This window comes from Amblyomma americanum, chromosome 1 (genome assembly GCF_052857255.1).
Source record: "Amblyomma americanum isolate KBUSLIRL-KWMA chromosome 1, ASM5285725v1, whole genome shotgun sequence".
In the NCBI taxonomy this organism is placed as follows: Eukaryota; Metazoa; Arthropoda; class Arachnida; order Ixodida; family Ixodidae; genus Amblyomma; species Amblyomma americanum.
The window spans coordinates 21558399-21702577 of NC_135497.1; the positions used below are offsets into that span (position 1 = coordinate 21558399).

The 144179-nt window shown below is 46.5% G+C and overlaps 3 protein-coding genes, 2 long non-coding RNA genes and 1 other non-coding gene across 8 annotated transcripts; 3 read left to right on the top strand and 3 right to left on the bottom strand.

Annotated features, from left to right (window-relative positions):
* Positions 1-3208: 3208 nt before the first annotated feature.
* Positions 3209-24693, bottom strand: LOC144110909 (uncharacterized). Its single transcript, XM_077643978.1, has 8 exons — positions 24367-24693; positions 19998-21414; positions 15646-15792; positions 14965-15057; positions 14402-14487; positions 13198-13304; positions 10619-10768; positions 3209-3347 (listed from the first exon to the last, which is right to left on the bottom strand). The coding sequence occupies exons 2-4, from the start codon at positions 20288-20290 to the stop codon at positions 15012-15014; spliced, it is 486 nt and encodes a 161-aa protein (XP_077500104.1). The 5' UTR covers positions 20291-21414; positions 24367-24693; the 3' UTR covers positions 3209-3347; positions 10619-10768; positions 13198-13304; positions 14402-14487; positions 14965-15011.
* Positions 24694-25044: 351 nt separating this feature from the next.
* On the top strand, positions 25045-25208 carry LOC144116885 (U1 spliceosomal RNA). The gene has a single exon (XR_013312000.1). It is a non-coding gene; the product is annotated as a U1 spliceosomal RNA (small nuclear RNA).
* Positions 25209-27377: 2169 nt separating this feature from the next.
* LOC144110872 (uncharacterized) lies at positions 27378-36661 on the top strand. The gene is made up of 3 exons (XR_013309939.1): positions 27378-27624; positions 34542-34778; positions 35172-36661. It is a non-coding gene; the product is annotated as an uncharacterized LOC144110872 (long non-coding RNA).
* On the bottom strand, positions 34553-47175 carry LOC144110851 (HEAT repeat-containing protein 1-like). Of its 3 annotated transcripts, none has more exons than XM_077643931.1 (4): positions 46024-46865; positions 45290-45418; positions 44453-44690; positions 34553-34791 (listed from the first exon to the last, which is right to left on the bottom strand). In XM_077643931.1, the coding sequence occupies exons 1-4, from the start codon at positions 46072-46074 to the stop codon at positions 34553-34555; spliced, it is 657 nt and encodes a 218-aa protein (XP_077500057.1). In that variant the 5' UTR covers positions 46075-46865. The 3 variants fall into 3 exon arrangements, with proteins under 3 accessions (XP_077500057.1, XP_077500059.1, XP_077500064.1); XM_077643933.1 differs by having other exon boundaries at positions 45675-46856; XM_077643938.1 differs by having other exon boundaries at positions 34654-34791; positions 44469-44690; positions 46024-47175.
* Positions 47176-55588: 8413 nt separating this feature from the next.
* LOC144110878 (uncharacterized) lies at positions 55589-72854 on the bottom strand. The gene is made up of 4 exons (XR_013309941.1): positions 72727-72854; positions 70747-70885; positions 65346-65611; positions 55589-55718 (listed from the first exon to the last, which is right to left on the bottom strand). It is a non-coding gene; the product is annotated as an uncharacterized LOC144110878 (long non-coding RNA).
* LOC144114072 (uncharacterized) lies at positions 62121-64139 on the top strand. Its single transcript, XM_077647530.1, has 2 exons — positions 62121-62133; positions 62863-64139. Exons 1-2 carry the CDS (start codon positions 62121-62123, stop codon positions 64137-64139), a joined length of 1290 nt encoding a protein of 429 aa, XP_077503656.1.
* Positions 72855-144179: the final 71325 nt, after the last annotated feature.

Below are 144179 nucleotides of genomic sequence, written 5' to 3' on the forward strand. Positions count from 1 at the left end.
CCACGTGACGATCAGCTCCAGCAGCTCCCTGCATGCAGGCACGACACAGAGCAAGGCTTTTCGGACACTTCATCAACAGCTACTGTTCATAAATGATGGCCAATTTTTCAAGCAGCTCCAGTCGGGGACTGCGGAACACTGTGCTGTCCTGGCACTAATCAACGCCTTGTTCGTTTGACATATATACTTGTGTAAGGGCTGTGTTAGTGCAAGGGCCGCAACCACGGCTTGGCAGCCAATAATTTAGAAAGAAATAAAGTCAGCCAAAAGAATTTCACTTCATGCATGTGTCATTTAAACACATGGTGCATTCCACCCGGAGCCAACAGATTGTGAAACCTGCCTACGACACTCTGTACAGCCAGTGCGATCATGCTGATGACGTGTTGTTTCGTCAGACTGCCCCACTTTCTACTTGTGAGCAGGGTGTTACACCAAAAAAGGCAGAACGTTATTATTATTATCTCTAGCTGTACAAAAGTCGGAACAGGGTGCACCCATGCTAGTGCTGTACTTCCCTGCAATGACATGCTGCCCGCCTGGCTCAGACGCTAGCGGTTGGGCATGCTTCGCATAGAAGTCACAGCAAAGATGCTTTGAAACTAGTCGCGTTTATCATAAAAGGCATAACCATGCTACCAGTTAAGCACAACACAATAATCTGACATTAAAATGAAGGTACCACTGACGTTTTTCATGCCTTTGCCAGTAAAGCGATCAGAAAAGCAACCCAGGTAAGGCCAGCTCGCACCAATGGCTCCAGATCGCACAAGCTAAGCATTGTATCGAACCTTTGGCCAAACCATCATTACTCTCAGTAAGGTACTATGCCCCAACAGTTGTAGGCACATACCTCTGCCAAGGAAGGGAAGGGAACTTTGGCCAAAAAAGTGGCGTACCAGCTTCTTATTTTAGGTGGCTCGTGCTGGCTATCAAGCAATATAGCATGCTACTGTGCACTGTACCATCCATACCTTTAATTATTGCATTATGTACTTAAAAGATTCACCACGGAAGTGCTAATACGTCATAAAGAAACGTGCCACCCCATAAACAGACCACGGGTTCCATGTAACAGCCGCACACCATCAAAATCGCAAAGATAAAGAGCAGTCCTTACACGAACGCCCACGGTACTTTTTACCTTTTAAGTTTCATTTCATTCTGGCACCTTCTTTGCATTTCAGCTTGATCATACTTCAGCATAATGCACCTGCAGGGACTCTAAAGACAAGCATTGTAACAAGCTACTGTGTAAACTCGAGTAAGGGCCGCACTTTTAATTTAAATTTGAGAGTGAATTTTGTAGATGCGGCTCATACACGAATGAAAAAAAAAGTATAGCCACATTTTTTTCTCAATTATATAGTTCAACACTGAAGGTGTGGTCCATACATGGGTGCAGCCCTTACATGAGATTATAAGGTATATATTTGTGGATCATTCTAAGAAATTTATCACTCTGCATAGGAACAATCGTCCACAGGCCAGAAAAAAAATTCACATCAAAGGCAAGTGCCAAATTAGGAAAAAACAACAAATGCTACTTCACAAAAATGTGCTGGTTAAACCGTCCCTTCCAATAAAAACATTTCCCCAACTTCATCAATTTAACTCAACTTGGGATAGGCATGATGCTTACGTAGCATTGCTCCTCATAAAAATAAAATGAACAGAACACATTGTGAAGGCAATGTCCCTTTACTAGCTGCAATTTAATGTAACCAAATTCTACCAAATTCTTGTCGGGTAATGGAGCAAGCAACCAATTACTTGTTTGGGGTGGCGAGCACCACCCCTGACCTCCCCTTGCTGTCATCATTGAAACTGAAACACCAGCATTCGGGTTAGCAAGCACGTACTTCGTGTCAGCGGCCACTTCTGCAGCATGCTGGTCAATCTCCTTGAAAAGAAGATGGGGCCTGCTGCACCCCTTGTGAGACGAGTTCAATGCCGCCTGTGCCAGGCTGACAGCTAGCTCTCGGATCCCTTGTACTGGCGACAGTAGTGACAGCACGATGGCACTGCACATGCGGACAAAAAAACAGAGTTGTAACTCTCGCTAATGGTGCTCGTAGTCCACTATGCTCGGCTGCCATTCTGTGCTAGATAACGTCACATGATGTGGGAATGCAGGATGGCATCAAACATTTTTAGCTTCAAAAATCGAAAAAAGAGTAAATAAATGAAGAAGCAATAGTGACCAACACACACAGAATAATATTAATAATAATAATAACTTGTTTATTTCCATCAGTGATGGGGGAGACTGCGGATAAAAGCCGCTTGACAACAAGCGACTTGACTGAAGCCCGCAGCCTCCCTACAAAGCAGGCAGCGATAGGACAACAACAACAACAACAACAAAAAAAAAACTCGCAGAAAGCACAATATTCAAAATTAATGCACGTACACTTGATAGTCACAACAGGTAAACATAACAAAAGGCAAGATAACACTTTTAGTTGTTATTGTAAGCAAGGATTGTTAATGAAATGTTGGCGTAGGGTTCGTACAGAAATCGTATGCAAATCTATACCTGATTTGTGAAATGAATTTAAAAGGGTTGGCAGTGTGTATGACACTTTTTGCCTGGAATAATTTACCCGCGCAGTGACCACTTTCCACGGTTCTGTGTAACAGGTGGTGTAGGAATGTGTGTTTTTATCGAGATCTGATAATTCATGAAAAAAATAAGCCTCTGCATTATGTGTTCTCCATATCTATCCACAATTCTTGATTATATTTTATTTCAGCACAGTTGACTACCAATGTCTTCCTTTTTTGCAGAATATTTCTGCCAGACTTCTTGTGCACCATACAATGCACTGCTTCTGACACCCTCACTATGTAACTTCTTGCAAAAATACCGATCAATGACTTTCGCTGTTTGGCCCTGCGCATCACGGGAGTTAAAAGGTGTGCACTGCAACCAGCCACATCTTTTTCATTTCTCTGTAAACATTTTACTGTGCACAACATTCTTTTTTTCAGTCACAAACCACCTAGATTACAAGAAGCTCCTCCAACCACCGAGTGTATCCCTTAAGCACTCCCATGATTTCCGTCCCTTTTCACAATTCAAACATGCTTCCTTTATTTTCTTTGCTGTACAGGCCACCATACGCACCAAGATTCTGTTCAACCAAGATCCGCTTGATGTCCTCGGCTGTCTGCAGCAGCTGGGCCGAAACAGCGAAAGCCAGAGACTGAAGCTTTTCCTTTGGAAGGGAGGGTGACGCCCCCTGGCGACTGCTGCTGGCGACGGCACGACAGCTGGCATCCAGGTGCAACAGCCACAGGCCACCCAGGAAGTGCACCTGGTGTTTCAGGCTCGGAGAGTGCACCTGGGGAAAGCAGGAAATTGAAACAGAACAACGGGCTTAGCCAGAAATGGCAGAGGAGTGCAAATATGTTCCCAGTTCAATCAAACGGAAGTCAAATATTAATGACAAACTAAATGACTCAGTTCTGCTTTTAGAGATATAGTATATCTGTTTTCAACTCAGAACAATCACGAATGCCAGCATGGCCTTTAAGCAACATACCTGTTTCTTTGTTCAATTATTCATTTAAAGTAAGCATTTACAAAAGGATTTTTTATCTGTTTATTTATTTACCCTCAGGGACGTAGGGCATTACAGAGGAAAATGGAATACATCATAAGTACTCCACTTCCTACTTCCCTTATCAGAAGTCTGTTGGTGTAAACCTGTCAGTGCAAACCTGTGTCGAAGGATGGTGCTTTTCCTTTTTCTTTTCTTGGAGAAAACTTTCTATGTGCAAAAAATAGGGGCATTGCAATTGTATGCAGAACCTACACACCATGAGTGGTGAACCCAGTTGTGCTTACGGCACAAAATGCCCTACCCCCCATTTGCAAAAAAAAAAGAGATAGAGGGAGAAAGGCAAAGGCATCAGAATGACCTAATTGCATCATATTACAAGGAGCATTGCCAACACTGAAACAGCAAAATTCTCGGTTCAATGAACTACAGTTAATTCCTCTTGAAACAAACTAAGTTGAGATGAATTCTCAGATGAGGTGAACAATGTGTGATCATTTGGTTGGTTTCCCATAGGATCCAATGCAAAAGAAATCCGCATAAGATGAACTGTTGTGCATGTCCTTCAGATAAATAAAAAGTAGTTTCACAGCCACTGTGAACCACAGCGATTCTGCACAACAGTACTTACAGAATGTCCGCACAAAACCTCCTAGAAGCGAAAAAAAAAATGTTTCCACGCCAAAAAGCGCAACTCTACAACGTAGCTTCTGTGCAGTACCTTCACTCCTGCCTGAGCACGGCGCAGGGATCTGATACGGCCAGAGCTTGGCATCGCACAAGCCACAAGCCGCAAGCTGCCTCCCTGCTGTCTAAAAGGAGTGGAGGTACGAAGTGGAGCTGCTCATTGATTCAGGGCTGAAACAGTTGAGCGGTGAATTTTTCAACTGATGCGGAGCCGCAACAAACATTATCAAGGTGCTGAGGTGGCCAGATACTATCGGCATCACCTGGGCATTGCCTGAGCCGGATGGAAAGGCATGTGGTGCAGCTGCTCATAAAATTAGCTGTACAACTAGGGAAGGATTGAGATGTCAGACACATGTGCATGCCTAATCATGCAGTTGTGCTTTTGATTGCTTAGAGCTAGGGGGAAAGCAAAAACAAAAAAGGACAAAATATCAGTCACTGCGGAAGAGAGAGGAAGAGATGCCGCAAAAATAAAATTAGACTGGTGCCGTTTTCAAGTACAATTATCACAGCTTATTTCATGCCCTCACTCATCTGCTCACTTGATCCCACAATAAATGTTGCATGTGTAACGGGGGCTTAGGTTAATGCTGAGGTGGCGGCAACCGAGTCTCTCATCTGTTCAGGTCAGCAGGCGCTCGGTCTGAGCGATGGCAGTGCGGCTACCTCCTCTTCTTGTTGTTGTTGTTGTTAGCCTATCAAAAGATGGCACATACCCACACTGGGGGATCGGCCAAGAATCTTCTTCTTTTCCTCAGTAAATATAGGATGATGCCCTTCTTCTTCACAATGGCCCCGGGGAGAAAAGGTACCATCCTGGCGACTCAGGGTGGCGACAACACAACCGGGTCATAGTATGGCTTCAGTCGTTGGACATGCACAGTCTCGCGACCACGTCGGCGAAGATCGGAAGATGGTGTGAGGGGCTCAATAAGGTAGTTCACGGAGGATGTGCGCTCCAGGACGCGGTAGGGGCCATGGTATTGCGAAAGAAGTTTCTTTGATAGGCCGGGATCAGTGGAAGGAATCCACAGCCAGACAAGTGAACCAGGTGGGAAATCCGGATCAAGCTGACCGTCGTCATGGCGGTGTTTCTGGCACCCCCGAGTGTCTGCCGTGAGCGACCGTGCAATCTGGCGGCAGTCTTCGGCGTGCTGGGCAGCTTCAGAAATAGTTGTACACTCAGATGAGGCAGGGCGGTATGGAAGAACTGTGTCGACGCGAGCGGATGGATGTCGGCCGTAGAGCAGAAAAAATAGGGAGGAACCGGTGATGGACTGAGTAGCAGTGTTGTAGGCGTACGTAATATAGGGTAGAACGAGGTCCCAGTTCGTGTGGTTGGCAGCAACGTACATCACCAGCATGTCGCTCAGAGTGCGATTAAATCGTTCAGTTAGACATTTGTTTGCGGATGGTAGGCTGTACAAGTCCGATGACAGATATTGCACTCGGTGAGTAGAGCTTTAACGACATCAGACAAGAATACGCGTCCTCTGTCACTGAGGAGTTCACGAGGAGCACCGTGGCGAAGTATAAAGCGCTGCAAAATGAAGGACGCCACTTCACAAGCTGTAGCAGCTGGGAGCGCGGCGGTTACTGCATACGGGTCACGTGGTCAATGGCAACAATGGCCCAGCGGTTGCCAGCAGCGGTGCATGGCAGAGGGCCGTATATATCGATGCCAACACGGTCGAAGGGGCGAGGAGGACACTGCAGTGGCTGCAACTGTCCAGCAGAGTGATGAGGCAGTTGTTTACAGCGTAAGGCTATAGAGATAAGGTTGAAACTTTCCAAGGGCCCAGACAATGGCCAAGCTCTCTTTTTCCGACACGGGGTAGTTGGATTCAGATTTCGTGAGGGTGCGGCTGGTGTAAGCAACCACATATTCCTCGAATCCAGACTTGCGTTGGGCGAGCACAGCCCCGAGGCCAATGCCACTGACATCCTTGTGTACTTCAGTTGGGGCTTGCAAGTCGAAGTGATGCAAGATGGGTGGTGCCGTGAGGAGACTGCGCAAGGTGGTGTAGGTGTCGTCGCAGGCAGGCGACCAACTCGAAAAATCCATATTGCTGCCGAGAAGCTGAGTTAAAGGGGCAGCAATGGCCGCAAAGTTGCGAATAAAACGTCGAAAATAGGAACAGAGGCCTAGGAAGCTGCGCAGTTAATAATGCAAGTAGGTTTTGGAAACGCAGTCACAGCATGAAGTTTGGCGGTGTCGGGGCGGGCGCCCTCTTTTGACACAACGTGGGCTAAAATTGTCAGCTCACGAGCAGCAAATCAACACTTTCTTAAGTTCAGTTGAAGGCCAGCGTCCGTAAGGCATGTTAAGACGTGCTTCAGCCGGGATAGATGAGTGGCAAAGTCGGGCGAAAATATTGTGATGTCATCGAGATAACACAGGCACGACTTCTATTTCAGGCCACACAGAATGCTGTCCATCATGCGCTCAAAAGTAGCTGGAGCATTACAGAGGACAAAAGGCATGACGATAAATTCATACAGGCCATCAGGGGTCACAAATGCGGTTTTAGGGCGGTCGTCAGCTGCCATGGGGACCTGCCAGTACCCAGAGCATAAGTCGAGAGAAGAGTTCCACTCCTTGAAGGCAGTCCAGAACATCATCAATGCGCAAAAGAGGGTAAACATCCTTTCATGTGACTTTATTCAGGCGGCGGTAATCAACGCAAAAACGAATAGAGCCATCTTTCTTTTTCACGAGGACCACAGGCGAAGCCCAGGGACTGTGTGAGGCCTGGATCACGCCGCTCTGAAGCATGGTGTCAACTTGATCTTTAACAACTTGGCGCTCACTGGCTGAGGCACGATATGGGCGCTGACGCAGAGGGGCGTGGTCACCGGTGTCGATATGGTGGGCGACAGTCGACATGCGGGTCAAAGCGAGCTGGTGTGAATCGAAGGAGGAACGAAATTGATGAAGCAGAGCGAGAAGTTGAGTTCGTTGAGGTGCAGGAAGAGAGGCGTCGATTGGGAGGGAAGGAAAATGTCTGGAGATGGAGTGTCGTATGCAGGAACCGGCGGGCTGAGGGCATCGACGTCAAGGGACGGGGAATCGTCATTTTCATCGCGGTAGAGAATGAAGTCAATGATTTGCACGGTACCCAGGCACTCACCGCGACGCACAGCGGAAGCATATGTAAACGGACAGGTCACGAACAACGCGCTAAGGCCAGCTGACAGAGTGAGGACGGCGTAAGGTATGGACCGGTAATTGCGGCACAGAAAGAGGGGCGATGGTGTAAAAAGTATGTTGCCGTCGCGAACAAGGTCAGAAGTGAGGGGCGCAAGAACAGAAGAACAGGCAGGCAGTTCAGTGTCTTCGGCAACGACGGCTTTGGCAGGAGCAGCAGAAGGGGCATCGAGCGGCGAGGAACCGCTGAGTGCAAAGAACTCAAGTTCAGCACGAGCACAATCAATGACTGCGTTATGGCGCGACAGAATTCCCAACCCAAGATGATCTCAAGAGAGCAGGTTGGTAAAATGACGAATTCAATCACGTAGAGGATTTCCTGAATAACGACGCGAGCCGTACAAGCCGCTAACGGCACAATAGCCTGCGCGCTTGCGGTGCGCAGCGAGAATCCAGAAAGTGGGGTCGTCACTTTTCGCAAAGAGCGGCAAGAGGAGGCGGCCATGGCAGCCGGTGTCGACAAGCGCCAAAACAGAAACACCCTCTACGGGAGCGGCCATCAGATTGGTGGGACATAACTGAGGCCTTGGACATTTCACTGGTGGCGCAGTTCTCGCCTCAGGAACTGCGGCATGTAGTTTTCCTCTTGCGAAATATTCGGGTGCCGACGCATGGGAGAAAGGGAGCGGCGACGAGAAGGTAAGCGTCGGGTGGAGAAGGTGGTGCGATCAGGGGAACGCGGGCGACTCTGTGGCGGCTTGGCTGGCGGTGAGTAGTCACTGGGAGGAGGCCAGTAACGACGACGGCAAAGCCGGGCCACATGACCAGGCAGTCCGCAAGTGTAACAAATAGGCCGATTGTCACCAGTACGCCAGGGATCGCCAAATTGTCAAAGCGGTCGCAAAAAAGGCGCCGGAGCGTGAGGAACTTGAGGCACAGACGCTTGAGGTGGAGCGTAGGTTGGGCAGTAGTTAGGCGGCCGCGGCCGTGCGACAGCGGCAGCGTAGGTCAGGGGTGCAGCGACAGGTGCGGGCGACTGTGCTGGTGCGGGCGGAGGGGCCGGTGGAAGGGCCTCAGCCACTTGTTCGCTGATGGCAGTGCGAAGGTCGGGCGCCAGGAATGGAAATTGCATGGAGGAGGATGGCAGAAGCGACAGCTGATGCGCAACTTCCTCAAGCACAAAATCTTTGATGTGCGCCAACAGTTGCGAGTGGTCGGGTGCAGCCGACAGGCCGGCAAGTGACTCGACAGGCGCTGCTGCGTGCTGGCGAGTGATGAGCCCCGGCTTGCGCAGCTCGTCGTAGCTCTGGCAGAGACTGACGACTTCAGCAACAGTGCGGAGATCTCGCGACAGCAGCATCTGAAAGTCATCATCCTCGATGATTTTCAGAATATGCTTGATCTTGTCCGCCTCGGACATCTGGGGGTTGACACGCGAGCATAGGTTGACCACGTCTTCAATGTAGCTGGTGAACGTCTCATCTGACTGCTGAGAGCACTCGTGCAAGTGGTGTTTGGCGCGTAGCTTGCGCACAGCAGGACGTCCGAACACTTCGGTGAGGTTCGCCTTAAAAGCAGTCCACGTGGAGAAGTCTGCTTCGTGGTTTCGAAACCACAGGTTGGCAACGCTGGTCAAATAAAAGATGGCATTGTTCAACTTGGTGGTATTGTCCCACTTGTTATATGTGCTCACCCGCTCGTATGATGTGAGCCAGTCTTCAGCGTCATGATCGTCAGTACCGTTGAAGAGTGCCGGGTCCCGCTGCCGGAGGGAGCCGGAACAGAGGCCTGGTGAGCCAACCTGCACGGCTTGGTGGTGGGCGGCTTCAGGCATAGCGGGGCATAGCGGGGGTCGGTAGCGTGCGGTTGCACAGGTCCAGGGTGGTACAAGGATGCTAAACCGAACCTCCACCGAATGTAACGGGGGCTTAGGTTAATGCTGAGGCGGCGGCGAAACCACGGCGGTGACCGAGTCTCTGGTCTATTCAGGTCAGCAGGCGGTCGGTCTGAGCGATGGCAGTGCGGCTACCTCTTCTTCTTTTCCTCAGTAAATATAGGATGATGCCCTTCTTCTTCACACATGAATGAATTTTTATGGCGCAAGGGCAGCTGTGGCCAACGAGCGCCACGGAACAAGGTTTTATTTTTCTTTTACTCATGGTGGGGTCAAAGACCCATTACCCAAGCATTTCACCCTATAGAAGCTGAGCACCAGACCAGCAGAAAACTTGAACCCATTTTATCTCCGGTGGGTACCCGGCAGCCCTGGGGAACCACAATAAATGTTCCATTTGCAGTTGTCCTCTCATTGCATGGCCACTTTATTCAATCTTTCATATAGCATATATTTGGATACACTTAGCATTCTCACATATGCCTTTTATAGTGGCACATCTGCTAAAACAAACTTCTTATAAGACCCCAGACTATAGTCAGATGATGAAACAGTAAAATTCTGCTTTCAGGAAAAGGCCGAAATCTGCCAAAATTGTGGAAAAAATGTGGCCCTTACCCACATATATACAGTACTTCCAACTCCCTCTCAGGTAATTGTACAATATAATGCAACAACTTTTCCCACAAATGAACGATTTCTGAAATGCGGGTTCTGCTTCAAAGAAGCATTCGCAAAACGAAACTAACTTGAAAGCTTATTCTGCAATACAACTGTTAACCAATTCTTCAGACTTTAAGATTGGAATGCATTTGATTTTTCTGACTTCTCTGTACCTCTGTGAGACATTGCAGTAAATTGTGACTGAAATTTCACATGCGCCACAACTTGCTCCTCGACTTTTCGGAATGTCTTCATGCTCACCTGCACGTCGCCCCAGCAATCATGAAGGCGAATTCTGAATCCTATTTGAACTACAAAACTTAAAGAATTTGTTTAAATCAAACTCGTTAACATCGGTTTAGATGACCAGACTAACACGTTTCCTATGGGATGACACACAGCTCACTAACTGCACATTGTGTGCTTTTTTTTATTCTGCAACGCCTCCATTCTTTCATTTGTGCGAAGTGCCACACATGACCCTGTATTAGGCTTTATGTACCCACAGTTCCCAAAACTGGCTAAAGCAGCCTCTGAAACCCTAAGTAATTGAACACTTGGATTTCATCTCATGAGTGTGTTTCTATGTAAAATGAGGACACATACACACAAGCATGCACGCACGCACACGTGCAAGGAAGAAGGCTAGGAATGCACCTTGAACAACTTCTGCATCAGCTGCCGAAGCTGATCGGCTGCTGCCCTTGCTGACTGAGTGCTCCACAACTGTACCAAATATGTTGGCAAGAAGGTCAAAAGTAGCGCAGATGGCATCGTCTTGTTGCCTTAGAATCAACATGGGGCTTTCTGCAAGGTTTCAAATAAAACGGTGCAGCACACGTCATACACAAAAGTTAACAGTAACTAACAAAGACTTGAGCATCAAAGCAGAGGCAGCAGCTGTGAAGCAGTACGCTTGTTTTCGATCACTTCCCAAAGTGACTCAGACAATAAAGGACACCGTAATAGAGAGCTTCGGATAATTTTGACCATCTGGGGTTCTTTAATGTGCACTGACATCCCATGGTACACGGCCCTCAAGCATTCTGTCTCCATCAAAATTCAACAGCGGCAGCTGGGATCGAATCCACACCTTTTGGGTCAGCAGCTGAGCACCACAACCACTGAGCCACCGTGGCAACTTTAATGACAACAAAGTATGGCTTATGTCATTAGTGAATTAATGACTGTTCTGTCTAGAAAGCAGGAGACAAGTAGCTGTTAGTGGCATCAGAACTGTAAACCTAAGCGGTCAAGTCAAGTCCCACGGGCAGCATTTCACCGCATCTTGTAAATCATCTGAGCTATGCAGTCGAGACCGCTTATAACGAACATGAGCGTCACACGGCGTCCGCTTGTTATATCCTGAAGTTCGTAGTAAGTGGACCAGAGCTTTAAAGACAGCTGCTTGTCAAACGAAAAAAAATTTTCTTTACGAAAAAGTCCGCGATGGTCGTCTGTTTTTGCAGCCCAGATTCGATGATTGAGTTTTCCAGATTATTTTAAGCAGAAGCGTGGTATCGCCGAGGCCCTTGGCATAGACGAGTTGTCTGAGGCTCTCTATGTAGCTCATTGCTACAGGCGCGCTTATGGGTGCTGGCTCCGAAGCTTCATCCTCATCTGATTCCTCTGCGTCACTCTTGTCCCGCACTTCAGAAACGATGCCCTCGTTTGTGCACGGTTCCGTGGTGTTGGCGTCATCAACAGAAATAAAGTCATTCCAACCAATGTCATGACCCCCCATGTCGGAGTTGGTGACACGCCGCCACAAATCGCCGCTGGGCTGGTCATCTTCCGAAGAATCAGGCTCGGCATCAGACACTGTGTCGACGAAGCCGCCCTTGCGGAAGCAGTTTTGCTAGCCAGTGGCCGTCACCACCGCACAGGCCGCTTTCATAATCTCTACCGCTGAACACAATGGAAGTGGGCTCGGTGTTCCCATCCGCCATCCCGAATTACAACCTGGGCCCAAGATTTGAACTAAGCCAACAAAACGTCCGCACCGCAACAAGAGTGACAAAAGCGCGCGATGGGGTGGGCGTGCAGAATGCACAGGCGGCAATCAAGCTAAGGATACACACGCACAGCGCCATCTGAGAGACCAATGAGGGGTCGTCCGTGAGTGTCAGTGCAGCCACCTCTTGGCTCCCATGGAAAGCCTGCTTCACAGTGCGTGGCCTCCGCGATCGATACTGGCGGCGGCGTGGTTGATCGCAGACGCCACGCGTGGATTTGGAAGAGGGTGAGGATAAAGGAGTGGAGTTGCGAGGAGGGGCGGGAGGGCGATCTTGGAAGTCGCGTCAGCTACGAAAGGGTAGCTCGCTCGAGTGCGGCACGAAACGGGGCGGGCAGTTCGCTCGTGATGAGGCTTATGAAAACATACCGCACACCGGGCGCACAAAGGGGTTGGCGGCAGGTTATCCCACATCGCAGCGCCGGGTTTACACCGTCCGTTCGCTGTAGCCAATCAGCAGGGCTTAATGACGTTTGTTATACGTGTGATTTTGTGCCATTGAAATAATGTATATTTTGAAGGTTGCGCAGGTCTCGTTCGTTATAACCGAAAGTTTCTCTTAAGTGGGGCCGTGATATGTGTGCTCGACTGTACATGCAACTTTTTTAAAACGAAGATTTCCTGGGCCTGGTTACATGCAACACTGCACTGTGTTTTGCCGCTTGAAAATTCGTCATGTGGTATGAGATTACGGTGACCGTTGATGTTGCCAGCATGCAGCTGGCTGTAATTTGAAGGCAACACCGAGGCTACCAGACAACCAGGCCTGCACTCTATCACTCGTTCTGGAAGCAGCCAGTGGCAAGCTACACTTGGAGCTGATGCTGCATGCTGGCGGCAACATTGCAGAACTCCATGAAACTAGTGCAGCCAAATCAAAGAGACCTTATGCTGTCAAAGTGTTCTCGGATATGAGGCCACCCGTTCGTCGTCCTGCCTGCCATTGCACGCCGTCAGAGGTAAGCAAGTGACTATGCAGCATGAAATTCAGGTTTGAGTAAAGCTATTTCGACGATCTCCTGCCGCACCATTCATACCTGGACACAGCCTCCATTCGGAAGTCCATTTGAATTAACCGGTGTGAGATCCATTGCGTCTGTATTAGCGAGCATCCGACACTCGCTGGGACCGAGCCATCAGTTTGAATCATCCAGATTTACGAATTAACGGAGGCCAAATCAACGAGCTTTTACTGTACTTGAGAAAAAAATTGTTAGCTCACCACAGTAAGAGGTTGGTCAATCTTTCCAGCAGCCTCCCCAAGATCAGCAAGAAGCAACTCCGCGATGGTGTCCACATCCTCAGTCTCCAAAGCGCCCGTTATCTTTTCTGCAAGAAGAGTCAGAAATGAAATGGCAGGTGCAGCTTCCTTGGAACAGATCCTTCTCTGAATGAAGGAACAATGTTCATGAGCAGGCACTGCAAAACAGAGGACATTTCGTTCCTTCTGTTGCTTTTTGTGTTGCCTCCTATTAAGTACTATGTTCAAAGTCGTACAGTTTGGCACATTAGTAGACTGTGCTAGGTGCCAAACATGAGCCAAACATGTTGCACTCAACAAAATGCACACAAGTAGAAGCATAACAGCTTGGCAAATGCAGCAAGGCATAACACAGTGTCCGCGTCATGGGAAGATGGAAGCACTGCCAAGAACCAAGAAACCTCAAAAGTTTTACCCCAGTTCTTGGAGCCCTTCGTTACACACATCAACAACTACTGCAGGTGATAATCAAGACCTCGCAGGTTCGCAACCGTGGCAATGTAAAGCACTTGCACTCATTGTCAGCAGTGACGTTGCTGAGCTCTGGCAACCGCTGCAAAGCCGTGCTTGCGTACGCCAGTCGAGCAAGAGACACCTCCGAGGCCTCCGTCGGCATCAAGAATGGAAGCACCGTTGTGAGAAGTTGCCCCTCATCCAGTGAATAGCACAGGTCATCACACACAAACACCAGTGCGCAGGTCATACCTACAAGCCCTATGGCAGTTGTTGAAAAAAAGAATGCCTACTTCAAAAAATGGGCTCTGACTGGTCAGTTATGTGAGCCACTTTGATTGACTTTCTCCTCGCTTTCTTTCAATCTCCTTCTCCCCTATTCATGAAGAAGTGGGGTGAATGCATCATATTTGAAACTCCACCTACGTGCAGACCTCAGGCATCAAACACACCACAAGACAAAGCCTGTGAAAAAACTTTTTAAGCTGGCATAAGTTATGCCTTACGCTAAGGCTCAATCACAATCAACCCCAATCGAATGAACGTGTATGATGCCATTCTGACAACCCCTCATGAAAAAGAAAAAAAATGTGAAAGGAACCAGAGAAAAAGAAAAATATGCGAACCAGCAAAGGCCATGCGTCGATTAAATGCAGGACAATTATAAGAATACACGCATGCTAGGAGCAGACAGGGGACATTCTGCACACACCATTTCTTGCTCTGCTCTGTGGGCTCAAACAGGATGCGCCTCAAGGTGCCAAGGACAACTCCTTGCTCCAGAAACTTGCACAGATCCTGAAACAAGGAACCACTGCAGATTGAAAGAAACTCCAAAAGGATCCCAGAGGTCAACTGGCGTGCAGTCATGACTGACACATTACCCAAAGGATGAAAATTACAGATAGGTTGTAATTCTCTTTCCTGGCTAGTTCTACCACCATGCAGCCAAAATCAAAGGGCCTGAACCGAGGGGCTACAACACAGTATGAAGTAGGGGAAAAGGCACAAACAAATAAAAAGAAAGTCAGACTTGAATTACAGAAACATTTCTTTTTTTACTGTTTTGCCAACATGCTGTCACACTTATCCCTCACACTACTCCCAGTGCGTATGTCATTCATAATAAACTGCTGTTAGCATGTTTTCTGTAATGCTTTTATGCAGCAACAGCAAAGCAAAGGTGAGTAGGCAAACAGTGGCAACAATTCAAAGTGAAATCAGTGACAACTATTTAATGCAATCCATGTAACATAGCTGACACAGTGCACTCACCTTGCCAAGTGCAAGCACTGCTTGCACCAGCTCTGGTTCGGTGCCAGCTAGCCAAATTTGGAGAGAATCCCGAGCAAATTTTTCATCCATGTCCTGCACAGTAAAGGCACAATTCTGGCATTGCAACAGTAATTGAAACCTTGGCAACCCGCCATCCTCCCTATCCAAATCCGTAGCTGAGCTGCATGTTAATCTGACCATTCTTTTGATAGAGGCATCCCCACCCAATGCGGAATATGAAACCAAAGAGCGCCTGATGACTGGGAGCTAGGAGCCAAGCTCCAAAAGCAGCTGGAAGCTGCGCCTCCATCTGTTATAGATTAACGTGATGCGAAGGAATGCGGAACTGCAACATGCTACCAACTAAAATCCACGTGCATCAGTTCGCTATTTAAGCTCTCAGGATGCATCAGAGAGAAGCGAGGCCAATAGGCAAACTTTTTAGACCAGAAATCAGCAGGTTTGATGGAACTATGCTCATGACTATAGCTCCTGGGATCAGTATGAAGCTTCAATACATAGCAATGAAGCTCTATAAAAAGTCATAAAAAGCTACTGCAACTGGAAAAGCAGGAGATATGAGGAGTCTTTCCTTTACTGATGAAAATGACCACAGTGCACCTGACCTAGTTAATGAGCAGTCTAGGAGAAACGAACTTGCTCTAAATGATCACAACTCACCTGCTATGGCTAGCAACCATTGTGTTCGTTGGCGACACAGAAGCATTACAGCATTTTATGATGAAGTCATTAAGAATGTAAGATGCCTTGGGTGTGGAGCAAGTGGAGCGCAGTGCCTCACTCAAGAAGCCTGTTGAGAACTTTGCCCTGAGAAATGATAAATCAACAATGCAAAGACAAAACCGAACCAACCAAGACCGGTTTGAAGGGTATTCCGCATGGTTAGACTCTGAACAAAGAAGTTCACAGCAAAGAATAAATGCAAGAAATTGTCGGACTCATACAGAACCAAATAAACTCGGGTCAAGTCATTACAGGCATTAGAGCAGAGACCATTGCACTGCACACACTGCGTCTCGGGTATATGAGCATCCTAACAATTCCTGACAGAATGAACAAGACTCCAGGCACGCTTCGTCATATATATACCGAAACACATTATGATAGATGCTGAAGGCTACATATATACCCTGCTACCCACAATGAAATGTCTTCATTGTGGGTAGCAGGTTGACGATAGCGCACGTGCCTTGGAAATTTGTTTAATGTTTTTTTTGGTGTCTTCGTTGTGGGTAGCGGGGTTCATGATAGCGCATCTGCCTTGGAAATTTTTTTTAATGTTTTTTTTTTGGGGGGGGTTATCGCATGTGGGTGATTACAGTACAACTGCGTTTGACGGGACAACCTTACACATGTGTGTGTATTGTATAAATTGACTTCTTACTATCGAATAAAATTCAGTTGTAAGTTCAGCGCCTTCCGTGTGTCTCATCTCATCCTCTTGTGTTTTTTAACGCTGGCTTTTTAAATATGATGGATCACCACCAACTCGCCCAATCCTCAGTTCTTCTGCAAAGGTGTGCATGCAAGCTTCCAAACCCAAACAGATTTTTGTTTTTGCAGCCATACTCATTTTTGTTATGAAATTAAACTTCAGGGCCTATGTTTAGGAACCGGTGTGGACAGTGGTAGTCCCCGGTCCGGCGCACCCATATCCCACATGCGGACGCTGCAAAAACGGGCACTTCAGACCTCTTTCATAATTTCAGAACCATTTTCTTGACGCTGCAACATGATGGCTTTATAACTTGGTAGGGTGGCTTCACCATAGAGCAGTAGTGTCACGTGAAGAAGGCACACGCAAAGCCGAAGTTGAGTTTTTATTTTCAAAACAAACTAGTTGTCAAGGAAGTTGACGAAAAGACAATAACATGCCTGACTAAGCGTAAACTTCCTATAACGTCGCACATCACAGAATGATTTCCAGTGAAACAGCGCAACGGCACAAGGCCAGAGGACAAGAAAGGACGATACACAGCGCTGACTAACAACAGAATGTTTTATTCAGTGAGCCATGCTTATAAAGGCGCTAGGGACACTGAAAAAACAGAAAAACAGAAAAAAACAGACACAGAACCGTGACAGATATCCCTCCAACCAGGCACGTATATGATAACACAAGGCTAACACGTGTGCAAAAATTCATGTTCTTTCTGCAAGATAGCGACAGAAGGGGTGCTTACGCACCTCTGACCCATCTTCAAGATCTCAGACGCTTCGATAAGTTCTCTAGTCAGCTGATCTTTGTGTCTATCAACAATTCTGCTTTTGTCATACAGAGGCTGGCACGAACAATCACGACAGTGAACACCAATGTGGCGGGCAGCGTTTTTGACATCATTTTTGTGCTCCCTCAGCCTATCGTTCAAACAACGACCAGTTTGTCCAACATATGCACGACCACAACTCAAAGGGATCGAATAAACCAGATTCTCTACGCACTTCACAAATTTTACCTCATGCTTTTTTGTGCAGATGGGTTCACCTTCATTTGACTTTTTGGGGCCATTTACACGCGCGCACAGACTTCTCAATTTCACAGGAGCTGAAAAGACAACATCTACTCCGGCTCTCTTACCAATTCTTTTCAAATTATGCGATACAACATGAATGTAGGGTATCACAGACACATTTTTTTCTTCTGGTACTATGGTCGACAGCGGCAGAAAGTTTTAACTTTTTCAGCATCCCCTCCGCTACAGCTGCTAAGACGTTGAGGGGGTATCCTGCAGTAACGAGCCTCTGAACCTGATAATAAAAACAATTGGCAGTCCTGTGGGTGCAAGATTTTTTCATGGCGTTACTGAAGCAAGACGCTATAATGCCCCTTTTTACGAGCTTCGAATGAGAGGAACTGTACGGAAGCAACGGCTTTTTGCTCCTAGGTTCAAAAGACCAGCACATATGTGCAACAGTGAAGTACAGGGTCAAGTCAAGAAATTTTATGCAGTCATCAACAGGTACTTCCTGTGTCACTTCAAGAGGCGCGAGGACTTCAGAAAAAACTGAAAGAATGGCATTAACTTCTTGATCAAAATTCACCGCATCGGATTTTATCAGAATCAGGTAGTCATCTACAAAACGGAAAACTTTTTCAGCATTTGAGCTAATGAGACGATTTTCAAGGGTCCTGTCTAGCATGGCTAAGTAAAAATCGCTGAGCAATGAAGCAATGCACGCTCCTATGCATATTCCTCTCTTTTGAATAAAAACACGCCCATCGAATTCAGCGTAAGTGGAATCAAGGTATGTTTGTAAGAGGGCCAAGAAGTTTTGTACGGAGATGTCGGAGGCATTCTGAAAAGCAACAGCTCCGTACCTGTCAATTACTTCATTCATGCACTCTAGCAGTTCTTCATGTGGGATAGAATAATACAAGTCTTTGACATCAATTGAGAAGGCACGCAACCGTTTGTCCTGGTGATTCTTAAAAAAGTCAATTACATCGTCCGATTTTTTCACCTGATAAGGGTCGTCAATAGTTAAGAGAGCTAAGTTCTTTTGTAAAAACTTCCCCAAACACTTTTGCCACGCGCCATTCTCCGAAATAATTACACGTAAACGCATACCTAATTTATGAGCTTTTGCTGTAAAAAACACACGCTCAGGCCAAGGCCTCGACCAAAAAACCTCCCGATTACCAAGACTGTCAGTTACCTTCGGAATCATTCTTTGGTTTTGTTAACCGCGGATAAGGAAGGGGGTTTTGCGGTATTCCCCAAGGATTGTTTTAATCAAAAAGCGGGGGATGCGGTTCACTCGGTTTTTAATGAGCGCGGTACTGCCTGCCTTGTAAAAGCCAAAACGAAGGCAAAAAAATTGTGCAAGAAGCTCAATTTAGAAGCCCTGTGCTCCTCGATAGATAAGTGCAAAAAAATAAGCCTGAGCATGTTTTTTACAGCAAAAACTCATAAATTAGGTATGCCTTTACGTGTAATTATTTCGGAGAATGGCGGATGTAGCGGCTCAGCGTCAGGTCCGGACTGGTGCCTATGCTGACACTGTTGCCGATCCGCATGGGCATCTGAAACGTGTTGTTAATAGTGAGTTGGAGGTTCTGCAGGAGCAGCCACAGCCTGTGACCTCGATGTGTCGTGGTTTTGTATCCCCAGTCAGTATGCTGACTGTTGAAGTCCCCACTGATTAGTAGAGGATGTTTCCCTGCTAGGTAGTGTAGCTCTCGCAGAAGTGATTCCAACGAGGCCATCGGCTGGGATGGGGGGTGGTATATATTTGCTATAAAGATTGAAGCAAGTGTATGTGTGTTATGTATAAGTTCAGTGATCACGCAGGGCGTCTCAGACGTGATGTGATGAGTTTCATAGGTGAGGCTGCAGTGGATGAGTGTGGACGCCCTGGGTGTGCTAGTGGTGTCTGAGTCTGTAGATGTGCAGCTGGGGAGGGTTGCCCGGTGTAGTCTCCTGGAGAAGTATATGGGGAGTGGGTGTGAGGGTGGGAAGGAGAAGTTCCAGCGGTGCGCGCTTGGCCCGGAAACTGCGGAAGTTCCAAGTTAAAATAGGGAGAGAATTCTGCCCCGCCATATTGGAGAGTAGGGGGTTGAGGAGGGGAGTGAGATGGGTGTCAATTGGTATTTGTTGTTCAGCAAAGGGGGTTTGTGCTTGCGGAGGTAGGGTGGGAGGAGTGGAGGTGGTCTGAAATTGGGTGAAGTGATGGCTAAGGTTATGTTCCACGAGCTCCATCATCCTGGTAAGCATAGCATCCATGCGCTGCTCAAGTTTTTCGGTGAGGGTGGCGGCAAGGTGATTGAATCTGGCTTCAAGGTGGGCTTCTAGCTCTTTTAGTTTGTGGTCAAATTTGGCATCCAGTGCAGCGAATTTAGCGTCTATTTCTAGGGGTATGGGAGGCAGTGTGGCGTCTGAGGTGCACTGCTTCTTTGCAGGAGGGGTGCTCGAAGTGTCTGTGGATGGGTAGGTTGGGTTAACGAGAGGGGGTGCGGGTTGAGTAGGCAGAGAAGGGGTGGGGGTGCTTAAAAGGGAGGAGAGACGGCTTACCTCGTGGCGCAAGGCCCGGAGTTCCTGGTCTCTCGAATCTTCTGGGAGGACTGGGGTGGCGGGGGATGACGGGTGGCGTTGCCAGACACGCGGTCTGCCCAAGTGAGACGCGAGGAGTTTTTGCTGCTGTTCTGTCGGTTTCTGGAAGTTGACCGGGAAGCCATCGAGCTGCGTCCGTTGGCTGTGCTTTGTTGATCGCGGTGAGACAGCCGCGATTTAGACGGAGGAGAGAGAGCGTTCCTCGGGGACGCAAGTTTATGGCCCTGTGCTTTGCAATTCCCAGTTCCGGTCATATGTGGGCCTCCACAGAGAATGCAGTTGGGGGTACATGAGGGCACATCTTCTTTGGGATGGCATTTCCCGCAGCGGGGACATTTACGAGATCTTGGGTGGACACATGCATCTGCCCAGTGGCCTGGGACGTGGCAGTTCGTGCAGACGTCTATATGCCCTCGGTACAGTGTGCACCTGTGGAGGGCTCCTCCATAATGAATGACACGTGGCACAGGTCCAGCATGGAGGGTGACTATAGAATGGAACGCGTGGCCCCCATTTGGTGGGCGTCCACGATGGGGGCTTCTGGGTTGCCGGTGATGAGGTCCTGGAGGAGAGCTGTCGGGGTCTCATTCCAGTACGTATTGGAGATGACTCCGCATACCGCTCCGTCCGGTGGCACTATATAAGCTGCGACTGCGAAGTCCTTGGCTTGGTGTTGTATCTGAGTTACGCGAACCAGCGCGAGTGCGTCAGTTTGTAGGGGCGTGCTTACTGTGCATGTGTTGTTGAGTGGGTGAACCATGATTTGGGTACGCGTTGGTTCCTGAAGCTGGGACGCCGCTTGGAGGATGGTTTCCCATAGTAGTAGGGGCGGAAGCAGGTCCAGCTGTAGCCCACCTTGAGACCTGAGGGTAATCCAGTAGTCAGCAGCCAGGAGCGGCGGCTGCTGCCGCGAACGCTGAGTGGCTGCGCGCATTGCTTGCAGGTGCGACTTGTCAAGGCATGCAACAGGTGACATGGGGGCACCGCTTGCAGATGCTGCGGTTTCCTGGCTTCGGGTTTACGTACGGAGGTCCTTGGAGCGGACAGGCACACTAAGGACGTGAGTCCAGTTCCTTGGGTCATAGTCGCGGTGCACCTCCATGGTGGAGTGTTCACGGGGGCACGGCCGCGAGCGAGCGCGGACACAGGAGGAGGCGTCCTTGGCACAGCGCGCTTGCAATCCAGGAAACGGCACGCGCGCGCGAACGCTCAGGCCAAATGCTGGGAGGCGATTGCCGCCAAGATTGGGAGATGGTTCAGCGGGAGCACGAAGAAACGCGACCGCTCTCCTCGGAGGTTCCAGGCGGTCTCCCCGCGAATAGGTAGCGGTTCGAGTCCCGGGTCGCCGAGTTTCTTTTGGTGGGATGACGTCATGACCCTGTAATGAGAAAGTGTGCAGTGACGTCAGCCCAGCACTATGTACTGGTTTTGAATTACCCGCGCGAGGTCACACGGTATGCCGTAATATAGTCATACCCTCTCGGTAAATGATGAATGGAAGCTATGCGGTTTTTGGTAGTGGGGGGCTGCGTTCGCACTATCCCCCTCATTATAAAATAAAAAATATTAGCGCATATTATACAGATTTAGAGCTCTTGGGCGATTTGGTCACTTATCTTAGGCATAGTAGCAGTGCAAAAAAAGACACACAAAAGAAGAACGAGACACTGAAACACAGATGAATTATTCATTTACTCTACTCCTTACCCATGTGTGCGTTTGTATCAGCATTGCACCGTGGCCAATCCTCCAATGTGGGCATGTGCCATTCAGCCAGAGGACATCATAATCATCATCATAGACGCTGCTGTTTCTGTGTTTTGGTGTCTCGTTCTTTTGTGTCCTTTTTTGCACTGCTACTATGCCTAAAATTATACAGATTCTTTCCTTTAATCCCACGTTAATAAGTGATAGCATATTCAGATCGTTCCGTTGGCGCTATCCCCCTCATTACACGATATAATAATCAGTGACTGGAAGGTAGATGCTCCACTTCATAGGCTGCTCCATCTGTGATTAAATGTAATCCATATTTGCCCGTGGGTGAAGGTGCCTTGCCCATGCTAAGTACAATCGGTAATTTCCGGTATCGAGAAACCGTTGTATCTGAACACAGCTCTTTGGGGCGTGTAGCGCTGGAATATGGGTTCGATGTTCTTTTATTCTATAATCACAAATTTGTTTTGCACTATGGAACAAAGAAAAACCCCTGCGGTCGAATATCGCGTACTAGTAGGATTTAAGGCGCTTCAAAGCTATGCTTGTAGCAAAACGTTTTCTTGATTTAGCGATAAAAGATAAAGAAATATAGCGTAACGCTATCTGGTCACAGTTGCATCAAACGTCCATAGATGGCGCCGCAGCTTGGGTAATAAAGAAGCTAGGACCAAAATCTAAGCAAACATTAATACAGGTAGTGAATAAAATGATAGTGGATGGGAAAGTCCCCGATGAATGGCGATTAAGTAGAATGAACATGATATATAAGGCAAAGGGGGACAAAGCTGACGTAAGTAACTACTGTCCCATAACAGTGACATCTGTGGTTTACAGGGTGGTGATGCAGATTATAAAGGACAGATTACAGGCTTGGATGGAGAACGAGGGGGTGCTAGGACAGCTACAAAATGGGTACCGGAAACAAAGATGGTTGGAGGGCAATCTGTTTTCATTGACGCAGTGTACAGAGATTGCTGAAGAGGAACAAAGCCCCTATAGCTAGCATTTCTGGATATTAAGGGAACCTACAACAACGTTATTCAGAAAAAGTATCTGTTGGACATACTGGGCACATTGGATGTGGAAGATGGAGTAATTAATCTTATAAAAGATATATATAAAGGTAACAGAGTGCTTATAAAATGGTAAAAAGAAGATCAGAGCCTGTAGAGATACAGTGGGGGCTTAGGCAAGGATGTCCTCTGTCTCTTTTGTTGTTCATGTTGTACCTGCAAGGGTTGGAGACCAAGCTAGAGAGGAGCGGACTAGGCTTCAACCTTTCTTTTTTCAAGCAAGGAGAATGGATTAAACAGTCATTACCGGGACTAATATACGCCGATGATATAGTGCTAATGGCTGACAACATGGAAGATTTACAGAAGTTCAAAGACATATGTGGTGCAGAGGGAGATAGATTAGGTTTCAAGTTTAGTAAGGAAAAATCTGCAGTCATGATATTTAATGATGAGGTCGGCGAGCATAGAATACAGGAGTTCACGTTAGAAGTGCTACTAGTGGATGAGTACAAGTATCTTGGGGTGTGGATAAATAACGGTCCTCAGTATCTGACAGAGCATGAAAAATATGTAATGAATAAAGCTAGTAGGAATGCAGTTGTCATGAAAAATAGGGCAATGTGGAATTACAATAGGTATGAAGTGGTAAGAGGGATCTGGAAAGGGGTGATGGTTCCTAGCCTGACTTTCGGTAATGCGGTCCTGTGCATGAGACCAGATGTTCAAGCAAGGTTAGAAACTAAACAACGTGGTGTAGGGAGGCTAGCTTTAGGAGCACATAGCAATACACCAAATCGGGGGGTACAGGGTGATATGGGATGGGCGTCATTCGAGAGCAGAGAAGCTAGCAATAAGATAGCATTTGAGGAGCGATTGAGAAAAATGGGGGAAAAGCAGTGGGGTGGGAAAGTTTTCAGATACCTGTATATAAGGAAAGGTGATACGAAATCGAGAAAGCGGACTAGAAAATTGACAAGCAAATATCTGGACAGCAGTAGGGGGGCAAATAGGCAATTATCGGTTAAGAAAAAGGTTAAAGAAGCAGAGAGAGCTCTGTGGAAAACAGGGATGCTGACGAAATCAGCACTGGGAACATACAGGATTTTTAAGCAGGAAATTGCCAAAGAAAATATCTATGATAATTGTAGGGGAAGCTTTGTTGTTTGAGGCCAGGGCGGGAGTTTTGCGGACTAAGACATATAGAGTGAGGTACCACGAGATAGACACGTTGTGCGTTGCGTGCGGAGAGGAGGAGGAAACGGCTGAACACTTGATACTTTTCTGTAAATGGCTTCACCCTACAGTGGAAAGCAGCAGGGCTGATTTATCCGAGGCATTGGGGTTTAAGGGCAGTGAAGGGAAAATAGGTTTTAAGCGGGTAGAACTAATCAAGCGAAGGTTATCTGATTGGTGGCTAAAATCAAGACAAGAGTAAAATTTCATGTCATGGCTAGGTGGCTTGAGCCACCGCCCGATTTAAAGGGTTCAGCCGTATCCATCCATCCATCCATCCGGCGGTAACTTTTGTATCGCAGCATGAGAACGGTACGCGCCTAAGACCTCTTCTTTAATAAAGTTTACCTCCTCCTCCTCACCTGGTTCAGCCGCGCGTGATGCAAACTCGTAATCATCTGCGCCGAGATACAGGACCTGAAAGCAGCCAGCGCCGGGTTGCCGCTGATGGGCGGTGGTGAGGTTATCAAAACACTGGCACACCTCGACGCTCGCCTCTACAACTGTCGTGAGATCCATGGAGCTGGTTGTCTTGGCGGAAACACTGACGGTTCGTTACGAGTTTCTCTGACTTCGTTACCTGCGGCACCATGGAAAAATTTCCAGCTACTCTACACGTGTACTACACATGTATGTATGTATACATACATATGTACACATGCGTGTAGAGTACAGGCCGTAACAGGCGGTTTAGTGCACTGCAATGGAGGCATGGGAGGAGTGGCATTCTTTGCGAGGAGGCGCTTCAAGTGGCGCCGCCATCAGTTAAGCGTAACGTCTATCAGTCAGTAACAGTGAGGTTCGAGTCGGCGTCAAAGCTTTATTTAGAGCACATTTTAAGCGAGTAATAAACAGAAATCTGTTTAAGGAATTCATAAAATTAATAGCTCAAAGGTTGCTAATAATGGCTATGTTGTGCCGTCAATACAAACTTGAATGCAAGACAATAAAAGCGGTTTTTTGACTTTCCTGGCGATGCTCATCGGAGCAGGAGGCGAGGTCCCTGCCGGTGTGGTGAGCTGGCAATGCCGTGTTCAAGCATACTTACCTGGTGCCGAGGCTACCGTGATCAATGAGGCGGTGCCTCCAGGGAGAGGCGTGAGCATTGCACTGCGCTCGTGCTGACCCCTGCCACTACCCCAAACTGGGGCAGATGGGGCATGCAATTTTTGGTAGTGGGGGACTGCGTTCGCGCTTTCCCCCGTTTATGTAAATCGAAAATCAGACCATCTTTACACATACACATTTACATTATACGAGTTTAGCAGTTTTTACGCTGTGTTCGCTGCGCGCGGGCCTAGGCCTACGCCGCATTGGATTGTACAAAGATTCCGTTTATCACGCCAAAAGAACAGCACTGATGAACTGCTGCTGCATTATGATGTGGCCATGAGTGGTATTCGTTGAGCAGGAGGCGGCACCAGTCGATACCTGAAGACGATTACTGTTTGCCCTGGCGCCTCGCATCCAACATGCATGGGCGTTATTTATGTCTAAATTTCACACGTAGTTGAACTGTCGCAAATATTAAACCGCATCGTTCTAACGTGCCGTCTGAAGAACATCCTTTTTCATTTTTTTTTTAGGGTGGGGGGAATGAGCGGCTGCTCAAATGTCATTCTTTATTATTTTGATCTTGAGGGCTGACCATAGTCGCCTGTTGATTGCACTGTAAGCTATGCATTCAATGGACAGAAATGACAATTAACCCTGTGTTGGCACAGGGTTAATGATTCTCGTACTGTGGTGCCATGTTCAAATAAAACACATCATTCTACACTCACCTTGCAGGATGTCTAATGAGCATGCAGCGAGTATGTACTGTGATAAATGCGAGGAACGTTACTGAATTACTTCAAACTTCGCATGTTCTGTTGTCGTAGTAGTTTCGTATGCTTTGGCGCCTGCTGTTTTCCAGTGTAGAGGTGTTGGGCATGTTAATGTTCAACTTAGCAGCTTTTTTCTCTCCACTCTCTACTGGTCAAATGGTAAAATAAACTGAACATAATGCGTGCTTGCTCAGGCTTAGCTTAGACTACATTTCATTTCATTTTTACTCTCAGGGCCAATCGGCATTACAGAGAGGAGTGGGCGACTAACAAAAATACATGTGTATAAGATCATTATACAGAGCAGACTTGAAGCCTCAGTCGCTTTGGGACGTTAAACCCCCCATAAGCCAAACCAAACCAGACTTGAAGGCGTCGGGTGCAGAGGTGAACATGAGGGAGGCGGAGACGGTTGGAAGTGTAGAAAAAATAGAGATCTGCGTGAGTTGGTACACGACTTAGCTGAACAGTAGCAAAAAACTAAGAAGGTGCAGAGGACTGAGGCCAGAGTTAAAACTGTAACACAGAAAAGCACCTCCAATTAAGCAAGCAAAGATGAGTACACGCAAGCAAATATGGGGACACAGAATTAACATGGAAAATCAAACTCCTTCAAGGATAGAAGAAAGACTGGATGCAGCACAATAAATTCAGGGTTTCCGGGTGAGTCAAACCGATTATTCAGGCTAACCGAAATGCGCGCTGTCACTAATGCTTTCCATTATTCAAACGAGCTCTTGCTCTCTATTAGTTCGCTTCTTAAAAACTAAGCACTCAAGGGTTGAAGCGCTTTTCGTTTTGCTGCGTTTTCTAGAACATATATAGCTACTGACGCCGCACGCGGTTATCGAAACGCTTTGACCGGCTAGAATGGCTCAGTGGTTAAGGCGCTCGTCTACTGAGCCGGAGTACCCGGGTTCGAACCCGGCAGCGGTGGCCGCGTTTCCATGGAGGCGAAACGCAGAAGGCGCCCGTGTGCTGTGCGATGTCAGTGCACGTTAAAGATCCCAGTTCAGGTGGACGAAATTATCCGGAGACCTCCACTACGGCACCTATTTCTGCCTTTCTTCTTTCTCTCCATCCTTTATGCCTTCCCTTACGACGCTGTTCGGATGTCCACTGAGATCACAGAGTCAGTCAATCAACTTTATTTGGCCAAAGGGTGATAGCTTGCTCCCCCATGGGCCTCAGCCGAAACCCTGGGGGTTGGGCTACCGGGCCGGTGACGGTGCCGTTGGTCGGTCACAGCCTCGCGAGACAGTTACTGCGTCATTTCCTTTCCTCAAAAACCAATTTCCGACGCTTTGTAGACGCCTTCTTTTACTTCGTCACTTATATTTATGTTCACAAACTGCGCTGTAGATGTTGTGGCCAAAGGTAAATTACATATGCTTACGATGGGTATTGGGGCAAATTTGATATCCCCTAAAACAAGGGGAAATAACGCAAGAATGACGCACGGCTGCACGCTACTGCAACACAGCAACTACGGCAACTACCGCCACCTCTGCTCCTGCTGGGTGGCGCTGCCATCGTTTTCGGTGCTGCAGTTTAACTGCGGGAAAAGCGAAGTGCTGACAGCCGACGGCTTCTCGTCTGGTTTGGCAACATCACGGGGAATTTTATCGGAAGTTGCGGTGTTGCGGTATCCATGCTATCCATGCGGTAGCTGGCTCTTTCGAGCGTTGTCCATGGGTTTGTAAATTGTTTGTTGTAGAGTTGGCCATAATGATTTGTCGCTTACCGACAAATGTCAAGACTCGGGACGTGAACTACCAAGGCTGTTCCCAAGTGAGTTTTGTGTTCCTGTCCTCCTCCGATGTCGAAGTGCCGTGATATGCAGACGTGAAGATTGAGCTCGGCGTGTAACCTGATCTTTTGGCATTTCGGAACACTTTCAGACTTCTTCGAGAAGCGTTATCAGCGAGAATTTTTTTGCTGAGTGTTTTCAGCTGCGTAATGCAGATGTTTTTTTTTTGATCATCCTTTGAAAAAACATTGATGCAAGCCGAGTAGCTTGTGGTTTCAGCGCATTCATGTATTCCGTTCTTAGCTTGTGTTGGTGTACCCCGCGTCAGCATAGAAATGTCTCATCTTTTGCCACCGGTGGTAAGTGCAGCCCTAATAGTAATCGTCATGAAAGAATAGTTGCTTCGCAAAGTGACACTGTTTCCTAGTGCTTTGGTACGATTCTTCGTTTCCCTTCGGTACGCGTAAAACGAGTGATATTGGTCGCGAGGTTTCCAAGGTTTGATGTTATAGCAGTGTTTACCGCGGGCGAGACGTGTAATGGCAGTACTTGATTTTGTAAACCCCTGGCGTCTTAGTATATCTCGCAAGCGCCTTGAAACGTTGCGCTGCTGCAGAATTAATGTTCTGCGTCCGCGTAAGTTTGCTCTGGCCGAGAAAGGAAGACGTAATGCTGCTAGCTCGACGTGAAGTTACATTACTCGAGTATAGCGCAGTAGCTCGCAGTTATCTGTGGCTGACAGTATGCGCAAACCAAATTTCTTGTGAATGTCCAGAGGTGCGCCATATTGAGGCCGTAAAATTCTCCCAATTTCAGGGCTACTCTGGCCATTGTTATGATTACAAAAAAAAATAAAATGTACGTGTGTGTACTGTTGTCACCCATTCTCGTTTCTTGTTTGTTTTTTTCCCTAATGCAAAGCTGGCTTGAAGGATGTAGCCACTATTGCAATGGCTGCCCCCTCAGAGGAGCGAGGTATCAGGTGTTCATTCTTCTGTTGCATGACAGACCGGCGTTCATTGCACGCTCATCACAGATGTGAAGGTCACAGTATTGATGCATGCATTCTAGAGAGCATGCTGTTTGATTCACACGGAGAGTGCATGCTACACAGCCGTAGTGTTGACCCCATAATGTAAACGCCAGTGGAACTTGTGCTTTCCTTATTTACTTTCATAGTGAAATACTGGTGCAGACTTGCTTCAGCTGATGTGGCCATCATGTTGTTTTTGCCTTTGCTTCATCGAAAAACAGTAGCAGACGTTTGTGACATAGCCCATGCCCTGTGCTTTAAAACAACATATAGTTTGTTTTGGGCTGTTTTGTTCTATTGAGCACATTTAAATACTGTTAATGGTTGAATTTTTCATAAGTGCTCTCGTGTGCGACATAAAATTTGTATATATTCAAGCTCTTTGCTTTAGCAGTATAATTTGTACTGCCAAATGGCACATTTCAGTCCTTGTGCAATGGTGGCGGTGTTTTGGCCAAGAGTGCATTAAGTAATAGTGAAACCTAGAATTGATGGTCATTTTGGCGCATTCGGATATTGTTTAGTTGTTTTCACAAAGTTCCGGATGCATGTGAACATCTATGAGCTGTGTGTGCTCTGTGCACAGGATCCATTGCAGTAACTCAAAATAACTATTGCATTGACTGTGCTCAACCCTTCTCTGTGCCCTCTTGCACACATTGAGGGTTTGTCATGGCTGTTTTGAACACTGGTTAAGTTGACACAGATTAAGAACTGTGGCATCCTCTACTCCAACAGAGACTAGCGAAGTTTCAAAGATGTTGATATTTAAAGTTTCAAACAAACCACAAAAACTAAGTATTTCACACTTTCTAAGTTCGAATCTTTCCATTTGTAACCATGCAAAAAAAACTTATAAAGAACTGACGATATGTTGATTTCCTGATGTTATAGAATTATCCTCCCCCTACATATGCTAGTTTCTGGATATCGATTTTTTTCTACTGAACAATTTTAATTTGGGCCGGAAAGGGTTAAAGACGTACACTAGCTCCCAGACACGCCGACACAGACCTTGCCACAGACACCAGTCCTAAGCAGAAGTCCCCTAAACACATAACACCCATCAGGAGGTCCGCTCAGAACAGGCACAGATGTCTCAAAACTGGCAGCACTAACGGTGCTGAACCCAAAGGACGAACTTTCCTGGTTGCCACAGAACTAGCCACGAAACAGACCAACTACAGATTCCATCGACACACTTCCGAATCCTACTCGCTGCACGGAACAATACCCAAAGGACTTGAAGCAATGTCAGGTGCTCCCTTGGTGCACTTTGGTCTGAACTGCTTACCCGATTGAAAAAGGTTTCAGATGACTCATTCCTGTCATTCATAGCTATTTTAATAGAACATTGCGAAGAACAGCTAAATTCTCGTAGAGACCAACTTAGTAATATATACAAAATTCAGACGAAAGGCAGCCACTAGCATATTTTGTAGTGAGGAAGGAACATAAGCTTCACAATAAATAACAGCGTAAACATATCTGAGATAAACTTCCGCTAGAAAATAGACATCTAGATAGCTCAACAACTGCTCTTCGATTTCGATAGAGCCAGAAGATACTCTCTTGACACTGCAGGACGATGACAGCAATGAAGTTGATATTTCAAAACCCCTAAATGATGTTGATATTTCAAAACCCCTAAATGATAGTGACACAGACTCTGAAGCGTGGTGTCATGTTTTTCCCAACTGACAATAATTTCGAAAAGTATGAGCTTCACCGAGATCTCGCAGAATTTTCGCGAGGAATGTGTATTAAGGAGTATTTCACCGCAGAAGCGAAAAACCAGATTCCTGATTTACAATACATCCTCTAACTCGTGGTCAACACGTGTTCTGCAAACTCAAGCGGCCTGCCTTAGTTTCATTGCTCTCAGAGCCCACAGCACATGGACACCGGACGTGGAACAGAGTCCCGGCTAGACCTTTATATTAAATCTGTGTCCAAAGAAATTATAGAAAAAAACAGCAAGCTCGAAAGTGAAGAAATCTTTCCTCGGCAGAACAGGCTGCTCTCGAGCAGTTAGCCTCTAGAACCGACATAGATATTAAGCGAGCAGACAAAGCTGGTAGCATAGTCATCATCCTGCTCGCCAAAAAATACAAAAAAAGAGACCATCAGGCAACTCAGCAACGCTTGCCATTATAAGAAATTAGGTTGCGATCCCACTTTAGGGCTCTGCAATGTAATTTTGAGCAAACTGGCAGACTTATTATCCAGGGAACGAAAAGCGCAGCCAGAATAGAACTTCTTAAATCCGTCAAACAAACAAGCTGGACGCTTCTAGCTACTTCTTAAAACCCATAAGGTTTCCGCAGAAGACTTTTACAGCAGATATTCCAGGCAGGCCTACCGTTTCGAACAGTAATACACCTACAGAGAACTTCGCTACCTTACAGACATTCCAACCATCCTTCCTTCCTTCCTTTGTCCGGGACAAACCACACCTTTTACGAATAATAGAGTTTTTTAATGGCGCAGCCATTATCCTAGCGGATAGTATACTGGTTACACTTGACGTTGCCGCTTTGTACACACACATTCCCATAAATGAAGGGGTCGACATTCTCACGAACACTTAACTCAAAATTTAAACCCACATGAAACTGAAGTGTATCTCTCGCTACTTCAATTGGTACTCACACTCAACTATTTCAAGTTCGATTCTTCTTATTACCTTCGAGTATTTGGAACAAGTAAGGGCACTCCCTTCACACCGACTTATGCAAACATTTTTATGGGGCTACTGGAATCTAAACTTCTAAATTCATTTTTAGCAATGCTATGGCACCCGTGTGCTGTGTGATGTCAGTGTCTGTTAAAGATCCCCAGGTGGTCGAAATTATTCCGGAGCCCTCCACTACGGCACCTCTTTCTTTCTTTCTTTCTTTCTTTCTTTCTTTCTTAGTCCCTCCTTTATCCCTTCTGCCTATATGTGAGATAGATAGTGCCCCATTTCCTTTCCCCCAAAACCAATTTAAATTAAAATTTTAAAAGTGCTCATATACCTGCTTACACGGATGACATTTTTATGATTTGGGAGGTCTGAGACCCTAAAAGCATTAGTCTCGCACTTTAATTCATTCCACTCTAGCATTAAATTTACTTTCCATTACTCTAAAACGAAAGTCAGTTTTCTCAACACTACCGTCCGTTTAGAAAAAAGCCAGCCAGCTTAAAACCACACTCTACAGGAAGCTTAGAGACCGACAGCAATACTTAGATTTCATTAACCATCATCCAAGACACTGTAAGCAAGGCATATTTGTAGGACAGGCAACATGCCGGAGAAGAATATGTACCGACGACAACAATTTGAAACACCTTCACTCACTAAAATACGCCCTAATTGATGGGAACTATTCCTAGAACTCCCTCAATAATGCTCTCCAATGAGCAACCACTCTAAAATAACGCTAGTTATTTAAAAAAACGAACAAAAGCTAACAGTGAGTGGCTTCCTGCACTTATAATGAAATACTCGAAGGCCTTCCGAACATAAACAGTATTCTGCAGAAGTACCACACTATTTTAACTGGCAGCGATCGTCGCAAGAAAATATTCCCCGACGCAACGAGGGTAACATACAGAGGGAACACAAACCTGAAGGATATCCTAGTACATCCTAGGCTCGTTAAGAAACTCCTACCGACAGTAAGCTCATGCTCTCCGCCTAGATGCAAGACATGCAAGCCTTTAAAAGTGACACTACTGTTGGAAGCACGGCAAGTGACTTCAGCTTCGATATAAAGACTAGCTTGAACTGCGTGTTGTCTATTGCTATCTGCATGCTTCAATGCTCCTCTTGTCAGAAACAATGTATCAGAGAAACCGGGCAATCAATGGGTGCCAGAGTAAATGGTCATCGAGCTGACACAGCAAGGAACGTACAGATGACAGTGTCAGAAAATTTTAATCAATGCAGTCACAACTTCGATGAATTTAAACTGTTCATTCTTCAGCCAGGCATCAAATCTGCAAGTTACAGAAAATACAGAGAGGAATTCCCAATCCACAAATTTAAAACCTTACAACCAGCAGGGATCAACACATCCAGAGGAAAGTTAGAATCTCTCAGTTACATTTCGGCACTGGTGTAATTCTTTTGAAAAGGTCTTGCAGATGGTCAGAGCATTTCCGAGTATTTCATAATGCTGCTTTATCGTTTCTTTCACCCTACCCCTCGGCCTTGACCCATCCTTCCTCCGTCAATTGTTTTTTTTCCCTCTTTTTTTCTCTCTTTGTTATGTCCTGCAGCTCTTGCTATCATTTCTCTGGAACCCTTGACTTCCACATTCCTTCCTACCCTTCGCTGCCATGGTGGCTTAGTGATTATGGTGCTCGGCTGCTGGCCCGAAAGATGCAGGTTCGATCCTGGCTACGGCAATCGCATTTCGATGGAGGCGAACTGCTAGAGGCCCGTGCACTGTGCAATGTCAGTGCTTGTTAAAGAGCCCTAGGTTAAACCCCCTAAACCAAACCAACCTTCCCCCGCTTCCTTTCGCACTTTCTCTGAACTCGCCCCCATTTTCTCGTTTAAAGCGAAGGCTTTACTGGCCGCAAACTTGTGGCAGTGCTTTGAGGAGGCACATGACATGGGATATATATCTCTCTCTCGCCCCCTAGTCACTACTGTGCATGCGCGTTTCCTCAAAATCCAACTTTAAATTTTTAGTTTTCTCCTTCTTTTCCTTTCTCCTTTATTCCTTCCTTTACAGCGCCGCAACCGGTGTCCCCTGAGATATGTGAGACAGTTACTGTGCCATTTTCTTTCCTCAAAAACCAAACAAAACAAGTGAGCGAAGGCGTTCATAGAGTTCATTGGCGTTGACAACTTTGCAAAGGCCTTTCATTTTGACGAAAGGAAAGGCGCACAACCGGCTCCGCGGGTCAGTGGAGACCTCAATCTCGCTTTCATATACGTGGCATTGTTGTCCAACTGCAAAGGCGTGCTTTGATTGCGTTCCGCACACTGGATAGGCAGCGCGCCCTCCCTGCCACCCTGGGATGTTGCATGCAGTTAGCGGTTGATCGCAAGATAGATCACCAAATGAACGCTGCGGCCTAGCTATTGCTGCAGTGCCGCATGTCAGCCACAATGCTGCTGGCGCTAATGCATTCAGGCCACATCTCTCTCTCACCACCGCCACATGTATCAAAGCACGAATGAGGCGTCCGCATATCCAGGGAGCCAGTTATGCGCCCTTCCTTTGCTCAAAGGCATCGCCGTCAACGCCAACGCCAATGAACACAGTGAAAGCCGACATCTTTCGCTTTGTATATCCTGGATTAGCTGAGCTAATCCACATTAATTTTTTTCCTTCATTTGTTGCCACTGTTGCTGACTGCAACAGTTAGTGGCAGGTTTAAGAAATATAATTCAGTCATCATCTGAAAATGCTCACAAAGCCTTTGGCGTTGCCCTTTTATAGTTGTTTTATTTGATTGCATGCAGTGAAAGGAAAGGAAAAGTTTGATTGTTGAAAAGTGTATAAAACGGAATTCAGTGCCACTTGGTTACATTTAAAGGATATTGAATGTTCTTGGCGACTTTAATTACAACTTTATCACATAAATTTGTGCTAGTAGTCCTTGGGTGTTGTGAAATTAGCTAAGTGAGATGTTTACTGTTATGGGTGGTGTTTCCAAAATTTAGTTACTCTTTTCAGACAAACATTTTCTTGGTGATGACTTTTGCTGGAGGAAGCTTCAATATCATTAAGTCACTAGTCAAGTGCAAAAGATGCTTTACCCTTTTTTATTAGCTTGGGAGAATTTAGAGTAGTTTGAAAGTGTCATCTTAGATTTGTACTATCATTTGTACTACTGTGGTTCCTTGGCTTTAGAAAGGATGAAGCCTGTAAATTCTCGGTGTGGCGTCTGGCTTTTTTATAAGCTCTGTGTGTTCTGTTGCAGGCAGTAGCAGCTCATCGCAGGGCTGCGGAGTTGGCCGGTCGGCGCAGGCGTGGCTCTCCCGGGCCATTCAAAGCCTGAGCCCCAAGCTTGCCCGCAAGTTTCAGCAAAGCCCCAGCTCTGCTTCTGCTCGTCGAGCCTCGTGCAGTCGTGCCCCTTCCTCCGAGTCTCTGCTGAAAGCACCAGCTGTTCATAAGAAGAGGTCTGGGAGTGCAGCAAGACCGAGCTCCTTGCCTTGTGGTGAGCTGCAAAGCTTAAGTTAAAAACAAAATTTAAACCATTACTTACCTTGTAAAATAGCATCAGGTGGACTCTGCAATGGGTGTATTTGTCTAGCAGGTGCAGATTTAGTTGTGATGTAGTATTGAAATCAAGAAATGATAATGTTTTGTTTGACAGCTTTGCTTGGTACTGAAAATAACAAAGCTGCAGCGCATTGTTGTGCAGGGAAGTACCCTATTTAATTACGCAGCACAGCCCATTGAAAACCTTTTATGGCTTGTGTGCTGTTTTCTGGCCTCCCTTTCTCCCCCTTCTTCAGGACAGCTGTAAGCATTGCACTTCAAAGATAAAAGCTGTATCAGTGTATAGTGCCAGTGGTGCCTTAAGTTTTCCTTCTTTGTACTTTTTCAGATGAGTTGAAGCGAACAGGTGGAGTTTCTAAACAGCGGAAATGTAACGCATCTGCTGCACCCGTAGCAGATGGTGAGCCCCCTTCCTGCTCATTGGTTGACACCACTTCTGCGGCTGGTCACAAACTAATTGCCAAGCAGTTGATGTAGCATACCATCAAAATTGTCGTGTAATTAAACTGCAAAGGCAAAAGAACACGGGAGAAATAAATTTCCTGGTTGATAATCTTGTGAAGAAGGATAATGCGTTCACAAATGCGTTGTGAATTTCAGCAAGGAAGCTTATACTAATGCAGAGAGACAGACACAGCAGCTTTTGTGGTCCTTGCTATGTGCCATTTATGCACATACGAGAGTTCTTACCACCGTTTCAGTAACCAATGTCGTTTTGGCCGCAGCTCATATCCCGAAAGTTGCCACCACCACCGTAGCACCCAGAGAGCAATCATTACAACAGTTTTCCTTTCCACCAACACAAGCTATTGCAACATTATGTAAACCTATTCAGTAAGATATCCATCAATATAAAACCAACTGCAGATTTTGTACAGGTATCACAGCGCTCTTAAAGGCACAAACTCCTGACTGAGCACACTACAAGCTCAGAAATAAGCTTTCTCAACCAAGAACACCACTCACATGTGCCAGGAAAGTGTGTGGGCATTTGTGGATTTAAAAAGTGACAGCATGCAGAACAGTTTTATGCAAAGGGGTGCCTGTGGAGAGAGCAAAGCAACAGAAGAAATAAACGAGAAAAAAGGAGTAAGGAAGATTACTGTGAAATTTAAGGAGCATATACGGAAATATTCAACAGTGCTGTAGACATCACCGGCCCCCATTCCTTCTTTTTGGATGGTTATTTCTGAAAAACCGTGAAAAGATTCGGTGCAAAGGTGAACTTGGTTGCTGACACCACGCTGTGATAATATTTGAAGCAGTAGTGCATTTAGATTGCATTATTTTATTGACTGTGTTGATTGTTTTATTGTATCGGCCTGCGTTTAGCTCAATTTGATGCTTGAAGCCACTACTATGTTGGTTTGGATTGAACCGACAATACGTAGAAATACAGTCGAGCCCACTTATAACAGAGCTGACGGTCATGCGCATTCCGTTCTTTAGATCCCATGTTCGCAGTAAGTGGACTTTCCGTATAACAGCCAAGAATAATTAGTGTGCCAAAAGCAGCAGTTCTTTTTTAAAAACTGCGTTATGCGCGCCTACTTGTTCAAAGCAGTTCCTTCAGCAACTCTTTCCAGGCTCTCCAGGGTGGTCATCTTCTCCTCGCCTAGACCACTGCTGCCAGAAATCAGCTCTAGGGACAGCATATTGTAGCATGCAGCGTTGTGCCCGGCTCCAGAAGACGACATACCCCAGCATGTCCGGCAGGCGCGCACAGATCGGATCTCGGCACTGCACCTTCTCCGCTTGCCGGTGGCTGCGCTCCCACTTGGCTGAACGAGTCCTCTTAATAAATATGTGGACTCCAGACACCTTCGGCTTGTGTGCCATATTATATTCGTGGTTGAAGCACCCATGGCAGCTGGTGGCAGATGAGCCAGATTTACCAGAATCCTAGTGGTAGAGGAGTGCTCGTCCTATAGACGTTCAGAGGCTTCGTCAGAGTACGCAGCTTTGCGATGATGTTGCCTGCAGGAATGCAGTCATCCATAGAAACATGAGGCCAGCTATATATCAACAGCGCATTGCCACAAATCTACATGTGTCTGATCATAAGTGTTTTTGAGCGCTTCATCCATCCTTCCTAGGTCCATACAGTGACGGAAGTAGTGCAGCGTTCGTGGCAAACAATGTATCAGCTACATTGTCCACTGTCTGACGCTGCCTGCACGTAGCAACAGCATAAGAAATGGAGCCGAATGGGCAGGAGACGCATATCATGTGACCAGCATGGCCAGCAAGGCATTCAAACTTCTGAAATCGGTGCGGTTAGTTGATCCGCGGCCATGGGCAGTAGCTTCACTTGCTACAATTCCTTTGTCTCGCGTTCACCGTGCTCTCGCTTCTACTTGAGATGCTTTGCCCATCCAGCAAACATGCAAGCAAGAAGGGTTTTCTGGCGGGCTAGTTGGTGCTTCTTGGTCATGATTAAACTGCATGAAATAACGGGGACAGTCACAAGAAACACGTACACACACAAAGCTGGAAGTCTGCACTCTGTGTGTGTACGTGTTTTTTGTCTGTCCCCATTCTTCCGTGCAGTATAATCATGAACGCAAGCAATGGTTGCCCTTGTAGGCTGTTGGTGCAAGCTTGGATGATGGTTACTTGCTGTACCAATGGCTCCTTTTTATTGCTTTTTTTGGGCCGACATGCTATTTCTGAGGCACTGTCGAGAGATGAGAGATCTTCGATCTCTGCTTGCTGGAAGTGCGACCTCAACTTCGGGGAGGAGAGTTCACAATAACCGAGCGATAAGGCCAAAGTTGTTCATTGTACAGTTGAACATCGTTATAACAAACACTGATATAGCGAATTATCGGTTATAGCGAACTAAATTCGAACTTTGGTTGGCCATGCTTCATTTTTACGACATTTACTGTTTTATAATGAAACTGCAAAAGCGAGATGCGCCGTGATATTGGCTGTGACAAAGAAATATTTGGGTTACGCGAGGCTCAAAACGATAAAGGTAGCATAAAAAAGCAAAATAATTATTGGAAGCCAATTCACAAGCACACTTTTTTTTATCGTTTCAAAAGGTTGCAGAAAGTTTGGCGGCCTGGCACATAAATTGCACGTTTTACTCGTCGTGCCATCTATGAACAGAGTGCAAAAACTGACAGCTCACATGACGACAAAGGGCCGAAGGGCGGCGCCACTTGTCCAGCGGTGAAGGCAAGCACAGCAACACTGGCAACGAAGAGGAAGGTGGTCTCGCTCGAGAAAAAACTGCAGATATTGAGAGCTGTGGACAGTGTCCGCAAGAAAAAGGGTGTTGCAGTGGAGTTCAGCCTTCCCCCAAGTACCTTATCCACGATTTTGTCCGTAAGAAAGAAGATTGAAGGCAACACCAAGGACGCTACAAATGCTGACCGTAAGCGAGTTAGGCCTTGCCATCACCCGGACGTGGATGTGGCTTTGCTTTCATGGCTTAAAGACATAAGGGCACGAAACTTGCCACTGTTGCTAGCACTTCCTCAAACTGAGGCCAACAGCGTGGCCTGAGCACTAGGGCATGACGATTTCCATGCAAGCAGCGGTTGGCTGCAATGTTTTAAAGATGATGATGATGATGATGGATTTTTATGGCGCAAGGGCATCTATGGCCAAAGAGCGCCATGGCACAAGGTATTTTTTCAAATTCTCAAGGTGGGGTCGAAGACCCATTTCCCAAGCATTTCACCCTAAATAAGCCGAGCACCAGACCAGGGGAAAGCTTGTACCCATTGTATCACCGGTGGGTACCCGGCGGCACTGGGGATCGAACCCCGCACCTCCCGCATGCGAGGCGGATGCTCAAGCACTTGGCGACCGCTGCGGTGACGTTTTAAAGACAGACACGAGATCGCATGCCAGATATTGTCTGGCGAAGAGTCTGCTCTCGATGTGGAGACATGTGAAAAGTGGCTAGAGAACTTACGGCCTCTGCTCCAGGAATACGACGAGTGCAACGTGTACAACGTCAACGAAACCGGCCTGTTTTTCACGTTGTTGCCAGAGCGGTCACTGGCAGTAAAAAACGAAACCTGCCATGGAGGCAAACGGTTGCCGTTGCCGTGAACATGGACGGCTCAGACAAAAGACGACTCACCGTTATCTGCAAGTCTGCACGTCCGAGGTGCCTGAAGGGCGCCCGTAATTTGCAGGTTGCTTACTTGTCTAACAAAAAAGCCTGGATGATGGCCAAGCTTTTCGAAGACTGGTTCACAAATTTCGACCAGGACATTTAGAGGCAGCACAGGATAGGCCCTGTTGCTCTTTGACAACTGTTCGGCACACAAAGTCTTGATCGTGCTGAAGGCAGTTCATTTGGTGTTCCTGCCACCAAACGCAACTTCTGCTTTGCAACCAATGGACAAGGGCATTATCCGTTCGCTCAAGTGCAATTACCAGAAGCGTTTGGTGATGCAAATGGTTTTTGATATCGATCGACGCTGATTAACAACCATCAACATCAAGACGACACTTGAAATGTTGTACGGATCACGGAATGAGGTGAGGCAGTCAACAATAAGGAACTGTTTCGCGGATGCCAGTTTTGTTTTGCCTGCCATAGAAGACAAAGTTCAGCCTAAAAACCTGGTAGAGCTGGACAGAACTTGGAATCGACTGGCACTTCCAGGCATCGCATTTGACGATTTCGTTTCGGCCGATGAGAACTTGGCCGTGGCACCTGAGCTGACAAATCAAGAAATTGTGGATCGCGTTGTGGTCCACGCGGATAACAGCAGCAGCGATAGCGGACGTGACAGTGAACGTGATGGACCATCGATAAGCAGTGCTGATGCCATGGACATGGCCAGGAGGCTGAAAGGCTATTTAGAAAAACTGCGGACAACCAAAACTGCTGAAGTAGAAAAGGCCCTCTTGTGCTTGGACACTGTAGAAAACTTTATTCTGCTCAGTGCTGTGAAGTGAAAAGCCACCAGACGAAGACCAGATCCTTCTTCAAATAAACGAACGCATACCTGTTTTGTCGAACAAACTTTGTTTTTTTGTAATTCGACTTTCCCATACTCCGGTCTGTTTTATTTGAAATGCCACAATCCACAAGGAGAGAGGTAAGGATTACTTCGTTTATAGAGGGTTCGAAGCCCAGAATGGATTTTAGTATTTAGAACATTTTGCGCGAGTCAAATTGTAGATTTGTCAGAGGCGATATTTATGTATAGTTACAACGAATATCGGACATAACGAACTAATTTACGGTCCTGATGCTACTTCGTTATAACGAGGTTCGACTGTCTCTGAGACGAACTGCCACTGTCCTAATGCATATTTTGACAGTAGCAATGCACTCGTTTTTAATAAGCGAGCACTCATTATATCTGAGTCGTTATAACTGAGCATGACTGTAAGTAAATATCAAATGTTTACAATAGCTGTGCCCAATGCACATGCCAAGTCGGATTAGCTACACTGTACCATACACAAAAAAAATTCTGGCTACATGCCTGCCGTGTAGTGCTGGGATGCGCTGTTCTGGACAATGACGACGAGGCCGTGATTTCAATGAGCGTGCTGGAGATAGATGTGGATTACAGCTATGCGTCCTTTTCCTGGTGAGCAACCTCTTATTCACTTCTTGCCTTGTGTTTGTATACAGTTGTGAAGGAAGGCTTAAATACCCTTACAGCTGTTGAGCACATCACACAGCAAGGATTCATTTGCTTTTCTTATGTCAACGAAAAGCATTGTTCTCCACTAAAACGAGAAACTGACAATAAAGGGGCATTAGGCAATAATAAATCAGTTGGTCTGCTGTGGTATGAGGCACTTAGCATCCTGCATCACGCTTTAAGGGGGGAGACAGCTCTTGGAGGCAAAAAAATCACGAAAAAAGACGATTTTTCAAAAATGGAATTTTCGAAATCTGCAGCTGTTTCTTTACCAGCCTGTGAATTTTAAAATCTCCAGAGCCAATATTTGAGCTGTAAAATGAGTAGAAAACTTGCATCCGAGCTCTCGGCAGATTTGCGCTCAACAACAGGGCTTCTTCCGCGATATGCTTTATCGTTTCACTGCAGCGATCGGTGCCATCTTGGTCTCATTTGGAAGAGCTGCTTTTCGCTTTGAATTTCGCGCAGTTGCTCTCTTTTATGCTTATTGGATGAGAGAGAAAATGCCGCCAAAAAGCAGTTGCAACGCGCAATGCTATTCGCTAGTCGGTGCACGTGACTGAAGGCTGCTATCTAATTGGCTGAAGGGCTTCGTGTCGTATGCTGGAAGCATTCGTTGAGCGCAAGCGGTAGCCATCTTGTCAAGGTGTGTTCGCTAGTGCGTCTCGCAAAGATGTCAACGCCGGCGCCAAAGTTTGGCACGACTCACAGAAACGGGAAAAAGAGGAAAAAATCGCTCGTTAGCAACCTGAAGAAGAGCGCCACGGTCACCTCGAGCAACCGCAAGCCCTGTGGATACGCCTCCGCCAGCGGATCGGGAGGTGCCGACCGAGCTAGGCCTAACTGCGGCGCCGGTCGCGGAAGCCTCATCGGGCAGCGGTCGTGTTCGTCATGATACCCCAATGCTGCAACCTTGTGAGATTGAAGAAAAGGGCAAGAAAGCTCAGGAGAAACTTCAGCAGACGGCATCAGCAGCAGCAACAGAGCGCAAGGCAGCGTTCTTCAGTGGAATGGGAGACTCCGCAACTGCCTCACTCGGCGACAGCTTCTCCATCGTCAGGTTGCGTTTAGTGAACGAGATGCTGGCATCAGTGAAGTGCAAAGTATGCAATGGCGACGTGACGACTAAAAAATCCGACAGAGAGTACGGCCTCGCCACCAAACCGACCCTGACATGTGGGAACTGTGGCGACATCTCATCGCAATGAAGTTTGCCGCGTGTGGAGACCGACCGGACAGTGAGCCCGTTCGTGGTGAACATCCTCGCCGCGCCTGCAATGCAGTCAACGGGAAACCAGCGTGCCGCATTGAATGACATATTTTCGGTGATGAATATATCCCACTGCGGTCTGCATTCAAAAACTTGGCAGAAATACGTCAAAAAAGTTGACGCCCGTGGTGGACCATGCGGCTCAAATTGACTTCCGAATGTGCGCGATCAGTTCGAGAAGTTCACACGGAGTTGAATGTGCAGAAAATCTGCAGTGCACACTGAAAAAGCGCCATTTTAATCACTCTGGTCAGACACCCTACATCCCAGGAGGCTATTACGTGTCTGCTAGTGCCAGTTTGTGAATAAAATTGAAGTACTTTGCCATAAACAACACTTCGTTTGATTTTGCTGTTTTTCTCAAAATGGAAATTGTGGACTCATAGCAAATCCTAAACTTCCTAAACTAACATATCTCGGCATCTATGGCAGATAGAACCACAATTCATTTTTTAGCACGTAGCCATATGTGTAGACTAGGCAATGCTGGGAGCAGAATTTGTAATTATTGTTCAGAAATTTTTTAATTTGCTCAAGTTTTTGACTGCAAGTTAGGCATTTTTCGTAGTTTGAGTTTCAATGTCTTTAAAAACTACCTATGGTGGTAAAATTAAAAAACTGTTTCCAACATTTCATCCCTTTCTGTTTCAAGAACCTAACCAAGTGCTATTTATGAACGTTTATAATGTGCTTTTTCTCTTAATTATTCTTATTAATGAGAGCATGTTAATTCAGTGTACCTCAGGAACTAATCAGCCTATCCTGATACCAATGACATTTTTGGAATCAGCACGAAAAACTAGTCAAGGGTGTTTCAGTTCATAAAATTTAGTGCAGAAACAAGAAATTTTTCTTCAAGAGCAGTCTCCCCATTGAATAATCAGCAAACCTCCCTCATCGGATCTGCTCTGCAGAAACAGACGTCCATCACGGACTTTTTCGCAAAGAAAAAATTTACTGTTTTGACAAGCAACTGTCTAAAGTTGTGGTCCACTTAATACGAACTTCGGGATATAACGAACTGACGCCGCGTGGCGCTCATGTTCGTTATAAGCGGGCTCGACTGTATTGAAGCACGAATTACCCATCGGCTACTGTACATCAAAGACGCTTGCAAGTGCTCAAGTAAACGTTTTCAGAAACATCGCTTATGACTAAACTCTGCACCCCCTCATGTTTTTGCTGACAGTTCTAATGTTAGGCAGCTTCCGAATATTTTCTTTAAGCAGACATGATGCCCGTGGTGGACCATGCGGCTCAAATTGACTTCCGAATGTGCGCGATCAGTTCGAGAAGTTCACACGGAGTTGAATCAGCAGAAAATCTGCAGTGCACACTGAAAAAGCGCCATTTTAATCACTCTGGTCAGACACCCTACATCCCAGGAGGCTATTACGTGTCTGCTAGTGCCAGTTTGTGAATAAAATTGAAGTACTTTGCCATAAACAACACTTCGTTTGATTTCGCTGTTTTTCTCAAAATGGAAATTTTGGACTCATAGCAAATCCTAAACTTCCTAAACTAACATATCTCGGCATCTATGGCAGATAGAACCACAATTCATTTTTTAGCACGTAGCCATATGTGTAGACTAGGCAATGCTGGGAGCAGAATTTGTAATTATTGTTCAGAAATTTTTTAATTTGCTCACGTTTTTGACTGCAAGTTAGGCATTTTTCGTATTTTGAGTTTCAATGTCTTTAAAAACTACCTATGATGGTAAAATTAAAAAACTGTTTCCAACATTTCATCTCTTTCTGTTTCAAGAACCTAACCAAGTGCTATTTATGAACGTTTATAATGTGCTTTTTCTCTTAAATATTCTTATTAATGAGAGTATGTTAATTCAGTGTACCTCAGGAACTAATCAGCCTATCCTGATACCAATGACATTTTTGGAATCAGCACGAAAAACTAGTCAAGGGTGTTTCAGTTCATAAAATTTAGTGCAGAAACAAAAATGTTTCTTCAAGAGCAGTCTCCCCATTGAATAATCAGGAAACCTTCCTCATCGGATCTGCTCTGCAGAAACAGACGTCCATCACGGACTTTTTCGCAAAGAAAAAATTTACTGTTTTGACAAGCAACTGTCTTTAAAGCTGTGGTCCACTTACTACGAACTTTGGGATATAACGAATTTACGCCGCGTGGCGCTCATGTTCGTTATTAGCGGGCTCGACTGTATTGAAGCCCGAATTACCCATCGGCTACTGTACATCAAAGACGCTTGCAAGTGCTCAAGTAAACGTTTTCAGAAACATCACTTATGACTAAACTCTGCACTCCCTCATGTTTTTGCTGACAGTTCTAATGTTAGGCAGCTTCCGAATATTTTCTTTAAGCAGGCATGACAGACAAGACAGATTTCGGTGAGAGGGAGAAGAGTGTCTTTTACGTTTTTAAGCCCCTAAAGAAATGAAACCAGGCCCATCCCAAGCTGCGTCACTTTTCCACTACAGGTGCGAATATTGAACGAGTACATGTGTCTTTTTTTGCACATACGCACATTGTCTAAGTGGAAAGCGAGGTATCCAGGTGGGAAGCGCAAGACAGGTTTTCCAGCTGATCAGCACACCGACGGCATTGACCCCACCAGTCCTTTTACATATGGCATCAAGACTGCCAGAACTGAGACCCTGTTAATTAAGGTGTTGAGCAGGCAAAGGCATGACAGCATGAGGAAAACTTAAGGTGCCAAGAAGTACCAACATCTGACAAAAGTCACCTCGTCCACGCCCGTGCCACCCATCTTCGTGACTTGGTGCTCTGCCATCTGGGCAGCTAGGATCCAGAGGTGGTCCCCAGCGCCAAGGGTTGTGGCTAGCTTGGCAAACAGTGACAGCCACCAGTGTCCAGGAATGTCCGGAAATGGGCCCACAAACACTCGCGTCACCGATGCCACTGCGCTCTCTGCGGCCTCAGCTGACTTGCTCTCTCCAGTGCAGGCCTGCACAGGCAAGATGGCACAATGATTACATAAATACTAACAAGGTAGAGCTACCTGCCACAGTAAAATACTCGACGCAGGCACCACCTCATTCATATGCAGACCTACTTGAAGTGGGTTGCGTGCTATGGCATGTTTTAAAAATGATTTCATGACACGGTGTACATCAGTGCAAAAGCTGACATTGCTATTACAGAGATGGTTAAATGCTCTGAAGTGGAAGTGTCTATAAACAAATGAGTGAGGCCTTCATCACTATGGGACAATCATTAGCACAACTTTGGCCTCACATCAAACTTTAACACAGAGGCCACTTAAGTTTCTGCCGACGAGCATAGTCCCACATATGACACCACAATGTCCACACAAATTTTATTACTACAGCATTCGACTTCACTACCTGCAGACCAAGGTTATTAAAGCCCAACATGCCTGAACAAATTCAAAGTGAAGTAAGGTTATTGATATGCTATGCAAGCAGTGTCGACAAGAGCACAGTTGACTGAAAGCATCAAGTGCATCCATTTCGGGACTAATCAACCTATTCGCACGAATCAGCTGTTTCAAGCCAGAGTCCCAAGTGGTGAGCGATGACCTACTTGCAGCAGGGCGGGCACGACAGTCTTGACGGTCGGCATGACCGTCTGGAAGCTGCAGTTGTCGACCTGCCACAGAAGGCTGGCCCCCTTGTAGGTGAACACTGAGGTCATGTTGTGCAGAACCTCCTCCTGTGGGTGCACCAGCAAGGCATATCATTGCTCAGACATCATAACCAGGGGCATGCAAATACTAATTTCTTTTTATGAATCAAACACAAATAGAAGAAGAAAAAGTCTTCAAATATAGCAAATTTTTCAGCGCAAAAAAATTTTAGGAAAAGTAATACCATATTTACTCGAATGTTACTCGACTTTACAAGCTGCTCAGCAGGAAAAAATGAAACCACGAATGTAACGCCAGGCTTAATGACGCAAAACAAAGTACCTTTAATAGACATCGTGGCCAACATGTTTATTCATATTCCTTGCTTTCGGAGGCCGAGTTCTCGGAAACAGAGTCCTCCTTTTCGCTATCGATGTCTCCTGGTAACTTCTGCCTTATCGATGTTATTCACCGCAAGAGAGAATCCATTCCTCTTCATGAATGTTTGGGCCCACCCAAGAGATGCTCTGAACCTCCCACTTCCCGAGCTACATTAACTTTTCAACGGATCAGCTCAACACTGACCCCATGAGACAGCTGCGCTGCTGGCTAATAAAGTACGGCACTTTTTTCTCTAGCTCGACGTGATGGCCGTGGTGAGGCCCACGAAATCCTTTGCACTTGGGCTCACATTTAAAAAGCCCCTCCCGCTGCAGCCGACCTCCGCGGATGGTTGACTCATTGAGGTCAAGTCTTCGAGCGGGTTTCGTAAATTATTCTCATGCGAGACGCAACTTCTATGCTTTACACAGGATCTTCATTTCATTCTTGACCGGGGTTCCATAGCTGACTGTATACAGTAGCCGACGGGTAATTCGGACTTGTGGGATATTTCGGACTTCGATGAGGCACCGTCAGTCGCCCCATAGAAGCGCATACATATTCGCGACGGATATTTGGGACTTCAAAAGTCCGAAAGTTCGATTTTTCGGACTAATTTCAGTCGCCTGCGGGCAAAAGTCAGCCATCTTATCAACTTTTCGGCGGCGCAAAAGGCGCCATCTTAGATTGAGGTGGATTTATGCTGCAGTTGGCTTGGCTTGACACACTTTCGGTACCTCATTGTTGCCAGTAGAGGTCCCTGCGATCTCTGACACTTCGAGGTTGCAGCCGGATTGTCATCGCCGCCTACTTGCGTTTGTCACCGACGTCGTCGCGGGCAGTTATCGCTTGTCCGATACATTGAAAATTGGTTGTTGGGAAGGAAATTGTGCAGGAGCTATCTCACATCTCGGTAGGAAAGGGTAAAGGAGGGACTAAGAGAAGAAAGGAAAAAAAGAGGTGCCATAATGGAGGACTCCGGAATAATTTCGGCCACCTGGGGATCTTGAACGTGGACTGACATCACACAGCACACGGGCGCCTTTGCGTTTCGCCTCCATTGAAACGTGCCCACCACGGTCGGGTTCCAACGCACCCCCGGATCAGTAGCCGAGCGCTCTAACCACTGAGCCACCGCGGCGGGTCTCATACGTTCACCATTCGCCGTTTCGTCACTTGGGTTTCTCTGACCGCGTTGACCGAGTGACGCTCAGTCTTCACGAAGTTACATCTGTTCACCGTATTGTGATTGCGAACGCCGGTTCCGCCGCTTTGAAAGAAAAGTGCCTTATCTTTGCGTGTGTTTAACGAGCGATGTGGTGCACACTCGGATTGTGGACAACATGGCCCCGCCAGGTCCGTCAAAGAAGTGTGGGAAGTATTCCAACTAAATGCGGTGACCTTGCTGCCTAGCGTGTACTGTGAAAGCACAACCTTGGCGCAAATACGGGCGCAAATCGTCGCCAAATTTGCCGCAAGGTAAAATCAGCGACATTTTTAAGCCGATTTCATCTCAATAAAGTGATTTTTTTGTACTTCGCGGATTTTTCGGACTACAGTAAAAGCTTCGAATTCCACGGGGCCGCCAGGCCAGTTCGAATTAACCGAAATTCGAACTAATGAAAGTGAGCAAAAATGGACGCGTTTGATGCCCGGAGGGCACAAAAAATATTTATTTAGCAAAACAATCTGTTATCTCCTGCTTTTTATCTCTGAGGCTACCGTAGTCACTCGGTCTTCTAGAAGACAAGATTATGTCTGTCTCGAAAGCGGTGAAACCATCCTTCGGAGGCGACAAAATCTTCCACATTCATGCGCAGGGCGAAATCGGCCGCCTTCGCCATGATAATTGGGCCGCTCAGTGGAATGCCTGCGCTTCTCATTTCCTTCACCCACGTGATCACAGCGGTCTCAATTTCCAGATACTTGGCTAATTGGAGCCTTTTTCTGTTGCTGGCGAAATCTTCGGCTTCGTAGGCATCCTCGATGGCCTTCCTATTTCGGGCGTAGGTCGACAACGTGCTTGGTGGAATCCCGTGATTTTTCGCGATTTCCACTTTGCTGGCCTTCCGTTCGTCCACCTTGCGTAAAACCGCCACTTTCTCCTTCACCGTCTTGGACCAGTATTTCCCACGCGAACACATCTCGCGGACACAAGCTCACAGCAAGCGGCGTGCAAAACGAGGGCTAAAACACTAAAACGTCGTTCCTCGAAGCAGTCGCGGCAGGAAAGACTGGTTAGTACTTGTTCCAGCACCCTAGCAGCACCCCGATGATTGTGCCATCTATGGTTCTGCCGTGAAAGCTTCCAACGATGGTTTTCAACAGCGGCGCGCAGTTCGAATTATGGGTGGCGGCGCCAATTTTTGAGTGAATTAACGAGCTGTTACGCACATAGACTTCTATGCACTGCAGACCGGACCACGATGACTATTTCGAATTATCCAAAATTTCGAATTAACGAGTTGTGAATTAACGAGCATTCAGAGGAAACATTTATTACCCCATCGCCCGTTACTGCCAGCTGTTGTGCCCACAAGATTTGTAAGATGTGATAGCAACACCCTGTTATTCACTCGTTGTTTCACAGCGATAGCTGTTAATGAGAGGGCCCTCCAAATCCGCAATGTTGGCGTAGACATTCCCACAACAAGGTAGAAAAAAAAGGAAGAAGGAAATTGCAGCTGCTGCATAGCAAGAGCGAGAGGGAAGCACTGCACTGCAGAGGCACAGCGCAGAAAGTAAGGCACCTGGAAGCTGCACAGCGGCATAATGCAGAGGTTCACAGCAACAACATGGCATGGAGGGAGGGTATGAGGCCCCAAGGCTTGCCACAAGACAGCACTGCACTCGCAGCACAGAGTGAAGACAGGCATGGAGCAGTTACCATATTTACTCGAAGGTAACGCGAGTTTTTTTACCGAAAGTAGAAAGGAAATGTCACCCCCTGCATTACAATCGAATACCAGGTTTAAAAATGCTATGAAGAGCACCAAACACACACTATTAAAATCATTTCATGTGTCAAACGTGTGCGTTGATCGTACTGGTCATTCGAAATCACGCACTCCAATTCGCCGGTCAACCAGTACGCGAACCACAGGTCACAACTACTAGGACAAAGTGGCAACCTAATCGCAAACGCAAAAAAAATGACCAGTGAGAACAAGCCAACAAGAGTCAACACCAGCTAGAGTCACTGGCGCGATGAGAGGGCGCCACCTCTTGACGAATGCTCGCAACCTGTAGCGAGGTTGTGTGGCCTCCATGACCGCAAAAAGAAACAGCCATCTCGGAGGCACCGAGCGCTCGCAATCGCCGCCAAGACGCCAGCAAAGGAGCGAGCGATCCCACCGCCATCTGTCTGTTAATCCTTGCAACTGATGCAGAAGGGTGGCCACGTGATTGACAGGCAGCAGGGCATGGAGCAGCGCGCTTTCTTCACTCTTTCTCGTGTTTGGTGCCAGTGTGTGTAGTTGTGCATTTGTGCTTTGAGTCTTAGGCCATCAAGCGGTCGAGTGGTCTTCAAGCGGAATGGCGTGCTCACGTGCTCAGTACACAGCTGGCTTCAAGCGCAACGCTATTCTGCCTGCTGAGAAAGTGGGAAATTCAACGGCTCCAAGACGTCTGGACGTCAACGAATCGACGTTCAGGGGATGGAGGAAACATCGCGAGGAATTGTTTAACTGCAACAGCCTGCGAAAAGGCTTTCCGAGGCCCAAGAAAGGCCGCTTCCCGGAGTTGGAGCGTCGCCATGCAGAGTTCATTAGCGAGCAACGTTCCCGACTAGTTGGAGTAAGCATTGAAATGCTTCAGTGCAAAGCACAGGAGCTTGCGCGGGACACGGTTTTGGCCTAAAACCAGTTTAAGGCATGACGAGGCTAGGCGCAGAAGTTTATGCGAAGGGCCGGGTTCTCCCTTCGACGCACGACTTCTATTTGCCAGAAGCTGCCCGGGGACTTCGAATCAAAACTTCGAGAGTTCCAGCGCTACGTCATCGATCTTCGTCGCTCTACCAACATGCCACTTGGACATATCGGCAATGCCGACCAGACCCCCGTGTATCTGGACATGCCTATGTCCAGAACAGTGCACAAGTCTGGCGAGCATGAAGTTCGCCTTAGAAGCACAGGCAACGAAAAAAATCGGATTACCGTTATGCTGGCATGTTTGCCTGATGGCCGCAAGCTCCCTCCATTCATCATTTTTCGCTGGAAGATGATCCTGAAGGAAACTTTCCCGAAAAACGTTATTGTGCGCTGTCACGAAAAAGGTTGGATGGACTCGAATCTTGTCATAGATCGGATTCAAAGCGTGTGGGACCGAAGGCCAGGCGCATTGCTGCATCCGAAACCAATATTGGTTCTGGACTCTTTCCGAGGTCACCTGACACCCGGCGTCAAACAAAAGCTGCAGCGTGACCAAACGCATCTCGTTGTTATACTGGGTGGCATGACCTCCATTCTCCAGCCTCTGGACGTTTGCAAGAACAAGCCCTTGAAGGATTGCTTGCGACAGTTATACTGGGAGTGGATTGAAAGCGAATCAACAACAACACCTGCAGGCAGGCTGAAATGCCCAAGCGCATCTACCGTTGCCCACTGGGTTTCAGCAGCCTGGTAAGGGCTGCCTCATGATTTGGGCTACTGCGCATTTAAGAAATGCTCAATTTCAAATGCTCTACACGGAAGCGAGGACGACCTGCTGTGGGAGGCAGCTAGTGACAAAGTAAAGTCAAGCTGTGATGATGACAGTGACGGCGACAACTACCGTGAGGATGACGGTGTATAGGAATGCCTGTTTGGCTTGTATTTCAATAAAGTTGTCTTTGACCCTCAGAACTGTGCGATGTCGGTTCCTCGCGTCACATTCAGGTTCTTACGGTTTTTCTGTCGCACGCCCGAAGTCTACCCTCGCGTTACAATCATAGTTTTCTTTTCCCCCTTTTCACACCCTAAAAGTCGACCCTCACGTTACAATCGTGGTCGTGTTACATTCGAGTAAATACGGGACATAGCACAGCATGACGGGTATTGTTGGGTTCTCGCGTTACATAGCATAGCGCAATTGCATGCCAGTTATTTCTTTCTCAAAACATTGACAGATCGCCAGCATCGCAGGGTGCCCACCGGTGATGCAATGGATACAAGCTTTCCCCAGGCCTGGTGCTCAGGTTCTTTAGGGTGAAATGCTTGGGAAATGGGCCTTTGATCCCACCTTGAGTAGAAGGAAAATACTACCTTGTGCCATGGCGCTCTTTGGCCACAGATGCCCTGGCGCCATAAAAAATCCATCATCGTCAAATCACTAAGCACAGAAGCAGAGACTTCTTAAAAAGTTTCCCAATGTGTCCATTGCACAAGAACTCCTCCAAGCTACATGGTTTCAGGACAGAAAGGGTGTTAACAAAGCAGTTCTCTGTCAATGCCAAGAGAGTGAGGGTTTATTGACTTGAAAGGCAGAGAGGTTGGCCTGAAAGATATCTGGACTGCTACTCTGCACTGGGGAACGCAAAGAAGAGAAAAAAGAGGGTCACGATGGGGGTGATGATGATAAGAGGAGGCAGATGAAAAAATATATTAAAAAATGCACACTTTCTAAGATCACGAACGTGAGACAAGATCCGTGTCACTTAAAAGCGTTGTCAATGCCAATGTAATGCAGCAAGTGAACAGGGATATGCAATGACTCTACCTCTTGAGCAGCGCATAAAGTGGCCCAACCAGCAGCATGACCTCTTCGATCGACTTTCGGCTCTGGATTCTCTCCAGCAGGATGAGGACGCGCTTCCACTGGGGAGACTCTGCTGGGTCCTGTTCTTCTGTAGCATCCATGAGCCCGCCAGCAGGCGAAAGCAGGAACACAGATTTTTGCGAAAGCAGTTGGGATTCAAACACTACGAAGTTGCTAGATGGAAGTTTCAAGATAAGCAAGACAGTCGAGCCCACGTACAATGGCCGCAGTTATAATGAACATTCGCTTATTACGAGTGAGAGTGATGCTAGTGTCAAAATATTCTTCTCTAATTACACTGAGTCTTTGCTGAAACAAACAAACAACCATGGCTACAACACTGTCAGGGCAAAACAAGGAAGCTTACACAATGCACCACAAGCCCAAACTTCTACACGGTGTGGTTCCTCTTTATCTATGGCACTCCTGCTAGCATGACTCACGTATAACGTCAACACTCTCGGCCTCTCTGTCGTGTCGGGGCATAGGATTTACTTATGCACAGCGGCGCCCTCTACATGTGCCGCTCAGTCGCTTCTGTTGCGGCCCCTTCATATACAGAATTGTCGTTCTCTGCTCCGGCACCTATCCCTGCCACATACCTCTCCTTGCCCTCTCCCTTTCCAGATGCTCCTTTCCAAATTTTTTTCCCCATTTCTTGGTAGCTATTTTACAGCCACCGCTGTAAAAGGAAGTGAGGCCACAACCCCTAGCAGAGTGAAAGCCTTCTAAGGCTAATAGCTGGCCAGCAGAAAAGCCAACATAGCTACTCCCGTGCCCTGCAAAGAATGCCTAAAATATCACCACCACCATCATCATCATCACAACCAACTTGAATACGCCCACTGCAAGGCAAAGGCCTCTCCCATGTCTCCCCAATTAACCCTGTCCTTTGCCATCCACAGCCGCCGTATTCCGGCAATCTTCTTAATCTCATCCGCCCATCTAACTTTCTGCCGCCCCCTGCTACCCTTGCCTCCTCTTGGAATCCACTCCGTCACCCTTAAAGACCAGAGGTTATCTTGCCTTCGCAGTACATGCCCTGCCCAGGCCCACTTCTTCCTCCTGATTTCGACTAAGATGTCATTAACCCGCATTTGTTCCTTCACCCACTCTGCCCGCTTCCAGTCTCTCAATGTTACACCTATCATTTTTCTTTTCATAGCTCACTGCAATGTCCTTAACCTGACCTGAATACTTTTGTTAACCTCCACGTTTCTGCCCCCTAGGTGAATACCGATATGACACAGCTATTGCATACTTTTCTCTTGAGGGATATTGGTGAACTGCCATTTATGATCTGAGAGAACTAGCCACATACGCTCCACCTCATTCTTATTCTTCTAATTATTTCCCTCTCATGGTCCTGATCAGCAATCACTACCTGTTCTAAGTAAAGTATGCCAGTTAGAAAACAAGAAACTGAACCTTGGAACCTCCTTTTTGTTCACAAGGTTTGCCTTGAACACATGTCGGCTCTAAGAAAAAGCAACTGTTTGCATGTAAAAGTGTGAAACTTCTGCAACCTCAAATTTCTGGCGTCCAAAAAGCTTGCTTGGCAGTCTGTATTATCTTTATTACTAAGTGGCTAGTGGGCAGGAACTTGCATGCAACTACGTTTCACCAGTACGGCAAGCTCATTTACTTTAACACAAGCATCAGTTTAATTCATAATCGCCAATTCAACTCACAAACAGAAGCGCTGGTACCGAAGAAATGAACCTCAAAGCCAACCAAGAAACCAGCCTAGTCACCTCATTTTCTTGGCCTCCCGAACCGTCCGGGCTGGACTCTGCAGTGACACGCCAGTACGCTGCAGAGGTTCCACGAGAAGGCTTCCGAAGAAACACACCTGCAAGAACACACAGGAAACGCTTGAATGTCATGAGTGCTACGAGGCAAAGGCGAACTCTCTGTGCTGTAAAACAAATGTTGCCGCTCGACTGCAGCATCGTGACTGTCACAAGGTGTAGGTGTCATCTCATTCTCCCCTTCACCTGCATTGTTTTCTGTGCTCCTCCTCTATCAGCAACTACCCCCTACTGTACCTCCCAACTATCCCGCAGCAGCAATGCTGTCTAGATTCAATAAGCAAAACACCAGGAAGTCCAAAGGCCAATTTCAGCAAGAATATTCTTTACCTGTAATGGAGCTAATGATGCATTTATCAACCACCAAACATCAGCTTACGGATACGCCAAATCAACGCAGATTGAACCGAAGCTGATTTCAGCACTCTACAGGAAAGCAGCTATCCACTAAATTTCACTCCAGATCAGGAGCTAACGAGAAGTGAAGTAAACAAAATGCATTTCACAAAAACTTGAGCAGAGGTGCCGAATGAGCAAGCAGATTTTCATGAAGCATTTGACTCTAGCCCCAGTCAAATTAGGAACTTCTATGAGGCGTCCATACAGCTAATGTCATACATTGGATACCTGTGACTAACATGTGCAAGAAATGATGTTTATTTTCCAAGCCTGCACCACACATCCCAAATTAATGCCATTCATCAGAATGAAAGCTACTCATAAGCTTGAATCCATTCACACCAATACTGCAATACTAAAATCGCCTTGCACAGAATAAAATTCTTTTTAACCTGGAAAACTAGTTTTAAGCCAGTGCACTAGCAAAACAGTACCAGTCGGAGATGCAAGCAGAAACGGTGCCTGTATCATCAAGTGTGCTGTGGAGATGCCTCATTTGACAGTTCTGAATAAAATTTTAGCTGCTTGATAAGATGCTGCTGGAAATTAAATAATATGCTACTGCATGTAAGAGACTGCAACTGCAGAACGGTACTCATTCCATAAGCGAAAGAGCCGAGATAAATTTATCAAACTGTAGATACCTCAAGCCAAATGTCATTGAGCTTGCTCACGCAGCCTGACAACGAAAGGCTTTACAGCTAAGGGCATGAGAGGGCTAGAGTCAACTGCTGCTAATCTGAGCCCTCTAAGAGGATCAAAAGTTTCTTAATATTATATGTAGTTCGTGAAAACCTTTTTTTAGGAGGACAGTTATCATAAGAGCCGAATATTCGAAAAATAGTTTTTTCACTTTCTAGATTACACGAGTTTGAATTACCCACAGTAAACTGTAATGCTGCTGTAGAACCTTGTTAACATGAAGCCCGTCAGAATGCAACATATTCTAATTAGGTGGGTTTAAGAATTGCCGAAACCTGAAGGTAAACAAAGGAGGAAAGTACAAAATGTTGTCTAACCGCTTGCGGCACGGTTAAGAGTCGCTATGACTGCACACAGTAAAGCTGCGGCTGAAGTTAAACGAACAACTCTTCCTACATCGGGAGCTCATTTGGACTCATTATGGTTGCCACATCACTGCCGGTTGCCCAAAATTTGGTCAGGCTGGTTTCGATATCTGAGGGATATTTTCAATGTTACCAGCGCACTTGAGGGCAGCGGCCAAGGTCAGATACGTCAGGTTAATGGTGCAGAGCAGCTTTAACTAAGGTGCATGCGCGAAACAGCAACTGTTGGTTAAAGAGAAGCAACAAGAAGAGTGTGTATGCAGTCTATCTCGACTATCCAGGCACTGCACAGCACAGCGTATTTTGTTTCGATGAACTCGGTGCACCACACGAGGTGCAAGAGATTAAAACTATATTCTTTATTGGTGCCGGCACCTAATGCCACCAAATGCTGATCAGGCCCCGGTGAACCACAAAGGGTCGCCATGACCAGCACAGTGTCACCGTGCTGCGCACCAGTGTTGCCACTACCTGCACAATGGTGTGGGAAGCAGTGAAAAGTACAATATTAGACATCGCGCTACTTAATGTAGCCTTGCCCTCTAAAATAAGCGGTATGACATTGTGCTACTAGCAGAACTCAGGTGTTACCAAGTCTGGGTGATGGCAAACTTGGCGGTTCCCACATAGCACCAGCCATTGAATTAACTGAGCCAGAGCAAGATGCAGGCTCAAATTATTTGGTAGAACTTACATTACAATCTAATGAACCTTAGAAACGTTTTTAATTATCCGGGATCTCGAATCAGCCGACGCTGATTTATCGAGGTTTCAATGTATACTTCTGTGCCTGTGTGGCATGGTTACACAGCAAAGAGAACCACCAAAGCAAGGAAGTTTTGTGCAGCTCAGCAGATCTTGCATGCCTTTCACAGTGCTCCGCTGACAGCTGAGTGCTGAACAGAAGGTGGGGTGTCAAGGGCCAAGTCGACCAAGGTGTCCAGAAGCATGGCCTGGTTTTCTTCGGGCAGCTTCTTCACCAAATCCTTGCTGACCTGCACATTGTGGAATGCAGAAGTCTCACTGCGTGCAGAAGCACTTAACAAACTAGTCGTTTTTTATATAAGAGTAGCAATCAGGGATACCTAATCATTTTAACCTCTCAGAACTCCATACTCCAAAAGATGCTAATAAACCCTTGTTTCTTGGCTTAGATTTCTTTGTGCCTAAGATGCATGCAAAAAAGGGCATGTAGATGCATGACCCGTCAAAAAGAACATACTGGCTAGCTGCCGAATGCTAGAACCTGCTGTGAGTACTTGTAGGCACGCATGAATTTATAGGTGCTCCTGCTGTGGAGCACTTAAGAGTATAATCAGTCCTCAAAACGAAATATGTAAAAGAAAGGGGCTGAAACATGCATAGATTCAGGTGCTCCGGGAACCTAAAAAAGCACTCCAAGGAACCAAAAGGCTCTGCAGGAACCATTCTAAGGAGCCATGCTGCAGGCTCGTGTCTTCTGACTAAAATAAAGAACCCACAAGCGCAAAAAAAACCTGCTCAAAGATGAGCAGGTGTTTAGCAATAGGCAAGATTCATGCTTGAAGCACCACGGTGGCTACCAATGCAGCGCCTTTTCCAGCACCTCCACTGCTCCCTCCGCATCGGCCAGCCGGGTTACCCGGGGGTGTTGTACTTGGCACAGCAGGCCCTCAGCAGTAGCGCCTGACTGGAGGGTAGCGGTGTCGCAAGTGCGACGTCACGGTCTTCTGGACCAAGTGTTGTCGAGATCAACTTCACAGCTGCTTACAAGGCAGCCTGGAATTTATTTATTTATTTATTTACTCAAATACCCTCAGGGCCCGAAGGCATTAAAGAGGGGAGTGGGAAGGACATACATTGGGTCCGATACAGTGCAGCAGAAAAGCAAAATAGAAGAAACGAAAACGCGGCGAAAAATGAACAAAACATAACACAAAATAAGGCAAGAGAAGGCAAAGGGGAAAAAACAGCAATTCCCAAAAAAAGAGATCATTTCCGGCAGACAGCAAAAAGGCAACGAAAACGAACGCAAAACAAAACTGACTAAAACCTACAAATAAAGATTACATAGGGCAGTCTTAAAAGAACTTAAATTAGAAATATCGACAATGTGCCTGGGAATGTGGTTCCAACTGTCAGAAGTTTCAGGGACACAAGAAGAGAAAGCGTGTTTAGTATGGAATGACGGAACACCTACTTTGCGAAGATGATCAATGTGGCCTGAGACATATGTAGGGGTACTTAGTAGCCAGCTCTTAAGGAAGGGTTTTGTAGTAATAGATCTTATGAAATAGGCATGAGCGCGAAATTTTTCTGCGGAGTGAAAGAGGTGGCAATGATAAAGTAGTTTTCATAGCAGTAACACTGGAGATATGGTGATAATTGGAAAGTATGAAACGTGACGCACGGTTTTTACAGATTCGATTTCAGTAGCTAACGATGACAGGTCAGGGTCCCAGATAGATGCTGCATATTCCAATTTAGGCCGAACAAGTGTTTTATATAGGAGAAATTTTATTGAAGTAGAAGAAAGGGAGAAATTTCTGCGCAGGTACCCCAACATGCGGTTAGCATTGTTAGCAATAAATTCCACGTGCAGATTCCAAGAAAGATTAAAAGTTATGTGCACACCAAGGTACTTATACGACGACACAGTTTCAAGAGGGATATTATTAAGGTCGTAAGTGGCTATTCCAGTGTTACGTCGAGATAGACGCAAATGTTTATACTTATTATTGTTAAGTTCCATGTGCCATAATTTGCACCATTCTGAAACTTGGTTGAAGGACAGAAGTGTCAGAGTCACTGTTAATTTCACGGTAAATAACGCAATCGTCGGCAAAAAAATATATGGAACAAGCAATGTTGTTAGGCAAGTGATTAATATAAATGAGAAAAAGTAGGGGCCCTAGGACAGAACCCTGGGGAACGCCTGAGCCCACTGGAGAGTAACGAGAGTTGGATTTATTAGCAGTCGCGTACTGAGAACAATTAGTTAGGAAAGACTGAAGCCACGAGACGATGTTAGGGTCGAGATTGAGATTATTTAATTTGAAAAGTAGTAATTGGTGAGAGACTTTGTCAAATGCTTTGGAGAAATCGAAGAATACAGTCGCCGACTGATTTTTTGGACTCAAAGGGACCCGATAAATGGTCCGAATAATCGAACAGTCCGAAAAATGCATGAAGTACAAAAAATCACTTTATTGAGATGAAATTGCCTTAAAAATGTCACTGATTTTACCTTGCGAAAAATTTCTCTTGCTGGCAACGATTTGCGCCAAGGTTGTGCTTTCACTGTACATGCTAGGCAGCAAGGTCACCGCATTTAGTTGGAATACTTCCCACGCTTCTTTGACTGACCCAGCGGGACCATGTTGTCCACAACACGAGTGTGCACCACACCGCTCGTTAAAGGGACACTGAGGAGAACTCTATCACTTTTTTTTGTTAGCAAAATCTGATACTTCGGCATTTCATGGCTTTGTTGCCGCTTGTCCGGGCGCGAAAGATGCATTTATTTCAAAGAAATTTGGATTCGAAGTTCAGAAAGTTTTTTCCGCCGCTCTGATTCAACCTCGAGAACTCTTATGACGACACGGAGAACTCTTATGACGTCACAGAACGGAGTGACGTGATACGTGACGTAAACGCAGACTCCGTGATTTATGACGGCTAGCGGTGCGGTGCGCAACCTTCCTTTGCCAGCCTCAGAGATTCGTGGCTTCCATGAAGTAAGGAAAATTCCTCCAAGGTGGCGCCTCTTGTCCTAGAAAGTCATCACGCTTGTACTTGAGAGATTGGCCTGTGGCGGCGACACCTGTATTTTGGCTCTTGCTATTTTGCTACATTACAAGAGCTTTGTTTTCAGTAAGAGTGGCGTTTTTGTGATCAGGAGCTGCTATTCTATCGATACAAGCCAACTTCAATTTCTCCTCAGTGTCCCTTTAAACACACGCAAAGATAAGGCACTTTTCTTTCAAAGCTGCGGAACCGCCGGACGCAATCACAAAACGACGAACAGATGTAACTTCGTGAAGACTGAGCGCCACTCGGTCAACGCGGTCAGAGAAACCCAATTGACGAAACGGCGAATGGCGAACGCATGAGTCCCGCCGCGGTGGCTCAGTGGTTAGGGCGCTCGGCTACTGATCCGGAGTACCCGGGTTGGAACCCGACCGCAGTGGCCGTGTTTCGATGGAGGCGAAACGCAAAGGCGCCCGTCTGCTGTGCGATGTCAGTGCACATTAAAGATCCCCAGGTGGTCGAAATTATTCCGGAGCCCTCCATTACGGCACCTCTTTTTTTCCTTTCTTCTCTCAGTCCCTCCTTTATCCTTTCCTACCGAGATGTGAGATAGCTCCTGCACAATTTCCTTCCCCTCAATAACCAATTTTCAACATATGGGACAAGCGATAACTGCCCGCGACGACGTCGGCGACAAAAGCAAGTTGGCGGCGATGACAATCCGGCTGCCACCCCGAGGTGTCAGAGATCGCAGGGACCTCTATTGGCAACAGTGAGGTAGCGAATGTGTGTCAAGCCAAGCCAACCTCAGCATAAATCCACCTCAACCCAAGATGGCACCTTTTGCGCCGGCGAAAAAGCCGATAAGATGGCCGATTTTGGCCCGCAGGCAACTGAGATTAGTCCGAAAAATCGAACTTTCGGACTTTTGAAGTCCAAAATATCCGTCGCAAATATGTATGCGCTTCTATGGGGTAACTGACGGTGCCTCATCGAAGTCCGAAATATCCTACAAGTCCGAATTATTGGAGTCCGAATTACCCGTCGGCTACTGTATACAGTCAGCTATGGAACCCCGGTCAAGAATGAAATGAAGATCCTGTGTAAAGCATAGAAGTTGCGTCTCGCATGAGAATAATTTACGAAACCCGTGTTGGCAATGACTGAAAAAAAGAATTTGACTCAAGAAAATTGGCAAGGTGAGAGCAAATGACATGTTCCATGATCTTACAAGGATCGGCTAAGAAGTGAATTGGGCCGATAATTATTACGAGAATGTTTGACACCAGTTTTGTGCACGGGAACCACCTTGCCCACCTTCCAGTCGCTAGGAATACAGCCAGACACAAGAGATTGTTGAAAGAGTTCAGCAAGAATAATAGCACTGTACACTTTGGTATTTTTCAAAATTTTCGAGTTTATGCTATCCACTCCGCATGATGATGACGTCTTCAGCTGATCAATTATTTTTTCGATGCCAACAGAATCCATTATATGGGGTTCATAGACAAGAAGTCGTGGGGTGGGTAAAGAGGAATTGCGGTAATTAAATCATTAAGAAAAGAAGCTGTAAACACATCATTAAGAACATCAGCACACATTTCACTGGGAATTACTTGATCGTCTTAAGTTTTAAGATTAATTGTAAATGGATCAGTTTTCTTAACCACGTTCCAAAATTGTTTGGGATTATTTAATAGCATCGACGGGAGAGTATGACTAAAAAATGACTATTTAGCTAGTTTTAGTCCTGACTTATATTCAGATGCAGCGGAGTGATAAGCATCCAACCACAGCACAGAATTGGACAGTTTGGCGGAACAAAACAGACGTTTCTTTTTGTTTGACAGCCTTTTCAGTGAAGAACTAAACCAGGGCAAACATTTGTTAGTTAATTAAAAAGGTTCCATTTATTTTGTTTGGATGCTCGTGAAAAGACGGTAAGTAAACATCGATAAAACCAGCGAGTTCACGATTTATGGCCTTAAAGTTGGCATTTTGTAGTCACGGATGTATTTAGAATCGTTATTTTGCTGTGGTGACACGACTTCAATGAAAAATGAAGCAAACAATGATCACTTAAGCCCGGCAAACAAGATGTTAGAGCAACAAGATCAGGCAACATGGTAAGAACAAGGTCTAACAAGTTCGACGATGAAGATGTAATGCGGGGAGGATTAGTAACAAGTTGGGAGAGATTAAAGTCGGCACATAAGCGCAAAACACCATCGCACTCCGTAGAAGAAGGGTCGGCATAAGAACGTACATTGGACCAAATAATAGTTGGAAATTTGAAGTCTCCAACCAAAAGAATAGGAACATTTGGAAAGCGAACGGTAATCGTGAAAACAGTGTCATGAAGTTCTTCAATGAAAGTGGCACTGTACGAGAGAGAGCGATAGCAAACGCGCAAAATCAATTTTTTCACGCGCGTGCGCAGTTCAACCCAAAGAAGTTCTAATCTGGTAACAACATGAACAGGAGAAGAAAAAAGTGTGTCAGCAACAGCTAACAAGACACCACCACCATTCCTGTCGCCCCTTTCATACCGATAAGTGGTAAAATGCTTGTGGCAATGGAATATTTCCGAGCCATCAACTTTAGCTGAAAGCCACATTTCAGTAAGGCAAACGATGTCGGCATCACATGCGTCGATAGTCGCACAAAGCTCATCACGTTTAGGCAGAACACTACTAATAATAGTACTATACAGAAACGATAATGAGCGCAGTTTGAATTTAGACTTTTGAGCGATACCAAATTCAACGAGTTTTTTCCACGCCTGCCAGTCATGAGAGAATAATCTTCACCTACACTAATGTCATTATCTTTCAGTTTAGAACTTCAGAAGAAAATTTTTTGCCTTGTTTTAAAAGATGAGAACTTCGCAATAACTGGCCTGCTTTTATCTTCAGAAAAAGCTCCAAGTCTATGAGCCCGTTCAATCGATAGTTCCGACGGTGGCAAATTCAAGGCTGATGAAAGTACATTCACTAGTTTTTTTTCAGTCTCATCCCAGGACTCTAAATTGGCATCAGAAAGGCCATAAAACAGAAGATTATCACGGCACTGCCTATATTCAAGTTCCGCCTGATTAGCCCTCAGTTTCGAATTTTCACTAGCTAGGCTATCAGCAATACATCGTAATCGTTGGCACTCCTTCTGCAAAGATCCACTGGTAGCAGGTTTGCCTTCGACCACAGTTAGCCTACTATAAATATCAGATAAACGATTCTGAATTGCCTCCTGACTTCTCTTGATTTCATTGACAGTACTGATTAAGGGGGGACACGGCTCTTTGGCACCGAAAATCGGCCCAAAAATCAGATTTTCAATCTTTTAATTTTCGTGTTCCTTGAACCATTCCGCATCTGTATGCAAATTTTCATCATTATACCCCACGTAATTAAGAAGTTATAGCAATTTAAAAATGCAGTACCACACCCATTGCCCTTTAAATTGTGGACAAACGACACCCAATTTCGATTGCCCGGCGCATCGAAACTACGTGCTCTACCGCGGCTATTTTGGTCTCGTTCGAAAGCGCGGGCTTTTGGCTTAATTTTTCTTTCGAGCAGCAACCCTGTACACGCCCCCTTCGCCAAAAAAACGAAAGAGAAAATAAATAGCGGCGCGCTGCTATTGGCCGGTTTAGGCACGTGATCAAAATGGCGTCGTCTGGTTGGTTCCAGCAAGCTAGCCATGGAAAACGGACGCCCGGCGACACCATTTTGTCTTTCTGCCGACCACGCTAGTGCAATGCGAGAACCATGCCAGGAGGCGCGAAGAAGTACAGCTCTGTGCACAAGTTCGGGCGAAAGCGTGCAAAAGGAAAAAAAACATGTTAATGACGCGACATTGTTGCATACTGTGCAACAAGCAAGCGCCCGTGGTACGGGATTGCGTGACGGCCACGTTGTGGACGGCGACGCTTCTCCGTCTCCGCTAGACAACGGCGGTGTTCTTGGTGCCGATTGTAGTCGCATACGAATTGACACCGCGCCTGTCACTAACAGTGACATAACTCAAGCGAGTGCCCGTGAGCAGTCTACACTTGATCGACTGGAATCAACGCCGGCGACGGCACGAAAGACCGCGCTGTTCGCCGATGCAAGTGGTGCGTCCGCAGGATCAGACGCAGACGGAACAGCCTCCTATGCAATAATTGACCTCAGCGTTGCGAACGTCGTCTTGGATGCCGTGCGGTGCAAAACGTGTCGCGGATGTGTGCGGTTGATTACCAGCGATCAGAGCTATGGCCTCGCCGCGAAACTGATCGTGCTATGTGACAACTGTGGTGAGATTGCGGCCGAGTGGAACTTGCGGAGGGTTGACGATGAGAAAAAGTGCAATCCTTTCGAGCTCAATATTCTTGCTAGTCAAGCAATGCTGTTCACCGGTAACGCCCAGACAGCAATGAATTGTCGCGGCGTGGCATGCACAACAAGACGTTTCAACGGCACTTGAAAAACACACTGCAACCTGCTGCTACTCAAGCAGCCGCGGCAGCTATGGCACAGGTCGCGCAGGCAGTGGCGAAGGTATATGACGACTTTTGTTTTGGACACAGGGGGAACATTGCCATGTGTTATGACGGCACATGGATGACGCGCGGGCACTCGTCACATATAGGCGTCGGTGCCGTAGTGGAACTCTTCACTGGTTATGTGCTCGATTATGTGCTGCTGTCAAACTTTTGTCTGGGCTGCGAAACTGGCCCAAAGCTGAACACTGGCGGCTATGAACTCTGGAGATCGCACCACGAGTGCCAAAAGAACACCAACTGCAAGGCTGGCCAAATGGAGGTAGAGGCAGGCAAAATTCGATTTGAGAGGTCTCTACAGCGCCACAACATGCGCTACACAACGATGTTATGCGATGGGGATAGTCGCACGTTTAATGTCCTTCAAGATGCTAAAATCTATGGCTACATTGAAGTAGTCAAGGTGGATTGCATAAACCATGTGCACAAGCGTATGGGAGCAGCTTTGCGCAACCTCTTGCAGAGGCACAAGGGTGCAGGAAAACAAAGTCTTGGTGGCAGAGGAAGGCTCACAGCTGATCTAGTTGACAAGCTAGCTATATATTATGGCCAAGCGCTAAGGTCAAATGTAGGTAATGTGGATGCCATGAGCGCCGTGATGGCAACATATTACCACATCACGTCTACTGATGACTGCCCCAATCACACTTTGTGTCCCACTGGTGAGCAGTCTTGGTGCCGCCACAATGCTGCAAAAGCAAAAGAGGAGCCCGAACCGAAGCATAAGTACAGTCTGCCAAGCGATGTGGCTGAAGCTCTTTTGCCCGTGTACAGTCGCTTATCAGAGAAGAGCCTGCTGCAGAGGTGCATTCGGGGCAAGACCCAGAATTCAAACGAGAGCTTCCACTCGATCATCTGGACCTTGATCCACAAAGAGCGGCATTCGTCACTGTTTGCTGTGGAAGCAGCCACAGCAGAAGCTGTGCTGCGCTTCAATGCCGGCTGCAAGCATACAGCAACAGCAATTCTGCAAGAATGCAACGGGAACATGCCAGCAACTGTCTCCAGGAGAGCTAAAGGAAAGGACTTGCGCCGTAACGCGCGTTCTGCGAAGAAGCGGGCAGCTTCGCTTAGCTTTGCTAAAGCGGAAAAAAAGAAGCACCGCGACAGCATGCACCCTGACTATGCTCCTGGTGCATTTTGAAAGCATGCAAAGGTCCTTGGGGTTTTCTTTCCTGATTAAATATGCTGTAAGGCTTGAGTGCTTCTCACAGTCCCCAAATTTTGGTGGTGTTGCATTTTTGCAAGATTAATATCTCCGGTCCTCTTCTTGCTATTGCTATAATTTTTTTTGCTAGAAAGAGAACCTAGTGAGTCACATGACACCAAGGTAAATGCAATGACCACAACAACAAATTTATTGAGAAGGTTATCTGTCTAGGGTACCCAAATGGACCTTTCCTTTCAAAAGTTTCCTATTGCATAACTTAGGCTGAAATTGGCATAAGCCATTAATTTTTGCTTTAGTTCACTTTCCACTAGTTTCTGATCATGTTGACATATCAATCATTGGCATAATTTACATGTAGATACTGTGAGATGTTTTTTCTCGTTTTCTCAAAACTGCAATTTTTAGGGTTCTGCAATTTTGGAGGAGCGATATCTCTTAAACTATTTGTGCTATAGCTCTCATTCTTGTTCTGTTAGAAAGAAAAACGCTTGGACAGTGCTTTAAAACTAAAATATGTTCAGTTATTACAAGGCAACATTTACAAAATAATTATCAATCTTGGGTGCCAACCTGGGCTTTTTGTCACTAAGGTTTGACTAGGTGTAACTTTGGCTGAAATTCTTCTAGCACATTAATTCTTGTCTTGTTGCACTCTATGATCCTTCTAGATCACTCTGGCAGGTCTATTCTCATCATGCCATAGGGTGTTTAGTAATTAGCCGATCTCAAAATGAGCAACATGAATTAGGTGGAATTTTGAAAACTATTTCATCTACAAGAAAACTAATCAGATATTTGAAATCATCATGCAATACTACACAAATGGTGCAAGCTTCAACCAGATCCACTTATAAATATGGAACAAAAAGTTCTAAGAGGGGTGTCCCCCCTTAAGTAGACTTGGTCTTTCTCCATTTTGGCGGTTCGAATATTCATATCCTGTAGCAACCCAAACATATCACTTAGCTGCCTCTGCTGTGCATCGTCGTCATCTCCTGCATCGTGGGAACCGGTATTGCATCGCGGTCCTGGGTTTTCTTCCACATCACCGGACAGCAGAAGCAGCTCTTTAACAACAACGCACTCACATAGCAAAGACAAAAGTATTCCCGGGTGTGGGAGCAGCAACAAGCAGGCATTGTCCGATTTACTTGCGTAAAGACAAGAGTCATGACTGACCTGGGCAAAGAAACGGACGAAATTGAAGAGCCGCATCACGTAGCCGCACCACTGAACAGTTCCGGGACACGCCAGCAGTTCTTATCGACGACGAGTGTTGATGACATAGTTGATCCGGATGCCTTGATCCACGAGGAAGCGGTCCAGCAGGGTTGCCAGTGGTGGTCAAAGTCTTCACCGTGAAAGCTGACGAAACTTGTTGGCGAGTCGTTGCATTCCCGTGCTTCCAAAGTGTACAAGGCGCCAAGCTGGAGACATGAAGTAACCTGGGCAAAGAAACGGACGAAATTGAAGAGCCGCATCACGTAGCTGCTCCCACGCCCACTGAGGGTGGCAGGGTGGCAGTCAGTCATGCACCTATGAAGCAAACAGTGAAAGGAGGCAGGTGTTTCTGGCAAGAAGAATGTGATGCACCCTACCCCAAAGCAGGGTCACTGTCACTTGTGATGTAGCAGTGCCATACTCTACTTGAACACAGGGGCCCCATGATCAGTACCTTGCGCACTTCAATTCAGTTTTATTTACCTTGGAACATACACATTTACAAAAGTGGGCAACAAAAGCATCTGGACCCTTAGCCAGTTGCTAGTCTGGGCCCATGCAATAAGTGCACAAAATAGCATACCTGGGCACTAGTAACAAATAATTGTAAACCTTACTTGTTAGATCAGCAAGCCTGTTCCCATTTATATAATCACTCTCCTTTTTGTGTCTTCAGGCAGTAAGCGCTCATAAAGAAAAAAATATGTTTGTTCATATGCTCCATAAGCATAGCATGTTGCAGTTCACTCTCCAATGTTATGGAAATGCAAGGAAGATGATGAAGACCACGCAGCCAAGCCACATTTCATCACCATCGCTGGTCGCCTCCGCACGAGACTCAAGCTTAGGCTGCTGGCATTCGTCGGTGGTTCCTGCCTACACTGCCTTAACTGCTTTGTGCGCAAGTCTATTCTCTCCCGTCAATAAGCCCCCTCTTCAGAAGTTGCATCACGTCAAAAAAAGTCCATTTAGCGGGAAAAGGAGACTAGTAGCCATCTTGACAACAAGCAATACAGATGTACACAAACACAGAGTTGCTCAATGACAATCTCACTGTGTCTGTACCCTACATATGCTACACCCACTTCAAGCATGCTCAAAACAGACCAAAGTATCCACTAATGATTTTCTTACACAGAACAATGAACTCTATTTCCACTAGGTTAATAAACTGCCAAGTAAAGGTAGACAATGCTGCTTTCTGAATAGTTCCTGAACTGCATTTGCCATTTATTTATTTTTATTTATTTCAGAGGTACTGCCAGCCTTCGCAGAAGGCCTTTGGCGGGAGTGAGCATACATGGTGAAGAAAGTACAAAAAAGCGCTACAAGATATGATAATGATAACAGTGGTGTCATCCGCCTGCTTGAGCAGATTAACACCGAGAAGAAAAGAAAAAAAGAAAAAAGAAAAAAATAAGAAAGAAAAATGCTTTGTACAAGCTCGCGCTGTTCAGGCATATAGAAACAACACTGGCACATAACACAAGAACACTGGCATCAATAGCACGCTTTAGTAAATAAACACTAACGGTAGACATACGCTGATCCATCAGCAATGACAAAAATCACAACCACAAAGCAATATCAATAGCGGGAACCAAAAACGCTTAGGCTGAGTTAACTTATGCACTTCAATTTTGATAAGAAAGATTCGACAGTCGGGCATTCCACAGCGTCACAAGGCAAAGCGTTCCACTGACAGACGGTTCTCGGAAAAAAGGAATTTTGAAAGGTATCTGTTCGGCACATATATTGTTTTAATTTTTTGGAATGGTTTGATCGTGTACATCGCCGTATAACATGTTCGATATAAATGCTACTATCTATACCTAGCTTACTATTGTAGAGTAGATGCATGTATTTCATTCGTTCAAAATACCGTCGCAATTGTAATGGTTCTAAATTAGCTTTTTCCACAAGTGCAGTTGCTGAGGTACGCCAACTATATGAGTTATGGATGAATCGAGCTGCCTTTTTTTGGATGCTTTCGAGTTTGGCAATGTTTAATTGAGTTCACGGATCCCAGACTACCGAAGCGTATTCAAGAACGGGTCTGATAAAAGTTTTGAAGGCAAGGAGTTTTATCTATTGTGTAGAATTGCGCAGGGTTCTTCTCATGTAATCTAGTTTCTGCATAGCCTTTTTTGTAATGTATGAAACATGTTCATTCCATCTGAGATCTGAGGTGAGGATTACACCTGAGTATTTACAGCTTTTAACGGAAGATAAAGGGTGTCCATTGACGGAATAGGGAAATAGGAGGGGTTTTCTTTTGCGCGTTACTGTCATTGTTACCGTTTTCTTCCTGTTTATTTTCATTTGCCACGTTGAGCACCAGTTTTCTATTTGAGCTAGCGAAAAATGTAGTGGATTTTGGTCATCCGAGTTTTTAATTTCTTGATAAATAATACAATCATCAGCAAAAAGTTTTATTTTCACGGGTACTACACTAACAATATCATTAATAAAAACTAGGAAGAAAAGGGGCCCAAGAACAGATCCCTGTGGAACACCCGACTGGACAAACATATAGCTCGAGCACACTCCATCAATTCCCACACATTGGCCTCTACAGGAGAGATAAGCTGCTATCCATGCAAGCAATGTGTCGTTCTTGAGTATGGTTCGCAGTTTTAATAGCAGCTTTGGGTGGGACACGCAGTCGAAAGCTTTTTCAAAATCTAAAAAAATAATATCGATCTGGCTTTGTTTATCGAGTGCTGCTGCAAAATCATGCACTGCCTCTATAAGTTGCGTGACCGTAGATACGCCCCTGCGGAAGCCGTGCTGTCGGGAATCGACTAAGTTGTGCTCCTCCAGGAAAGAAGATATGTGTTTGAAAATTATATGTTTCATTATTTTAGCGCTTGTGCTCAATAGAGAAATTGGTCTATAGGATGCTAGAAGTGATTTGTTTTCCACTTTCGGTACGGGCGTAATTTTCACATACTTCCAGTCAGCTGGAAGCGCTGCTTGAGATAGGAATATTCTAAAAATAACAGATCAAGTATTTGGAGCACCACTCTGCGTACCTGTACAGGAAGGCGTTTGAGATCCCGTCAGTTCCGTGTGCCTTTTTTGTATCAATGTTCAGTAAAAGCGATAAGATGCCTTGTTCTGATATGGATACATCACTGATAGCGGAGTTACCATGGCATGCAAAATAAGGTCTTTTGCCGTCATCAAATGTAAATATGGAACAGAAAAATTTGTTGAATGCGTTCGCAATATGGGACTTGTCAGTCACAGTCGCACCGTCGATACACATACTACAGAATTGGTCTTTTCTGGGTTTAAAATGCCGCCAGAACTTGGCAGGGGATGAGACAAGGAAAGTTTTCATGGTTACATGATGATAATTATATTTTGCTTTTCTTATGCATCCCTTCAGCTGAAGGTGCATGTCTGAAAGCTTGAGCACATTAGAAGGACAGGGAGACTTCCTGATTTGTTTTCTAAGTCTTTTTGTTTTCCGCTTTAAGCGCGCAATCTCTTTGGACATCCAGGGATTTGTGTTATGTACGATTTTTTGAGTACATGGAACTCAATTCACGCAGCCCTTCAACATTTCTAAGTATTCGAAGCTTCAATACATTTCAAAATTAAAAATATCCCTGTTCATCCCACCTTGTAGCCAAATGCTGCGGCATTTAAAGCATCTCGCAGCTATCACGTCCATTAAAAGAGTATAGACAACGCATTTTGGTGGCATGTTGTCTTCTTCGCAGTGATGTGTAGGACATTACTATAGATGGATCACCACGTGGTATTTCCGTTCCGCAGCTAAATAATTTATAATATAATTTTCCTCCCATGCTCTTTTGGTTTGAGTTCCGACAGCTCTGTGATGTCAGTTTCGCATGCGTAAGGCATAAAAAAAAGCAAGATAACTGCTGCTGCTTCATGCATTGTCATTCCAGCTCTTGAGGTGGACTGGCTTTAACGTATTGAATTAAAATGATGAAGCAGTGATTACATCGCATTTTTTGTGATGCCTTGTGTGAACTGAAACTGCAAGTTGGCATCATTCGGCCACTGAAAGTGAAACTAAAACAGCATGAGGGAGAAATGAGATTATAAATTATTCAGCAGTTGTAGGTGAATGCCATGTGGTACTCCACGTATACTAATGCCTTGCGCATCATTAGAAAGAAGAAAACACACATCCATAAATTATCTGTCTATACAGCTTTAATTAACTAAATTAACCAACACAAGGAGGCAAGTCATTTGTTCTGACCACCAAAATGAACCAAAGGCAACCTGCACCTACATCTTGTAAGCTGCAACCAATGCCACTGTCAGTGGTGGTGAGAATGACGAAAGCTTTTACAGCGAGCTTTGTAGCAGAAAAAAATGTCAATACAAAGCAGCTTCCCAGTGTTTTGCAACAACCTAAAGCTGAGAAATAAAATAAACATGCTAAATTATACCCTTAAATGTGAAGGTATCTATTCACCACAAGCACAGATACCCGAGTGCCTCACTTCTGCTGAAGTATACTGTGTAATGTCAGCACCAGCTAAGGAATCTCCAGGTAGTCAAAATTTATCCGGAGTTCTACACTGCAGTGCTTCTCAGTGCTAGGGTGGAGCTTCAGGACATTACCTACTCTCACCAGGCCAGAAATACGTAAAACAGGCAGCTCAGGCACACAGATAAAAATTGACAAAAAAATCTGATACCGAAATGACTTTGCCTGCATTCTAAATGTTCAAAGACTTCGACACTTCCAAGTGGCATTTACTGCACCTTGCTGCATACAATTGATTTGTACAGTTAAACTGCAAAAGGGGGCATGCCATTTGCTTTTACTGGCGATATGAATGGAAGGCAACTCACACCTATGTCTTGTAAACTACTATCTCAACCCTTATCTCAACGCAACCAATGAAAACTACTTTTGAGACAAGGAAGTAACGCAATGAGCAACTCAACCAATCTCAAAAGAAAGCTGTCAAAGCAAAGCTCTCTTACTTTCCATTCTGAAACACTTTGCTACACAAAAGACATTACATCAGCCTTAACACACGTGGCACAACCAAAAGCCCTCGAAGCAAAATAGGTAAAAAAAAGCAACACTGCAGTGATGGCCTTGACCATCTGCTTAGTACGGAGGAGGTGCAGGGTTCGATACCCAGTGCCACTACCCATCAGTTTTCTAGCAGATACAAGTTTCTCCTTGGCCTGGTGCTCAGCTTTCTCTGGGGTGAAATCTTAGGAAAGAAAAAAAAACGGTCTTTGACTCCCACGTTGTCCAGACCAAAAACATGACAGCCACTGTGCACCTTCGTCCCACTGGCCTTCTGCCACCGAAACCAGAGCCTCCCATCGTCATCATCAACAGTCCGCACACCTTGGAGTCAACTTGCGTCACCAGTTGGAGTATGCCATTCTGAATCGCCACAGGAACCTGAGGGTGGTTCAAAAGCACCAGGAGTGTGTTCTGCTTCTTCAGGCCATGACTCCACGTGACGATCAGCTCCAGCAGCTCCCTGCATGCAGGTACGACACAGAGCAAGGCTTTTCAGACACTCCATCAACAGCTACTGTTCATAAATGATGGCCAATTTTTCAAGTAGCTCCAGTCGGGGACTGCGGAACACTGTGCTGTCCTGGCACTAATCAACGCCTTGCTCGTTTGACATATATACTTGTGTAAGGGCTGTGTTAGTGTAAGGGCCGCAGCCACGGCTTGGCAGCCAATAATTTACAAAGAAATAAAGTCAGCCAAAAGAATTCCTCTTCACGCATGTGTCATTTAAACACATGGTGCATTCCACTCGGAGCCAACAGATGGTGAAACCTGCCTACGACACTCTTTACAACCAGTGCGATCATGCTGATCACGTGTTGTTTCGTCAGACTGCCTCACTTTCTACTTGTGAGCAGGGTGTTACACCAAAAAAGGCAGAACGTTATTGGTATTATCTCCAGCTGCACAAAAGTCGGAACAGGGTGCACCCATGCTAGTGCCGTACTTCCCTGCAATGACATGCTGCCCGCCTGGCTCAGTCGCTGGCGGTTGGGCATGCTTCGCATAGAAGTCGCAGCAAAGATGCTTTGAAACTAGTCGCCGTTTATCATAAAAGGCATAACCATGCTACCAGTTAAGCACAACACAATAATCTGACATTAAAATGAAGGTACCACTGACGTTTTGCATGCCTTTGCCAGTAAAGTGATCAGAAAAGCAACCCAGGTAAGGCCAGCTCGCACCAATGGCTCCATATCGCACAAGCTAAGCATTGTATTGAACCTCTGGCCAAACCATCATTACTCTCAGTAAGGTACTATGCCCCAACAGTTGTAGGCACATACCTCTGCCAAGGAAGGGAAGGGAACTTTGGCCAAAAAAGTGCCCTACCAGCTTCTTATTTTAGGTGGCTCGTGCTGGCTATCAAGCAATATAGCATGTCACTGTGCACTGTACCGTCCATACCTTTAATTAATGCATTATGTACTTAAAAGATTCACCACAGAAGTGCTAATACATCATAAAAAAACGTGCCACCCCATGAACAGGGCACGGGTTCCATGTAACGGCCGCACACCGTCAAAATCGCAAAGATAAAGAGCAGTCCTTACACGAATGCCCACGGTACTTTTTACCTTTTAAGTTTCTTTTCATTCTGGCACCTTCTTTGCATTTCAGTTTGATCATACTTCAGCACAATGCACCTGCGGGGACCCTAAAGACTAGCATTGTAATAAGCTACTGTATAATAAACTTGTGTAAGGGCCGCACTTTTTATTTAAATTTGGGAGTAAATTTTGTAGATGCGGCTCATACACGAATGAAAAAAAAAGTATAGCCACATTTTTTTCTCAATTATATAGTTCAACACTGAAGGTGTGGTCCATACATGGGTGCAGCCCTTACATGAGATTATAAGGTATATATTTGTGGATCATCATTCTAAGAAATTTGTCACTCTGCATAGGAACAATCGTCCACAGGCCAGAAAAAATAATTCACATCAAAGGCAAGTGCCAAATTAGGAAAAAACAACAAATGCTACTTCAAAAAATGAGCTGGTTAAACCGTCCCTTCCAATAAAAAAATTTCCCCAACTTCATCAATTTAACTCAACTTGGGATAGGCATGATGCTTACGTAGCATTGCTCCTCATAAAAATAAAATGAACAGAACACATTGTGAAGGCAATGTCCCTTTACTAGCTGCAATTTAATGTAACCAAATTCTACCAAATTCTTGTCGGGTAATGGAGCAAGCAACCAATTACTTGTTTGGGGTGGCGAGCACCACCCCTGACCTCCCCTTGCTGTCATCATTGAAACTGAAACACCAGCATTCGGGTTAGCAAGCATGTACTTCGTGTCAGCGGCCACTTCTGCAGCATGCTGGTCAATCTCCTTGAAAAGAAGATGGGGCCTGCTGCACCCCTTGTGAGACGAGTTCAATGCCGCCTGTGCCAGGCTGACAGCCAGCTCTCGGATCCCTTGTACTGGCGGAAGTAGTGAAAGCACGATGGACAGAAACACTGCAGATGCGGACAAAAAAACAGTTGTAACTCTCGCTAAGGGTGCTCGTAGTCTACTATGCTCGGCTGCCATTCTGTGCTAGATAAGGTCACATGGTGTGGGATCGCAGGTTGGCATCAAACATTTTTAGCTTCAAAAATCGAAAAAAGAGTAAATAAATGAAGAAGAAGCAATAGTGACAAACACACACAGAGAATAAGCCTCTGCATTAAGTGTTCTCCATATCTACCCACAATTCTTGATTATATTTTATTTCAGCAGAGTTGACTGCCAATGTCTTCCTTTTTTGCAGAATATTTCTGCCAGACTTCTTGTGCACCATACAATGCACTGCTTCTGACACCCTCATTATGTAACTTCTTGCAAAAATACCGATCAATGACTTTCGCTGTTTGGCCCTGCGCATCACGGGAATTAAAAGGTGTGCACTGCAACCAGCCACCACTTTTCATTTCTCTGTAAACATTTTACTGTGCACAACATTCTTTTTTTCAGTCACAAACCACCTAGATTACAAGAAGCTCCTCCAACCACCGAGTGTATCCCTTAAACACTCCCATGATTCCCGTCCCTTTTCACAATTCAAACATGCTTCCTTTATTTTCTTTGCTGTACAGGCCACCATACCCACCAAGATTCTGTTCGACCAAGATCCACTTGATGTCCTCGGCTGTCTGCAGCAGCTGGGCCGAAACAGCGAGAGCCAGATACTGAAGCTTCTCCTTTGGAAGGGAGGGTGACGCCCCTGGAGACTGCTGCTGGTGACGGCACAACAGCTGGCACCCAGGTGCAACAGCCACAGGCCACCCAGGAGGTGCACCTGGTGTTTCAGGCTCGGACAGTGCACCTGGGGAAAGCAGGAAATTGAAACAGAACAACGGGCGTAGCCAGAAATGGCAGAGGAGTGCAAATATGTTCTCAGTTCAAGCAAACGGAAGTCAAATATTAATGACAAACTAAATGACTCAGTTCATCTTTTGGAGATATAGTATATCTGTTTTCAACTCAAAACAATCACGAATGCCAGCATGGCCTTTAAGCAACATACCTGTTTCTTTGTTCAATTATTCATTCAAAGTAAACATTTACATAGGTATTTTTTATCTGTTTATTTATTTACCCTCAGGGAAGTAGGGCATTACAGAGGAAAATGGAATACATCATAAGTACTCCACTTCCTACTTCCCTTATCAGAAGTCTGTTGGTGTAAACTAGTCAGTGCAAACCTGTGTCGAAGGATGGTGCTTTTCCTTTTTCTTTTCTTGGAGAAAACTTTCTATGTGCAAAAAATAGGGGCATTGCAATCGTATGCAGAACCTACACACCACGAGTGGTGAACCCAGTTGTGCTTACGGCACAAAATGCCCTACCCCTTTTGCAAAAAAAAAAGAGATAGAGGGAGAAAGGCAAAGGCATCAGAATGACCTAATTGCATCATATTACAAGGAGTATTGCCAACACTGAAACAGCAAAATTCTCGGTTCAATGAACTACAGTTAATTCCTCTTGAAACAAACTCAATTGAGATGAATTCTCAGATGAGGTGAACAATGTGTGATATCATTTGGTTGGTTTCCCATAGGATCCAATGCAAAAGAAATCCGCATAAGATGAACTGTTGTGCATGTCCTTCAGTTAAATAAAAAATAGTTTCACAGCCACTGTGAACCACAGCGATTCTGCACAACAGTACTCACAGAATGCCCGCGCAAAACCTGCTAGGAGCGAAAAAAAAATGTTTACACGGCAAAAAGCGCAACTCTACAGGGTAGCTTCTGTGCAGTACCTTCACTCCTGCCCGAGCACGGCGCAGCGATCTGATACGGCCAGAGCTCGGCATCGCACAAGCCACAAGCCGCAAGCTGCCTCCCTGCTGTCTAAAAGGCGTGTAGGTACGAAGTGGAGCTGCTCATTGATTCAGGGCTGTTGAGAGGTGAATTTTTCAACTGATGCGGAGCCGCAACACACATTATCAAGGTGCTGAGGTGGCCAGATACTATCGGCATCACCTGGGCATTGCGTGAGCCGGAATGAAAGGCATGTGGTTCACCTGCTCATAAAATTAGCTGTACAACTAGGGAAGGATTTAGATGTGAGACACATGTTTATGCCTAATTATGCAGTTGTGCTTTTGATTGCTCAAAGCTAGAGGGAGAGCAAAAACAAAAAAGGACAAAATATCAGTCGCTGCGGAAGACAGAGGAAGAGATGCCGCAAAAATAAAATTAGACTGGTGCCATTTTCAAGTACAATTATCTGAGCTTATTTCATGCCCTCACTCATCTGCTCACTTGATCCCACAATAAATGTTGCATGTGTAACGGGGGCTTAGGTTAATGCTAAGGCGGTGGCGACCAAGTCTCTCGTCTGTTCAGGTCAGCAGGCGCTCGGTCTGAGCGATGGCAGTGCGGCTCCCTCTTCTTCTTCTTCTTTTCCTCAGTAAATATAGGATGATGCCCTTCTTCACAATGGCCCCGGGAAGAAAAGGAGCCATCCTGGCGACTCAGGGTGCCGACAACACAACCGGGTCATAGTATGGCTTGAGTCGTTGGACATGCACAGTCTCGCGACCACGTCAGCGAAGATCGGAAGACGGTGTGAGGGGCTCAATAAGGTAGTTCACGGAGGATGTGCGCTCCAGGACGCGGTAGGGGCCATGGTATTGCGAAAGAAGTTTCTTTGAGAGGCCGGGAGCAGTGGAAAGAATCCACAGCCAGACAAGTGAACCAGGTGGGAAATCCGGATCAAGCGGATCGTCGTCATAGTGGTGTTTCTGGCGCCCCTGAGTGTCTGCCGTGAGCGACCGTGAAATCTGGCGGCAGTCTTTGGCGTGCTGGGCAGCTTCAGAAATAGTTGTACACTCAGATGAGGCAGGGTGGTATGGAAGAACTGTGTCGACGGGAGCGGATGGATGTCGGCCGTAGAGCAGAAAAACTGGGGAGGAACCGGTGGTGGACTGAGTAGTAGTGTTGTAGGCGTACGTAATATAGGGTAGAACGAGGTCCCAGTGCGTGTGGTTGGGACCAACGTACATCGGCAGCATGTCGCTCAGAGTGCGATTAAATGTTCAGTTAGACCGTTTGTTTGCGGATGGTAGACTGTACAAGTCCGATGAATGATATTGCACTCGGCGAGTAGAGCTTTAACGACATCAGACAATAATACGCGTCCTCTGTCACTGAGGAGTTCACGAGGAGCACCGTGGCGAAGTATAAAGCGCTGCAAAATGAAGGACGCCACTTCACGAGCTGTAGCAGCTGGGAGCGCGGCGTTTTCTGCATACCGGGTCAGGTGGTCAATGGCAACAATGACCGAGCGGTTGCCAGCAGCGGTGTATGACAGAGGGCCGTATATATTGATGCCAACACGGTCGAAGGGGCGAGGAGGACACTGCAGCAGCTGCAACTGTCCAGCAGAGTGATGAGGCAGTTGCTTACAGCGTTGGCAGGACGGGCAGGAGCGGACGTACTTGAGGATGAAATTATACATGCCTTTCCAGTAGTACCAGAGACGGATGCGATTGTACGTCTTGAAGACTCCAGCGTGGCCGCATTGCGGGTCAGCATGGAAAGAGGTGCAGATTTGGGACCGGAGATGTCGGGAGATGACGAGAAGGCATTTCCGTCCATCAGAGTTATAGATGCGCCGATAGAGTAGATCATCGCGAATTGTAAAATGTGAAGCTTGGCGACGAAGGGCGCGGGATGCTGGAGGCTTAGATGGGCTGGAGAGAAAGTCAAGAAGAGAGGCAATCCATTCACCTTTACGCTGCTCAGAAGGCATCTCGCAAGTGGTGAGCGAAGGGGCAGAGTATTCGAGGGCAGAGAGGCTGGCAAGCTCGGCCAGTATCGGGGAGCGGGACAGGGCATCAGCGTCCTGATGCTTGCGGCCCGACCGACATAAGACACGTATGTTATACTCTTGGAGACGGAGAGCCCATCGAGCCAGGCGACCGGAGCGATCTTTGAGCGAAGAAAGCCAACATAGGGCATGTTGGTCGGTTACCACGTCAAACGGACGGCCATAGAGATAGGGTCGAAACTTTCCAAGGGCCCAGACAATGGCCAAGCTTTCTTTTCCGTGACGGAGTAGTTGGATTCAAATTTCGTGAGGGTGCGGCTGGCTTAAGCAACCGCATATTCCTCGAATCCAAACTTGCGTTGGGCGAGCACAGCCCTGAGGCCAATGCCACTGGCGTCCGTGTGTACTTCAGTTGGGGCTTGCATGTCGAAGTGACGCAAGATGGGTGGTGCCATGACCAGACTGTGCAAGGTGTTGTAGGCGTCGTCGCAGGCAGGCGACACACTCGAAAAATCCACAATGCTGCCGAGAAGCTGAGTTAAAGGGACAGCAATGGCCGCAAAGTTGCGACTAAAACGTCGAAAATAGGAACAGAGGCCTAGGAAGCTACGCAGTTACTTAATGCAAGTAGGTTTTGGAAACGCAGTCACAGCACGAAGTTTGGCAGTGTCGGGGCGGACGCCCTCTTTTCACACCACGTGGCCTAAAATTGTCAGCTCACGAGCAGCAAATCAACACTTTCTTAAGTTCAGTTGAAGGCTGGCGTCCGTAAGGCATGTTAAGACGTGCTTCAGCCGGGATAGATGAGTGGCAAAGTCGGGCGAAAATATCGCGATGTCGTCGAGATAACACAGGCACGACTTCCATTTCAGGCCACGCAGAATGCTGTCCATCATGCGCTCAAAAGTAGCCGGAGCATTACAGAGGCCAAGAGGCATGACGGTAAATTCATATAGGCCATCAGGGGTCACAAATGCGGTTTTTGGGTGGTCGTCGGCTGCCATGGGGACCTACCAGTACCCAGAGCGTAAGTCAAGAGAAGAGAAGAGTTCCGCTCCTTGAAGGCAGTCCAGAGCATCATCAATGCGCGAAAGAGGGTAAACATCCTTTCATGCGACCTTATTCAGGCGGCGGTAATCAACGCAAAAACGAATAGAGCCATCTTTCTTCTTCACGAGGACTACAGGCGAAGCCCAGAGACTGTGTGAGGCCTGGATCACGCCGCTCTGAAGCATGGTGTCAACTTGGTGTTGAATAACTCGGCACTCACTGGCTGAGACACGATATGGGCGCTGACGCAGAGGGGCGTGGTCACCGGTGTCGATATGGTGGGCGACAGTCGACATGCGGGTGAAAGCGGGTTGGTGTGAATCGAAGGAGGAACGAAATTTATGAAGCAGAGCGAGAAGTTGAGTTCGTTGAGGTGCAGGAAGAGAGGCGTCGATGGAGGGAAGGAAAACGTCTGGAGACGGAATGTCGGGTGCAGGAACCGGCGGGCTGAGGGCATCAACGTCAAGGGACGTGGAATCGTCATTTTCATCGCGGTAGAGAATGAAGTCAATGATTTGCACGGTACCGAGGCACTCACCGCGACGCACAGCGGAAGCATAGGTAAAAGGATTGATCATTAACAACGCGCTAAGGCCAGCTGACAGAGTGACGACGGCGTAAGGTATGGACCGGTACTTGCGGCACAGAAAGAGAGGCGATGATGTAAAAATTATGTTGCCGTCGCAAACAAGGTCAGAAGTGAGGGGCACAATAACAGAACAGGCAGGCAATTCAGTGTCTTCGGCAACGACGGCTTTGGCAGGGGGAGCAGAAGGGGCATCGAGCGGCGAGGAACCGCTGAGCGCAAAGAACTCAAGTTCAGCACGAACACAATCAATGACTGCGTTATGGCGCGACAGGAAGTCCCAACCCAAGATGATCTCAAGAGAGCAGGTTGGTAAAATGACGAATTCAATCATGTAGAGGATTTCCTGAATAACGACGCGAGCCGTACACGCCACTAACGGCGCAATAGCCTGCGCGCTTGCGATGCGCAGCGAGAATCCAGAAAGTGGGGTCGTCACTTTTCGCAAAGAGCGGCAAGAGGAGGCGGCCATGGCAGCCGGTGTCGACAAGCGCCAAAACAGAAACACCTTCTACGGGAACGGCGATCAGATTGGCGGGACATAACTGAGGCCTTGTACATTTCACTGGTGGCGCAGTTCTCGCCTCAGGAACTGCGGCATCTAGTTTTCCTCTTGCGACAGATTCGGGTGCCGACGCATGGGAGAAAGGGAGCGGCGACGAGAAGCTGAGCGTCGGGTGGAGAAGGTGGTGCGATCAGGGGAACGCGGGCGACTCTGTGGCGGCTCGGCTGGCGGTGAGTAGTCACTGGGGTGATCAAGGCTTCCGTATGGAAGCCGAAACGTCTTCGTTTTAAACAACTACCTTTTGGTCGGCGTTCCTTTTACTTCATTCATGAGGCTAGTAACGACGATGGCAAAGCCGGGCCACATGACCAGGCAGTCCGCAAGAGTAATAGGCCGATTGTCACTAGTACGCCAGGGATTGCCAAATTGTCAAAGCGGTCGCAAAAAAGACGTCGGAGCGTGAGGAACTTGAGGCACAGACGCTTGAGGTGGAGCGTAGGTTGGGCAGTAGTTAGGCGGCCGCGGCCATGCGACAGCGGCAGCGTAGGTCAGGGGTGCAGCGACAGGTGCGGGCGGATGTGCTGGTGCGAGCGGAGAGGCCGTGGAAGGGCCTCAGCCACTTGTTCGCTGATGGAAGTGCGAAGGTCGGGCGCCAGGAATGGAGATTGCAAGGAGGGGTATGGCAGAAGCGACAGCTGACCTGAAACTTCCTCACGCACAAAATCTTTGATGTGCGCCAACAGTTGCAAGTGGTCGGGTGCAGCCGACAGGCCGGCAAGCGACTCGACAGGCGCTGCTGCGTGCTGGTGAGTGATGAGCCTCTGCTTGCGCAGCTCGTCGTAGCTCTGGCAGAGAGTGACGACTTCGGCAAAGGTGCGGAGATCTCGCGACAGCAGCATCTGAAAGGCGCCATCCTCAATGCCTTTCAGAATATGCTTGATCTTGTCTGCCTCGGACGCCTGGGGGTTGACACGCGAGCATATGTTGACCACGTCTTCAATGTAGCTGGTGAACGTCTCACCCGACTGCTGAGAGCGCTCGCGCAAGCGGTGTTCGGCGCGTAGCTTGAGCACAGCAGGACGTCCGAACACTTCGGTGAGGTTCGCCTTAAAAGCAGTCCACGTGGAGGAGTCTGCTTCGTGGTTTCGAAACCACAGGTTGGTAACGCCGGTCAAATAAAAGATGACATTCTTCAACTTGGTGGTATCGTCCCAATTGTTATATGTGCTCACCCGCTCGTATGATGTGAGCCAGTCTTCAGCGTCATGATCGTCAGTACCGTTGAAGAGTGCCGGGTCCCGCTGCCGGAGGGAGCCGGAACAGAGGCCTGGTGAGCCAACCTGCACGGCTTGGTGGTGGGCGGCTTCAGGCATAGCGGGCATAGCGGGGGTCGGTAGCGTGCGGTTGCACAGGTCCAGGGTGGTACGAGGATGCTAAACCGAACCTCCACCAAATGCAACGGGGGCTTAGGTTAATGCTGAGGCGGCGGCGAAACCACGGCGGCGACCGAGTCTCTGGTCTATTCAGGTCAGCAGGCGGTCGGTCTGAGCGATGGCAGTGCGGCTACCTCTTCTTCTTCTTTTCCTGAGTAAATATAGGAAGATGCCCTTCTTCTTCACACATGAATTTTTATGGCGCAAGGGCAGCTGTGGCGAACGAGCGCCACGGAACAAGGCTTTATTTTTCTTTTAGCCACGGTGGGGTCAAAGACCCATTTCCTATGCATTTCACCCTAAAGAAGCAGAGCATCAGACCAGCAGAAAACTTTTACCCATATTATCTCCGGTGGGTACCCAGCGGCCCTGGGGAACCACAATAAATGTTCCATTTGCAATTGTCCTCTCATTGCATGGCCACTTAATTCAATCTTTCATATAACATATATTTGGATACACTTAGCATTCTCACATATGCCTTTTATAGTGGCACATCTGCTAAAACAAACTTCTTATAAGACCCCAGACTATAGTCAGATGATGAAACAGTAAAATTCTGCTTTCAGGAAAAGGCCGAAATCTGCCAAAATGGTGGAAAAAATGTGGTCCTTACCCACATATATACAGTACTTCCAACTCCCTCTCAGGTAATTGTACAATATAATGCAACAAATTTTCCCACAAATGAACGATTTCTGATATGCGGGTTCTGCTTCAAAGAAGCATTCGCAAAGCGAAAATAACTTGAAAGCTTATTCTGCAATACAACTGTCAACCAATTCTTCAGACTAAGATTTGGAATGCGTTTGATTTTTCGGACTTCTCTGTACCTCTGTGAGACATTGCAGTAAATTGTGATTGAAATTTCTCATGAGCCACAACTTGCTGCTCGACTTTTCGGAATGCCTTCATGCTCACCTGCACGTTGCCCCAGCAATCATGAAGGCGAATTCTGAATCCTATTTGAACTACAAAACTTAAAGAATTTGTTTAAATCAAGCTCGTTAACACCGGTTTAGATGACCAGACTAACACGTTTCCCATGGGATGACGCACAGCTCACTAACTGCACATTGTGCGCCTTTTTTATTCTGTAACGCCTCCATTCTTTCATTTGTGCGAACTGCCACACATGACCCTGTATTAGGCTTTATGTACCCACAGTTGCCAAAACTGGCTAAAGCAGCCACTGAAACCCTAAGTAATTGAACACTGGCATTTCATCTCATGAGTGTGTTTCTATGTAAAATGAGGACACATACACACAAGCATGCACGCACGCACACATGCAAGGAAGAAGGCTAGGAATGCACCTTGAACAACTTCTGCATCAGCTGCCGAAACTGTGATCGGCTGCTGCCCTAGCTGACCGAGTGCTCCACAACTGTTCCAAATATGTTGTCAAGAAGGTCCAAAGTAGCACAGATGGCATCGTCTTGTTGCCTTAGAATCCACATGGGGCTTTCTGCAAGGTTTCAAAAAAAAACGGTGCAGCGCACGTCATATACGAAAGTTAACAGTAACTAACAAACACTTGCGCATCAAAGCAGAGGCAGCAGCTGTGAAGTAGTACGCCTGTTTTCGATCACTTCCCAAAGTGACTCAGACAATAAAGGACACCGTAATAGAGGGCTTCGGATAATTTTGACCATCTGGGGTTCTTTAATGTGCACCGACATCCCATGGTACACGGCCCTCAAGCATTCTGCCTCCATCGAAATTCGACAGCGGCAGCTGGGATCGAACCCACACCTTTTGGGCCAGCAGCTAAGCACCGCAACCACTAAGCCACCGTGGCAACTTTAATGACAACAAAGGATGGCTTATGTCATTAGTGAATTAATGACAGTTCTGTCTAGAAAGCAGGAGGCAAGTAGCTGTTAATGGCATCAGAACTGTAAACCTAAGCGGTCATGTCAAGTCCCATGAGCAGCATTTCAGCGCATCTTGTAAATCATCTGTGTTATGCAGTCGAGACCGCTTATAACGAACATGAGCGTCACACGGCGTCCGCTCGTTATATCCCGAAGTTCGTAGTAAGTGGAGCAGAGCTTTAAAGACAGTTGCTTGTCAAACGAAAAAAATTTTTCTTTGCGAAAAAGTCCGCGATGGATGTTTGTTTTGCAGCGCAGATCCGATGATTGAGGTTTCCAGATTATTTTAAGCAGAAGCGTGCTATCGCCGAGGCCCTTGGCATAGACGAGTTGTCTGAGGCTCTCTATGTAGCTCATTTCTACAGGTGCGCTTATGGGTGCTGGCTCCGAAGCTTCATCCTCATCAGATTCCTGTGTGTCACTCTCATCCCGCACTTCAGAAACGATGCCCTCGTCCGTGCACGGTTCCGTGGTGTCGGTGTCGTCATCAACACAAATAAAATCATTCCAACCAATGTCATGACCCCCCATTTCCGAGTTGGTGACACGCCGCCACAAATCGCCGCTGGACTGGTCATCATCCGAAGAATCAGGCTCGGCATCAGACACTGTGTCGACGATGCCGGCCTTGCGGAAGCAGTTTTCCTAGCCAGTGGCCGTCACCTCCGCACAGGCCGCTTTCGTAATCTCTACCGCTGAACACAATGGAAGTGTGCTCGGTGTTCCCGTCCACCATCCTGAATTACAACCAGGGCCCAAGATTTGAACTAAGCCAACGAAACGTCCGCACCGCAACAAGAGTGACAAAAGCGCGTGATGGGGTGGGCGTGCAGCATCCACAGGCGGCAATCAAGCCAATCAAGCTAAGGATACACACGCACAGCGCCATCGGAGAGACCAATGAGGGGCGTCCGTGAGTGTCAGTGCAGCCAACTCTTAGCTCCCACGGAAAGCCTGCTTCACAGTGCGTGGCCTCTGCGATCAGCTCCGGCGGCGGCGTGGTTGATCGCAGAGGCCACGCTTGGATTTGGAAGAGGGTGAGGGTAAAGGAGTGGAGTTGCGAGGATGGGCGGGAGGGTGATCTTGGAAGTCGCGTCGGCGACGAAAGGGTAGCTCGCTCGAGAGCGGCACGAAACGGGACAGGCAGTTCGCTCGCGATGAGGCTTGGGAAAACATACCGCACGCCGGGCGCACAAAGGGGTTGGAGGCAGGTTATCCCGCATCGCAGCGCTGGGTTTACACCGTCCGTTCGCGGTAACCGATCAGCAGGACTTAATGCCATTTGTTATACGTGTGATTTTGTGCCACTGAAGTAATGTATATTTTGACGGTTCCACAGGTCTCGTTCGTTATAACCGAAAGTTCATCTTAAGTGGGGCCGTTATTTGTGGGCCAGACTGTACATGCAACAACTTTTTTAAAACGAAGATTTGCTGGGCCTGGTTACATGCAACACTGCACTTTGTTTTGCCGCTTGAAAATTCGTCATGTGGTATGAGATTACGGTGACCGTTGATGTTGCCAGCATGCAGCTGGCTGTAATTTGAAGGCAACACCAAGGCTACCAGACAACCAGGCCTGCACTCTATCACTCGTTCTGGAAGCAGCCAGGGGCAAGCTGCACTTGGAGCTGATGCTGCATGCTGGCGGCAACATGCAGAACTCCATGAAACTAGCGCAGCCAAATCAAAGAGACCTTATGCTGTCAAAGTGTTCTAGGATGTGAGGCCACCCGTTCGTCGTCCCGCCTGCCATTGCACGCCGTAAGAGGTAAGCAAGCGACTATACAGCATGAATTTCAGGTTTGAGTAAAGCTATTTTGACGATCTCCTGCCGCACAATTCATACCTGGACACAGCCTCCATTCAGAAGTCCATTTGAATTAACCGGTGTGAGATCCATTGCGTCTGAATTAGCGAGCATCCGACACTCACTGGGACCGAGCCATCAGTTTGAATCATCCGGATTTCCGAATTAATAGAGGCCAAATCAACGAGCTTTTACTGTACATGGGAAAAAATTGTTTGCTCACCACAGTAAGAGGTTGGTGAATCTTTCCAGCAGCCTCGGCAAGATCAGCAAGAAGCAACTCCGCGATGGTGTCCACATCCTCAGTCTCCAAAGCGGCCGTTATCTTTTCTGCAACAAGAGTCAGAAATGAAATGGCAGGTGCAGCTTCCTTGGAACAGATCCTTCTCTGAATGAAGGAACAATGTTCGTGAGCTTGCACTGCAAAACAAAGGGCATTTCCTTCCTTCTGTTGCCTCCTGTTAAGTACTATGTTCGAAGTCGTACAGTTTGGCACATTAGTAGACTGTGCTAGGTGCCAATCATGAGCCAAACATGTTGAACTCAACAAAATGCACACGTAGAAGCATAACAGCTTGGCAAATGCAGCAAGGCATCACACAGTGTCCGCGTCATGGGAAGATGGAAGCACTGCCAAGAACCAAGAAACCTCAAAAGTTTTACCCCAGTTCTTGGAGCCCTTCGTTACACACATCAACAACTACTGCAGGTGATAATAAAGACCTCGCAGGTTCGCAACCGTGGCAATGTAAAGCACTTGCACTCTATGTCAGCAGTGACGTTGCTGAGCTCTGGCAACCGCTGCAAGGCCGTGCTTGCGTACGCCAGTCACACCTCCGAGGCCTCCGTCAGCATCAAGAATGGAAACACCGTTGTGAGAAGTTGCCCCTCGTCCAGTGAGGAGCTCAGGTCACCACACACAAACACCAGTGCGGAGGTCAAACCTACAACAAGCACGATGGCAGTTGAAAAAAAGAATGGCTACTTCAAAAAATGGGCTCCGACTGGTCAATTATGTGAGCCACTTTGATTAACTTTCTCATCGCTTTCTTTTAATCTCCTTCTCCCCCATTCATGAAGAAGTGGGGTGAATGTATCATATTTGAAACTCCACCTACGTGCAGACCTCAGGCATCAAACACACCACAAGACAAAGCCTGTGAAAAAACTTCTTAAGCTGGCATAAGTTATGCCTTACGCTAAGGCTCAATCACAATCAACCCCAATCGAATGAACGTGTATGATGCCATTCTGACAAGCCCTCATGGAAAAGAAAAAAAATGTGAAAGGAACCAGAGAAAAAGAAAAATATGCAAACCAGCAAAGGCCATGCGTCGATCAAATGCAGGACAATTATAAGAATACACGCATGCTAGGAGCAGAGATGGGACATTCTGCACACACCATTTCTTGTTCTGTTCAGTGGGCTTAAACAGGATGCGCCTCAAGGTGCCAAGGACAACTCCTTGCTCCAAAAACTTGCACAGATCCTGAAACAAAGAACCACTGCAGATTGAAAGAAACTGCAAAAGGATCCCACAGGTCAACTGGCGTGCAGTCATGACTATAACATTACCCAAAGGATGAAAATTACAGATGGGTTGTAATTCACTTTCCTGGCTAGTTCTACCACCATGCAGCCAAAATGAAAGGACATGAACCGAGGGGCTACAACACAGTATGAAGTAGGGGAAAAGGCACAAACAAATAAAAATAAAGTCGGACTTGAATTAGAGAAACATTTCTTTTTTTGATGTTTTGCCAACATGCTGTCACACTTATCCCTCACACTACTCCCAGTGCATATGTCATTTATAATAAACTGCTGTTAGCGTGTTTTCTGTAATGCTTTTATGCAGCAACCGCAAAGCAAAGGTGAGTAGGCAAACATTGACAACAATTCAAAGTGAAATTAGTGACAACTATTTAATGCAATCCATGTAACATAGCTGACACAGTGCCCTCACCTTGCCATGTGCAAGCACTGCTTGCACCAGCTCTGGTTCGGTGACAGCTAGCCAAATTTGGAGAGAATCCCGAGCAAATTTTTCATCCACGTCCTGCACAGTAAAGGCACAATTCTGAGCCAACTACAATAATCAAATGTACTCGAAATGCACCCGTCATGCTTGCTCAAACAAATAGTGGCCATTTTTATCCACGTACTATACATTCCCCCAAGACTTGTAATGGGGTTGGTTCATAACCTTGAACAATCTGGATCCATGGTTATGCCAAGTATGACCAGATGAACCAGGTGGCAGGTAAGCTTGGTTCAGCCAAGAGGTGAAAACTTTGCTGACAAGTCGAAGGATCTGTGCAGACAAATTTAATTTACAAAAGAAACAATTGTTGGAGAGGACAGAGAAGCACCGAGAGAGGAAGAGAGGTGGGCACGGCGCCGACACGGCAGAAAATAGTACGACATATGGCCCCAGTTGCAAAGTCACTCACTGCAGAGAGCTTAGATGGAAATTGGTACCGATGAACTCAACATCACAGAAGAGGTGAAGCTCTCGTTGCAGCTAGCACTTCTAACGTACCCTATCATCTTTCTTCAGTAGCCATTTAAGGTTCCAGTCAATAGCTCTGCCTTGGTGTCCCTTGTGGGTCTTGAACTATGGCCACTTCCCAGAATGATGGTACCAAAAACCCAGAACTCTGCAGGCATGAATGGAGAGCTGAAGACCACTACAGAAGCTGCTACTGAGAACACTTAAAGTGTACAACTTTAAACTGCCTGCAGCCAGGAACCGACGTCCTTGAAGAAGGAGACAACCAGTTTCTGCACTAGAGCGACAGAAACACCGAGCACTGACGGTATATCGTACCAGCATTACCTGTGCACTTTTCTCTTCAACTTGAAAAGCTTTGTCGTGCACAGCACTCAGCTGGCATTGCAACAGTAATTGAAATCTTGGCAACCCGCCATCCTCCCTATCCAATCCGTAGTTGAGCTGCCTGTTAATCTGACCATTCTTTTGATAGAGGCATCCCCACCCAATGCTGAAAAAGAAACCAAGGAGCGCCTGATGACTGGGAGCTAGGAGCCAAGCTCCAAAAGCAGCTGGAAGCTGCGCCTCCATCTGTTATAGATTAATGTGATGCGAAGGAATGCGGAACTGCAACATGCTACCGACTAAAATCCACGTGCATCAGTTCGCTATTTAAGCTCTCAAGATGCATCAGAGTGAAGCGAGGCTAATAGCCAAACTTTTTAGACCAGAAATCAGCAGGTTTGATGGAACTATGTTCATCACTATAGCTCCTGGGGTCAGTATGAAGCTTCAATACATAGCAATGAAGCTCTATAAAAAGTCATAAAAAAGCTACTGCACTGCAAAAGCAGGAGATATGAGGAGTCTTTCCTTTACTGATGAAATTGACCACAGTGCACCTGACCTAGTTAGGAGAAACGAACTTCCTCTAAATGATCACAACTCACCTGCTATGGCTAGCAACCATTCTGTTCGTTGGCAACACAGAAGCATTACAGCATTTAACGATGAAGTCATTAAGAATGTAAGATGCCTTGGGTGTGGAGCAAGTCGAGCGCAGTGCCTCACTCAAGAAGCCTGTTGAGAACTTTGCCCTGAGAAATGATAAATCAACAATGCAAAGACACAACCGAACCAACCAAGACCGGTTTCATTTCAAGGTGTATTCCGCATGGTTTGACTCTGAACAAAGAAGTTCACAGCAAAGAATAAATGCAAGGAATTGTCGGACTCATACAGAACCAAATAAACACGGGTCAAGTCATTACCGGCATTAGAGCACAGACCATTGCACTGCACACACTGCGTCTCGGGTATTTGAGCATCCTAACAATTTCTGACAGAATGAACAGGACTCCAGGCACGCTTCGTCATATATATACCGAAACACATTATGACAGATGCTGAAGGCTACATATATACCCCGCTACCCACAATGAAATGTCTTCATTGTGGGTAGCAGGTTTGACGATAGCGCACGTGCCTTGGAAATTTGTTTATTGTTTTTTTGGTGTCTTCATTGTGGGTAGCGGGGTTGATGATAGCGCATCTGCCTAGGAAATTTGTTTAATGTTTTTTTTGGGGTGGGGGGGTTTATCGCATGTGGGTGTTACAGTACATCTGCGTTTGACGGGGCAACCTTACACGTGTGTGTGTATTGTATAAATTGACTTCTTACTATCGAATAAAATTCAGTTGTAAGTTCAGCGCCTTCCGTGTGTCTCATCTCATCCTCTTGTGTTTTTTAACACTGGCTTTTTAAATATGATGGATCACCACCAACTCGCCCAATCCTCAGTTCTTCTGCAAAGGTGTGCATGCAACCTTCCAAACCCAAACAGATTTTTGTTTTTGCAGCCATACTCATTTTTGTTATGAAATTAAACTTCAGGGCCTATGTTTAGGAACCGGTGTGGACAGTGGTAGTCCCCGGTCCGGCGCACCCATATCCCACATGCGGACGCTACAAAAACGGGCATTTCAGACCTCTTTGAAAATTTCAGAACCATTTTCTTGACGCTGCATTATGATGACTTTATAACTTAGTAGGGTGGCTTCACCATAAAGCAGTGGTGTCGCGTGAAGAAGGCACACGCGACGCCGAAGTTGAGTTTTTATTTTCAAAACAAAATAGTTGTCAAGGAAGTTGACGAAAAGACAATAACATGCCTGACTAAGCGTAAACTTCCTATAACGCCTCACATCACAGAATGGATGGCGACAGATGACACACAATATACATACTGGTTTATTGTCATACATGTCTGCCATATCCACCCCACCCCCCACACCTTTTTCTAGCTATGCTCAGACCTGCTACTACATTTCGCTATATTTCGATGCATTTCGCATAGCGCAATCAAGAGGGTTATGTCTTAAAGAGAACTTTAAATCTTGGCCATGCACCCTAGTCATCACACTGCCGAAGCCAGCGTGCATCCAAGAATCAACTTACTATACATACATAGGCATGGAACAAAACATATAGAAATAAATGAACCCACCTTAGTGCTATGCTGATGTATTGCGCGTGCTTCACATAATCCTGGGATCAGGCCTTTTGTTCTTAGATGAGAACTACTCTCGGCGCGCTGAGCGACCGCGCTGCCTGCGGGCTGGGATAATTGGGCTCTCGAACCTATCCTCTTGTGGCCACTCGTGGTGAACGAGCAACCTGCGAAACGACATCCTGAGTCGTGCAACTCTCACTGAGCACCTTTCCAATGCACCGTTCCCTCTTCGCGAAAGAAAAGGAGCGCGCCGCAGGCGTTATGAATGGAACTGCACTTACCGTTTGTGTCTGCCGAGCTAGCGAAGTAAACAGACCGTGCAGAAGGTGCAAGTCAACCCTGCGGCGCGCATTGACCCTTGGCACAGAGGCACCATTTGCAAGCAGGCGCCTGTGCTGGCGTCCCACTGTTGTCGTGACAACAAGTGCTGTACTTCAATATCTCTGCTTCGGAATTATTTTTTCTTGTAACAAACATAACTTGTAAAACTAATCTGCAACATTCGCTAAGTTTTCTTGACAAACGCAACACAGCGCCGAACATGACGTACTGGCGCTCAAAGCCAATCCTGCGTCGCTACAGTCGAAATAACGCAAGCGTTATTTCAACCGATGACGTCGAATCTTGTTTGAAAAAGAACGTCACATCCGGCTCTTTTTTTTTTGCTGTTTGAGTCATGTTTGAGTCGAGCCGAGCATTGCTTTCAGTAGCACTATGGCCGGTCGGCGGGTGGGAGTGTGCGATCGTGTTGCACGTGAGTAATTTGTTCTTGCTATCTATTGGTATACACATACTGAGTGCTGCCCGTTATCTGACACTCGGCATTCCGTTTTCAACTTCCTTGCGCACGAATATTTTGTGTTAGCAGATAAAGCGCTGAGCCCGCTAGCCCGGCAGTGGACCCAAAGGCCCGGAGGGAAAGACTCATCTGTTTTTTCACACGTTCTGCTCAAAAGCTCTGTGCAGTTCAACAGAAAAGAGCTTGCGCTGAGCGTGTTTTATATCTTTTGTCAACCCAACCCGACGTAGCTCATGGTCATGTAAAACACGCATAATTACCAGCTTTTGCGTGCTCCCGAAAAAAAGGCGGGAAACTTTTGACAACAGTCCAGTTGAACTAACCGTTTGTGCGATGAGTTTGATACGCGGTCCGATTTTTTGTGGCTCCGCGGCTGGGAAAGTGTGTAGAGTGTTGACTTAATGCTGCACTTTACAATTGTGTGGTGCTGTTACAATCCGCTTTCTAAAACAGGTGCAAAAATTGCGACGAGATAAGCGATTACGCTTTGGTGTATGCACCACGAAATATGTTCTTTTAAATTCATATTTATTTCAGAAAACAGGACTTTAAAAACTGACTGGAAGTTTTGTGGTATGCACGGACCTTCCCGATTCCTGCTTCGAGTCCGGTGTTGGCTTGCTGGCGCAGAGGCTGAGCAAATGGGACGTTAAAATGCTGAGGCAGCAAAGGCTCTAATACCCCTGTCACACGGGACTTCTTCTCGGCCTTTGCCGTAAAGTTGTCTTATTGCACTAAAGGAGGAAAACCGAAAAGGAGCAGCGACGCTGCTACACGGCAAATCCAAAGGAGCTAGAACGCGGCCTCCGTGAATGCCAAAAGTCACCGCTGTGTGTGAAGCGGCGCTAGTAACATTATTAAATTAAAGCAGACGGTAGCACTTCAGCTGAGAGTGCATTCGTTTATGTTGGAAAAAGTAGCTAACATGATAATAAACGAGCGTTCTGACGGTGAGAAACAGATATTTTGAAACAAAGTTTTTTTTTTCATCGTTCTCGTTCCGACCACGGTAGGCGCACTTTTCCGTTCGGCTCCTCGTTGTGTTCGAGAAGCGTGCTTTGTTGCTTGCGACTTTGTGCACACAAGCAAACTCAAAACACGCACACGACAAAGAGCAAACGAAGAAAAAACAGCAAAGCGAGATGCGCAAGCACGTGTGTCGATGCGGCTGCTGAAAAGCGTTCAAGTCCTTTCTTAGCAGTGTGGATGTCTTTAGTCATAGCCTCCTCTACGGTTAAGTGCACTGTAACGCAAAATTAACCATTGAATAAGATAAATTAGATATTGTTTACAGTTTCAAAACTAAAAATTGCGTCAATTTTTTATTCTTTGAGGTCGCTAGCTGGCGCTGCCGTCTGGGTTGCTCCTTTAAGCAACTTTAAGGCCGCTGACGGCCGCCTTTATTGCTACGGAACTTTATCGCAAAGGTATCGACGCTTTGCCGTGTAGATGCGCGTCACGCGCCTTTGGGGCAAAGGACCTTAATTTCTAAGGCCTTACAAGTGCCCGTGTGACAGGGGTATAAGGCGCCACAAAGTGAGCCCTCAAACTTCTGTGAGAATTTTAAAATGAGGGCTGTGCCTCCTGCGCCGAGCATGGTTTTACGTGGGAAAGGTTCTTGGACCCAGGTAGCCAACTAGAATGGAGCGCATGAGGCAACTGGAGAAGCAAGCTTAATTTTAAGGCCTCTAAGCTTACGACCTTTTTACAGCTGATGGTGTAAAGAGCCCTTAAAGAGATGAACATTGTTGGCAATGTGCTTGATGTCCTTTGACTCTTTGAAAGCTTGTGAGGTGCATAAAGCTCACAAGGCACTGAGGCAGTGTGTGACAGGTCATTGTGGTGATATTAGAAGAAGACATAGTGCAGCACAATGGGACAGAGAAAAGGAGCCACCAGGATAAGCGCTCGTCCTGTGTGCTCCTTTTCTCTGTCCCGTTTTGCTGCGCTATGTCTTCTAATATGCTATACGAACAAGCCCAAACTACAGCTTTGTTAAGATTGGTCATGATAGGTTTCTTTGATTTGGCTGCACACTCTGCACTAGTTCTGTCATGTTCCGCGGTGGTGCCGGCACCGTGCAACGTCAGCTCAGGCAGTTCAAATGCAGCTTGGCACTGGCCGCTTCCAAAACGAATGGTCGAGTGCAGGCCCGATTGTCCAATAGCCTTGCTGTCGTCACGAAATTGCAACCAACTGCATGCCGCCGACACCAACAACCACCAATATCCTGAAACACTTGGAAGAATTTTCAAGAAGCAAATCGCAATGAAGTTTTACCATCAACCTGCTCTAGAAAATGGTCGTTTCACAGAAAGAAAAAAATTGTTCCATGTGTACACACAGGCGACTCACGAATTAGGCCTGAAATGCTGCCCATGCGACTCGACTTGACCGCTTAGCTTTTCATTATGACTCCTCAAACAGTCACTCACCTCCTCTATGTGTAGGTCGAAGAAGCAGAGAAGGTATGGCACGAGCTATATAATGAAATGGTGACAGTTATTTGCTGAAAGGTTGTGGCTTATGGGGGTTTGTCCGAAATCGACTCCGGCTATGAGGGACGCCGTAATGAAGGGCTCCGGAAATTCTGAACACCTGGTGTTCTTTAAGGGAGCATAGACACCTAACTTTTGGGTGCGTGGTTTCTTCTTTTTAATGTAATGACGCCACTGCGGTGGCTCAGTGGTTATGGGGCTTGGCTGCTGACCCAAAAGACGTGGGTTCGATCCCGGCTGCAGGGGTCGAATTTTGATGGAGGCGAAATTCTAGAGGCCCATGTACTGTGTGATGTCTGTGCACGTTAAAGAACCCCAGGTGGTCGCAATTTCCAGAGCCCTTCACTACATTGTCCCTCATAGCCTGAGGCGCTTTGGGACATTAACCCCCCATAAACCAAACCAATCTTTTTTTGTAATAAGGTGTAAGGCATTATTATACACGGACTACCGCGTGGTATGCTCCTATGGCTGCTAAATAATTTATAACTGAATTTCTTTCTTGTGCTGTTTCAGTTTCACTAGCTGAACGATGACTGTGACCTCAAAGAGAGGTTGTAGGTCATGTGAGGCGTGAAGAACTGCAATATAATCGCTGCTTCCACATTAGTTGTCATTCCGGCTCTTGAGGAAGGCTGGCTTCAGCACTGTAGTAAATCGTAACGATGAAGCAGCGATTGTATGGCCATTTTTTCATGCCTCACGTGACACAAAAGCACTCTGATGTCACAGCAATTGTTCGGCTCTTGAAACTGGAACAGCGTGACAGAAAAAATTCAATTATAAATTATTTAGCGGCTATGGGCAAATATCACATTGTGATTCATAGGTAACAGTATTTTCTGCATCGTTGTAGAGAGGAAAACATGCCTCCAAAATTACGTGTCTATATTCCTTTAGCGCGCAGAAAACCAAATGAAAAATGCTCTTGGCCATTCCCTCCAATGCAAATGTTGTGTGGTGTATAATATTGTTACGTGGTTGCCATCCAAAGAATGAGGCGCGGTGAACGATGGCAGAGATATAATTTAATGACCGTTGGCCTAGCGCGAGTGCTCTGTAATGCACCACAGCCAGCTTCGTGGTATTTGTCACAATATTCCTTTTTCTCATGGACATTGTCACATGTAGGAAACTGGGTGGTGTGTCATTGTTTGGGTAAGAACTTAAGGACACTGAGAAGTTCCCGAGGCAGCCGCTGACCGCACACCATACGTGACAAAATTACTTTTGAAAAGTAATTAAATTTCATTACTAATTACTTTCCTAGAAATCACAGAAGTAATTAAATTATATTACAAATTACTGGTCTCAAAAAGTAATGACATTACATTACAATTACTTGCCTTAAGTAATGAAAATTACTTAGTATCGATGCTAAAATGTTGCGCATTGGTCATAGTTTGTGCAAAATTTCTAGAGTTTTTTGTTTGCACTGCCACTGAGCTTGAAAATGTGCGTCAGAAATTTTGCCCCTCTTTAGTCAATTTCAACAGCCGCTTTGCTCATGTATATGAGGTCTTTGTCATATCACTCTTCAATCAGAAGTACATCGTTCAATGTGTATTATGGTCCCACCATCCTGATTTTGAAGGATTTGTCATCCGCGTAAACAGCAGGAGTGCATTTACTGCTTATCCACGCATCATCCAAGAAGTGGGCGGGGGCGCGATACGCTGCCAATTCTGCTGTTCAATTGAATTGTTCTGGAGGCAAGTTGGTGGAAATACATTGCATGTCACTGAGACGCTGTTGCCTATGTTGCCCTTGAGTTAGACATAGGGCCTCAAATGAGGCCACAAAAACCCGACAACTCATGACCAACTTTCTTAGACGTGTCAGTTGAGACTTCTTGTCAGTGCGGCGACGTCAAAGTACTTGCTCAAGCGCTCGCAGTGTGTTTGTGTGTGAGATTGTGTGCAGTGCAGGAAGATGCGTAGCAGTCCTGTGACTGATATGCAGACTCTTCACCAAGGCAGTGCTGACGCCTATGCGCACGTCACCTCTCGTCCACGTGCGGCGCTTCCCTGGAGTGCTGGCCATTACTGATTGTGCAAAACGCCTTATATGGCACATTGACATTGATACCCGGCGTCGTTGTCGATTTTCCAGGAAACGTGGTCCACAAACCCCAATGACGTCATCAGCAGAGGGAAAAATTTCTTCCAAAGGTGCAGAGAATTGAACCAATTGAGGGCCTTCCGATCGCGAGGCGATCGCGCAACCCATGGGCCACAAAACTGCGTTGCTTCTTGGTGAATAATGATTCATTTAATGTGTGTGTTACCTCATGGCTGTAAGCTAATGAGTAGGTGTGTCATTAGAAAGGAAGGAAACAATATAAAACAAAAAATGAATGTTTTTTGCCTTCAAAGCATCGAAGTAGTCTCAAGTGCCCTCCGTAATTTATCCTTGCTTTGGGAGTCGCCGCGGTGGCTCATTGGTTATATGGTGCTCGGCTGTTGACCCAAAAGACTTTGGTTTGATCCCGTCTGCGGCAGTTTTATTTCGGTGGAGGTGTAATGCCATAGGCCCCTGTACTGTGCGATGTCAGTGCACTTCAAAGAACCCCAGGTGGTCAGAATTCCCGGAGCCCTTCACTATGGCATTCCTCATAGCCCGAGTTGATTGCTTTGGGACATTAAACCCCCATATTACCTATCTTTCCTTTGTATATGCTCATCTCCTCAAACGCGAGGCCAAAGCATGGCAGATACGAGGAGAAGCATGGACTCGGTATGCAGCAAAAGTAATATTGCTGGTAATTAATTACCTTTCCATGAAATTACTGCTTGAAAGTAGTCCATTACATTAATAAACTACCAGGCCACAAAAGTAATGAATTACATTATAAATTACCGAGAAAAGTAATTTATTACTGTAATTATATTACAGTAATTTAATTGCTGGCTAGTCTGCCACACACTGATTTTAAGGTGATTACACGCTGCTTTTCAATGAATGCGAAATCCTGACATGATAGCTTCTGCAAATGGTACGCAACAAGACCTTTTGCATTTTTAAGGCAAAGGTTTGTGCCACCTTCGCTTTTATATTTTTGTTCCCCCCCCCCTGTCCCCCTTCATTTTTTTTAGATGTTATGAATACAATGTTTTAGCAACAAGCGTGAATTAGCCCCTATGAAAACTTTTTTTGCTGGTCTGCACGTGACTGTCTCTATGACCAGGTTTTGCGCCATTTCCTAGTCCCTGGCATTTATTGGCACTTTCACTTCATTAAAACTTATACGAATGTGCTGGCACAAATTTTGAAAAGTTCCTTTTCTAGCGCTTGCAAGTTTCCATATTTTTGTTTTCCATGGGGGTGAAGTTTCATGGCATGTCCAGTTCGACAACTATTTCTTACCGTTCTCAGATACTTTGTCCCGTTATGCCGCAGCTGCTAAGATGCTTTGTGTCCTTGCATTTGTGTAGGGCAGCAGCAGCGTCGTCTCCGCAGTGCTCAAGTGCATGTGGGCAAAGCATCCAAAAATGATGACTAGCTTGGCTGGCATTTTCTCTTCGCCTCTGAATGCATCGTATGGTCAGAATTTGGCAACATTATGGACATGTATACCAGGGAATCATTTCAAAAAGTTATCCAGGATTTGTATTGTGAATCAAAATATCACAACATGCATAACTTTTGATTTTGTGATACTGAAGATTACACGTGCCAAGAACCGAACAGCAAGGTTCTACTGTATTTCTTTGAAGGGCTATGACGGTTTTAAAGGGTGTCTAGCAACCTAGAATTGTCAAGAGGAATTTCGTTTACCTGGAAAAATCGGGGAGTTGTGAGGGATACCATCAAGAAAGTGGTCAAGTCTCGGAAAAGGATGAACTGAAATTAACGCAGAGGTCTGCTGCGAGTTTTAACGATACTGTGAGTGTCCAGCACACGGTCCGTTCTTATTGGCATGACATATTTTTGCTTCTAATGAGTATTAGGCATGGCAGCCTGTCTGTTTTAGCTGTCTTTTTCTGTAAGTGAGCACTGTATATACTGGTTGGTTCTGTACAGGTTGCCACACTCCTCATTAAATTTGGTCTGGTGCATGTGAATAGACACAGCTACGTTCAAAAGAATTTTCTGTGGAATAAGCCGTAGTCATAGTAATGTGCAGAATTCATGCACTTTCGGTATACTGATGTGGGGTGCCACGCCACTCCAGTGTGGCATCAAAATTGATCTGTTAATCTTGCTCTCAGGCCTCATCAAACTTGTAGGCTATTGCAGAAACAAACAAATAGAGGCTAGTTTCTCTGCGGTTCGAGCTGTGATGACGAGGTCGTAAAAAGCTGTTACTTTTTGTTGAAATCGCTTGATGCTTGTCCTGTGCCATTGCTGCTATCGAAAGGGATGCCAGAGTGTGCCTTCATTGGAAAGGCAATAAAAGGCAGTGCTTCTCAGTGATGAGCACACCAACATTTGTCAGCCGTCTTGTTCAAGGGTTCCTTCTTGAAAGCCTGATTCATTCTTTTGCAGTACAATGAGCAGTGTATGGAGCCCTGAAAGCATGCAGAGTGTTCCGTTTAGAAATTTTCCAGAATTTTCTCAAAGTAGAGTTTGTTTCTTTTGTGAAAGCACATGTAATGTCAGCACATATGGTCACCACTCTTATGAACCATTGAAAGAAAGCAAAAACTTGTGAGCACAATTTTAACAGACTTCCAAATCTAAGACTCTAGATCGCCCAGGCACTTTTCATCTAGTGAGAAGGGAAACAGCTGCTGAAATTCTGGCACAGATTCCTAGTTGAAATGTGCCAGCATCGCTGGGTCCGTTATGGCCAGGGATTCCAGTGTGGTGAAACCCATGCACAAGAGTTAAGCGGGCCATGTCCCGTCAAGAATGCTGCATCTGGGGCAGCATTCCACAACTGGAGGTGTCACAAGGGAGTGTGGAAGAGGTTGTCTTGTTAATGTTCTCACTCTTGTTGTAGCTTAAAGGGACACTGAGGAGAGCTCCATCAATTTTTTTTGTTAGCAAAATCTGATAGTTCGGCATTAATTCATGGCTTTGTTGCCGCTTGTCCGCGAGCGAAAGATGCATTTATTTCAAATAAATTTGGATTCCAAGTTGAAGAAGTTTTTCCCGCCGCTCCGATTCAAACTCGAGATCTCTTATGACGTCACTGGACGGAGTGACATGAAACGTGACGTAAACGCAGACTCCGTGACTTCTGGCCGCTAGCGGTGCGGTCTAGCAGCTGCCGAAATGAAAGCTTCCGCCGCCGCATGTTGAAAGCGTCTATCGGGGGTCGCTACCGCCGTCAATTCGTTTACGTTTGCACCGGTGTCTTGCCAGCTTAACGAGTGATCCCGAACCCGACGACGAGGTTCTCGCAAAAACTCCGGCCCACATTTCAGCGACTTCAGCCCCAGAGAGCATGTGAGGCTTTTGAGGGAGCACGGTTAGGTTAGGCGCCGGCGGGTCGTTTCCCCCTTCCTCAGTGAGCAGCCATTGATAATCAGATATCATAACCCCAGTGCGGGGAGTCGCGAAGGGCCAGGACAAGGTCGGCGCGTTGTGCCCATCGGAGGCTGGCCGGGGCTTTGGGGACAATGGATTGATTCCTTTAACGGCACGGTTGCACTGTGCAGCAGGCTGCGTCGAGGTCTCCCACGGTTGCAAGGGCCAATTAAAGTTACTTATTTATTTTTTGCCACAAGAAACGGGTGGGTGCTCAAGGGCGCTCGCGTTTAAAGTTGGCGGCTTGAAACTAAAGCCGACGCACGATGCTTCAACGGCTTCCGGTAGATCCAACGGGTCCACTGGATCAGGCTCTCTCGCCTCGCCCACTTGCATGTACCTTCATATGTGTACTGTGAATGGATTAAATTCGCCGAGAGCTCGAAACGAAAAGCTCCGCCCAACTGCCGAAACTATTGAATTACGTCACAACACGCACCTCGCCACGGAGCCGAATCGGTCTGGCCGGGCCGGCGGCGGCTGACGCACTCGGCGCGAAATAGAGACATGCTCAAAGCACTCTGCCAGTGCGGTCTGTGTGCGCCAAAGCCGCTAAACGAGTCGGCGGTCAAGCGCAGTTGGAGTATAGGGGGTCTCGCTTTGGCCAACAACCCCCCGCCCACTCACTAAATAAAAAAAATCCTGAACCGAGGTTCGCAATCGAACCAGGGCCTTTGGCGTTTGAGGCGGAGACGCTACCATTCCGGCACGACGGCTCAAGGTTAGCCATTAATAAAGGCGCTTCTCGTGAATGCACTCTTCCGATGCAGAAGTCTTCGCGCTTTCGTTACGTATATCCTCTCCTAACAGCGCTAGGCCATCAGCAATTTTTCTTAACTGCCTTGTACCTTGTCTCCCGTCCCTAATAAACGATTTCCGTTAAGTAAATTGAAGTTGACTGGCAGAGCCGGGAATGTTTCGGCGGGGGAGCGTGCGAAGACACAAGTGCTCTTTATACTGCGAACGGCCTTCTACGATCACCGACCATCGTGCCATCATAGTTTTTCATCGGCCGTGGCGATCACCTGACCAGCCTTAACAAGCTCCTTCAAAGGTTAACTAGCACTTGAAGCGGCACTTGAGTTCCTCTGCTGTTCGGCACTTGTAAATCGAGATGCGTCAGAAACAAAGCCACGGGGCACGCAAAGCTCATAGACGCAAAGCGCCATATCAAATCGAAACGCTCGTGGCTGCCTGTGGCGCCGTCAAGCAACGGTTTTATTTGCTTCCAACATTCAGGTTGCCTTTTGTCTGTCTTCCTTGTGTGATAAAAGTGCCCTATCGGTTTTAAAAGAAAACTTACTTCAATATTGAACTGTGCAACCTTCCTTTGATAGCCTCAAAGATTCGCGGCCTCCATGTAGGCAGGACAATTCCTCCAAGGTGGGTCTCTTGTCCTATGACGTCAGCACGCTTGTACTTGCAAGATCGGCCTGTGGCGGCGATACCTGTATTTTGGTTCTTGCTATTTTCTACCTTACAAGAGCTTTGTTTTCAGTAAGAGTGGCGTTCTTGTGATCAGGAGCTAGTATTCTATCGATACAAGCCAACTTCAATTTCTGCTCAGTGTCCCTTTAAGCTGCTGTTCATCGATTTTTTGTGTCATTAATGTTTCTCAACAATGCCACATCACGTCATACGCCTTTTCAGTGTCTGAACTGTGACAAGAGCATCTCCACCGCAGCCGTGGGCTCGTGCTTGAGTGCTCGCCTCGACTACGGGAGGTCGTGGGTACGATTCCCGCGGCCTCCGGTCCACCAGCCAATTAATCCAATGGGAACAGGCGGCCCCCGGCCTAGTGCTCGGCTCTGCAGGGGTGCTCTGCGTGGGAAGGATAGATGGGCTTCACTTCTACCACACGATGTGGATTTAGGGTTGCTTGACGGCGGAACTTATCTCTGATCCGTCAAGGCAACGGTTTGGTCGAAGACCCTTCTCCCAAGCATCTCACCCTAGATGAGCCGAGCACCATGGCTGGGAAATCTTAAAACCGGTGGGTACCCGGCAGCACTGGGAACCAAACACAGCACCTCCCGAATGTGAGGCGGATGCTCTACCACAAGGCCGCGCTTCGGTGCTATGATCTTTGCCAAAAGGCCGAGAAATGAAAAGCCGAAAAATTGTCGTTCAGCGACTTACAAAGTCAAGCTGTCATGTTTTTTCCTGAACACAGCTATGGCTCAGACTAATTGTACCATTCTACATGATTTTCCCTCATTCATTGAGATGCTCAATAAGCTCTAGGATGCGATAAATTATGAAGAGGAATGAAATGTTTCTTTTCATCACTGCATTTTGTGGGAACATGTTTGTATTGTAATTTCAAATATCTGTTTTGTAATTGGAACTACTCCAAAATAAAGCATATCGCAGTACTGGCCGGCATTTCGAAAGGCCCTGATATGCACAGCATGTGTACGAGGGCAGGCGATGCTGCGGTCCCTGTGTCACTACTCTTGGAGCGCACATGACCAAGGTTGCTGCTCTTCCTCGGGAGTGACGTCATAATGCACCCCGGCACTCAGAAACCGAAATCGCTCAGTATAAATAATGCGACAATATTTAATGTGCATATTTGAATTGCGGAGCACGTGTCACGCGCCGGGTGGGAGTATGCAATGTTTGAAACTAAGAACACTCCAACCAAAAAATTGATGTCTCCACCCCTTTAAGGTTTTGGGTTTAGCATATGGAGCTTGTGACCTCCTGTGTGCCAGCTTCAGAAGCCTTTCAGAAACCCTTTCGTTGTTTGTCTTGACTATTTTTATTCATTCTTGGTCTCTGCCTTGTACACACTTCTTTTTGTGTGTGGTTTCTCTGGCTCATCTTGAACAATGTTCCTTTTATCCTTTTTTTTTAGGATCTTTCTAGTGTCCATACGCAATGCCACTACAGGAGTGCGTGGGCTGCTGCTGTAGCCTGTTGGGAGATGTCTTTATCTTTTTTCCTTCATATGCATTCCATTATTTGTGTATTTGTTTGTGGGTTTCTCTTAGTGGTTTATTAGTTGCATTTTATTATTCTGAGCTTGCATACTTTTTCTCTTTTCATGGCATCCAACCCTGTGTATGACTGATACTAGTGGAGGGACTGCAGCAGCCGACCTTGCATGGCGCGGCATTCTCTGGTCCAAGGCTCCTATTCCCCGTTCCAGGCTACTGGCTCAAAAATGTGCCCACAAGTCTGCACCTTGGCGTACAGGCAGTCGCATTAGGCCCAAGTCGGCCAGGACTTCCTTGCTAAATAAAGTATTCCTACCGACACGCCTTGTTAGTAATTAATGAAGTGTATGAATAAATGAGCAACATCTTTGTTGGCCGTATAGAAAAACCGTGTTACAAAGCAGTTTTTTTTTAAGACTATACCCAACCACCACATTGTTTCCTCTGAGTAACCTACTCATCTTTGAGGTAAGTGCTTGCCGTGTGTCTCATCACAGCCTGAAGTGTTCCTGCAGAACTGCATAGTGCTTTCCTGTTTATGCCATTGCAGCAGAAAATGCTCCACAAAGCTAATGAAAGGAAATTTCACTAACATACTGCTTTGAGACAACTGTTAAACGGGTGCTGAAGCCCACTGAAAAAGTAAATCGGGGAATGAACAGGTTGATTGTGGGCACTGCATGTGCCTACTTTTATTGCATAGTAGGGGCCAGTTTCAACTTTATTACAGGAGGGTAGTGACTTTTCTAATTGCGTCATCACTGAGTGGGATGCTTGTACCCATACCACCACCTCATTCAGCACTTGAGCGATGACAGTGCTAGGGAAGCTCTTGCTGAACATTATAATCTAGGCCCTTTGAATTGAATGTTCTTTGTAGGTATTTTACAAAGGCAAGATAACAGCCCTTGAAGTGCTACTGGGATTGCAACTGCAAACGAGGCGGATTCTGTAGCACTGGGCTCTTGCTGGCAGTTTGTGAAATTGGCATTACCCGAAACTGCACTGTAAAATAGCATAAAGAAAACGATGTCTTCCTCAGTAATTCATGCCATGCAACATGACATGGAAACCGACACATGGCCAGTTTATCTATTGCCTTCAGGTTCAAGATATCTGCCAGTTTCTATACGGTAGCTTCAGACTTTTGCACTGGAAAATTGCATTCTCTTCAAGGCACTTTTTTGAGCAGGAATTGGATTTAACCTGATTTTCATGATTTATGCTTCGGGTACAGAAATCGGGTAATATCAAGCTTTAACTGCTAACAAGAGGCCCTAAATATTTGATTTATAGTCTTCTCTTACTGTTGTGACCTATCTTTCCTCAAACAGAACAGTGGCCTGAGCTATGTGGTTGAGTGAATTCGCATCACCTGTTAATGTCAGATTAATTTTTTTTCTAACTTATCTCAGCTGCTGAGGGCCATTATTGTCAGAGGGGTATGTAAGGTGTGTACTATACACAGACAGGGAAATCCCTTAATTCCAACCTGCGGTATTTACAAACTGGCACTTCGCTCCCGTCAAAATCGCGTATTTCAGTGCGACAAAGCTGCCCCCTTACCCTTTGTTTCTAATCAGCATAGTTTGAACAAATTTTCGGTCAATTAATAGTTTGAAGTATCGAGACGTCGAATGCCTGACCAGAGCCGCCGCGGTGGCTGAGTGGTTATGGCGCTCGGCTGCTGGCCCGAAAGACGCGGGTGCCATCCCGGCCGCGGCGGTCGAATTTCGATGGAGGCGAAATTCTAGAGGCCCGTGTACTGTGCGATGTCAGTGCACATTAAATAACCCCAGGTTGTCGAAATTCCCGGAGCCCTTCACTACGGCGTCTCTCGTAGCCTGAGTCGCTTTGGGACGTTAAACCCCCATAAACCAAACCAATACCTGACCATTGGTACGTGGCCATATGTATATTTCCCACCCATGGCGCGCGCACAATTCGTCCCTAAACGTAATAACCGTTGGATATATTGTCTTCATCTTCAAAAGACTTGTCGCTAATCTCAAAAGTTTATTATAACGACAAATTTATATATAAGACTGCTCAAAGGGAGCACGGCTACAAAACCACCGCCGCACACACGCGCTCACTCTTGGCGCTCTTAATGCATGCAGTTTAATAGACTGACCGAAAGTTGAGCTATAAAAGCGAGTACGAAGCAACGAGAATTCACTGTGTGAGCATGTGTTTGAGGAAGGATCACGCATAAAAGGTTTTACCACTAAATGCACTGATCATAGTGCTTGCATACGGCACAGCGAAACAGTGATATCGATATGAGATGGAATTCCGCATCTGGCGCTTCTAGCCCTCGCAATGAAAAGAGGCAGGATTAATTTTCCCTTTGCAGAACAAACATCCAGTAGAACCCGCTGTTACGTTCGCGGTTGCTGCGTTTTTCCCGGTACGTTTTTTTTCATATCAGCCAGATAGTCCAGCTGCCACAGAAGCCCCTACAACTGAAACTCGATCGCCTATATCTGTTACATAATGCAATTGTTGCATAATTCCCTTGTCGTACGTCGCGAAAGTCATCTCACGATGGTAGTTTACACCGTCCCGGAATTCGTTCAATGCGCGCGTAATGGCGACGCCGACCAGAAAAAGCTAGACTAGTCTATCTTAAAAGGCACTTGTTCGCAGCTGCGTTCGGCGACTTCTGGAAGCACCCAGGCCAACGCCAACACACTTACAAACCACGTGATTTTTTGTGCGTGTGTTGGCAGAGTTACATCGACGCTTGCGCGAACGATAGCACAAAAACGAAACCATGCCGGGGCAGACGGCGGCACAAACAGCGCTATACGAAATGCGCTTGCGTGGGCTCGCTCCAGCAATTTTGTTTTTGCCATCCGCTTTGTTCTTGTCGCCTGCACCTTAATATACACAATTTCTAGATTCAAATATAGGGATGATACTATGGGATTAATGCGGCCACCGCGATAGCAGCGAAGAAGCGCGCGCACGTACCGCATCTTCGCACGCTCCAGCCATGCTCCCTTTTCATTGCTAAATTCCTTCCACAGACAGCTGCTCAGGCTAACCGAGACTCATCGCAGTGCGTTTCTGAAGGACGGCATTTGTTACGTCAGCTTTGTCCCCCTTTCTCATATATCATGTTCATTCTACTTGATCGCCATTCATTGGGGGCTTTGCCATCCACTACCATTTTGTTCACTACCTCTATTAATGTTTGCTTGGGTTTTGGTCCAAGCTTTTTTATTAATATAATCGGAATACGATCTGGTCCTGTCGACGCGTCACTAGCAACTTTCTTCTCTTGTAACGCGAGCGCATGGTTGCGCTCTCTGGAGGGCCACCGCGTCCGACACGGCCGCGCATCGAAGCGAAGTGGCAGATGACGCAAAGCGTTCGTCGCGTTTTTAGCGCTCGTTGAGAGCTGCCAACCAGCAGAGGTGTCCCAACTTCAAGATGCATTTTGACAAGCTCGTTATTGCCAATAAGGTGTACATTTATGACGGTGTCTCCGAGTCCGTGCTAGAATTAAAGGCATAGCAGTCGCCGCGAACAAACCGGCGCCCGTTCCTGGCGTTGTATACACAAGTCCAAGCTCCAATCAGTGCGTCCGCGTATCTATTGAACAATGCCTGTAGTGCTCGCTGACGTTCGCAGTTTCATGCCAAAGAAGGAAACTGTGGAAGCTCTTTTAAAAAACAATCAGAGTGATATTGCGGTATTCACCGAAACATGGCTGACTCTGGACAGCAGTAATGACGAACTGCTTGAAGACATGTCATCTTTCACCATTCATAGGCTCAATAGGGCTGGTCGTAGGGGCGGTGGGTTTCTCGTGCTGAAAAAATCGGGTTCACCTTCCTTCACTTGTTGATATTAGCTACCACAGTGAAATCCTCTGTGTAAATATTTCGCCTCCTGGAAGCACAAATATACTGATTGCCTCTTACCGCCCACAGAATTTTGATGCCTCTTTCACCAGCGATCTGCACTAGGTCTTTCTTGAATTTAATTTTCGCTTTCCTCACGCCAATTATAAACTTTGTGGCGATTTTATATTTCCTGATTTTGAATGGATCAGCTTATCTGCATCCCCCTGCCGGTCCAAATAATTTTTTTACCCCGCTTTTACTTTTACCTTTTCCTAAAAAGTCAGCACGCTAACTCGCAATAATAACACATTGGATCTAGTCTTGTCCACCACTCCAGATTTGGTACAGTCAGTGCAATGTGACAGTGGTGTGAGCGATCAAAAAATTCTGTTATTCGACTTATCCTTCCCCACCCCTGTTCGACAACCATCTGCCCGACAATACATGCGCGACTACAAATGGGCAGACATTTTTGGTATCAACTAACAGTTAGAAATATTTTCTCATTCTTTTCGCGAATCTGCCACTAAAATCTGTGAACAAAAACTGCTTGTTATACAAGCACAAACTTTTATATCTGATTCACAAGTACGTCCCTCTCGCTTCTATTGATAGCAATACAGGAAAAACCTGGTATTCCAACTCTTTGAGGAAGCTATCCCGAAAGAAAAGAACGCTTTTTCCTTGCAGCCAGGACACCACATTCAAAATTGCCGTTTGGGCGAGTTGGTGTGACATGATTAGAAAAGACCAGCGCGGAAACAGACAGGGTGTTCCTCGACAATAAAGAGTTGTTAGTCAGCGCTCGTCCTGTCGTCAGTGCTTTTGCTTCTCGTGTCCCTGTCTGTTTCCGCGCTGGTCTTTTCTAAACATCACATTCTAAGCACAAATGGAAAAAATACTTGCCTGAGGCAGTACCCAAAGCTTTTGAGACGCCCAAACGAAAAGTTTCATCAGCAGGGCCTACTCTGCGTCCTCCGTACCAACCCCTTAAAGTTTTGAAATATACTTACTCCTCACGAAGTAAAAGCCACAACATTTCCTTATTTAATCATGACAGCCTCCCTGTACCAACTGATCAGCGTTCTCATGCTATGAATTCATAGTTATCTTCTATTTTCACATGTGAACCTGCCCTCAGCAGACCTACCTTGCCTCCTTTAAACTTCGTCCAGATGCCCTCCATTCATATCAGTTCCGAAGGAGTCGTAAAACGTACTGACAGCCTTAACTCTCAAGTAGCCCCGGCCCCGACAATATCCCTGCAAAGGTACTTCAGTCTACTAAAATTAATTCCAGCAATATCTTAAAGATGATATTCATCCAGTCCTTAGCTAGCAATTCGATTCCGGACTACTGTAAACTAGGCAGAGTAGTTCTGTGTTCAAATCCGGAATACATCCAATCATCGCCCTATTTCATTTACTGCCTGTAAGATCATGGAACACGTCGTTTACTCCAATGATGCAAACCACCTTGAAAATAACATTTCTTTTTTGCAATTCAGCATTGTTTCCGCACTGGCCTTTCATGCGAGTCCCAACTTTGTTAATTCACTTCTGACCTTAACTTTAAACTTGACTCGTCTTTCCAAACCGAAGTAATTTTTCTGTAGTTTTCGAAAGCATTCGATGATGTCCCCCACCAAAAGACTAATGTTTAAATTGCCTGCATATTTTTTATATGCATGTGTATTGGTCCGCTAATCTTATCCTGGATTAATTGTTTCCCCACAAACCGCTTCCAATGCACAGTCTTCGGAGAGTATCATTCCACCACTGACGAAGTAACGTCAGGCCGTTGCTTTTCCTAATCTTCGTAAATGACCTCTCCTCGGGCATAGCATCATCCATTGGTCTTTTCGCCGTTAAGTGCATGTTGTACCGTCACATTTCTTTTCACGATGACCAGCTAACCCTTCAGAACAACTTACGTAAAATTGAAAATTGGTGCTCAGATTGGATGATGGAACTGAACGTAACTATAAATTCAAATTTATGCACGTCTCAGGTAAAGGTTCCAACGTTTCCTATGCATATTCACTAAACTCAGCTATCATATCACAACTTGAGTCTAGGCGACCTGATCGTCAATAAACTAACATGGAATGCGCATGTCACAAAACTAGCTGCTTACACTTCAACGCCGGGCTTCATTAGAAGGTCTCTTTCACTATCACCGCCATCCATTGGTAAACTTGCGTACGAAACTTTCATTCGCCCGAAGCTCGAATACGCATTGGCAATTTGGTCTCCTAATCAGGCGCACCTCATTAACGAAATTGAATCCATCCAGAATCGCGCTGTCTGTTTTATGTCTTCAAACTATGACATTCGCTACAGCATCAACAGTATTAATTTAAGTCATCTCTCGGTATCAGCCCACTAACCCTTAGACGCAAATTTCCTGCCTCTGTCTGTTTCATAAACTTTACCACCACTGCCAGAATCTCCGTGATTCTTTACTAGTGCCACCATTGCACACGTACATCATCTCGTCTGTTCAACTTTATCAGCATCCGGCGCTTACATGGATCTACTAACGCATTTAACAAATATTTTTTTTTACCAGGAGAAATTGGGGCATGGAAAGAGTTTCCTGAACATGTTGTAATCGAACGTGTTCCTGTTATATTTAAACAATGCCTGATGGGTCATCTGAAGTCATAAATTGTTGCTTCCTCTTCGTTTTTATTGCTGCGCCTGTATCATTCGAAGTGTGATTTTGTACTTGAGCCTTTTGAGTTTTGTGCTTCTATTTTGGTCATCAATTTTTGTGTTGTTTTGATTCGTAACCCCCCCCCCCCCCCTCTTTAACCAATACCACACCCGAGTTAAGGGTATAATAAATAATGATGATGATGATCTGTTTACATTTGTGTTCCCGGCACAGTAAGCGCTTTAAGGGAACTAGTGGAAGCCTTTCATATTTATGAGGCTTACACCGCGTGCATTAGTGAGCTATCTATCGCGCTGCAGGAGCATGGTATTGGGCCCTAGGTGAGCATTTTAAGAGCATAGCCACATATGACATCATCATTGTAGCCTGTATAGACTATTAAATCTCGATATAACGAAATGTTCTAGTTTTCTTAACTTCGCATTCATAGAACGCCATGTATATTCATCTTCAGTATAACGAAGTAGGTTGTACTACACTTTCAATGTGACGAAATTTAATGGCTGGCTGAAAACGAACCTGCCGAAAAATTATCGCAGGCGCTCGTGGTTGAGCGGAGCCTCTGCTGAAGCGCGCATCATGAGATAGTGTACGCAATATGAGACCTGCCCGGATTTCCCATACAGAGTGCATAGGCATACCGCACTGCTGGCCACGGCATCTGGGGCAGCAGGAGCAAGGCTGGTCGAGCATCTCCGCAACCTCGGCAGTCTGACAGGTCAGCCTGTGGCCGTCACTGTCTCACCCAAAATTGAATAAAGAATAAAGACTGGCTAATTGGCGCTTTTGATTCACTGGCTGAAACATGGTACTAGCGCTATAAAATGCAAGGGACAAGAAAAAATAAAAATGAGACACGCTGGCCATCAACTCTATCATCACGTTGATGTCTAGCATGTGCCCCATCAGTATCTTTTCGTTGCCTTTGCATTTTGTAACGCTAGTTACGATGTTTCAGCCCAAAACTGGCACCGAATGCAACAAAACGCTGCCGGTGCTCAATGGGAGCGCACTGCGTTTATCGCGTTTACAGCTGCCCAAAGGTTGGGAAAAAGGACTGGAACGGTTACTGCTTGGCACACCCGTCAGCTGTAAAGCCAGTTGTGTGCTTCACACCTGCCAACCTCGCTGCTCACTCACACGATGTGCGTATGTGCAAGAAGACACACACACGCGGTTACGGAGGAAAACATAAGGAGCAGGATCAGCCTGATTTTATTTCAATTGTTGGTGATTCAAGGACAGTCTTCTCGCTCTTGGCGACATGGAGAAAAAAAGGAGAGTAAGGAGCGGTGGGGGTAGACGACTTGGCCTGCTGCAACGCTCCCGTCACTGGCAGCGACTGAAGACGTCACTGTGTCCGTGGTGTGGTCGGAGCACTTACAAGATGGTGATAAGAGCAAAATTCGTTGGAGGCACTTAGATATAGCTTAAGTGCGGAAAGGCGAAAGCTGTTTGCGACTCATCGCGCTGGTTTGAATTTGCCGTGCTTGAATTCATTTCACGACAGAGGAGATGAGCAGCTGGCGCTCTCTCACGTGACCTAGGCGGCGATGTAACGAACGAACGGTAACAGCAAATAAGTCACGTGGCCTAGGTGGCGATGTAATGGACGGACGGTCACCGCAGTATGCGCCACTAAAGGCTATTGGCTTATAACCAAAACTCAAGACGGGTGCGTCGCCCTCTTTGGCCATGCTACGATGGTAGGCGAGATAGACGTGCTGAGACGGCTTGGGAACTCGCAACATAAGCAAGACGCGCATAACGCTGTTGTTCCTGGTGAAGAAATGGCAGAAATAAAGGACCATTTTAATCACAAATAGTTGTTTTCCCGTGAGCTATCCTCAGCGCGTTTTTGGCAGATTCTTAGCATGCTAAGTGACTAATTTCGATGTAGCGAAATTTCAGTACTACGATGTAAACTGCCAGTTTTACCCACTTTGATAAATCGAGGTTTAAATATATTTCTTTCTCTTATGGGTAAACGTTCTGCTAAAAGTTAGCGCCCATTCTACCTTAATTTGTGTTACCCTCTTTCTTCTGTGCTATGTTCTCTAAGCAGAAGGAACTTGCCCAGATTTGCATTATTCTTCAATGCACAACCACTCTTCTCAGAGGCAAAGCGAAGTGTTAGGATGCACCTTCTTTGCCGAAAGTAAGCAAGCTGTCTTTACCACCTCTCATTTTATCAGGAGGCTAGTTTTATTGAGAGCAGAATAGTGGCAGCAAAAGTTCACGTCACGCAGGTTATCCTCGTAGATGCCGAGGGCTGACGACCGCAGCAGGGAGTATCCGCTGCTAGCCAGCTGCTTCCATGGCCACAGCTTCCTGGTTAATTTTAGCAGAGAGGGTACAGTTTGTTAATACTGGAAAAATTAAGGTAGATTTCATGAGAAGTTCTAACCTTGTGTGCATTCTTCGTTTTTAATGTTTGCCAACCTAAGGAATGCTTAGAGTTGGATGGTACTTTGTAAATAGCAGTCAATAAAGACAAATTGTGCGGCACTATTAACCTTGGAAGTTTTGAATTAACTCTTTTGCAAATGGTGAGGTCTTTTACAAAAAAGCCGGCCAGGCGCCTTTCAATTATTATTGAAATGATTATGTGCTGGCTTCGCAGTTCTTCAGCAATGAGCTCACTAAATTGAGAAGTGTCAGCTGCTGCAGTGTGCCTTCTTCTGGTGAAGAAAAGAGTGGAGGTGAGAATGGCTGCCACTAGAATGTTTTACCCTTACCGCAACAACCACCAGCATGAAGCACTATGCATGGTGTCTGTGCAACAGTAGTTTCATTTCCGCGGCGCCTCGGCTGTGGTTTGTACTGAATCTGGCTCCTGAAGCCTTGAGCAATAGTGGTTAGGGCGCTCGACTACTGATCCGGAGTTCCCGGGTTCGAACCCGACCGCAGCGGCTGCGTTTTTATGGAGGAAAAACGCTAAGGCGCCCGTGTGCTGTGCGATGTCAGTGCACGTTAAAGATCCCCAGGTGGTCGAAATTATTCCAGAGCCCTCTACTACGGCACCTCTTCTTCCTTTCTTCTTTCACTCCCTCCTCTATCCCTTCCCTTACGGCGCGGTTCAGGTGTCCAACCATGTATGAGACAGATACTGCGCCATTTCCTTTCCCCCAAAAGCAATTATTATTATTATTATTATTATTATTATTATTATTATTATTATTATTGAACAATCACCGTTAGCGATTTCCTCTCATGTGCTTCTTTGGAACCTTAAGAAGCCACTGTAGTACTGGCAGTGTGCTCTGTAGTCATTGTCAAGAGTAAAGTTCCAGTAAAAGCCCGAAAATAATAGCTGTTGTAAAGGGGCTCATTATCTAATGCCACTAGCTCCTACATGTGGTCATCCTTGTGATGCAGTACGCCACACCCGCAAGGGCTGATCGAAGGTTATTTACCGGAGCCGCAAGCACCATCACTACCAGTTCTAGGTCGCCACTGTCTGGCGGTGCGGTGTCTATGCCACACCAGCCATGTCTGGTAAGTGTTGGTTCCTTTGTTTTGAAAGGATGAGAAAGAGATGCAACCATGAGGCAAGCTTGCTCTGTGTGAAGGGGTTTCTTTCTAGTTGTTTCTTGGACCAGTCTGGAACAGTCAGGTCTAGTCTTGGACCTGACTTTCTTGTCAGGCAGAAGGAAGTCTGGCCCAGGATCAAGCCCGCATTTGTGCAACATCTCTGGGTGGCTGGCACAATCTGGGGAAACAGCACAATATTTGCGATCACTTACATATGTGGTTGCTACTCGATAGCAGGGTAGGAAAGTATGAAAACTTAATGCACTGTCTTCATTTAGACATCAAGCAGTTCAGAGACAAGGCAAAGGTGACTCTGTCAAGTGATATTTTCATACAGCATAGATGGCATTAAGGCAAGGGGCATGCAGATGCATTAAAGAACAAATTGTTTACTTTGGCAAACGTGTGCCCTTAGAATAAACTGGACTTGGCTGCAGCAGTAGCAAGATGCATGCTTTGTGGTCTTTGGCCAAAGAATGGCCAAGCTTGTTGGCCCTGCCATGTTTAAAATGACAATCGTGGGAACATCTTGTGCTTGCTTTGTGTTCGGACATTGAATCATCAAATGACCAAATCTCATGCAGTCAGAACATTGAACGGCCGCAAACAGGATCTTGCCATCAGCTTTTGTTCCCTGGTTTAATTTCAGTTGCATCTGTGTAAGCTTTATCTTTTCCAGCTGGATTAGGAATTTCAAATTCTCGATTTCAAGCAGCTTTTCTGCCTCCTTCTGCTGTATCTTTACACGTCGAATCTTTCCTCCTGATCATCGTGCGGCAGTCATCTCCATTTTCCATGCTATTGTTTCTAGCATGTAACTGTTACCCTGACATGGTGAATTTTAGAAAGCAGACAGGTCTCGTACCTCACTGGTTGCTCTCCTCCGCCATGGCGATCTCGCCGTCCTGAGTGACAACGACAGGCTCCTCGATGTGGGTGAATTAAGCCCTGGCTCCCAGCAGCTCTCTCATTTGAACCTCCCCGATGATGCCGCCTTGTTCTTCCAGCAGTTCTTTAACTTGAACTTTCTCGATGCAACAGGCTGGTTCCTTCAGCAGCTTGCTAACTTCTGCCTCTTTTGACTTGCTGGTTGCTTGGTTCTCGCCTTTAACCTCCTCAACTTGGACACCTAGTTCCTTCCGTAGCTCACTGACTTAGCACCTTCACGACTCACAGGTCACCTGTCTTCTTCAGCTGCTCGCTGACTTGAGCCTCCTGCGTCCGGTTGATCTCGGCCAGCATTCTCCGAAGCTTTCCTGCGTCAATAAAAACAGAAAGTTGGGCTAGTTGGTGTGGATTCATACTTGGGTGCGCAAAAAACCGAGGACAACAGCGAACGAAGAGACACAACACAAGCGCAGACTATCAACTGAACTTTTATTCACTGAAATGAAGCTTTATAGGCGTGCTAAAACACAAAAACAACAAAAGGAACTGCCACAACCGATGTAATAATAATAATTGGTTTTTTGGGGAGAGAAAATGGCGCAGTATCTGTCTCATATATCGTTGGACACCTGAACCGCGCCGTAAGGGAAGGGATAAAGGAGGGAGTGAAGGAAGAAAGGAAGAAGAGGTGCCGTAGTGGAGGGCTCCGGAATAATTTCGACCACCTGGGGATCTTTAACGTGCAGTGACATCGCACAGCACACGGGCGCCTTAGCGTTTTTCCTCCATAAAAACGCAGCCGCCGCGGTCGGGTTCGAACCCGGGAACTCCGGATCAGTAGTCGAGCGCCCTAAACACTGAGCCACCGATGTACAAAGAAATCTTTCCGCCCTCCGTCGGATGTCTCGAGCAGAAAGACGTAGCAAATCCTGTCTTGACCGTGGCAGTTGGTTTTCACTCTCGATCGTATAGAGGGAAAGAAAGTTTATGGTTATGGTTAAAGGAGGCTTGTCATCTTGCAGATTCGATATTGCTGAATCACGTTGCTCAAGGACACTTCTGGAAAGGTTAACTTTTTATTAATAAACAAAGAAAGAAACATGGAAGGAGAAAAGTTGTGTCATTCTTCTGACTCGTAGTGTTACCTGAAGAAACCTGCCCTTTATTCCCGCCGAAACACCTGGTTTTGAACCTTATGTATCCACCCTCGGTGGGGACAATAACCACTTAGGTAAATTCACAAACGTCCACCCAATAAATTATTGGGGAACGCAAAACATAACCAGTGAACGATTGGGGAAAGGAAAACACAGCCAATCAATGATTGAGAAAAGAAGTAATATCGACAAGCACTGTACAAGTATGTGCACTCTTCACCATCAAGATTTCAGAGGATTCTTTTTCCTCCCTCGAGCTTTGCGAACGCTCTTGCTTTCCCATGGGTGCAGGTTGCTTCAACCTCTAGTAAACTCAGTTTCGAAGAAACGCAATCTTCAAGGCCCATCTGTTAGGCACTTTCCCTCACATATACTGTCATCATGTACAGTGGACGCATGGAGAGCATCTCTTGTACAAAGCACTGGCCGTATGTTCCTTCCCTGTGCCCGTGAGCTGAGGTTGACTCCTGCTAACGAGCAGTCATTCTTCATGTCTGCAGCTAGTGGGGCAATGTCTTGTTGAGCGCGCCTTTGGGTATCAACGAGCTCCGTCATAGACACCCCATGTTTTGAGCAAAGACGTCACAGACATGGGACAAAAGCCACGTCAAACGACACGAATTAAGGTGGCTCGTCGCCGCCCGTGTGTACCCGCCTCGCCGCAAGAACGTGCGCAATGAAATGCAACCTGACGTACACACCATTCTACGAAGAGCATGCAGGAGAGGGTGAAATACTCTCACACACGTGCACTGCACGACACTCCACTGTTGGCACCCTCCCCTGGACTGTTAACCCGGCGCGTGGAACAATGTCCGGCTGTTTAGCCACCGGTGAAGTCCGCGTGTGTGTTTGCATAACACAAGCTGCAACATTGTACGGAATGCCAGCGTCCTCTAGACATCAATGTTGTATTGCCGGTTGCGCCTGTAGTCGACGAAAGTAGAAAAAAACGCCACAGGTATGTACGCACACCATGTTCTCCGAAGGTCTCAGTGCGTCTGCGATGTCTATTTCTCCACCTCATTGCCGGCTCCGAGTTGCATTAGCAGTTTACTTAGTTGGTGAACAGAAAACACTTGCACCAACAACAATCTTATGCGTCAACGCACTTTGTAAATGAACTGCAGACAGAAAGAAGCCTACTACCTATTCTTAATTACAATGTGGAATGAAGCATGGCACCTGGTTTACAAACTATACTCTCCAAATAATTTTAAGAGATGAAGCTTATGAATGGTTTTGGCAAATTTGCTTTAATTTGGGAACACACGGTGTAGGACTTCACAAATTTGGCCACAACTTTGTTTCGCCACCCCACAGGTTCAGCAATATTGGGAGTGTGTAGGCATCACAACCTGAAAAAAAAACATGCGGTTAGTACAAAATACGAATCTTATTTGCACGGCACGAATTAAAGCGGCGAGACAGACCTTTACTCAACTGCGAAGTGACCAAAGATGCAGCCAGAGCACTGTAAGAAGAAAGAACACACCTCATGCACGGGACTGTAAACTTTGGCATGCATTGTAGAAAATCACACCACTGAAATCACTTCCAATGCACTGTAAAAAAAGTCAACTTATTTAAGTGATGCATAACTGTGCCAGAGAGAACAAACGCTAGGACTTAAGGAGTGCCCCTCTCCGACTGAGGTTGGAATTCTCAATGCAGATGCAGCGATTCGGCCTACCTGCCAGTAAGTGGTAATAGCATTTCATTAGCGTACCAACCTATCAGGTCGTGTAATTACACATTTTCTGGCATTAATAAACCAGTGAGTACTGGCGGGGGTGGAGTAAGTAGGAATGCGTGGTGCTTTGAGTGAACTGGCTTGCGCCACTCGTAGTGTGAACAGACCTACACGAGCAGCAGAGAACCGAATTTCAATGTCATCGTTCGTACTGTAGCAAACAAACGTTGCAATGATCACATGTTGATTCGTTTCGGTCACGTAGCTCGCTATTGTCTCCCTAACGTTCAGTTTGTGAACGGAGTGCTCTGTCAGTCTCTGCATCTAAACTGTCAAACTCGCCATGTCCAAGCAGACAGCAAAAGCGGTCATGAGAAACTATGCTCCCCGAAAAACTAGATATTCGATTGCTCTCTCCGATCTTCAGTGCCGGCACATTTTGCTTTCATTTTTTCATCATGCATAACAAATTCAAATCTTTGTTTACATCATTCAGATGTTAGGGGCGTAGACATAAAGCTCAAACTGCAGCTTGATTGTGCGCCTGCCCCCCAGTACAAGGTTTCAAGTATTGGTACTTAGCCTTAGCATATACATTGGCAACAACATAAAAAAATTAATTTCACTTGAGGAGATAATCAGCTAGACACTGTTTACAGAAGAAGAAAAGGAAAAATGCACAGCAATATTCAGACATAAAAATTGATGAGATTAAGGGAATGAGTTCAGTAATGATGAAAAAACATAGCAGAGCATATGAGCCATTCTTCGGGAATTCGTATGGCATGAGTGTGTTCTCAAAGTTCTAGTTGAACCATATTCTTAAGAAAATGTTGGTAGATAATGCTTCTTTTACCGCTTTACTAGACTGGTACTGTATTGTCGAGGTATTGGAGTTACTCTAAGGGACTAAAAGAAGGTCTAGTTGTGACTTCTCGTGTAATATTAGCAATACTTCTTCTTGCTCTTTTTTGTATTATATGCAGCCTGCTTAGTTTAGGGTGTAGAGTATTTCCCCAGATAGTAGAATAATATTTTAGGACAGAAGCAAACATTGAATTATAAAAAAATTAGTTTTATATTTTGCAGAAGAAGAGAGCGTACTTTGCTTAAGATACCGGATATTTTTGATAACTTGTCAGCAGTCCTATCCACATGTGATAATCATGATAAATGTTTTTCAAAAAAAGACTCCAAGTCTTTTCACAACAGGGACAACTTCCAAAGTCGCTGGCCCAATTTTAAGTAAACGCTCAGTATCGCACACTAACTTATTTCTTTTGTTTTGTTTATGTCGGCAGTTAATGAGTTTAGCATGGGCCAGGTATTTAAAAGGTTGAAGCACCTGTTTGCTTCTTCGGTCAAGCGTTTTTGCTGGTAGAGGAGAATATAGGCTGGAGTCCTTAGCATGTATTAAGAAAGTTGGTAGCAGGCCAATGAGAACGATTTCATTCATGTAGACGATAAAACGTAATGGTCCCAGTACATTTCCCTGTGGAACTCCAGCTAAAGCGGATTTTATGTCGGATAGTTTATTGTTCATTATGATTTGTTGTCTACGAAATGATAGGTACGACTTCAATATATACAGAAAAACGCCACGGAAGCCATAGAAATTAAGTTTAGCAAGCATTGTCTGATGAATAATGGAATCAAAAGCCTTTGATTAATCTATAAATGTACTACCTCAAAGTGCGATTGCGGCGTCCACGGCCCGCCGACCGTAGCGGCCGCTTTTCTATGGAGGCGAAACGCAAAAGGCGCCCGTGTGTCCTGCGAAGTCAGTGCACATTAAAGGTCCCCAGATGGTCGAAATTATTCCGGAGCCCTCCACTACGGCATCTCTTTCTTCTATCAGCCCCTCCTTTAACCGTTCTCTTGAGGTGCGGTTCAGGTGTCCGCCGAGATGTGAGAGATACTGCGCCATTTCCTTTCCCCAAAAACCAATTTTCATTTTTTTTCCTTTGCGTTTCGCATCCATCCAAACGCGGCCGGGTGCTGTGCGTTGCCAGTGCACGTTAAAGATCCCCAGGTGATCGAAATTATTCCGGAGTCCTCCACTACGGCACCTTTTGCTTCCTTTCTTCTCTCAGTCCCTCCATTACCCCGTTCCTTACGTAGCGGTTAAGGTGTCCGCGGAGTTGTGACAGTTACTGCGCCATTTTCTTTCCTAAAAAAGCAATTTTCAGTTTTGTTTCCATTGCGGTTCGACTCCATCGAAACGCGGCCGCCGCGGCCGGGGGCTATGCGCTGTCAGTGCTCGTTAAAGATCTCCAGGTGGTCGAAGTTTTTCCGGAGCCCATCGAAAGGCATCAAAACTGCCCTGGGCCTCCCCCCGTACACATCCACCCAGAATATTCTTAACATGGGGATTTCAAACCCACTAGACCTGCTAATTGAGACTACCAAAGTAGCACAAAAACAAGGACTCCTGCGTAGCCATTCGGGGCTAAAAATACTAGAAAAGTTAGGCTTCGAACCTCGAGCGCAGCTCGGACACAGACATAAGGAACAAACAGACGTTTCCCAACAGACATAAGGAACAAAAATTTGACTGTGCTTTAGCTCTGGTTAACCCTAGCTGAATTGCGAAAGTTTCGTTTCCTCTGCACGTCGTCTACACAGCGTCTCATTCCGATGCTAGAACTCAAACCGGTCTCTTCGGCAAGTGAAAAGTCACTCCGGGACGTGGCACGACTTCTTCTAGCCGCATCTTCGTTACGACGCTTCTCGAGTCGCGCAGCGCGTTTTTCTGGCATTTCTTGAGCGCGTTCTCTCTTCCTCGCTTCATTCTGTCGTTGGTGCGTCTCTTTCGCGCTCTCCATAACGGCTACAATACACTGAAAGCGTATATATATATATATATATATATATATATATATATATATATATATATATATATATATATATATATATATATATATATATATATATATATATATATATATATATATATATATATATATATATATATATATATATATATATAATCCCCGCGGGGCGACACCTCATCTCCCTCAACCCCAGCGGAACACACCTGGTGGAGCGAGCGGCGACGGCAGCATCGTCGACGGCGGCGCCATCTGTTGGAGCGTGGCTGCGGCGTTGCTAGGCGACGGTGGCTCAAGGTCGTTCGTCCGCCACCGCACAGGGCGCGAAGAGCCGAAATGGCTCGCTGGCTGGTGTAGTAAAGCTTTCGCTTTAAAATCAAAATCCCACCAGAACCTAACCTAACCTAACCTAACCTGCGTCAGCGCACCTACTATATCACTCCAAAAAGAAAAAGTGAAATACCTTGGAGGCTAGGAGTGTTTTATGCTGTCCTTTGTCTTGTTTTTATTCATTTCACTCGTCACAATCAGCACTCTGTTATGGAGACAAGTTTCGCAGCATGAATAAAACGCACACAGAAGACAAGGAACAAACAAGACAGGACTGTGCTGCACTGCAATTAGATTCACACATGTGAAAACTGGAGAGTGTTTGGCTTGGACACATAAAAAAGAGCCCAGTGTAGAAGAAATACGTTGAAGTAACACACGGTGGTTTGGGCTAGTTGGTTGCAGTTCATAATGGAGACAAGTTTCGCAGCATGAATAAAACATAAAAAAGAGCCCAGTGTAGAAGAAATACGTTGAAGTAACACGGTGGTTTGGGCTAGTTGGTTGCAGTTCATAATGGAGACAAGTTTGGCAGCATGAATAAAATGCTGCAAAACTTGTCTCCATTATGAACTGCAACCAACTAGCCCAAACCACCGTGTCACTCTGTTATGCATTCAAGAACTCGTCATTATGTGATGTGATCTTAGTGTCGGTCATGTATTTTTCGCGCCATCTTTCTTTCCATCCTGATATTTGTTTCCAAGTGCTCCAATAACAATTATCAGCCGTTAGTCAGCGCGATTCCGTGTCACCTTCTTCCCGTCCTCGTTTATTGTGCGCCGTTTCCCGCCTGTCTTCTTTCCGAATTCTGTGGCGAACCGTGACCTGCCTAGAGAGTCTTACGTCAGCTATGATATCGCTCTCCATGTGTCCTCGCAATCGTCCACTCGCTCCGTCAACGACGACGAAGGTCTCCTGGTGCGGTCGGCGCTGCTCGCAGCTATCTCGGGTGCCGTCATCTTTGTTGCTGTAAATGTTTGTAAATATATTTTTTTTCGCTCCAGTATCATTATTATATATGATAAAAAGAAGAGGTCGTAAGATGCTGCCCTGAGGGACAATCTGAATTACCTGCCTCACAAATTCAAAATATTGCTGGAAGATAGATAAATACATACAAAATGTAATTCCAGAGCCAAAACAGCCTAAACTCACTGCTTCCACAATACGGCAGTCAGTTTTGCGCTTGACTACTCTCTGCGCCTGCATATTTTTCCTGAATTTTATTGTTCTTAGACATTCAGAAAGGGTCAAAATTAAGTAAATGGAATTAGGAAGTAACAATATTTTTCCTTGATAAGTTTTTTTACGTTGCTGGAATGAAGAGATCACTAGTGATGAAATAGTTGGAGTTGATAACTTTGAACAGATGCATTGAATGCAAACGACGAAAAAGTGAAATAATATGCTACCGCTCCCCGGTAGGTGTGTGCCTTTTCAAGGGAAGCGATAACAGCAAGTATCCGTCATGTGACCATTAAAGTTGCTATTGTTGCCAGCCTCGAGAGACAAGCTGGTGTTTCGTCTACCTACGGCGACAAGTCAACCTTTCTTCGCCGTCGACACGGTGTCCTCTCAGACCTCCTCGACCTCAGCCCCGCGTTCTTGAGGACACGACATCAAGCCGCGCTCAGCATTTTCGCCGAGAATGAGTGAGTGTGGGGACGCGAGTCGGGACCCACGAGAGGAGGGCGACAAACAGCACACAGAAGTCAACGAGAGGGACCTCAATGACACCTCCCCTCAAACGCCAACGTGGCTGAGCTCTGCCCGTGAGTTCGAGGGCCCTGAGCTGCTTAACAAGGGTGTCGACGAGGCTGGAGGCCGCATTAGGACAGGCTGACTGCTCTTCGACGGAGAAGTTCCAGTCGACCGGCATCTTGAGGGCTCCAAGCACATACAAATCACTTCGCGCATAGACTTGCCCGTGCCGCCTCTGAATGACGCTTCTGCCACAGACGGCACCCATGATGGAACTCAGCCACAGTCTGCTGATTCCACTGATAGCCGAACAAAGTGGTACCTAGACCTGAAAATTAGGGCTCAACAGGTGAGAAAAGACTGTGGGGAGTGGGGGGTGCCTCTCGCAGCGATTATGGAGAAGATGTCAGACGAGAGAATCAAGCGAATGAATCTCACTGCAAACTGTGAAGCGCTCGAATAAGATTTAAAGAAAGCCTGGCGGCGAATAGCTGTTCTCAAGATGGCAGCAAGTGCAAGACACCATACTGAGCAAGGACAGCCGGTGCCAGATGAAACCTGGGACCGGCAGCGTGAGATTAAAGAAACTCCAACCTTCACACCACAGTCAGAACAGAAGTCTGGGCAGACTACAATGATCTTCGAGGATCTTGAAAATCAGTTACTGCGTGGCATCGAAGACCTAAAGTCAACTGAACGCTCCCGTCGCACTGCTGAAGCAGAACGTGATGAGCTTAGAAATGTGGCGTCCTTTGCTTCCTGCATGCTTAGGTTTCTTCAGAAAAAAGAACGTAAGCTAGAGTGCATTTTGCATGCTGCCGAAGAAGCGCTCAAAGAGGAGAAACAAAACAGTCAGACAGCGTGCGAGGAGCTACGTGAAGTCACAGCAGTGGCGGACAAGTTGCAGGTTGACCTGGAACATGAAACCTTCACTGCCAAGCGCCTCCAAGCAGCAGCTATTTTTTATGAGGAGCAGCTGCGCCGTGAACTGGACGACGTGAAAAGGACCTTTTGCTCACATTTGGGGTCAGCTACAAGCCAGTCAGAAAGCTGCTCGCGCGACAAAACATCGGCGCAGGGCGCACTTGCGCCTCAGTGCGCTACCACACTGCGTGACCCGACCTTCAACACAGCTGCCCTCCGCGAGGCCTACGTTGATACCATTGAGCCCATGTGCTCGTTTGAGAATGTGCCAGGCTGGAAGCGTCAGCTTCACGTTGAGGAAACTTCGAAGCTGCGCGAGAAGTGCACCAGTGCCCTAGCCGGTGCCCGTAGCCGACTCTTTCCACCTCGTGCTGGCCCAGTTGGTCCTTGTAGCACTGGACACTTCACTAGCACTGCTCAAAAGCCGGGGAGCCATTCTCACCTTCCTGTGGACGAAGGCCCTGGTTTGCCGGACGATGAGTAGGGCGAACAACTGGATAAACTGCCTTTGTGAATAAAGCTTCTAGTGTCGCTGAGTGAGGAGTAGACTTTACAGAGTCTTTGATAACGCTTAGTGTGGACATTGTATTCTTGTTGGCCACTTAAAGCGGGGGTCAATTCGTTGTATCTGGCACTTTGCCCTCACCTTTGGGATGCTCTTTAGTCACGCCCGCGCTCCTCCGTAGTGTACGACGATGGCATCGGCGTTGCGCATGGAGCCCGTGTGTTTGAACGCCCTAGCCGTTTTTGGCGTCACGAAGCTTGATTTCTTTACCCGCCGGTAACTCCTGTTTCCTAAAACGGTAACCATGATGCCCACGTGTTTCCCTCATGAAATTTTGGTATGCTTAGTCTGCCATCCTTGCTCAGCTTCCATGCGCTCAGCGTCGCCTTAGTCGTGTAACCTGCTCCGGAGGTTTAAACGCAAGCTTAGTAGCTCTAACACAACGATAGTAGTTCGTATTGTCTGGTTTTTCTTGGAGAAACAGGGAACCGAAGCTCAGATCTTAGTCGGTGAAGAGCCGCTTTGGTACTGTATAAGGCAAGAGGTTCTATCCTGTTCCGCCTTGCCACGCCAAACTCTCTACATACGTGCACTGTTGTGTCGCTCTTCCTACGCGGACAGTCTTAAACTTTCTAGCCTCTTCCGCATTTCTATCTCCAATTTCACAGAAGTGTATAGTTCCGGTGCACTGGGCGTCGTTGAAGTAGACTCAATTAACCTGAATGGTCGTTAGTCAGTCAGCATCGACTAGGCAGCCGACTTATCCTGCAACTCGAGGCGATGTGCTGTAATTGAACCCTCACAGCCGAGAAGGGGACAGCCTGATTCTTCTTGTTGGTCTTGTTTTGTATAGGGCATTTTCCAGGGGCCGGCTTTCCGACGCACCGGCTGTCCTTGCGCTGCCCCTTCCTCCACGCCTGCTGCTCTGCTCGTTCTGTTTCGCCGATTCCACTCCAACGGTGAATGGCCCCTACCAGCCAATGCGCTCATTCGGTCCAGGATCGAGGAACAAAACGCTGCCAACTTCAAGCACAAGTAGAGCAAGTTGATTCTGACGAGCGTTGAATTGAAGTTTCTCTGCTGCTTTCAAATCCGAGAACGAAGGTCTTCTTTCTCTGCCTTATTATTTTTGGCTTAGCGAATTTAAAACCATAGTTCAAACGAAACAAGGAGTAGCGCACTGAAGTCTGACGTGCAGTTGAAGAGCGTGCTTCTATGAACAAGATATAGACGTTATACATAGATGACTTCGTTAAAGTATTTAGTGGCCATGAACATTAGACTACAGTGTTATTTTTTAAAAATGAGCCAACTGAAGAACACCGGCTTGCCTAAGTTAGCAGAGACTAGAAAGCAAAATACTGAAGTCATGGAATGAGGTCCTCATGGTGTTTATAAAGATGGGAGAAACAGTAGGTTATCAATAATAATTGGTTTTTGGGAAAAGGAAATGGCGCAGTATCTGTCTCATATATCGCTAGACACCTGAACCGCGCCGTAAGGGAAGGGATAAAAGATGGAGTGAAAGAAGAGAGGAAGAAGGAGGTGCCGTAGTGGAGGACTCCGGAATAATTTCGACCACCCGGGGATCTTTAACGTGCACTGACATCGCACAGCACACGGGCGCCTTAGCGTTTTTCCTCCATAAAAACGCAGCCGCCGCGGTCGGGTTCGACCTAAAGCGCGTCTTAATACCGGGCGCGGCGAGGCTATCTGCATAACGCTAGACATTCGCTGTATTCGACCTGGACACTAGAATACATGCTCACAATTACAGGCGGTCACAGAACAAATAAATCACTTTGCGAACACACGGAAGAGATAATAACAGTGTGAGGACGAGTTAAACGTCACGTATAGGCTTTATCCTAAGAGGTGAGGAATGGGGGCGGGGGGGAGGGGGTGGAAGGTTAGAAGCGCATTTGCGGGGAGGTTTGCAATCTTTGTCTTTCTTAAAGGGAAGGTGAAACGGTTTTCAAATCGTGTGAAACGCTGTGGTTGGGAAGAATAATAACGCAAGCGTTATTTCAACCCATGACGTCGCATCCGGTTTGAAGAAAAGACGTCCCGTCCGGCAATTTTTTTGCTGTTTTAGCCATGTTTGAGTCGAGCTGAGCATTGCTTTCAGTACCACTATGGCCGGTCGGCGGGTAGGGCGTGAAATCGTGTTGCAAGTGAGTAATTCGTTCTTTCTATCTTTTAATATGCACATACTGAGCGATTGCCTGGTATCTGACACTCGGCATTCCGTTGTCAACTTCCTTGCGCCCGAATATTTTGTGTTAGAAGATAACCCCGCACAAGCACGGAGCCCGCTTGCCCGCCAGTGGGCCCAAAGGCCCGGAGGGAAAGACTCATCTGTTTTATCGTAAGTTCTGCTCAAAAGCTCTGTGCAGGTCTACGGAAAAGAGCAAGCGCTGAGCGTGTTTTTATATCTTTTGTCAACCAAGCCCAACGTAACTCATGGTCATGTAAAACACGCATAATTACCAGCTTTGGCGTGCTCCCGAAAAAAGGCAGGAAACTTTTGACAACAGTCCAGTTGAACCACGACCGGCTTTATTACTAATAAAGCCGGTCGTGAGTTGAACTAACCGTTTGTGCGATAGGTTTTGTACGCGGTCCGATTTTTTGTGGCCCCGCGGCTGGGAAAGTCTGTTGAGCGTTGGCTTAATTGCACTTCATAATTGTGTGCTACAGTTACAATTCGCTTTCTAAAACAGGTGCAAAAATTTCGGCGAGTTAAGCGATTACGCTTTGGTGTCTGCAGAGCGAAACATGTTCTTTTAAATTCATACTTATTTCAAAAAACAGCACTTGAAAAACTGGCAGGCAGTTTTCTGGTATTCTGCTTCGAGTCCGGCGTTCACTTGCTGGCGCAGAGGCTGAACAAATAGGACGTTAAAATCCTGAGGCAGCAAAGGCTTTAAGGCGCCACAAGGTGAGCCCTCCACCTTCTGTGATAATATTAAAATGATTGCTGTGCCACCTGCACCGAACATCGGTTTTACATGGGGAAGGTGTTTGGACTTAGGTGGCCAAGTAGCATGAAGCGCATGACGTAACTGAAAAAGCAAGCGTTCTTTTAAAACCTCTAATCTTAAGACCTTTTTACAGCTGGTGCTGTAAAGAGGCCTTAAAGAGATGAACACTGTGGACAATGTGCTTGATGTCCTTTGACTGTTCGGAAGCTTGTGAGGTGCATAAAGCTCACAAGGCACTGTTGCAGTGTGTGACAGGTCATTGTGGTGATATTAGAAGAAGACATAGTACAGCACAACGGGACAAAGAAAAGGAGCACACAGGATAAGCGCTCGTCCTGTGTGCTCCTTTTCTCTGTCCCGTTTTGCTGCGCGATGTCTTCTAATATGCTATACCAACAAGCCCAATCTACCACTTTGTTAAGATTGTGGCCATGATAGGTTTCTTTGATTTGGCTGCACTCTCTGCACTAGTTCTGCGAAGCTCCACGGTGGTGCCGGCCGCGTGCAGCGTCAGTTCAGAGAGTTCAAATGCAGCTTGGCGCTGGCCGCTTACAAAACGAATGGTTGAGTGCAGGCCCGATTGCCTGATGGCCTTGCTGCCGTCACGAAATTGCAGCCAACTGCACGCCGCCGACACCAACGACCACCAATATCCTGAAACACTTGAAAGAATTTTCAAGCAGCAAATCGCAAAGAAGTCTTACCGTGAACCTGCTCTAGGAAATCGTCGTTTCAGAGAAAAAAATATCGTTGCATGTATACACACAGGAGACTTACGAATTATCGCTGAAATGCTGCCCATGCGACTCGACTTGACCGCTTACGTTTTCATTATGGCGCCTCAAACGGTCTCTCAACTCCTCCATGTGTAGGTCGAAGAGGCAGAGAAGGTATGACACGTGTTGTTTAATGAAATGATGACAGTTATTTGCTGGAAGGTTATGGTTTAGGGGGTTTAACGTCCTAAAGCGACTCAGGCTACGAGGGACGCCATAGTGAAGGGCTCCGGAAATTTTGACCACCTGGTGTTCTTTAAGGGAGCTGCTGACCCGAAGGACATGGGTTCGATCCGGGCGGCGGGGGTCGAATTTTGATGGAGGCGAAATTCTAGAGGCCCGTGTACTGTGCGATGTATGTCAGTGCACGTTAAAGAACCCCAGGTGGTCGAAATTTCCTGAGCCCTTTACAACAGTGGTCCTCATAGCCTGAGTCGCTTTGGGACGTTAAACCCCGATAAACTAAACCAATATTTTTTTAATGAGGTGCAAGGCATTATTATACACAGATTACCACGTGGTAAGCTCCTACGGCTGCTAAATAATTTATAACTGAATTTCTTTCTCGTGCAGTTTCAGGTTCAGTTTCAACAGCCGAACGATGACTGCGACCTTAAAGAGAGGTTGTAGGTCATGTGGAGCGTGAAAAACTGCAATATATTTGGTGCTTCTACATTTGTTGTCATGCCGCCTCTTGAGAAGGCTGGCTTCAGAAGAGCAGTAAATTAAAACGATAAAGCAGCAATTATTTCACAGTTCTTCTATGTCTCTAATGACCTAAAACCTCTCTGTCGTCACAGTTCTCATTCGGCGGTTTAAACCGAAACAGCATGACAGAAAAATTCGATTATAAATTATTTAGCGGCCGTAGGCTAATACTACATGGTGGTTCATGCATTGTAGTGTCTTCCGCTTCGTTATAAAGAAGAAAATATGCCACCAAAATTAAGTCTCTATGCTCCCTTAGTGTGCACTGACATCGCACAGTACACGGGTCCCTTGAATTTTGCCTCCATCAAAATTCTAGAGGCCCATGTACTGTGATGTCAGTCCATGGCAAAGAACCACAGGTGGTTGAAATTCCCAGAGCCCTTCACTATGACATCCCTCATAACCTGAGTCACTTTGGGACGTTAAACCCCCATAAGCCATAAACCTTTCAACAAAGAACTGTCATCATTTCTTTAAATAACTAGTGCCATACCTTCTCCGCTTCTTTTACCTACACATGGGCACCGCCATATTGCTGCACCGCAGTTGCGCTTCCATTTCGGCGAGTGCAAGCCAGCCTAGAACTCGTGCTGCACTTCTTGAACTATAGTGCAGAAAGTGCAGCCAAATGGAAGAGACCTTATGAATATGTGGCTACTTCCTTTGCATTGGGTGGGCGAGTTTTTTGTCTTAGCCATTACATAGAAAGAAGAAAAAAAAACGAAACGTGGGAACATTCACTATTAAGACGACAGCTTTCGCCTGCAGGCCCCAAATGAACAAAGCCTGCCTGTATAGTGAACAAAGCAGCTAGGCTATCACGGATCTAGCAAATTATAATTTTGAAAGTGGGCCTCCTGCTGTGAAACTGGCAACGTTTGTGCCCCTAGAGACACGCAGGGGTGAGAGGCGAGAAGTCACAGGCGAATGTAGGTAGGACAGGTAGCTGAACGGGGAAGTAGTTCCCATAATTGAAGAATACATGGAAAGACAAGGACGAGGCATGTTTATGGTCTTCCTTCTATGTTGGTCGTTTTATTTTCACAAGTTAGGAGTAGATGTTGTATTTTCACTTTTGAGGAAAATGGGAAGGGGTTTGTTTCGTCTTGAGACATGCAGCCCAAAAGACAAAGAGCACAGTAGTGACTCAAACAACATAAGTGTTTGCGTTCTGTTCCTACTGTTCTGTGTGCCTGTACCCCTTGCCCCAAAATGGGGCATTGACATGATCTTACGTGGTGCTATGCTGGTAAAGGATGTGTGCTGCATGCATATGGGTGTGTGGCATTCAGATTAAAGCACCAATACACGGCTTCTAGTGCAGTAGGAACTATGGAAGCAAAAAAGCCTCAAGGATATGGATGAATAGTTTAGCTCTTCAACACGATAGCAAGGTGGGCGAGTTGGTGATACATATTTTAAAAACTAACAGCGCGGAAAACGGGGACTTCAAGGATAGAAAACACAGGATAAGTGAGGGTGAGTTGGTGCTACATATTTAAAAAGTTAACAGCGCGGAAAACCAGGAATTCAAGGGTAGAAAACGCAGGACAAGCGCTTGTCCTGTGTTTTCTACCCTTGAAGTCCCCATTTTCCACTTAGTAATGTTTTCAGCTCTTCAGTTTGCCTTTTCTGAAAAAATTCTGCGGCAGGATGTTTTAATACATGTCAGCCCAACAATCAGGTAATACTCCCTTGTGGGCCTTTGAGCTACAAATAGATAAAAAAAAGTAGTCCCCTTTCAAACAGTATAATTTGCAACTTTGGTGCAAGATTTTCGGTGGCCCCTCAGGGAGTGTTTGACCAGAGCTTGTAGTGATTGCTTGATGTCACTTGGTCCCAACAACCAGACAGTTAATCAATTGCTCTTGTGCCTCTTGATAAGAAAATCTGAGAGGTCAAAATGACAATTTACCATAGCCGTGAACGGTAATGAGCTCGATGTATTGCCGAAGAGAACCGAGGACACCTACTTGACAGTGGTAATAATTTTGGGTTGGTTAGAGCATAGATGGCTTAACACCATCTTCCGTATCTTGATAGATGTGGCATTGTTGGCATGTGTAATTAAAAATTTGTTTCGGTGTGTGTGGCTGGTGAGCTGTCAGCTCGGGCATGACAAAGTTGTAAGCTCAACCAGAAGTACCTGTGCTGTTTGAGCTCAGGGCAAGAGCATTGAGCGAGGCGGCCACTGCACTATGTCCTTGTACATTTGGCTTTCTTGGTGCTCCAACTTCCTCCTTCTCCCACCTCTGTTAGGAACGTCGTCATGGGGCCGAGCGAAAGTGGTGGGGTGTAACTAGAGCAGTGGCATGGCCATAAGGTCCATCCGAAAAGCACTGCGTAAGGCTTGTTTGCTGGATTGGCCCCGCAGTCAGAACTGAGGTGAGTTATGAGTGTGCCACTGAGGAAAAAGACAGTAGAACAGCGGAAAACGTGCCATGAATGGTGGAGAGCTATAGTTTGCAGGCAACCATTGATGCCTGTGTTGCCATTGTGGTCAAAGTTTTCTGTGAGACCACCAAGGGCAGCGCCTGTTCTGAACGCATCACATAGATTAGCGATCAGAACTTCAATAGATCAGAACTTCAATTTTATAGTTGCCTCATGGGCGTATGAATGCAGGAGGTGTATGAATCGGTTCAGATTTCACATTTAGACACATTAAATTCAGCAACCTTAGTACTCACAGGTACAGCAAAACCCCATTAAAGCGTACCTCGTGGCACTGCGGAAAAACTATGTGAAAGCGGCAATATTGTCACGAAGATGACGAAGCTGTCAGGGGGAGCAGGAACGGAAAGGTCGCGTTAAAGGCGAGTGGCCATTAAAATCATCTCACTGCCATCGTTCATCGACGCTTATTATTTGGCTGGTCGCCACGTAACAATATGCCCAAACTGAAAGCAGCCTGAGTATATCCGTTGACCTGGTAAAAAATGATACCTGAGGTATTTCAAAGAATACGCAGGTGAAACCTTTTATTCACATTGCTACTTGCGCAGCTTCGAAGGTATATAAGCCATGTCCCGTGTCCCAGGTGCTCTATTAGGCCTTATTTGAGTGAACATGCAAGTGTCTAGCACACGTGCAGTTTTTTCCAACAGTACGTGTGTAGCTGTCTTCAGCTTCCATATAGGCATTACTTTCGTTGAATGGCGTTTCGCCAATGATGGAAGCAACAGTGTCAATACCAAACTGTGCTGAAGAAGTCTTGGACTGCAGTGTCTAATACATCACCAATCATGCAAAAAAATGAGTCTCCACAATGCCTCCTCTGCAACAAAATGCCTCCGGTAAACAGGAGGTATTTAGGAATACCTGCTCTATTCCAAGGCCTGGGTTGGGAACAGTTGGGGATAAGAGTTAATGGAGAACGCCTTAGTAATGTTGCGATTCACAGGTGATATTGCTAAGTTACTGAAGAGATGAACTGCAAAGCAAGATCAGTGAGCAGAATGGTGGGTCCAAAGAATTAAAAGAGTATAGACACCCAACTTTCAGGTGCTTGTTTTTTTTGTTCCTAATGATTCGTAAGGCATTGTTAAACATGGATTACCACCTGGTATTCTTCTAAAACCACTAAATAATTTATAATCTCATTTCTTTCTCATGCTGTTTCCGTCTCAGTTTCAATAGCCGAATGAGGACTGTGACGCCAACATGTGCCTACAGTTCACGTGAGACATAAAAAAACTGCAATATAATCGCTGCTTCCACATTAGTTGTCATTCCAGCTCTTAAGGAAAGCTGGCTTCAGCACTGCAGTAAATTATAACGATGAAGCAGCGATTATATGGGCGTTTTTCAATGCCTCACGTGGCACAAAAGCACTCTTTGACGTCGCCGCCATTGTTCGGCTGTTGAAACCGAGATAGCATGGCAGAACCAAATTACAAATCATTTAGCGGCCGTGGGCAAATATTACATGATGATTCATGTGTAGAAGTATTTTTCACATCATTATAGAGAAGAAAACATGCGACCACAATTACGTGCCTATACTCCTTTAACATGAAGAAAACCAAATGGAAAATGCTCTTGGCCATTCCCTCCATGCAAATGCTGTTTGGTGTATAATATTGTTACGTGGTGGCCGGCCAAAGAGTGAGGCGCGATGAGCGATGGCAGAGATATGATTTGCATGGAGGGAATGGCCGAGTGCTCTGTACCGCGCCACTGTCAGCTTTGTCGTCTTTGTCACAATATTCCTTTTTTTTCATGAACATTGTCACATGTAGGAAACTCGGTGGTGTATCTTTGTTTGCGTAAGAACTTAAGGACACTGACAAGTTCCCTAGGCAGCCGCTGACCACACACCATACTTGGCAAAATTACTTTTGAAAAGTAATTAAATTTCATTACTCATTACTTTCCTATAAATCTCACAGCAGTAATTAAATTACATTACAAATTACTGCTGTCAAAAAGTAATGACCTGACATTGCAATTACCTGCCTTAAGTAACAAAAATTACTTCTTAGTTTTGATGCTAAAATGTTGCGCATTGGTCAAAGTGCAAAATTTCTAGTTTTTTATTTGCACCGCCGCTGAGCTTGAAAATGGGCGTCGGAAATTTTGCCCCTCATTAATCAATTTGAACAGCCGCTTTGCTAATGTAGATCACATCTTTCTCATATCGCTCTTCAATCAGAATTACATCGTTCAGTGTGTAATATGGTCCCACCATCCTGATTTTGAAGAATTTGTCATCCGCGTAAACAGCGGGAGTGCATTGACTGCTTATCCGTGCATCATCCCAGAAGTGCACAGGGGCCGGAGAGGCTGCCAATTCTGCTGTTCAATCGATTTTTTTCTGGAGGCAAGTTAGTGGAAATACATTGCATGTCGATGGGACGCTGTTGCCTGTGTTGCCCTTGAGTTAGAAATAGGGCCTCAAATGAAGCCACAAAAACGCGAAAACTCACGGCCAACTTTCTGAGATGTGTCAGTTGAGACTTCTTGTCAGTGCGGCGATGTCAAAGTACTTGCTCAAGCACTCGCAGTACGTCTGCGCGAAGGTGTCATATGACATGCCTTGGTGATGGAGCTCTCCTGGTCGCCATGCAGTGCGTTTGTATGTGAGACCGTATGCAGTGCAGGAAGATGCGTAGCAGTCCTGTGACTGATATGCAGACTCTTCACCAAAGCAGTTCTGACGCCTGCACGCACATCACCTCTCGTCCGCGTGCGCCGCTTCCCTGGGGTGCTGGTTATTACTGGTTGCGCGCTATTAAGGCAAGAGCCTGAAGTGGCCTATTAACGTCGACACGCAGCGTTGTTGACGATGTCCACGAAAAATTGTCCACAACCCCCAGTGACATCAGCAAGGAGAAAAATTTTTCCGGGGGTGCAGAGAATTGAACCAAGAGCCTTCAGATTATGAGGCGATCGCGCAACCCATGGGCCAAAAAACCGCATTGCTTCGTGGGGAGTAATGATTCATTTAATGTATGTGTTGCCCTATGACTCTATGTTAATGAGAAGATGTGTCACTAGAAAGGAAGGAAACAATATAAATTAAAAAGTGAATGTTTTTCGCCTTCAAAGCATGGAAGTAGTCTCAAGTGCCCTCCGTAATTTATTCTTGCTTTGGGAGTCGCCGTGGTGGCACATTAGTTATATGGTGCTCGGCTTTTGACCCGAAAGACTGTGGTTTGATCCCGAGTGCAGCAGTCTCATTACGGTGGAGATGAAATGCTATAGGCTCCTGTACTGTGCGATGTCAGTGCACGTTAAAGTACCCCAGGTTGTCAAAATTCCCGGAGCCCTTCACTATGGCGTCCCTCATAGCCCGAGTCCCTTGCTTTGGGACGTTAAACCCCGATAAACATAATCTTTGCTTTGTATATGCTCATCTACACAAACGTGAGGCCAAAGCATGGCATATACGAGAAGCATGGATTTGGTATGCAGCGAAATTAATATTGCTAGTAATTAATTGCTTTTCCGTGAAATTACTGTTTGAAAGTAGTTAATTACACTACTAAATTACCAGGCCGCAACAGTAATGAATTACATTAGAAATTACCGAGAAAAGAATTTAATTACTGTAATTTTATTACAGTAATTTAATTGTTGACTAGTCTGCCACTGATTTCAAGGTGATTGCACCCTGCTTTTCAATGAATGCGAAATCCTGACATCATAGGTCTGCAAATGGTACGAGACAAGGCCTTTTGCATTTTAAGGCAAAGGTTTGTGCCACCTTACCTTTATTTTTTTCTCTCGCCCGCCTTTTTCCCCTTTCTATTTTTTTGGATGTTATGAATGAAATGTTTTAGCAACAAGCTTGAATTAGCACCTACGAAAAATTTTTTTGCTGTTCTGCTCGTGATTGCCTCTATGTCCAGGTTTTGCGCCATTTCCTGGTCCCTGGCATTTATTGGCACTTTCACTTCATTCAAACTTTTGTGAATGTGCTGGCACAAATTTTGAAAAGTTCCTTTTCTAGCACTTGCAAGTTGTTTTCATATTTTTTTTTCCATGGGTCTGAAGTTTCATGGCACGTCCAGCCCGTCAACTATTTCTTAAAAGGCGGAACCGCATGGCGCGTTTTCCGCGAGCGAAAAACGCGACGCGCGGTGGACGCCCGCGTTGCCGTCAACGCGCGAGCACACGCACGAAAAAAGGGGAGCGGCGCCTTCGCGGCGCGTTTTCCGGGTTGCCAGACAACGTAACTCCCAACGACATGAATTGTCCCCGCTACCGCATATGTAATATGCCCTTAAACTTACACAACACTGCAATAGAAATAATCTTAGTGTAATTACACAACGACATATTTTTTTTCGAAGTATATTTATCAAGCTTAATTTCAAGCAGGAAGAGTGTGTGCGAAACTGCGACTATGTACTTTCTGCATGCCAAGAGGCCGCTGCTTGTTTACAATTTGACATAGAAAATGGAGAGTCGGGCGCTTACTACAGAGCAGAAGAGGCGGTCGCGTATATCCCACAGGACGCGACGCCTCTCCACTTCCGTGATAAGGGCCTCGTTGAAGACTGCTTTCTCCATTTTCGATGAACTCGATGCGCGCACGAAACAGTAGCACGTGTTTTTCACGTGCGCGCCGTTCTGCAGAGCGAAAAAAAAATGCGCCGAAGAGGTTCCGTCGAGATGCGCAGAGAGTAGGGCCATCTAGTGGCAAAACCAAAAATGCCACGTGACCAAATACCACGTGACTTACTTGAAATCTGATTGGCGGACGCGCCCCGGACCCGCCGCGCGAGGCGTTTTTTTCTACTCCGAGCAGCAGCACGCGGCGGCGCGATTTCGTGCTGGGCACGCGTCAAAACGACGCGCGCGTCCCAGTATCCGCGCGTCAATCGCGCCTGAATCGCGCCATGCGGTTCCGCCTTTACCGTTTTCAGATACTTTGTCCAGTTACACTTGTGCATTGTGGAACAGCCGCAGCTGCTCGTAAGATGCTTTGTGTCCTTGCCTTTGTGCAGGGCAGCAGCGGCGTCTTCTTCGCAGCGCTCAGTTGCAAGTGGGCAAAGCATCCAAAAATGATGACTAGCTTGGCTGGCATTTTCTCTAGGTCTCTGAATGCATCATGTGGTCAGAATTTGGCAACATTATAGACATGTATACCAGGAAATCGTTTCAAAAAGTCATCCAGGATTTGTATTGCGAATAAAAATTGCACAACACGCATAATTTTTAGTTTTGTGATACTGCAGATTACACGAACCAAGAACAGAACAGCAAGGTTCTACTGTATTTCTTTGAAGGGCTGTGACGGTTTTAAAGGGTGTCTGGCAACCTAGAATTGTCAAGAGGAGGAATTTCGTTTACCTGGAAAAATCGGGGAGTTGTGAGGGATACCATCAAGAAAGTGGTCAAGTCTCGGAAAAAAACGGACTGAAATTTACGCAGAGGTTTGCTGCGAGTTTTGACGATACTGTGAGTGTCCAGCACACGGTCCGTTCTTATTGGCATGACATATTTTTGCTTCTAATGAATATTAGGCATGGCAGCCTGTCTGTTCTAGCTATCTTTTTCTTGTCTTCAATTAAGTGAGCATTGTATATACTGGTTGGTTCTTTACAGGTTGCCACACTCCTCATTAAATTTGGTCTGGTGCATATGAATAGACACAGCTACGTTCAAAAGTATTTTCTCTGGAATAAGCCTTAGTCATAGTAATGTGCAGAATTCATGTACTTTCAGTATACTGATGCAAGGTGCCACGCCACCCCAGTGTGGCATCAAAATCGATCTGTAAATCTTGCTCTCAGGCCTCGTCAGTCTTGCAGGCTATTGCAGAAACAAATAAGAGGCTAGTTTCTCAGCGGTTCGAGCTGTGATGACGAGGTCGTAAAAAGCTGTTACTTTTTGTGGAAATCGCTTGGCGCTTGTCCTGTAGCATTGCTGCTATCGAAAGGGATGCCGGAGTGTGCCTTCATTGGAAAGGCAGTAAAAGGCAGTGCTTCTCAGTGATGAGCAAACCAACCTTTGTCAGCCCTCTTGTTCAAGGGTTTCTTCTTGAAAGCCTCAAATATTATTTTGCAGTACAATGAGCAGTGTATGAAGCCCCTGAAAGGATTTAAAGTGTTCCGTTAAGAAAATTTCCAGAATTTTCTCAAAGTAGAGTTTGTTCCTTTTGTGAAAGCACATGTAATGTCAGCACATATGGCCACCACTCTTATGAACCATTAAAATAAAAGCAAAAACTTGTGAGCATAAATTTAACAAACTTTCAAATCTAAGACTCCGGATCACCCAGGCAATTTTCATCTAGTGAGAAGGGAAACAGCTGCTGAAATTCCTGCACAGATTCCTAGTTGAAATGTGCAGCATCTGTGGGTCCGTTACGGGCAGGGATTCCAGTGTGGTGAAACCCATACAGAAGAGTTAAGCGGGCCATGTCCCGTCAAGAATGCTGCATCTGGGGCATTCCACAGCTGGAGGTGTCACAAGGGAGTGTGGAAGAGGTCGTCTTGTTAATGCTCTCACTATTCTTGTAGCTTGAGCTGCTCTTCATCGATTTTTTGTGTCATTAATGTTTCTCAAAATGCCACATCACTTCATACGCCTTTTCAGTGTCTGAACTGTGACAAGAGTATCTCCACCGCAGCCGTGGCCTCGTGCTTGAGTGCTCGCCTCGGCTACGGGAGGTCGTGGGTACGATTCTCGCGGCCTCCGGTCCACCAGCCAATTAATCCAATGAGAACAGGCGGTCCCCCGGCCTAGTGTTCGGCTCTCCAGGGGTGCACTGCGTGGGAAGGATAGCCTGCACCTAAAAATTCCCGTAAAATGTGGGCACAAAAACGTCTCCACGTGGTTAAATCCCGCAGTCCAAAACTCTCGCCTTGTGCCAGTTACATAACTTACAACGTTCACTTCTCTAGCCTCAAGAGAGATGTGCCATAGCTCTCTCCGCTCCCAAACCCCCTTCGAGCAAAGTGCAGCGGTATTTGCTTGCTACCGTTGTGGCTGGCTCACAAGCGCCGGCAGGTGTGCATGACGGGTTAAAAAAAGATGGGCTTCTACCGCACGAGGTGGATTTAGGGTTGCTTGACGGCGGAACTTATCTCTGATCCGTCAAGGCAACGGTTTGGTCGAAGACCCTTCTCCCAAGCATCTCACCCTAGATGAGCCGAGCACCATGGCTGGGAAATCTTAAAACCGGTAGGTACCCGGCAGCACTGGGAATCAAACACAGAACCTCCCGAACGTGAGGCGGATGATCTACCACAAGGCCGCGCTTCGGTGCTATGATCTTCGCCAAAAGGCCGAGAAATGAAAAGCCGAAAGATTGTCGTTCGGCAGCTTACAAAGTCAAGCTGTCATGTTTTCTCCTGAACACAGTTATGGCTCAGACTAATTGTACCATTCTACATGATTATCCCTCATTCATTGAGATGCTCAATAAGCTTTAGGATGCGATAAATTAGGAAGAGGAATGAAATGTTTCTTTTCATCACTGCATTTTGTGCAAACATGTTTGTATTGTAATTTCAAATATCTGTTTTGTAATTGGAACTACTCCAAAATAAAGCATATCGCAATACTGGCCGGCATTTCGAAAGGCCCTGATATGCACAGCATGTGTACGAGAGCAGGCGATGCAGCGGTCCCTGTGTCACTACTCTTGGAGCCCACATGACCAAGGTTGCTGCTCTTCCTCGGGAGTGACGTCATAATGCACCCCTGCACTCAGAAACCGAAATCGCTGAGTATAAATAATGCGATAATATTTAATGTGCATATTTGAATTGCGGAGCACGTATCACGCGCCGGGTGGGAGTATGCAATGTTTGAAGCTAAGAACACTCCAACCAAAAATTTGATGTCTCCGCCCCTTTAAGGTTTTGGGTTTAGCGTATGGAACTTGTGACCTCCTGTGTGCCAGCGCCAGAAGCCTTTCATAGACCCTTTCGTTGTTAGTCTTGACTATTTTTATTCATTCTTGGTCTCTGCCTTGTACACACTTATTTTTCTGTGTGGTTTCTCTGGCACATCTTGAACAGTGTTCCTTTTATCCTTTTTTAAAGATCTTTCTAATGTCCATACGCAAAGCCACTACAGGAGTGCGTGGGCTGCTGCTGTAGCGTCCATTTTTTGTTTATTTGTTTGTGGGTTTCTCTTAGTGGTTTATTAGTTGCATTTCATTGTTCTGAGCTTGCATATCATGCGACATTTCCTTTCCCCAAAAACCAATTTTCATTTGTTTCCATTGCGTTTCGCCTCCATCGAAACGCGGCCGCCGTGGCCGGGGGGCTATGCGTTGTCACTGCATGTAAAAGATCTCCAGGTTGTCGAAATTTTTCCGGAGCCCATCGAAAGGCATCAAAACTGCCCTGGACCTCCCCCCGTACACATCCACCCGGAAAATTCTTAACATGGGGATTTCAAACACACTAGACGAGCTGATTAGACTACCAGAGTAGCACAAAAACAAGGACTCCTGCGTAGCCATTCGGGGCTAAAAATACTAGAAAAGTTAGGCTTCGAACCTCGAGCGCAGCTCGGACACAGACATAAGGAACAAACAGACGTTTCCCAACAGACATAAGGAACAAAAATTTGACTGTGCTTTAGCTCTGGTTAACCCTAGCTGAATTGCGAAAGTTTCGTTTCCTCTGCACGTCGTCTACACAGCGTCTCATTCCGATGCTAGAACTCAAACCGGTCTCCCGCAATTGAAGAGTCACTCCGGGACGTGGCACGACTTCTAGCCGCATCTTCGTTACGACGCTTCTCGAGTCGCGCGGCGCGTTCTTCTGGCATCTCTTGAGCGCGTTCTCTCTTCCTCGCTTCATTCTGTCGTTGGTGCGTCTCTTTCGCGCTCTCCATAACGGCTACAATACACTGAAAGCGCATATATATATATACATATATATATATATATATATATATATATATATATATATATATATATATATATATATAACCGCCGCGAGGCGACACCTCCTCTCCCTCTACCCCAGCGGAGCACACCTGGTGGAGCGAGCGGCGACGGCACCATCGTCGACGGCGGCGCCATCTGTTAGAGCGCGGCTGCGGCGTTGCTAGGCGACGGGGGCTCAAGGTCGTTCGTCCGCCATCGCACAGGACGCGACGAGCCGAAATGGCTCGCTGGCTGGTGTAGTAAAGCTTTCGCTTTAAAATCAAAATCCCACCAGAACCAAAGAACATGCATCCGGTACACCATGAGGGTAGAGGAAAGGACCGAGCGAAAGCTCTACAGAAAAAATTTCTGATGGCCAAGCTCTGTTAGGATATACGTAGCGAAAGCGCGGAGACTTCTGCATCGAAAGTGTGCATTCCCTAGATTCCCCTTTATTCATGGTGAAAACTTGAGCCCTGGTGGCGGACTGGTAGCGTCCCTACCTCAAACGCCAAAGTCCCGGTTCGATTCTGAGCGCCTCGGCACAGGTTTTATCTTTTTACTCAGTGAGTGTGCGGGGGAGGGTTCAGTGGCTCCCATAGATGCCGCAACCGTACACGTTGGTTAGCGGTTAAGAGCAGGCTCTGTGAAGGCGCGTTTATACTACGACGTACTACGTGCGCTGCACGGCGACGTCACGTCAGCCAAAGCGAGACCCTCTATACTCCAACTGCGTTTGACCGCCGAAGCGTTCGGCGGCTGGAGACTCAGTGCACGCCTCTATTTCGCGCCGAGTGCGCCGCTGCCAGCCGCCGCCCGCCCGGCCAGACCGGTTCGGTCCCGCGGCGAGGTGCGTGTTGTGACGTCATGTGCCTCCTCGGAGCACCGCTACGGCGAAATCGCAAGTTCGCGGCCAGTAAAGCTTTAGCTGTAAAAACTAGCCAACAGACAGGGCGTGGTTTACACGGACGCGGCGGAATACTAAGGCAGAACAGGTTTCGTAGCACTAGCAACCAGGGAGGGTGGAGGCCGAGTCTCATGCTGCAGCACCCGACAGTGGGACGCAACAGCGGCTGAGGAGGTAGCCATTACGCTGGCCTTAACTCAACAGAATGGCCGAGTGATTATAACTGATTTCAAATCGGCTATCCGCGGAACAACAGCGCAGGTAGGGTATCTGCCGAAACAGTCAAAATTCTGACTGCCGGCCCGACACCGGCAGAGCTAATTAACCTAATCTGGACTCCAGTCCACGAGGTACTCCAAGGAAAGGAGACAGCGCACGCATTGGAAGTTGTAGAGGCATCCTTAAGTCTTGAATTTGCATACGCTTGCAGAAATTCCGCTCCTCAAACCTGTCTGCTAAGTGCTCCGTCGTGTAAAAGTGATCTCTCGTTGGAATCGCATACAGTGAATGTCGCACGCAGCTAGGGCTAGATGATGATGATGATAATGATGATGATACCAACTTTATTTTCCACCAGGCAAGGAGGCCCTCTACTCCCCCTCCCCGGCACGCAGGCCTGGGTGACGGGGCCGGGACCCCCGCGGTTACAAGCGGGCAAAGAGGTCTTGACTCCTCGCGGCTTCTTCCGCCAGCCGGACGGCTTGTTGCTGTGGAGCATAATAATAATAATAATTGGTTTGGGGGGAAAGAAAATGGCGCAGTATCTGTCTCATATATCCTTGGACACCTGAACCGCGCCGTAAGGGAAAGGATAAAAGAGGGAGTGAAAGAAGAAAGGAAGAGAGAGGTGCCGTAGTGGAGGGCTTCGGAATAATTTCGACCACGTGGGGATCTTTAACGTGCACTGACATCGCACAGCACACGGGCGCCTTAGCGTTTTTCCTCCATAAAAACGCAGCCGCCGCGGTCGGGTTCGAACCCGGGAACTCCGGATCAGTAGTCGAGCGCCCTAACCACTTAGCCACCGCGGCGGATCACAGCGAGCCACAGCGGCGGGCTGATGAGCAGAGACCTCGCTCCGCAGCAGGCCTGGCTTCCCAGGTTTCTCTTAATTTATATTTGCTTTAACGCCTTGAGAGCTGGCGTATTCCCAGATTATGCGGTTGAGGGTCCCCCACAGTGCTTGCACTATCGTTTTCTATCTCATCTTTTTGAACATGATATGCCCTGACCGTGTTTACGAAGCTCCCAGCTTGCAGCCCAGGAAGCTGTCGAAATTTATCTGAAGCCCTCTACAACGGCGCATCTGTCATTCTCTTGTCTTTCACTGCCTCCTCCATTCCTTCCTATACAGACCGGTTCAGGTACCAACCGAGAAGTGAGACAGTTACTGCTCCTTTACTTTCCTCACAGCTAATTCGGCCAGGTTTCCAAACGCGTAGCGCATCAAAAACGTGCAATACAGTGGCGGTGCGTGGCGAAGGCTGGCTACGAGACATGCTGTTGACTCCTGATGCGCGTGTGAATGTAGCACGTGTGAAAGCCGCGGCCTCACGCTATAGATGGCGCAGATTCGGGAGTGCAGCTGGATATGTGAGACAGTTACTGCGTCGTTTCCTTTCCTCAAAAACCAACTTTCATTTTCATTTTTCGTGAAAATCGGGCGAGGACAAAACACAAAACGGCGCAGTTGCAGCAGGTGGTTATTCAAAAAGCCACATCCCGTATTTATACTGATTGCTTTTGAAGCTGCTCTACCTAACAGCTAAGTTAGCAGACTAAAAGGTGTTGTTGAGTTGTGATTCAGCTGTGTCAGTGCGCCACATGCCTGTAAGGCCGCGCTTCATCAACGCGTACATTTTTTCATTCCCTTAGCTTGCAGTCACTGCGGGCCTCCGGTCTACCTGGAGAGCTCTAAGTGAAGCACCGAATTCCCCCTATCCGCGTGCCCCCTCCCCCTCCCCCGAAAGCAGTGGCAAAGGCGCAGGAGGCACTGGCTTCTTGACAGCACAGCTGTGACGGCCGAAGACACCTGGCTTTGTTAAGCGCAACAGGAAAGCATGCGAGGCGCACACAACGAGCACGTGGTGCCGCTTGGTCTTAGGCAGCATTCCCACGGCAGCGGAATGCGAACCACCTCGCATTCCGCGATGGGCCCCTTTTTTGGCATGCTCGATGGCACCGAAGCGTCGCGGGTCTCCGCAGTCTCACATTCCTGCGGCGAGCCAGTGGATTAGTGGTCCCGCCAATTAGCTGGAAAAACAAAACGCTTCATCCTTCGAGAGGCGACGCGCGGGTGCGGCAGGGAAGGGGAAAGCATCAAGCACTAAGGGCGAGAAATCTCCCCAGGGAGAGATTTGAGAATGTTTTCTGTATGTGTTTCTTTTTTTTTTTCTAGCCAAGCCCCGGGCTCGAAGTTGGGCCCAACCTTCAGGGGCTGTGGCTACCTCCATTGGTTATCGAAGCTGAGGGCGGGACTCAAAATATCACCGCCCTAACTTCTTTGTTTGCATAAGCTTTAATATTGCATGTAAAATCATTGGAGGGCAGTCTTGTCTAGTTGAGCTAGAGGCTCCGTGCAGTGGCAGGTAATTCTGCAACCCTAGACTCTAATCTCGCGTCGATGAGTAAGGGCTTGTAGAGAGTGTTTCTCTGTGTGAGAATATTCTTTGTCAGTTACAGCTTGACCGTCTGTGTGACTCAACTTGTAACGCAGTTTGCCCTTGTACATCCTGTAAATATATTTTCTCTTTGTCTCCATCATCTGGCATCAATCATCGTCTGCTCCTTCAACACCGTCGAATTCAAGTTTGGAGAGGTCCGCTGCCCCTCCGAAGAAACGCAAAGAACCATCTTGAATTTACTATGCACAACTTGAATGTATTACCTAGTTAAAGAGAAGTTACGCTCACAACAAGCGCACATTTCCATGTTCTCTAGCACGGCATGAAGGAACGGCTGCGGTATCAAGCTCGAATTCGATGTCACTACAGTGTCTTCTCATAGACTACCTAGCCTTGCAGGTTTCGTATTCAGTGTAACAAGTTCTATTTGGATGAGATTGCATATCCTGCACAAAGAAAAGCAATAAGGCCGAACAGGCGTTGAAGTTTCATCTTCAGTGCCAGAAACGGTCACTTAATCCACTGTACTCGAGTGCTCCTTTTGTTCACTGCCTGCAATTGCCTAGTGTGAATGCTCTTGTATCGTGTCGCAGTTTCAAATATAGATAAGTATACAAATTTAGGCGTCCAATAATGCGAGTCGCAGTAATTTCAATGTTTTTGTAGCGAAAGCAACAGTATGCGAGTCAGCAGCGCATTTCGGGTAATCGTCGCTAGTCAGCGCATGCGCCACTACGGCGTTCCACCGCTGCGGCGCGGCTTTCCTCAAAATTCAACTTTCTATTTCCTCTTCCTTCATTTCTTCTTTCCCTCCCTCCTTTATCCCTTCCCTTACTGCACGGTTCGGGTGTCCACCGACCTATGTGAGACGGTTGCTGCGCCATTTCCTTTACTCAAAAACCAAAGAAAACAAGTGAGCCGCCGTCGTTCTCGAGATTCTTTGGCGTTGACAACGTTGCAGAGGCCATTCATTTTCCCAAAAGGCGCACAACTGGCTCCTTGGGTGAGTGGATAGCTAAACCTCGCTTTCATGTACGTGGAATTGTTGTCCAACTCCAAAAACCTGCTCTGATAGCGTTCCGCTCACTGGATATACGCAGCGCGCCCACCCTGGCAGGTGGCAGGTAATGACATCGCAAGAGGTTGGTCACCCAATGAACGCTGCGGCGTATATAATGCTTCATATTCCGGAACCCTCCACTACGGCACCTCTTTCTTCCTTTCTTCTTTCACTCCCTCTTTTATCCCTTCCGTTACGGCGCAGTTCAGGTGTCTGCCGATATGTGAGACAGATACTGCCCCATTTCCTTTCCCTAAAAATGTTGTCAGCGCTAATGCATGCAGCCTACATGTCTCTATCACCACGGCAACGTATTTCAAAGAGCGATTAACGGCGTACACTGGCCCAGGGAACCAGCTATGCGCCCTTTTTTCCTCAAAATCTAGAACGTTGTCAACGGCAACGCCAATGAACACAATGAAAGCCGAGAGATTTCGCTTTGCATATCCTGGATTAGCTGCATATCCTGGATTAGCGTAGGATGCAAACATGGGATGCGCTAGCGTGGGATGCCCAGCGAGCAATGTGGCGACGCCCAGGAGGCCGTCAATCGAATTGTCTACAGCAGGGTGTCTGGTGCGGTCCTCAACTTTAGCAAAAGCCAGTATTTGATAATTGGCCGGGCCGAAGTCTGTCTACGGCCCGTTTCACATGTTGCGACTAGAATGAAAATATTCGGCGCAGTCGGTCATGCCGCGAATCAAGTGCCACTCCTCCCTGCGTCTGCGTCGGCTGCTGCGCAGACGCGTGGCACGGCGCACCGTCGCGATGTGGCCCGCACTGTCACCCCCGCCGACTACAACTGTAGGCTACATCGAGGGTTCATCGAGTCACTGGATACGTTTTCACTCAGTGACTGTATGCGTCGAAAAAAGCCATAGCTGTGCCTTAATTTCGACCATCTGGGTTCTTAACCGCAAGCACTGACACCGGGCAGCACACGGGGGTTTTAAGCGCTTCGCCTGTCATGAAACGCGGTCGCCGCTGCGGCCATTCTACCCTGCGTGCTCGTGCTCAACACCCTAAAGCCGTAAAAACTGAGCCACCGCGACTAGACACTAGACACTTTTAGTTGGGCGTACGCAGTGAGCTAGCGTACGCAGCTACTCTGCCGGCAACGACTTCGCATGCGCAGAACGCTACGTATCTCGCAGCGTCTAACGGGCGTACGCACGCTACAAACCACAGCGTGCGCACGCAACGGGCACAAGCGTTTGCGGGCAGGTAGGCTGGAAACGCTTATTGGTCAAAAAAACATGACTTCACATGTGTGACGTGTGACGTCATTGGTCAAGTGATTTTGAATGACGTCATGTCCGATTAGGACCAAAAATGCTTTCCTTGGATTTTTTTTTTAGTTCCCAACATTTTCTGAGCGCGCGCGTCCTGCTCTCGCTGACATGCTTCTGTCCGGAATGGCGACAGTGTCCCAACGAGGGTCAACATCAACCTGATCGCGGTGACCGTGACACATCATGACAATCCTGATCGTTATAGACGTTTCAGCGTCTGCTACAAGGGCTTCACTAAGCGGAAGAACATGCTGCAGCATATTAGAATTGCCCAGAAGATGGAGGCGATAGGAGCATTCTGTAAGTGCGATCAGTTCAGCAGCGGGCTGCAACGCTGGAAAATTTGGTTCGTCACTGCTGCGTAGTACACCGATTCCCTGCCGAAAGTCTGCGACTTGCCTTTGGGAACGACAAAGGTAATTATTTCTATATCGTGTATGAATTTGCAAGCAGTCAGCTGGCTGTGACGTCCCTCAGTCTTTTTTTTCTTGGGGCAGGGGGGGAGGGGTCTTTTTTGTTCTTGAGCAAGTTTGTGCGAATGTTTGCAAGCAAACTTTTGAGTGCAAGCAAACTTTGCACTCTGCACACTATGACGTAATCTTGCTGGTGTTGGCATGGCAGTGAAAGAATGACAGGCTCAAGATAGCGAACAATTCTGAGAGGAACGCTTGAGGTTTTCTATCTTGAACTTAGAGACTCACGTGGTATTATCGCGAGAACTTCCGCTTCTCATAAATTGCCGGCTACATTTAGGAAGAAGTCTAGGCCACCACGCTTAGAAAGAAAAGTGTGGCTCCTTCCTGTGGCGTCACATTTGCTTGTAGACACTCCTTGCCGAAATGACGAAATTTCGACCACCCCGGCACCCAAACCGAGCCTATATGAATCCGCGCTTGTAGTGCACTGAAAGCCGAGGCAAATAGTGTCAATATGCGATCCATTTCAACGAATTTATATAGGACCACATAATTATTTTGGTCCTACATAAATGCAACCGCAAATACATTTTGTGTATATACACCTATCAAAATAGGATAATCAATTAAATAAGCTTTTTTAATAATGGAAGAGTGTAATATGTAGGAATCTATGCTTTGCTTCATTTTCTGGTTATGAAAACGATTGTCAAGCGCTTCGGACGAATTTATACAGTGTAAACACCCACAAAGCCACACTGCCATGAAAACAGCTGCAGTGCGTCTGCGGTATGATTTGCCGGAGAAAGGTGAAGGAGCAACGTTTTTTCTCATATAAAAAGTATTTGAGAGACACCAAAAATGGAGACCCGCGCGCTTTTTCCGTACTGTTCGTAATGAAAACAAGTATAAAGGAACGCCACAGCTAGGCTTCGGAGAGAACGAGTAAAATCATATGGAGCGGCAAAAGAGGGAAAAATGACGGCCATAAAGCATAGCCGGCACTCTTCGAGAACGGGCGCGGGCAAACGCCAGGACGCTCTTAATGACCAGCGAGTAAGCGACTTGACAGGGAGCCGATGGGACCGACAACAGGCAGATCCTGCTTTCGAAGCGGCCGCCACATTACAGCCTCAAACCAAGCTCCCGGCCAATAACACAAACCAAAGTAAAACTAAATACACGGGGCAGTATGTTCGTACACCGTTACTAAATACAAGATCCCTCTTTCCTGAAAAGGCATCCGAGTTCCCCCCCCCCCCCCCCCCCCCCCGCACATCGCCGCCGTCATCC

What these genes read in the sequence shown, in the direction of transcription:
- LOC144110909 (XM_077643978.1), bottom strand. Translation starts at nt 20,290, where the DNA reads ATGACCGGAACTGGGAATTGCAAAGCACAGGGCCATAAACTTGCGTCC. An exon ending in TCCGGGCCTTGCGCCACGAG is followed by an intron (nt 15,793 to 19,997) that starts GTAAGCCGTCTC and finishes ATCATTTCTCAG; the next exon opens with GGCAAAGTTCTCAACAGGCT. An exon ending in ATGGTTGCTAGCCATAGCAG is followed by an intron (nt 15,058 to 15,645) that starts GTGAGTTGTGAT and finishes TTTACTGTGCAG; the next exon opens with GACATGGATGAAAAATTTGC.
- LOC144110851 (XM_077643931.1), bottom strand. Translation starts at nt 46,074, where the DNA reads ATGAGTCAACCATCCGCGGAGGTCGGCTGCAGCGGGAGGGGCTTTTTA. An exon ending in TCGTGCCCGCCCTGCTGCAA is followed by an intron (nt 44,691 to 45,289) that starts GTAGGTCATCGC and finishes TTGCCTGTGCAG; the next exon opens with GCCTGCACTGGAGAGAGCAA. An exon ending in CGAGGTGACTTTTGTCAGAT is followed by an intron (nt 34,792 to 44,452) that starts GTTGGTACTTCT and finishes TTTTAACTTAAG; the next exon opens with CTTTGCAGCTCACCACAAGG.